Genomic DNA, 141,271 nt, shown 5'->3' on the forward strand with positions numbered 1-141,271 from the left:
ATTCAGTCAGCTCATCCTTGAGACCTCTTAATGTTACACCAAAGGCACCGAACCTTCAACCTCTGAAGTTCTCCGCCGTTGAATTGTGCATGAACGTCGATCCACCGGGGCATTGTTTCAAATCTACACAATTAGAAATTAAAAATAATCAATGAAAAACTCATTCAAACACTTGTACTGAAAATTTGACATAAACCCTAAAAATCCTAAACAAACCCTAAAAAATTTATAAAATTCGAAAAAAAAATATAAATTTAAGCAATATATCTTCATTATATCATGTATTCATAATATATGTTAATAGCATTTCAGATCTACAACATAACTATGTTAAAAACAAAAATTCAAACCCTAAAAAATTTATAAAATTCAAAAAAAAATTATAAATTTAAGCAATATAACTTCATTATAACAGATATTCATAATATATGTTAATAGCATTTCAGATCTACAACATAACTATATTAAAAACAAAAATTCAAATTTTAATAATTAAACAACAACTAAAATTATAAACATATAAACACATATACTAACTAAAATGTATGACAATAGCATAAGTGATAACTTACTTGTGATTTAGTGGAATTTTTTTTTGGATGATTTGGTAGAGTTTTTTTAGAGATTGAGAGAGAGAGAGAGTGAAAATTTGAGAGAAAGATGGTGATGGTGATGATGGAGTGAGTGTCTTGATTATGGCTACTGGCTTGAATATATCACGAACACAACGACAGTTAACTGCCGTTGGAGCTAGCAGTTGTTAACTGTCGATGCTTAGCCTAACGGTTGTTAACTGCCGCTGGAGGTAAAAACGTCATTTACTTGTGTCAGTAGGAAGTATTCATTGTCAAAAAAGCAATTTTCATAATTTAATATAGTAACTCATATGACTTAAGTATATTTTTAATAAATAGATAATGTAAGATGAAAAATGCATAAGAGTCTGGTTGTTATCTTGTGCCAATTGAAAACGTGGAAGTTCTGTAGTTTGTATTGAGAGTGGATCATGTATTCTTTTTTATTTCAAATTTAGAAATTGGTATAAATTTAATATCATTAAAATAATAAGTATAAATGGAGAGAAAAATATAAAATTCTATAAGTTGAAATTCTACTTAAAATATTATTTATGTTGAACGTGTTTTAATTAGCTGTCATAGCCATAGTTTTAAAACTCGGCTCGGTCATCGACCCGACGGGGGTACTGGGTCAATGGTCGAACCACCGAGTCATTGGTCGAACCGCATGACTGAATCAGAACCACTCGGATGACTCGGTTAGATAACTCGGTCCTTAGATTAAATTTATATAGTTATTTAACCGGATTAACTCAGATTGAGTCGGTGACTCGGTCACTTTAGAAACTAAAATAATTAATGAGTGTTGTAATTTAAGAAAGGTTTACATTTAAGGACAAAAATAAAATCAAATGGGTGTTTAAATATATGGATGAAGAGAGTATTACATATTCAAATAAATATAGTAAAATAAAACTATTCTTTCAAAAAAAATATTGTAAAAAAAATGTTTATTAAAATATTTGAGATGTCGGACAATAATATTTAAATGATAAGAGTGAGCTTGGTTCCTTAAAATAAAAAAGAGTGCTTGGTTCCCTTTAAAAAAATAGAAACGTTTACTTGTATAATATATTATGAAGATAGAATAAAAAATAAAAAGAGAATACATGTTTTTTTTTTTTTTTTAAGAAAGACAAAATACAAGTTATTCAAAAAAAATAACGAAAATACAAATTATGCAAAAAAAAGAAAGACAATACAAGTTCAAATGTGAATGGAAAATCAATATGGTATTTTGAATTAATATATAATCAATATGAATCAATATTTTATCACAACAAACAAAAGTGGTGCAGTGGTTCTTAGTGCCTTAGTAAATGCATGTGTGCCTGTTCGATCCCCAGCTGCATCAATTTTCAATTTTTTGATATATAAAACAATTGTTCATTGAAAAAACCGGTCAGCTCATTAAATCACCGGTTCGCCGGTTTTAACCGAGTTTTTCCGGTTCATGCCGGTTCTCACCGGTTTAAATGCATGACCGATCCAATATGTCAACCGAACCAGTTACCCCTCCAGTTCACGGTCGGACCGGTTCGACTGACCGGTCCGGTCCGGTTTTCAAAACTATGGTCATAGCTGTTAGTATTTGTTCTTATCATGTAGTAATAATTCCTATTTTTTACTCTAATAATTGTGGTATCAGAGCTTCTCACGAGGCCTGGTGATTTGGGAATTTGAGAGCTAAGAAACTGCAGTTTTCTTAGAAAAGTAAGTGTGAGAGAAACCAAAAATTTGAGAAGAGAATAACAATTTTGTTCAACCTGCCATACCTAGATTCGATGGTCATTATGATCATTGGTCTATGTTGATGGAAAATCTCTTGAGATCGAAAGAGTACTGGAGCTTCTCAAGCGTTTACTTCATTTAAAAATTTTAAAAGCTTGGTTGAGAAAGAAATAGGGGCTTCAATTCAATGCCTTCGAACAGATAGGGGAGGAGAATTCACCTCTAAAGAATTCAATTCATTTTGCAACTTACATGGCATTAAAAGGCAATGGACAACAGCTTTTACACCTCAACAAAACGGAGTTGCGGAAAAGAAAAATTGGACTATTATGAATATGGTTCGTTCAATGCTGTCAGAAAAACATGTCCCGAAGTTCTTGTGGGCAGAGGCAGTAAATTGGGCTGTTCACATCCTGAATAGAAGCCCAACCTTGGCAGTGAAAGATAAGACACCTGAAGAAGTGTGGAGTGACATCAAGCCTGCCGTTCATTATTTTAAAGTCTTTGGTTGTGTTGCACATGTTCACATACCAGATGCTAAGAGAAAGAAGCTTGATCCCAAGAGCTTTTAATGTGTGATGTTGGGGGTAAGTGATGAATCCAAAGCATATAGACTTTTTGATCCAACTACCAAACATATTGTAATTAGCAAAGCTGTGATTTTTGAAGAAAATGAGTGCTGGGATTGGAAAAAAAGTCTAGAAAATCAGAAATTAAATGTATTAGTTTGGGGTGAAAGTGAAGACGAAAGGCATGATTCCCCTCAAAGTGAAGAAGAAAACGAAAATTCAGAAGGTGGAGAAGAAATAGTCATTCATCAGTAGAGGCTCTAGAAGAAGGAAGGGTGAGACAGCCACCAGTATGGATGAAAGATTACGTGAGTGGAGAAGGGTTATCAGAAGAAGAAGAGACACAAAATTTTGTGATGTTTACTATAACATCTGATGCAACAACATATGAAGAAGCTGTCAAAAGTGAAATGAGAATGGAGAGATTGAAAAGTACAAGGCTAGACTTGTAGCTAAAGGATACTCTCAATAATATGGAGTTGATTACACTGAAGTATTTGCACCAGTGGCTAGATGGGATACCATTCGAATGGTAATCGCTCTTGCTGCCCAAAAAGGATGGAATGTGTACCAGTTAGATGTTAAGAGCGCTTTCTTACAAGGCGAGCTGAATGAAGAGGTTTTTGTTGATCAACCACAAGGTTATGTGGAGAAGGGTGATGAATTGAAGGTGTATAAATTGAGAAGGGCATTGTATGACCTTAAACAGGCACCACGAGCATGGTACAGCCGCATTGAAGCCTATTTCACAAAGGAAGGATTTGAGAGATGTCCATATGAGCACACCTTATTTGTGAAGCTAAGTGAAAGAGGTAATATTCTCATTGTTTGTTTTTATGTTGATGATTTAATATTCACCGGTAATGATGAGAATATGTTTAAGGAGTTTAAGAAGTCTATGGAGAAGGAATTTAACATGTCAGACCTTGGTAAGATGCACTATTTCCTTGGAGTTGAAGTAATTCAAAATGAGGAAGGAATTTATATTTGTCAAAGGAAATATGTAACTGACTTGTTAGAAAGGTTTGGCATGGAGAAAAGTAATTTGTCTAGGAATCCTATTGCTCCTGGGTGCAAGTTGATTAAAGATGAAAATGGTGTGAAGGTGGATGCTACAAAGTATAAGCAAATTGTTGGTTGTCTGATGTACTTAGCAGCAACAAGACCTGATCTAATGTATGTGTTAAGTCTAATTAGTAGGTTCATGAATTGTCCAACTGAGTTACACATGCATGCAGTCAAAAGAGTACTCAGATATCTCAATGGCACAATTAATTTGGGGATTATGTATAAGAGGAATGGAAGTGATAAGCTGGAGGCATACACAGATAGTGATTATGCAGGTGATTTAGATGATAGAAAAAGTACTTTCGGATATGTATTTCTGCTTAGTTCAGGTGCAGTCTCATGGTCATCTAAAAAGCAACCGGTGGTTACTTTATCGACAACTGAAGTAGAATTTATTGCAACTGCCTTTTGTGCTTGTCAAAGTGTTTGGATGCGAAGAGTTCTCGAGAAACTTGGTTGCACTCAATTTGGAAGCATCACTATGTATTGCGACAACAACTCAACAATAAAGCTTTCAAAGAACCTGGTGCTTCATGGTCGTAGCAAACATATTGATGTTCGCTTCCATTTCCTCTATGGAACATTAGAACTAGTTCATTGTAACTCTCAGCATCAAAAAGAAGATATCATGACAAAGCCGTTAAAGTTGGAAGTATTTGAGAAGCTACGTGGACTGCTTGGAATGTCTTTTATGCCTACTACATAAACTAATTGCAGTAGTGCAAATAGTTTAAGGGAGGGAATGTTGAACGTGTTTTAATGAGTTGTCATAGCTGTTAGTATTTGTTCCTATCATGTAGTTAATAATTCCTATTTGTTAGGAAGGGATAGTGGGATTGACTTAGTTGTTCCACTATTCACGTTTAGTTAGTGGAGTCATTTTGTTTAGTTGGTTTTATCTCTGTAAGGCTATATTTTTATTTTTTTTGAGGGAATCTCTCTGTAAAGCTATATTAAATAGCGGGTGCGGTTATGGTGCATAAGGAAATCCTTCTGCACCTTGCATAAATCCAGAAATAGAAATGGTTTTGGAGTACAACTCACAGAAACTATTTTTACAGGAAAATGGTTTTGGCATAATTTTATACAAAACATACTATGATTTATGCAGGGTGTTGGAAACCATTAAGTACATCTAATGGTTTTAGAGTACAACTCACAGAAACCATTTCTGGATTTATGCAGGGTGCATAAGGAAAATTTCCTTATGTTTTACTCTAACAATTTCAAGAAAAATTATAAGTGGAACAAACTTCTTTACCAAATACATCTCTTAAGATCAAATTAAACAAATTCATAAGCAACAATTTATAAATTACCCCAATTTCTCCATCGTTTTAGTATTTTTATGATAACTGTGGATATGTATGATTAATTATGTGACTTTTGTGAAATCATGTTAATTGTGTTTTAAGAAAAGTGTGAGAGTATTAAGTTGTTGGCATCAAACTTCAAAATTCGTTATCGCGATAAAAAAAAAGTGAAACCTTTCCTTTCAACAAGAATTCTTTCATGCAAATAATCTAATAAATCCAAATCAACTAGAAGACACGTAAAGTGTCCAATAGTGCTTGGTTTAGTATGCTCACTCAAGGATACGTGCTTGATATGAATGCAATAGAAAATACGATCTTGGGTCTCCAATACACTTGGGGTAGGTTTAAGATTTTGATATTCTAACATTCAAAATTTGTATTTTATATATTTGAAGGCTTGAAATCATTAGTCCAAGAAAAAAAAAACCTTAGAATTATATTTGGATTAAGGGTTCCAAAGCTCCATTACTCCAACTAACACGAAGGTCTTCTTGAGTAGCAAGAAATCATTAGTCTAAGAAAGAAAAAAAAAACCCTTAGAATTATATTTGGATTAAGGTTCCAAAGTTCCATTACTCCAACTAACACGAAGGTTTTCTTGAGTAGCAAAAGAGAACTCGTAAAAACCATGCCTAGAGACACCATTATTCAGTTTCCAATAGGCTTTCACGAGGTGAGAAGTTTTACATGTAGGTCACCTACACGAAGAGGTGTACTACCCTTCGATGAAAGAACAAACCTTGCCAGCTATTATTGTAACTAGCAAGACCATTTTTATACTCATCCTCCGAAATTTTGATTGGGAGAAGGTTTCCTTTAAGACAAGGTTTCACTAACTAAATTGCTTGGAATATTGCATACATTGGATATAACTTGTGCATTTTTATTTTTTTTTGGATCATCCTTGGTTCTATAGTGATTTGTGGAGGTGGTTTTGTTGCAACCATAAATGACCAAGGGAGAGGTTTTGATCGAAGATTGGTGGTGGAAGCCATTAAAACGGTAGTCGTTGAAAGCAACAATCCTCAATAAGAGTTCCAAAAATCAGAGTTCATAAAATGGTGCAAGAAATCAGTGACGATGGAATCCCTGATGCAAAAAACCTCCTGAAGACAGAGATCGCACAGACAAACCCATAGATCACACAAATCAAGAAACCACATATCACATTGAGAAACAAACCACAGACCGCATCGAGAAGTTCCCCGATGCAAACACAAAATGATGAGGTCCTACCCAACGAACTTAGAAGACCTATAGTGGAAACGACACCCATTTTTAGAACTAAAAAACTCTTACTATGTGTGTATGCGGGACATGGTGTCGCGCATGTGAAAGGAGTTGAGTTTTGGCAAATCAGAATACATAATATGTTCATACGCAAGACATGATGTTGCATGCACGTAAGTCATAGAATCAACATTTAAAGGGAAACTTTTAAAGATTATGAGTTATCCTCTTGTTGTCTCATTGTGCAGATTTAGTGCATCTTTGTGAGTTTCAAACTTTTCTATCATAAACCGTTTTATCTCATGATTTTATACTTCATTTTGGGTGTTAGAAATCTTACCAAAACTATATGTTAGTTGCTTCTAGTGTTGTGATCGACTTGGCCTTTGATGTTCAACACTCACTTGTGGAAAAGATTCAGTTGAGGTAAGGATGTGAGATGATTTTTGTTTGGGTTACCATGAAACAATGATTGGAGACAAATTAGGGAATGTCTAATTCCAACATTGTTAAGAGTTAGACCAAGAATTAATTAAAATATGAATGAAAAATGATATTTGAACTATCACTTTTTGACAACTTATGTGACAATTTTCTCTTTCATACTCACATTATATTTTTACTTTATCTCTTTATTGTTTTAGATTTTATGCCACTATTTAAATTTGTTTCTGTATGTTGATTGTCCAATAAATTATCCCAACAAAGGGGTTGTTCAAATAACACTTCTCGATATCAATTGGTAACATTATTAAGGTGTTATATAATTTATCTTAAAATAAGTTAAATTACAAACGGTGAAACCCTATCCCTATCAACATACAGTAAGATCCTCTTGATGTGGCAAAAAACGAAAATCATGGTCTACCAGAAACGACGTAGCATTGAAGAGTTTGATGGTCACGGACTAAATGATACCCAAATGTGGAAAAAAAGAGCATCACATGTGACAAAATGTGACATAATGTTTACCTATAATTACCATAACGAACATTACTGAACACAGACTACTTTTTCTCTGCTTCTGGGACACGGTCAGTACGGTCAGGCATCGCCCTCATTCACAAGTTTGAATAAATTAATAAATATTATTGACGTGAAATGAGAGCAAACACTAACGATATTGATTGAGGAAGTACATACATTACAGTGCATGTTATCATGATAGCAGTTACACTTCAGATAGATAGGATCATTCATATTTCATCATGAAGTACTTTAAGTCAACATGCATGGTCCTTACTTAGGATTATCAATTTAAATAATAACGTTGACATCGGTAATAATTTTAGCACGTTAAGAATGAATATATATGTCGATTTCAACACTAGATATATTTTTCAAATATAGATGTTAATGGACGACAAAATTATTTATAGGTTTTTGTTAATGATTGTCTCCAAGACGTTTTTTAAAGATTTTTAATTAAGAGTTATTGCTTAAAAAAGTTAAATATTTTAGCTTTTAATAGTTTGAGTGCATAATTTTCATATAAATCTATCGCTTAAGGTTTTTAATATTGCCTCGAGACACTTGTTAGCAAAATAAAAAGAATGTTAATATAAAAATAAAAAAAAGTTAATCGTGTGCATGTTTCTTTCACGTAGCAATCTCTTACTTTTGAAACTTTGTTAGTTAGCATAAAATATGATATTATTTGTTATTAAAAAAATGGTATTAGGTGAAGAACTGAAAATTCTTGATTAGTTGTTTTTGTTGTTTTTTTTTTAAGTTTGAAGAGATTTAATTTAATAGTCAATTTGATATATGATGAATTGAAGGGAAATATTATGAAACTGAAGTGAAATCAGGGTTTGTCGTTTCTATTGGAATATAGCAAACATGTGAAGATTCTCAAAAGTGAGAGCCAGCTTCATTATGGTACAGAACCTGGCTTTACCACGTGCTTTTACAGTTACTAAGTTTACCTTATGAAATTCAACGCAACAGTAGTAAATTTATCACTGCAAAAGAAGGAGTAGAATCTGGTGAGGTTTAGTATGGGAAAGCTACTTTTTTTCTACCATGGGAAAGTTAGTTTTTGACCATTAGATCAAACCAAAAACACATCCTTATCATACTTCCTCATCACTAGATTTTGTAATTTTATTATTTTAAAAACAAAAAATATATTTTGAAATTAAAATAAACATTTAAAAATAAAAAATAAATTTAAAAATATGGAAATTAATTTTCCAAAATTTTAAAAAATATAAATAAACTTGTTTTCAAAAAATTTAATTATGATTTTCGAAGATTAAATTTTTGTAATTTTCAAAAATTAATTTCCATATTTTTTTAGAAAAATTTCTAAAAATATTTTTTTGTATCAATCAGACTTTTATTTTTAAATTTTTATTTTAATTTTGAAATATATTTTTTATTTTTAAAATAATAAAATTATAAAATCTAGTGATGAGGGAGTATGATAAGGATGTGTTCTTGGTTTGATCTAATGGTCAAAAACTAACTTTCCCATGGTGGGAAAAAAGTAGTTTTCCCATGCTAAACCTCACCATAGAATCTATCTTGACAAAGTGTCTGAAATTGGGAAAAGGGTGTATTTGAGATAACTACATGGATTATCAATAAGTTCCAACCTAATTGTTGGAGACTATTAAGGATTTTACTATAGATTTGAGTCGTTGAATGTGAAGAAAGTCGTAAAATCCTAAATTTTAGGATTTAAGTTGGGATTTTCACAACAATATTCTCGACTAATTTCCTTATCAAGAGGTAAATATAATTATTTTTGTAAGTTTCATTGAGCTCGAAGGTTTTTCATGTCTTGATGGCACATACATTGCACATTTTAGAATTCATAAACTAAAATACCAATTGTCAATTACAAAAGAAAAGTAAAAAAAAAAAAAAGTTTAAAACTAGGGCATTGTTTTTGAGGTCATAAACTAGAACATGTAAAATGTTGATAAACTTTTTTTTTTGCTTCCTATTTAATTTATATCATCACCCAACAGCTTTTTCCATTGTTGATCTTCAAAAAGGTTGATTTCCTTGTGTTGATTCCAATTTAGGATCCATGTTGTTCATTGCACTCATGGAGTGTAGTTGCTGTTCTCTTTGTGAAAATCCTCCACCACTTGTAGTATTCATATTTCTCACCATTCCTCCAACACCAAGAAAATCCAAAGTCAATTTATCTGATCCTCCAAAGCACAAATTACCAACTAGACTTTGTTGTGACGATGACATCTTTTTATTCTCATCCTCAACATTGTGAAACTGACCAAGGTTATTGTTATCATATATTGAAGTGTTTCCATTCCCAAGAGAGTTCATCAATCCATGTAGATGTTGATGTTGTTCATCAGATTCTACACCATTGTTATTGTTGATAGTTGTTGTTGTTGAACCAATTTGAGCAGCTTTTTGAAGCAATGCAGTTGCCGACATGTGTGGCGAAGACAACATGTTCTCTTGTTGTTGCATTGATGAATTACCAAAGAGTGAAGAAAAACCTTCATGATGTTGATGATGATGAGATTCACTTATGTTGTTGAATTGATCATGCATTGTGTTGTTACCATTGGTATTTGGAAAGAAGCTTAGGTTAAAAGGCGATACCGACGAAGAAGTTGTGTTGTTATTGGTATTTCCTTGAAGATCAGGAAGTTGCATGAGACCATGATGAAGATGAAGTTGTTTGTTTGAGAATTGTCCTTGATGAAGGTCTTGTTGGAAAGTTTGATTTGGATCAGTGATGAAGAAAGGTGAGGAAGACATTGATTGTTGTTGTTGTTGTTGACCAAATGATGATGATGAAGATTGATGTAAAGGTGAGATTAAATGATGTTCATATTTTGGTGTACAAGGAATGTTACCTAGGCTTAATATGTTGTTGTTTGTGGCTCCTTGTTGGGTGCTTATTTGGGATAGACCTAAACTCATGTGGTTTGTGGAAAATAGATGAGTTGCCAAAGGGTTCATGTTTGAAGGGTGTCTTGCATTTTCATGTGCTAGTGCATCACAAAATGCTCTATGAGTGATGAAACTATCACGCCTGCAAAAATCACAACATTGGAAATAACAAGTTTGTTATTGTTAGTATCTATCTAAATAATGAAGTAAACACAATTTTAGTCATTGTAAAAATACATCGACATCTTCGTTACTATAGTTTTGGTGTATAAATGTCTAATTAATGTCTCAAATTTTAGAAATATGTGCATTTATATTTTTTATTTAATTCAAAACTATATTAATGGAAATGTCCATTTCTTTTAATATATATACATTTTAAAAAGCATGTTATTAAATTAATTAGTTAAGTTTTAATTTTTAGGATTTGATCCTTAAACCTTTTTATTAGTATTTAATTAATCTCTTAGCTTGCCAAAACCATTGTCTGCATGAGAAATAATTCTAAGGTAATTAAATTGGATAATGGTTCTCTTGTTTCCTTGAGTGAATAAACCTCTAAAGGGAAGAAAGAAAAAGGAGATAAAATATGTCCTAGGTGTGATGGACAAATGAAGAGAAAGATAGAGTTTAAGTAAGGTGGTACTAATAAGGAGTGTGAAAAATGGCTTAAATAATTGAATTTATCCAAAATATAATTTGGGTGACCTTAACATGATCGACTTATTACACTATAAAGTGTCCCTAACATGCAATATGCTCTCTTTTTCAAAAACATGCAATATGCTTCATCTAATTGGGCTGCAAAGAAGTAATTAATGAGCGATGATACAAATTATTATAATTAACCAAATAAGAACCTAGCTAGTGACTACACAAAGATACAAAAAGTTTACTACCAAGAGAATTTTTTAATGTATAAAAAGTGAGATAAAAAATTAAGTCTAAAATTAGAACATAGTATAAAATTTATTCATACTTTACCCGTGTATGGTTATTATATAAATGTGAAGTATGCAGGATTTTAGGGAAATATATTTCATAAAAACAATTAAGGGAACAAAGAAAAACTAAGCATTAAATAATGAAGACATATTTTGATAAAGATTCGATCTAAGCATTAAACAATGAAAAAAGAGGGCCCATGGGATTATGCCAAAATCTTATACACACCAACAACTCCTTATCGAACTACCACTTTGAGTCCTCTCTTTGATCACTGAAAGCAAATAATTATTTTACAAAATTGATGAAAGCCAATAATCAAAACCATACAATGGGGCCACCCTCAATTAATGCAAACTGTCTCATGGGTTTGTCCACTTCTTATCATCATCATATATAATTCTTGTGAATACGATCGTACTATTAAAAAGGTGCTATATTCCCGGAAAATCTTTGAGAAAACATGAACAATAGATATGCAAAATTTAATGCTAGAGAATTTTTGCATTGATGCATAAATCACTTGAAGAAATAAATTAACCATTGACCATTATAAGAGTATTGTACAAAATATATATTGCCCTAGTTGACCGTAAAATTTGATAGAGAAAAAATTATCTCTCTCATAACTTAATGGTATACAACCATGCAATTATATATATTATGGACTTGAAAAACATACAAAACTGACTCAAAAATATTCATCATAATGAAAGAAGAAGAAGAAGAAGAAAAAGTTGTACAAAGTTATAAAACAATGCATAAAATTCCAAGACAAAAGAAAACAAAACCAAGCAAGTTCAACTCATGTGAGAACAAACACAGTATCACACTGTGCTGGTTTAACAACATGTGAATGGGAATAAGCATAAAAGTGGCGTTGTTCCCAAAGCACAACAAAAGAAAATAAGTTGAGATTGTTTTGGTTTTTTTGTATTTCATCTTAAAAACATTTTCAATTTTTTGAACCCCATTTATACACTGTACTCACGTGCAAGCAGTCTACACTGCCATATCCTCCACTAAAACCCACGCATAAACTAACACAACAAAAAGCTTCAATGGTCTTGCCCTATTTTAACTTTTGTTTACGACCATTTTCTTCAACAACCTTTGTTTGTTATTTTTCATTTTTATTTTAAAAATTACTCAAATTTACTATTCTTGGCATCCATAAGAATCTAGGTGAGGACAATGTGTGTGTTACATTCTTCATGGTCTAATCAAAATGCTGCTTAGAAAGCTTTAATTAATTATTATTTGCTCAAAAACTATTTTATAACAATTATAAATTGTCAAAAATTAAAGACAAATGTAATTTAAAACTTTGGCACCAAATTAAAATGCATCAATAGATTGAACCAAATTTTAATATTGTTGAAGATAAAAATTTTGCAATTTTAATTATATTAACAAAATGGTGTAACTTTCATTCTGTCAAACAAAAAAATAGATCAACCATGGGTAATGTGTATTAACATGCATATGTTAAGTTTCTTTCAAGTTTATGGATTAATACCACAAAAGAGAATCAACTAGAGGGTTGTCTAATACAAAACCAGTTTCAATTATGGATCACCCTATTTTAAGCAAATTTTAATCAATTTTTTTTTTTTTATATGTTTTCTCAATAGTGTATGACAATGTGGAATTTGCATATAAAAAAATTTGAAATTTAGTTTGGTACCTTGAGAAGAGAGTGCCACAGTCACATCTATACTCCCTAGTACCACAAGTCTTAGAATGAGCTTTCCAATCAGATTGAACAGCATATTTCTTAGAACACTTTTCACATTTCCACTTTTTCTCACCATGCTTTCTAGAAAAGTGCTTCTTAATTCCAGTGAGGTCACCAAGAGCCCTTGAAGGGTCATGGTGAACACATGTTGGTTCTGGACACAAATAAACCTTTCTCTTTGGCTCTTTGTTACTCTTTTGCTTTAGCTTCCAAGGCAAATTGTGTCCTCTTCTATGTAGTTGTAAATTTTGCTCCCTTTGAAACCCTTTTTGACACACTTCACATACAAATCTGTTTGTTGCCATTAGGGTCTTTGGAGATAGTGCTATCACCTCTGCATCTGGATCTGTTTTCATATTGAAATATATTTTAAAAGCAAAAAGCCAAAAAATTAAAAAAGTTACACAACTTTATGTTTTTTATTTTTTGTTTGTTTTGAATGGCATGGTTCAATTGCATGTTGAGTTCAATTGAGTAAGGACTAATCAATATTTTTTTCAAATAAAATTTGTTTAATAGTAGCTTAAACATAATTTAAAAAGTTAAGAAAAAAGTCAAATAGTATATATAGATAGATATACATAGAGGGAAGAAGATTTCCCATTCAATTTCAAACCACTTTTCATTAAAAAAAAAAAAACTTTGATAACCCTATACTAAAAAAATTCAAGATTAATTTAGGGTTTACTTATCAAGCTTATATTTTGAGAAGAAACCCAGAAATATTTCACAAAAGGGTTATGTTTAATATAATTATAAATCATTTAAAGTATTGAAATAATGAAGAATGCATAAAGGTACTTGCATGGTGTTCCAGGTTGATTTCTTCTTTTTTTCTGAGGAACTAAAGGTTGAGCAGCAGTTGATGAAGCATCTGTGGAAGATTGATGTTGTTGAGTAATCTGACTTTGATTTTCTTGTCTGATTTCCAAGAAAGGTGTAGATGATGAAGCAGCAGCCATGTTTTCTTGATGCAAATCTGAAATTTCTTAAATTTGTCACAATCTAATAATATTTATCATCTCAAACTAAAATTAATTGCATGTTTTCTTGTCTCTTGGAAAATAAATAAAAAAAGGTATAGATAAAAAAAAACAAAGAAAGTAATGACCTGAATTTTCCTTGCTTTCTTGTCTCTTTGAAAAAAGCTTTTGAGAATAAACCCAGAAAACACCAAGAAGAATTTGTATCTAAGGAGACAGCAACAATCCTTAGATAAAAGAGAAGAAAACAATAAACTTATGAGTAAAAAATTTGCTACACCTCTCTTTTTATTCCTCAATCATTTGATGTTTTTTCTACATAAATAATACTACTCAACATACTTGTCCACCCATACAAATACCCATATCTCTTTCTCTTTACACTATTTTGTCTCTTCCTTTGATTCTATACATTTGCAAATACAAAAAAAAATTTACCAAAAATTATTATGGAGGGTAATTTATGTCACTATTATTATGCAACTCTTAAACAGCACACAGGCTACTGTGGTTTTTGGGGCCACACCGACCTGTGTGTAGGCCTTACACTCTTGTTTCATATCTTATTGCCAACAAGCACACACAAGTTGTTTTTTTCCTTATTTTTCCTGCCATCATTTGTCAGATATTATAATTAGAATATATGTTTTTTTTTTAAATTTATTCTATAATAATTTTAGTTAAATATATCAAGTTGGTTGGTTTGGATTTTGGATATGTCAATTTGGTCATTCAATATACATTGAACAGTAAATCAGTAAAAAAAAACATGAACTGTGATTCATTTTATATTGTATACTAAGAATTAAATTTGTGTTAGAAAAATACTATACTACTTGTGGTTAAGTTAGTTGGTAATACAAGTTGAGCTTGTGAGTCAAAAGACAAAGGTTTACTCTCATATTGTTGGAGCCAACTTAGGTTATATTCTTGTTAGTAAAGTATCACGAGTTTGAATGTTTTTGAAAGTCCAAGGTTGAGTCAGTTTAAACTTCCATGTTGCTTAAAAGTATATTTAAAACATCATTTATAAAATATATTTTTTTAACGAAAACTAAGAAAAATCTCCTCCATTTCGTTATCATTTTTTGGCTCTTGAAATCGGGACCGGATCCTCTCGAGTGACAGGAGGATCTAGTGTAATCCTAACCATTAAATAATAAATACATGTGAGGAATTTTTTTTTTGAGAGAAAATACATGTGAGGAATTAAATGTTAAAATGAAGAAAGATAATATACTTAGGGTTTTGCTAACAAGTGCTATAAGGATAAAAAAATAGAAAATTCACTATTAGGAAAAGCAATATTAGGGAGGGAAATTAGTGACAGAAAAAAAATAAATCTCTCACAAATTTCTTGGTCGTAAAATTTAGTGACGGAATTATAGAGGGATTTCAAGTTTTTCCCTCACTAATTTTTGTTTTTTTAGTAGTGAAAAATGGATAACTTTTATGTAGAAAAAATTGTTTTTTGATGAATCAATGTATTGAATATAAAAATTCCAAGATAAATTTTCATTTTAAACTTCTTATCAAGTGTTCTAAGAACACTTGTTAGCGTTTCACATATACTTAATTGTTTGGATTTTACACTGCGAAAGTTTTCACGGGATCATATCCACTCCCCTTGAAACCACGTTTTAATATTTTTCTTTTTTTATTTAAGGTGATTTCCGTTTAAAATTGAGTATTTTTTTTTTTTTTATTCTTTTAGAAAATTCAAAATATATTTCAACATGATTTCAAGAGTCCAAAACGGTCGTTAGATGTATTTTAATATTTAAGCATGTGTTCATTAAAAAACAACAACAATCAAGTTTTTTTCCTCTACGTGCAGTCAGGTATATGAATCCAACGTCATAATGCTATATCATACATCCAACACAACATCATCATCTTCGCTATGCTTATTTTACTCTCATGTTTGTTCTGTATCACCCATCATTATGTTGCATACAACTTGCTGGTCTTACCGCTGTCTCGTGAAATGTTCCTTTCAACTTGAGTGGTACTTTCATATCACATAAGACATTAGAGGCTCTTCTCCATTTCAAACCACCTAGAATAAATTCGATGATTTACATCAGCTTCTATTTCTTCGTCGTTTTATACTATGGATCCAAGATATTTAAATTGTGTAACTTGTAGTATGATACGATCCTCAACTTTCACCTCTAAGGTAGAACTACCACGCCTTTTACTGATATTACATTTTATATATTTTATCTCACTTCTACTTAGGCTAAAGTCATACGATTTTAAGGCTTGTCTACAAGTTTCCAACCTCCCTCGATTCTGCAAGAAGGTGAACAATAAGTTTTTTTTGAAGAAAAACGGAACTGAACTGAACAGCAAGTGATTGAACAGTAGCAACTCACTCTTATATATCGATGGATATTAATAAGCAAGTACTTTTGTTAGTGTTTTTGAATTTGGCGGCTTTCTCTTGCCCTAGCCAACTCTTGAAACCCAACTCACCTACGATTTTTTGAGGGACGACAAAACTTCTGAGATGATCATGAGATTGATTTCACCATTATCCAAAAGTGGGTCTAATAATGACAGCTTTTTTTGTCAAACTATCTAGTTGTTAGAATCTCACTCTTAAGATGAATAAGTGGAAAATATAGAGTTCGAACTTCGGTTTTTACATATTCTAATGCGTTGTCGGTACCGGTTGAATTATGCTCCAAGTGACTAGTAATGGCAATTTAATTATTGTTGTTTTAGGGTTTTTTTCTCTTTAATTATTCTTGTTGTAGGTTTTTTCTTAAAAATATTGTTGTTGTGGGTTGTTGTTCGAGATAATTGTTTTTTTATTTTAATATAAATACAATTATTACTCTATTTGTTCAACATTTTACCTCATGCAAGGCGATATCAACTTGTATATTAAAGGTAGGCATTTTCAGTGGTTGGTGCCAACTCTACATTGATGGGGACAATTTTGTTAATTACACTATTTTGTATAGTTTAAAATTATATTATTTGTCTAACATTCTCCTTTTTCTTTCTAAATTCAAATGACTTGAAATACTTAGCATAGATGCAGAATCTGGGCTATCGTTTGTCTTAATAAATAATGCTTTCTGGATCAAGCTTTGGATTATATAAATGCTTAACATATATAACTGGGAATGCATGAACAAGATATTGTTTTATCGTGGTATTGTTAGGCATTCAGAATTGTTTTATATTTCCGTCAAAAATAATAGTTTTATATTTGTTTAGGCTAAAGATTTCTCATTATCCTTTCATCACCAAAACTTTCTATATGAGCCACGAGCTACGATAACGGCTTGACCCCACGTTGTGATTTCTTACGTACAAGCTCCTCACATGTTTTTTAGAAACATACTTTTACCATCATTTTGGGATAATTTTCTTTCTTATACTCATAATATGATCTTATTTTTTCTCTTTTAAAAAAAAAAAATTATCACAAATAATTGTACAAATATCACTACTTTTTTTTTACCACCAAAAAGTATGTTATTCTAAATATAAACAAAGAGGGGTACTCCCACCCCTGTACAAAATGGGTATTGATATTTATACAAATTTAATTTTAAACACTTATTCAATAACTTATGTTCTCTCTATCATCTTCAATATTTGACCTTATTTTCTCTCTATCGTGTTCAATATAAAATTTTATGCAGTCAATATTTGATGCATTTGCGTATTTAACACATTTTTAGTCTTTGGATTTAGTTCGAACAATACAAATTTTCAATCCAGTTTTTAAATGGAAAAATATCACATTTGAAATCATGATTAATAGTCTGATCTTGATCCAACGACCACAAATTTGTCGACTTTTTGAATATGTTAAACTTTTGACTATGGGCAAACTAAATTCGTACATCTCTATCTTTCTAATACATAATCAATATAGGATGACAGATTTGGCAAGTGCACCTAACAGTTTCAAGTAATAAAGTAATAAGTTATCATCTCCACATTGATTGTTGTTTCTACTATGCAATATAATAAACTTATGATTAAAAACTATAAATTGAGGGAGTTTGAAAGATTGATGTTTTGCGGTGAAAATAAAAAAAAGATTTAAACAGGGAGTTTGACGACAATTAGGATTCTTCGAAATTCCTTCATGTCTTTGTTGCATTAGTGCATGTTCCTATATCACATTTTTACCTAAGGTTTATATTCACAATATTTAACAAAGTAAGGCTACCCCGTCTCTGATTATAGGCCCCTTTGATTTCATATTGCTTTGCAATAGTGATGTTGGAACTTTTACTTGCATGGGCGTTTAAGAACGTTAAACCTAATCATATACTAGTTATACAAGAGAAATTCCCAATCTCGATGAACATCTTGAGTAAATTATATGTAACGAATTCGGTTAAAACAATGTATCAACATGTAAATCCTAACCTAGGAAGATTCTAGTTCTAAGGAATTGAAAAGCATTTAGAATGATACATATAATATAAATAAATTTAAGATAGAATTGATAAAGGCGATTGTCATGCACTTGTTGAAAAATCTGTAAAATAACATACGTTCATCTCTAAACCATAATCTTAAGTTTTTAGCCATTCAGGGTAACTGAATATATAATCAAAGGAAAAGAAATAAAAACATACTCTAGAAATGAAAGGGGGTTGGAAAACACCCCTCTATGATTCTCTGGTCTCTCGCCTAGAAAACTTTTCTTACCAATGACCTATTATGCATATATGATGACGAAGCATCATGATATTTTTTACTATGTTTTTAGTACTTTTCTTTATATTTAAAGACAAATAAGTTGAGAGATAGAGGAGTTGTCAATGGTTTGAGGAACATATTGTATTGTTTTCATTCAAGTCGTTGTAATTCATTTTTATCCTAGATCATGCAATTTCGTAGGTGTTTTGTAGAAAACTCATCTCAAGTTCCCTAGGAGTTTCCAGACGAAAGAATGATCGAAAAGGGAGAAAAACCCAAGAATTCGTACCTCACGGGTTGCCTCAGGCGCCATTAGCACCCAGCTGCGGGCAGAAATTTCCCGCAGCTTGTTTTTCAAGCTGGATCGGTGCAAAATGCCCAGTTTTCTTCTTCTAAACCCTAGTTAATTATTTTCTATAAATAGAAACTCTTGCACATATTATTATTCATTCAGAACACTGACAATTCAAGGAAAGGGTCAAAACTCAAAGCTTCAAGGCAGGATTTTGTCATTCTCTTGTTCTCTTTAGGGTATGCTTTTCTATTATTTTGTTATGACGTTTGTTGCCATGAGCAACAAAACCTCTTGATTAGGGTTCCATGATGAACTCCTTCTTATTTGTTGGATATAATTAATAAAGTTTTCATTCAGTTTATGTTTTTATTGTGCCCGATTTAAATTAGATCATGTTTGTTCATAATGCTTTTTTCAATTGGTTAATTTGAATTATAATGTTGAAGAATGATCCGTATGATAAAAGTAGGCACTAACAACCCGAAATTATATCAGTTTCATTGACTTTTCTAACTACTATTTCCTATAGAGGTTAAGAAATTCAAGTTTGAAATCTAGTTATTTTTTACTCCCTTCTTTGGACAACGCCATAGGTTAGTCTGACATATAATTGTTGTGAGAAGCTTTGTGTGATTTTTATCCGCTGGTTTTATTAAATCATAAAGTAGGCACCACACATAGATGTTTGTTTCTTAAAGTTTAATTCCAACAAAGACGAAGAGGAGATTCGAAGGATTCCCTAATCAATGTTAACTATCTGAATCACAAACCTAATCTTGCATTGGGCAGTGCAATTCAACCCTGCAATTCTATTCAATTTTATTTTACTTTTATCCTTTAAAATAAATTTAGTAATTACTAAGTTGAACGACAATCTCTATAAAAAAGCGATAAGTTGGATCGGATTTTAGAAGGTGCGCGAGAAACTCATAGTGAAAAAAGTAACAATCATTTTATTTATGTGATGTGATGGATCCAAATTTACACTCTCCAATAAAATAAAACAAGGATCTGAATGGAGATGTAAAAACCACCCCAAGTGTAAACGGATAAATGAATGTCCATCAAACATTACCCTACTGAAAATTAGTGCAAATAAGAATAACAAATAGAAACGATGGAGAACACACATGCAGACATGTGAATTGCTTGTTGTAGGTAAGTGAGTGCTGAATTGACATTAGAAGGACACATGAAGCTGGGTCACCCTTGTGGTCCCTCTTCTGTGCGGTTCCTTTTCGGTGGAACCTCAAATTTGAGACATGCATGGTGTGGGCGAAAGTACTCAAATCGTTTCAAAATGGAAAACCATATACACTAATAACAAATATTCGCATATACGTACGAAAAGGGTAAGTGTGATAATTCTATCAAAAAAATAAAAGGGTAGGTGGTAATACCACTGTGGTATTACTACTCCCAATCTGATTATGCTTGTCATATTTATATTGAGAAAAAAAAAAACTCAAAATGGAGGTCTATATTTTTTCTTTACACGTTAATTTTTCTTTCATTTTTTGCAATATGACAATTTTTTTCTAACCCAATTTAATTATGACTGCTATAATACACCCATTATAGTATAATTTAAAACTTAAGTTTTCTTTTAATTTTATAATAAAGTGATGGATAATTGTATAATTTAAAACTTAAGTTTTTTTTTTTTTGAGAAATAATATTTGTACAACCGTTTTATGATAACTTTTGAAGAACATTCTCTCTTACTTACATAATGTGTTTGCTCTCTTTCTTCCTTTTTCTCTTTCTATTGTTGTTGATCACTAGGAAGAGAGAAAAGGAAGGTTGTCACTAAATGGTTGTACGATTATCATTACTCTTCTTTTGTTTATATCTTTTTTATATTCATGATCGTCTCTTTCTATTCTCTTTTGCACTATGAAACTCCAGTTTATTCTTCTTCCAATTTCTCTTCTAATGATGTGCAGTATTAATTTTTCTAGTGTTTGTCATCCAATTCCCCAAATCGTAGACGCAAGTATGATGGAGCATATGGTTCTGCAACTGAATAGTTATTTTGATTATCAAATACGTACATGATTATTGTTCCAACCCCAAGTCCACAACACTCCCTTGTCAAGGTGTTGCCCATTGTAGGTCTTATGTTAGCCTCAAGGTTTTGTGTTTTATAAAATATGATTCGTTGGATTGAATTGAGGACTGCAGATGTTGTATATAAGCTATCTTATGCCTTGATTCTAAAAAAAAAAAAAAAAAAACAGAGAGAATTTTGGTGTACCCACAATAGTAGCTCTCGGGCGATATATCCTAAGGGGCTAAAGAGTATGGCCCTCAAGTGTGGCGTGGATTCCATCCCTATCTAGCATACCAATGCTCCGACCAAAAGTCTAAATCATTGTGTTTTTGAGGTATTAGTTTCATTTAGTTCTCGTGTGAGCCTTCACAGTTTTGTCCTTTGAAAATGGCGCCTCATTAGGGGGTAAGGAGTGTGGGTGTTGTATATATACTATCATTGGCCATTCCTAAAGAATATGGGAATTTTTTATGTACCGTAACAGTAGCTCCCTGGTCGAGGCTAGTTGGATAAAGGGTAAGGCCTCGGAAGTGGTGTGGGTTCGATCCTTATCTCGCGCGTCAATATTTTGATATCAAGTCCACAAACTGCCTTTCTGAGTTCTTGTCAGATTTCAGTCTTGCGTAAGACCTAACAGTTTTGTCGTTTGTAAAAGGTTTCTCGATTGCTTGAAGAGTGTGAGTGTTGTATATAAACTATCATTGCCCCGATTCTAATGCAATGTGAGACTTTTTTTATGTAACGGAACAACTATAGTTTTTTTTGAAGGAAAAACAACTATAGTTATTATAGACATTGTATTAAAATTACTACTTTCTTTATTCCACAAAAATTAGGTAAACTATAGTTCGACCTTTAGGAAAAATTACTGCTTTTTTATTGTGAATTTTTGTTTGTCAAAATAAAAATAAAAAACTCAAAAAAATAGTGTGGTAGTTTGAGAAAATTACGCAGGTTGTTTGAGAAGGCGACGGTCTTTCTTCCACTTGATTTGGTTGCTTTGTGTTTCGGTGTTGTGGAATGAAAGGAATGATAGGAATTTTAGAAATAGACAAAGTACTCTGCCACAAATGTTAGATAAAGTGAAATCAACTTCTTTGTGGTGGTTAAAGGCTAGCAATGTTGTATTTAGTTTTAGTATTCATCAGTGGTGGTCGAGCCCGCTTTTATGTTTGGGTATTGACTGATTTGGTTGTAATTTTGTTTGGAACTTGACATTTTCGTGATTGTTTGGCACACCTTGTGCGGTAACAATTACGGTGTCCGTGTTAATATATCTCATTTTTGCTTGTTCAAAAAAGAACCAATGGAATTAATTCTCAAGATAGAGTGATAAATCCTTTCAAAAACAGGTTTTAGTAAAATAATTAAAGAAAAACTTACAATGAAATTATTATTAATCTAGTTTCTTTTTTAAAAATAAAAAAAAATCACCACTTTATGAAACTCAAAATAAATTGGGACAGGAATTATGGATGAGTCTCAAATTATTTTTATAACAATAAGGTGTGAATATAGTTTTAGTTTCATTATTTTGACAAAACCACAATTCCGTTCTCCCGTTTTAATAGTGTAATTTTAGTTCCTTGGTTTTGTTTATTCCTTTCCAATCTATGATTTTGATTATCCAATTTGATGAAATGGCGATCAATTATTTACTCAGTTTCATCCCCTTGTATCATTCATTTTAATAGATCTTCTTTTGGTTTTGTAAGATTGATCACTATTCAATTTAACACCTGTTTGTTTGTAGACTCTCATCAATTAGACCATTCACATTCACGACATGTCACCTAATATATTGTCACGTCATTAAATTGGATGGTTATAATTATGGATTGGCAAAAAATTGAAATGGAAGACCAAAATTGTGCAATTAAAAATAAGGGCCCACAATTGCAATTTTATCAAAATAGAAGATCAAAATTGCATTTAAACTTAACAATATTAATACTACCTCCGTCCCTAATTATAGGACCCTTTTAAAAAAAATAACGGGAATTAAGATACTGGATATTAGTATTAAATATGTTTGCAATTACTATTGTTTTTACAATTTTATCCTTTAAGAGAGAGAGTTGATTTATGTTTTCAACATGTTATTTACTGTTGATTGAAGAAAAAGATGTATAATAATAGGGGCATGTATGTAAAGAAATAATTAATGTAGTTGGAAATAGCAAAAGTGTCTTATAAAAAGGGACAAAAAAAATTCTCAAAATGGTCTTATAATTATGGACGGAGGTAGTAATTAAAAGAAAACACACACAAAACTCAATCATATCCTCTTAAATTTTTGGGATAGCTTAGCCGATACAACAGATAAAATGGACGAATATTTCAACTATCCACTATAGTTTGATGTGGATGGGGATGCAAATCTCTCTTTTACCTCCAAAGATACAAGAAGTTGAAATGAAAGCAAAACTACTAATAATGTCACTCCTTAGCCTTCATGGATACATTCTTTGAGGGATTGATGCACATACTCCTTTGCATTGTTTGGATGAGGAAAGAATTAAAACTAAGACGAATGAATATTGAAGGAATGAAAGTGAATGAAAAGTTAGATAAATTATTGGTTGTTTGGTAGGAGTGAAAGGGAAGAAAAATTAAAAGAAAATAAAGATATGTATAGGGTTGTCTAAACCATTAGACCAATAAAGCCCTTGTTATAGGCCCTAAATTTATACTTTTTTTTTAACTCTTATATATTTAAGGTTTCCAGAATTAAAATTAATAAATATTATCTTTGATCGACATTATGTCAACAGAGATTAAAAAAAGTTGGTTTTATCATCTATTTTGAAAAAGAAACCTCATTCTTAGAGTTCGTTTTAGGCCTTAATATTTTTTGAGACAGTCATGGATATGTCTTTAGAAAATGACATATATATCCTTATATAAGGGAAGATTTCATCTTTCTTTCTCCATTTTCATTTGTTTCAAACAAGGAAGATTTCATCTTTCACCCTCTTTACCTTTCCTTACTATCTTTCCTTTCTCTTTCTTCAGGAACAAACACAACAGTAATAACAGACTCTTTCCATGTCCATAATCATTTCTAAGGGAAGTTCAATATGTCTAACTAGATGATCTCCTTCTACATGCACCTTTGTGAGAAAAATGACCCATATATGTGGTCATCTACATATAGTTGTGAATGTCATGAAATCCACTAAATACCTAACCAAAGGAAATCTGCACAAATATAGGACGACACAAATAATATTTTTATCTGACAGAGTAGGTAATGGACGACTACTAGAGCCAGCTCAATTTAATAATGAATGTTTCTCTAATTGAGTTGGTAAAATTGAAGGCCCCATATTCTCTTTGATTTAGGGTTTCAACTCTCGGCTCAATTTAATAATGAATGTTCATTCATTTCATTTATTTTTTTTATATTGTAAAAGGTCTCACAATAGAATTTGTTTTAGACATCTAAACTTGTTCGGCATATCCTGATGATTAGTAATCTTCAATAGTTGCTCTTCATACACCTAAATTTCAATCGATTCGTAACTTCCAAAAGACTAATTTTATATGTAAAATCAAATCAGATTGTAAATCCCGACATGTTTTTCAACAAGGTGAACAATTTTGAGGTGCATAAAGAGCAACTATCCTAATCTATGTCTTCGGATACTCATTGGTATACTTTGAGTGTACTATAGTACTCTTGTGAAAGAAACAACCGAAGGCCGTTTTTTTACATTGAAGGATCTTTTCACGGGGTAAACTTGAAACCTTTCATAGGATCGAATTGTTGAGAAAAAGAGGAAATTGATCAACTCAATGCCTTTGATGCAATCACTACACTACATACAAAAGTAGATAAAGAGTGGGAGGATCGAAGATGATTCTTTGTGTAGCATCAAGTTGACGTAAACTGAAATCTTATTGTACGTAAGAACTTTAGTAAAGAGTGACATAACGAGTAACAGTTTTTGGCATCCTTCCTCTTTCTTTCGTAACTTGTCTCATTACAATTCTTTGTTTTTACACAACTCTTGCTTTATGAGGAAAGTCTCATCTAAAACGCATTTGTCTATACATATCAACGTGGGGCTTCGTTTCCATGGCTTGGACTCATTCCCTAAATCAGCTATAGACAAATTATACAAATCAAAAAGAGCATATTTGAAGCCAACAAAGAAAAAGTAGAGAATTTCTTTGTTTGGCACTATATACCATAAACACAAATTGATATCAAATTACACTTTTGATAAAAACTCGTTCACGTTAACTTATTCCTTTAAACTTTTAATAAATGTTTAATGAAATTCTCGTAGATAAAAAGTGGCTAAAAAGTTCTGGGCAGGGTGTGTACAATTACAAAACCTTGTTACAAACTAGTTGCATCAGATAGAAAAAAAAAGGGTAGGTGTCCTGGCTCATTCCAAAATCATAGCATATCACACATTATTTTGTAAATGAATTTCTTTTCGGTCCGAAATTACTTGTGCGCCCTACTTTCGGATCCTAAAATCCAGAAAGCAAAAAAAAAAAAAAAAAAGAGGAATTTACAATAGTATCCGGAGGAGAGTATGAAATATCTGGTAATTTGTCATTCTGCGAGTGAAATATATTTTTCATTGAACTAAATGTGATAATCAAGTGCCATGAACAAGAACACTGGTATAATTATGTTCATGAATTCGGAAACTTGAAGTTGATTCAAGTTATCTATTTAGATGATTTGTAGCTATTCTCCAAAGAATGATAGCGTATGATTGCTTTATAAATGCGTATGCAAGCTTTCATTTTACTTTTTTCCTTTAGATATATTGTGAAGTTCCATTTCTCATCAAACAGACGGCTGGAGAATATTCCCCTTCAAAGGCTAATAGAAATTGTGCACAGATGTGATTGCACCGACTAACACTAGCAGGTACAACAGACTAATAAAAAGTTGTAACTTGGAAATATAAATATTCAATACTCAACAATTAATAAATGAACGAAGTTTCGACGCATGAGCTATGTTCATAGATGCTTCAAGAGTAATGTTCAACAAATACGCTAATTTCTACTGTGATTGTTAATACTAATTTCTCCTATTGAACTATCTACCTATAGAGATTATTCATGTCATCAATACATGAATAAAGACTAGTGTACATCAATTTGGCAATCTTACAAATTTCTAGGGCGGCAAAGCTGTCTTTAGTACCGATTTCAAGGGTGGCCAATTTGTCTAAATGGATCATTAAGATCGGGACTAAAGAAAGAAGTGCAAACCTAGGGAGAAAAGGTAGAAGATAGAGAATGATATATAAACCAAAGCATTTCCATTGGCTCAATCAATAATTTAACAAAATTGCGGACAATATCTCTCCCATCGTCTTCTCAGGCATGTCCCCTTCTTTGATCTCTTCCATGGATTCTAGAACAGCAGCATCTAATCCTAGCTTTCTCTTTGCAATCTCATACACATTTTCATCAACTGTTCCCTTTGTCACCAGCCTGCAGTGGAATATGATCATAAGAAAACAATCCGCCAAAGCATTAAAAGGGAACCAAATTCCAAGGCTAAGTTCTTATCTTAATGTTAATGAGAGTGAAGGGTGAGAATGAGCAAATACCTGTATACGGTTACAGGCTTTGTTTGACCAATTCGATGGCAACGATCTTCTGCTTGTCTATCAATCTGTGGGTTAAAATCCATGTCGTGAATCACAACCGTATCAGCTCCAGTTAAGTTTAAGCCTTGTCCACCAGCTCTAGTTGAAAGCAAGCATGCAAATATTGAAGTATCATTATTGAATGTGTCGACTATTGTTTGCCTCTCTGCTACCTGTGTGCTGGGAGTCAAATAGTAAAGAGTAAGGAAAGCAGCACTTGGAGAACAATACTTGAAATGGTGCACATTTCAGTCATGCTGCAAAGTAGACTGGCTGATAAAATATTTGATACTGAAAACCATGCTAGACACTAGTATAAAATAGTTGAAACTATTTGAAAGGCAAAGCAAAACAACCACATAAACAGAAAATTATAAACTAAAAAGTTTAAAGGCCTGCATCTATATCTTGGCCAAGAAAAACCTTCTTGTCGTAAAAACAAATGTGTAAAATTGTTTTTCGGAACACAATTTACTACGTGCATAGTAAATATTCAAACATCCAAACAGACTAGATCAGACCATATCATAAAATAATTTCACAACTTATCACACAAGAATAGCATAACAAGGTCAATATCGTTAGGAAAATTGACAACCACAAGATTCAAATTACTAACAGTGCTATCAACGGAATATATCGTAAGTTTTCATCCTATGGGACAGCTAATTAAAAAACCGCAATGCCTCAACTCCATAGCCGAAATTTGACAACACTGATTACTGAAAGTAAAGGGTGATGGGAATAGGTTTTGCCTCATCAATGTTGGGTTCACTGATCATGTTGGCCTGTTAGGTTCATTGCAAAGGGTAACAATGGACTTTCTTCATGTTTTCTGCTTTGCGGCTTTGTTTACGTCGAGAGCTATGTGGAATCAAATGCTACAACAATGAGGTCAATGGTTTGTTCACTATGGAGCCTGATCATTAAGCTGTGACAATTAGGTTTATTTAAATCATGGTCATTGTAGGCATATCTAGGAGAAAATAACCATTATGTTGTAGACCCAATTAATAGTCCTCAGACTCATGATTCTATGAGGGTGTGCATAAGTTTGCAGAAAACAATTGTGCAAGAAAGTTAACTCGACTTTGATGCCTAAGTTCTAAACTTGTATATTTATGTGTTCACTCGACAGTTTGACAACCAAAGTCAATGTCATCCTTGTCAATCCCTGTCAAGGGTCAAAAGCCTCTATCTTAGCCACCTCTCTGCCATGTCAGGATCTCTTGCAGGGAAAAAGTAAATTTTATTTCTTTTCAGAGATATTATTGTCTTGTGATCATGCATTCTTGGGAGAAAATTACTAAGCCCGTCCCAAATACGAAAACTTTGATGCCTAAGTTCTAAACTTGTATAGTTATGTGTCCACTCGACAGTTTGACAACCAAAGTCAATGTCCCTTGTCAATCCCTGTCAAGGGTCAAAAGCCTCTATCTTAGCCACCTCTCTGCCATGCCAGCATCTCTTGCAGGGAAAAAGAAAATTTTATTTCTTTTCAGAGATATTATTGTCCTGTGATCATGCATTCTCGGGAGAAAATTACTAAGCCCGTCCCAAATACGAAAACCAAACAGAGTATGAAAGGTTTCTAGCAATTCCATCTCAGTCCTAAAAATTGCATTCCTTCAAATGGAAAACCATCTGGAAGAGAGGGTTACCTTTCCTTAAAGTTGTACAGTGAAAGGATAACATACAGTTTTCATGGCTTCTCTTTGTAGTCCACCCCCAGCTTCTCGTGAAAACAGACTAGAGATCTTTACTACATCAATCTTGTTTCTTTTTTGTTTGATTTCTCATTGTTACTTTTACTTGGGACTTCCTCAATGCATAATAATGTACTCCCTTCGGTCCTAAATATAAGAGCAAGTTGGGCCAACAAAAGTTGACGTATTTGGTTCAAATTTTGGACCAAAGACATTGGTTTTTGTTTACTCAACTTTCTCGTATAATTCGGTCCGGATGGAGTAATTAAATACAAGCAAATGGAAGAAAGACAAAAAAGGAGAGCCAGGTCAAAGCTACACATTCAGGTGTTAATAAGTGTTATCGATGGAAGACTGTTGGCCGGCCATAAATCTGCCATACAAATATGGAGTTGTAGCTCATGTTGGCAATTGGACCAATGAAATAAACCACATCATCACAGTCATGACAATGTGGGTTCAAATCTTGCATCATGCCTAGAACCTCGTCTGTTTCTAGTTTCTACCTTAAAGATCACCTATTTACGTTACAAAAATTCATTCAACCCTCAAAACAGATTTTACCAACTCTTCAGTCATTATCAGCACAAAACACAAACAGCTACTTTTAACAAATTATTCTTATACATGATTTAATTTGGTCCAAGTTTAGTCGCTGACAATATTGTCCTGCATAATATGTGCCATAAACCATACGTCATTTGATTCGGAAATTAATTTTAATGTCATAAAAGCATTACCTTCCATCAAGCCGTTTGTAGGTCAACCCAATGACATCCAAAGCCCACTCCAATATATCAAGCATTGATGTCCATTGACTAAAGATCAAAACACGGTGACCACTCTTCTTTAGTGATGGAAGAAGTTCCGCTAAAGCCTACATTATCCAGAGTAGCTCAATCTCAGCATGCCCAGCAAACAATCATGCCAAAAACAGTATAGTTGACAATTACAAGATCTTGAGTCTCAAAAATCATACCCGACATTTCGCAGAAAGCATAACATGTTTATCTGATAGGATCCCCTTTCTATCATTGGTACCATAATTAAGTAAAAGCTGCAAACCAAAAAAATTGTGGCTTCAAATTTAAGCCAACAATATGCAGAAAGCCGAAACAACAATTACCATCAAGTTAAATTAATTATAGTGCCAGTAAAAACTTGTATTTATTAAAGAGTACTACGTTTTTGCAAGTATAATGATGAGAACACATTACCCACCTAGGTATAACTAACAGAAAATGTAACGTGCCAAAAAATTGACGGAGGAATAGATGAATACTGATGGGAAGGTTATCAGAAAACCTAAATCGACTACACAGTAAATAGTAGCTAGAAATCAATACTATAATACACTTGAGGTGAAAATTCTTAAATTTATAAAGGTTGGCAACATCATACTAGTCAATCCCAGAGAGCGGAACGGAGCGGCCGACCTTGAAACTGGGATAGGGCCGCCTGATAGGGCCGCTCTTTGATTATTTATGCATGCATACATACATATGTACATGTGTGTGTGTCCAAAATAACTTATATTTATTTAATGTACACTATATAAAATATTTTATATCCAAGTACTAATTTATCTATCTAAATAATAGTATCTAAATAATTTATAACTATATTATTAATACTCTAAAATATTTTGCCGACCCTATTTAGAGGGATAAGGCATGGTTGTTGTTGTACTCTTTAAAAAAAATTATACTATCAAGTATTTTTATACTAAATATATACAAGTAATTATTTTATTATCGGTACTATTAATATTTTATCACGTAGGTATTTGTCATAATATTATTTTATTTTATTATTTGTTTAATATTGCTAACTACTATTGTTTTATTTTGATCTAAAAGTCTAACATATCGCTGAACTTTTTATGATGTTTATAGTATATCTTTACAGATTGGGCCTTAATGGCCCAAACTTCATCTTCCCCTTCAACCTAGACCTAAAGGCTAAAAGGGAGTGGGGCAATATAAGCTTTTCCCCCATCATTGTTGTTGTTGTTGTTGGTGGTGTAGTGGTTTGAGTGATTGAATCCTCTTGCAAATACAAGGTAAAACTTCTGATAAAAGATCTATAACGAATCCAACTCTTTTCCGGATCCCTTTGTGGAGGGAGCTCTATAGCAACTAATTCAACGTCCTGTGCTACTGACAAGCAGGGTTAGCCAAAATCACGTCTGCGGTCCTTTAAGTTTGACCAGTTTCCTGGATTGGTCCTTTAGGTTTTTTTTTTTCTCTAATTGGTCATTTATGTTACATTTTATTTGCACTATTAGCCTTTAAGTTGTGTTAAATTATGTCTACAGTCCTTTAAGTTTGACCATTTTCCCATATTACTACCATGAAATGTTAAGATCTAATCCCAAGAGCACAGTCAAGTTGATTGTCGAAGCTACTTTACAATTCCAAGTCCTTTAAGTGGATTATGGGGGACAATTAATTGCAGTAGTACACAGGGACCCTAATCGCTACGTGCTTCCGGTTTCACTAATTGTTATTGAGAGTTAAACAAAGGACTAACAGTGCAAACAGATTGTAAGATAAAGGACCAAATTGGGAAAAATAAAACTTAATGGATTAATCCGGAAAAATGATCAAACTTAGAGGGCCGCAGACATAATTTTGCACCAGTAGGGTTAAGTAAACCTGGAACCTCATTGCAACAGACAATTTTAATAGAGAAGGAAAAAAATTCTAATGAATTACTTGAACATACTGTTGAAAGATGGGGATAGACAGACAAATTGCATTTTCAGAGTAGAAGATTACCCGGTGAATGGAGAAGTCATTGTAACTTTTAAGTTCCTCTATAACTCTGTCCAAAGTACATTCAAAGCCAAAAGCACCTATTGGATGTAACTTCCTAGCAAAGCGAACAACATCCTCATCATTATAAATTCGCCTTATCAACAAGGGATGGTTCGCAATCTGGAATAGGAATTAACAAGATATATAACAAAATGAAAAGAAGCTGTGTTAATCCAAAAAGGAAAAATAACAGGGTTTTAAGTCAAAATATAAATATGTACAAAGGGACGAACCTTGCGGAACTGAACAAAATAGTTATTTATTTGCCGTCGAGGTAGAACTTCAAGAACATTTTTTGGGTTCAGATCAGAACATTTTGTTAACCGAGCTTGTGAAACAGCACGATACTCCTCGATGGCTTCCTTGTAAGCATGTTCCTGTTGCTTTTCCATTATGACATATTGAACCTGCAGTAACACAGTTTGCCTTTAATCAATTGTATATAACAAGCTTATTATAATAACAAATAAAGAAACAGGATATGCTGAAGGTGAAGAGCATACTAACTCAATGAAACTAAAGGAAACAAACATACCTTCTGTGTTTTTCGAACAAGTTGCTGCATCACATCAGATTTCAGGCGGCGTAAAATAAATGGCCCTAATATAGACTTCATACGACTAGTTAAATCTTTATCTTCTGCACCAAGTAACTTTTTTAAGTCAACATCTTCAGAAGCAAAAATATCTGGCATCATAAACTCCAACATAGACCATAACTCCTGTAACAAATTCATTACAAGGCTTACTTCAGGAATTATATTTATATTAACACCAGCAAAACCAAAAGATAGAGATGACAGATTGACAGGTTTATTCCTTTTGTTTTCCCTGGCAGTAGCTGTTACTACACAAGCCTATCACAAACTTCCAAAATGTTTCTAGCAAGTTGTGTATTTCCATACAGTTTTTCAAAAGGAACTGTATAGTATAATATGGATGAAACACCAGAGGTTTTGATCATGTGAAATCACATCAACATTGAGATCAACAAGCTACATACTACAGTAATAATCAATAAGCACAACAGTTTTGTTAATTTATTTTCTAATATATTCATGAAAGACTTTTTAATGTCAAAAATAATGAAGAAATCTGTTAGGCAAGCAATAGTGCCAGGTGTGCAGGTAGGCAGTGCTGTGAAGGCTAAATGGAATATTCATCATGGAAATAAAAGAATTCTACAGTAGCAGGGAAAGGTGGGGATGATGACATGTGAGATGTGAATTCTATAAAAGTTTGTGATAAAAGTAAGAAGAGATAAGGGTAGAGAATTTGAAGACAGGGAGAATTTGATGCCTTTGGACAAGGAGGAAGCAGATCCTCTAAGAGTCTGCAGTGTATCTCCCTTTCTATCCTTTTTCTCTATCGATTCTATATTTTCATAGAGAAATTATAAATCCTATCAGAATTCAGAACCTCATTAACTAATTCATCAAAAACCAACAAAATTTAAGCTAATTTTCCATTCAAAAACAGAAATAGCACTCAATAGTCTATACAAAAACATACAAACTATATGGTCCTTGTAACGAAATCCACTCCTTTCAAGAAACTTCTCAACTAACTAAACGAACCTTTAATCACTAATATGTAAAAAGTGATAAACTTATTTCTTTTTGTAAACTATGTGTGTTCTGTGTAAATTGTGTGTCTTGGGTAGATCACACCTCATATATTTATAATAGTATTTACACTAAATACATCGAATGCTTTAACTACTTAGCACTAACTTAGTAAGTTGTACAGTCTAGAGACTTGTGTGATCTAGGATTAATTATCCTAGGACATATCTAAATCTAACACCTCTCTTAAGCAATAAACCTACATCTTTTCTTCAAAAATGAAAAAGGTGTGATCAGCGAAATGTAATTATAGTAACACCTCTAAAAGCCTCAAACCTGAAAAAATCCTACTCCTCTCAAAATCACTCAAAGTCAAAATATGTAATGCTCCATCTCTTCTTCCTAAATGATTTTTCAACCTCAACTTTTTCCGCTTAGTTCCATCCACCCATTGCTTCAAACCAAAAGTAATGTAATGGGCCCAGTTATGAACCTCCCATGAGGATGTATCACACAGTGAAGAAAAAGAGCATGTGTAGGAAAGGAAATGTGGTGGGCTGAGCAGAGCTGCAGTGGAAGGAAATCTGTTAGTTGTGGAAAGGATCCTATTTTGCTGATTCCCAACAAACAGGACACATTGCAGCAGAGGGAGGGAGTAAGATGCAAGAATCAGTGAAAATGACGTGAATATGAGGTAAGCGGTGGGGATGGGGAGGGTGGAGAATCATTTTGATGATTGTGGGATCTGGCTACTACCATAGGGAAGAGGACTCCTCTTAGAGGAATTTTGCTTCAATGAAATTTTCCACTTTCTGTTTCCATATTTCCTTATACACAGTAATGATGGCTTACTCCTTGACTTTTCCCTTCATTCCTATATTAAATTCCAGTTGCTATCATAAATTCATAATGTCAGTCTCTTTCTTAATATTAACCACTTGAGAATCGGAATGAAACATGGATACGTCCAACTATAAAAAGGAAGTATCAAACAATTCTGACGCTCAACATTTAAGCTAATAGTCACTATGCCACTATGAAATGTGAGAGATTTAAGACTAAGCAGAGTAGAAGGTAAATAGTTTTATCCGACTTCAGCGACGAATTGAGTTTGCAAAACATGAACTTAGCATATAACATTGTAATATTGCCCAGCCAAAACATATAGATATTTTGTGCGAGAAAAAAATATTCCAGTGATTTGTTCAGTAACTTGAAATATATAAATGAAAAAACAGCCACACAACACTAAGTTATACATACATGTAGATCATTTTGAAGAGGCGTCCCTGTCAGCATCAAGCGTTGGTTCGCATTTCGAGCAACAGACATCAGATTTTTCCACCTAAAGCTATTTTTGTCCTTCAAAGCATGTGCCTCATCCATCAGCACACAGCTCCACTTCCAACGCTTCAGGATTTTGCGATCATCTTTCTGCTGTGCACTAGAACAAATATATATTTTAAAACTATAATTAACCTATGAAAAGTGTCATATAAGTAGCACAAAAGTATAGAGGAAAGAGAACCTGTGTCGTTCGAAAAGTGAATAACAGACGAGAAGAACATTAAATGGAGGAGGCAATCCTGACTTGGACAAGGAATTCAACTCCTTGCAGTATGCTGCGCGTGCAGACCCGTGATATTGAAGGACAGAAAAGGACGGGCACCACTTCTTTAGTTCCCTTTCCCAGTTTTCCAAAACAGAAGCAGGACAAACTATAAGATGTGGACCAGAATCGTTGTGCAAGTGATTCAACAAAGTCAAATATGTGATTGCCTAAAAACAAAAACACATGACATATCTTACTCTAAAATGTCAAAGCTTACAAGCAAAATTAGAGAAATGAACAAAAAAACAGGACAACACACCTGAACCGTTTTGCCAAGGCCCATCTCATCTGCCAATATGGCTGTATGACACATGAAATCAAAAGTCAATCACAAGATTCATGACAACCATACTAAACACTAAAGCACAAATACTGTACCATAATCAAAACCACAAAGCTTCAAAAAAAAATCACATTAGCAATATACACACAATCATGCTCCAATAAACACAAACTTGAAAGCTGCAAACACACAGCATGCATGTCGTTCCACAAGAATGAATCCAATGATGCAGCACCAAGATTGAGAAATCCATAATGAAATCTCAGTGGTACTATACACACAATAATGTATGTGACACATGAAATCAAAAGTCAAACAAGAGATTCATGACAACCATGCTAACCCCTAAATCCCAAACAGTGTACCCTAGTGATAACGGGAAATCTTAAAAACATAATAGCAGTGGCACTACACAATGATGTTCCAACAAACACAAACTCAAGAGATACAAATATAAAAACACCTCTGAAGTGCTGTCACTTCTGATCTAAGGCATGCTACTGACATGTGATTACATTCAATTATACTGGTGCAACGTATCAGTGTCAGTGTCGTGATCAGTGTTCGTGCATGCGTCAATGCTTCATAGAAAAACACAGTTGTTCCACGACAATGAATGCAACACCACATCACATAAAATAGTCACAAGATTGAGAAATGCATGATCGGTGTCTGTGCATGTGTTGCTGCATAGAAAAACACAGAAAATCATTCCACATAATTCAAATTCACTGCAATATAACCAAACACTCTAAAAGTTTACCTCCTCCAATCCTCTTCCGATACAACAACAGCAAAAAATTAACACCAACAAGCTGATACGGCTTTAACAACGGTTGAAAATCCGAATCCTCAGAACCACAAGCAACATCAACATCATCCTACAAATAACCACACAATCAATCACACTTCAAAACCACCAAAGAAAGCAACAAAAACCAATCAACCATAACCATTACCTGAGTAACAATTCTAACCGAAGAAGATTCAACTTCAGAATACCTATCACAAACCGCACCAGAAGAACCAAACAACTCCCCTTTCAACTCCACCGAAATCCTCGCACACTTTTGCAAAGCTTTACCAACCAAATCATCTTCATTTGCGTCTTCAATATCTTCCTCAATTTCATCTTCAGTTGAATCAATCTCATACAAATCCACACCACCACTACCTCCGGCATCCTCTTCATCCTCATCATCTATAATAAACCTCCGTCCAGGTTTCGCTGCCGGAGCAGCAGCCGCCGCATCACATTCAGCATCATCTAATTCATCAAGGATATTATCGGTATTTCGCGTTATTTCGACACAATCGTCGTCGTCAGAAACGGTCACAGAAGAAGGAGGAGGAGGAGGTGGTTGCGGTGGTTTATAATAGAAAGATTCGAGAGGCGGAGGAGGAGAACGAGGTCGTTTTAAAACACGTGAGGGTTTGAAAGAATGATTCTCCCATTCGTCGTCGGAAATTTCGTATAACTCGGGTTTCATTTTTTGTGTGCCCTAGAAATTGGAGAAGTTGAAAATGAGAGAGGAAAGTGACGAGCGCGGGGAATGTAAAGGCGTAGGTGTAGGTGGAAAAAGGTACTATTCGACGTTTGGAATACGGCACCCGCGACCGATGACGCTCTCATGAGAAACTATTTAATACTTTGCTAACTATACTACCCAATTTCTTTTACTCCCTCCCTACTTTCCTTTTTAGTTTAGATGTTGTAGGGTTAAGAAATTTGATTAGATTATTATTGCTTTTCTTATAAAACTATTTTATGTAAAAATCTCAAACAAAAAAAACTATTTTATGTAAAAATATTCCTAATAATAACTATTTTATGTATTATCTCTTAAAAAAAAACTATTTTAGTATTTTATGTATTAACTAAGTAAATAATTCTTATAAATATTCAGAATTTCAGTTTTAGTCTTTATGTGATTAATATTTTATGTAAGTAAATACACTTTTTATTTGTTATTCATAAAATTTTTAAGGTAGTTTATGAAAAAACAACTTATAAAAAGATAAAATTTTCGTTAATGAAAACTTATAGATTAATATAAAAGTTTATCTATTTGCATAAGCAATTTTTCATAAGTTTAAAATAAGCTCAATCCAAACGGGGCTTGCCTTCAGCCACCAAAAAAAATCAATTGTACTTTATCTAACAATTGCATAATTGACCTTTCTTTTAATTTAAAGAGCTTGTTATTTCTTTTTGTCCAAAAGACCCACACTAGTGCAAACCAAAGTAATTGCAGAAAATTTCGGCAAGCACGAGAACCTTGTGTAGAGTATGACCAAATCAGACAAGAGGTAAAGACGATCAAATCTCTCACACAAAGGCACCTCCCCCACCCGCCTATCTGTCTGAAAAAGAGTATTAACACCATTACCCACCTTCCACACATTATCCGCAAACCACCTATACCCCTCTCCCATTCCATTATGGATGCGCCCCACCTCCTTCCACCATGAAGACCAAGCATGCCCTCCCTGCTGCAAGCGCATCCCCGACATACCATATCGGGCCGCCAAGACCTTAAACCTGTTTACTTTGCCAGAAAATTCATTTGAAAAAAGTGTAGACAAAAAATTGAACTTTTGGAATAAATAATTTGGAAAAAAAAATTGTACTACATTGTTGACATTATTTTTTTGAAAGGGTCAAAATGATATATACTAACCACAAAGTTCTACCCGACACAACAAGTGTCAGAATAAAACTCACATCAAGTTTGATCCCTTGGAGCAACAAAAGAAAAGCGACAATAAGCAACAAGCGAAAGAATTAAGTGACCACTCCCAAACATAAAGGGGTTTAAGTTGCCAAAAATGAAAGTAAAAAATTAAAATTAGTATTTTTCGCCTTCAACCACCAATAAAAAAGCAAATTTACTTTGTCAACAAAAAATTGTATAGATTTTCCTTGTGCCAAATGATGTGATAATTTCTTTTCTTCAAAACCACACAAACACAAAATAATCAAATGAGATGTAATGACGAGCACACACTTTTTGAAAATTGATCTAAATGACCGAATTGGATTATGTGATTAGATAGGCGCACTAAATTGACCGAAACAATGCCTAACCAGTGCGACACCAACGATCAAATTCTACCAAAGAAATCACATCCCAAAAATATATGATCAACATTTTCATTTCTTCCACAACCATTTACACACAGTTGAGAACTAACTGTAATAATACCTAGATGAAACAAGTTATCCTTAATAAGGATTCAATTACGAATCAACCGTCAAGCCAAAAGAGTTACTTTCAACAGAATAGCTTTATTCTAGATAATGTTTGTAACTTCAGAACGACCACCAGGCTCCATGGTTACAACATATTGTAAACTCCACTAACCGTGTAACCTTTAGTTGGCTCCAAAACCAAAACCGTCGGTCCCTGTTCCATCTTGCGAAACAATATAATTTAACAGCTCGCAACACTTTTCTTTCCAAGTTAGCAACCATTGCCTCCATTTCCACCCCCCCCCCCCCCCCCCCAACTCAATAAATTCATGTCATGAACCATCAAAAGTTTGTTTTATAATAAGTCAAAAAGACGTTTGAACCTAACATGTAAGGGTCCTTTCTCCCATCAAGGGTCTCACTAAACTAATGTAGATAACCCATTACATATTAGTTCCCACCATCCCTAATACGCCTCCCTTCCTCATCATAACGCGCAATCAATACCTTATACCACAGACAGACATCCGTTTTCCACATACAACTTCCACCACAAATTACCAAGCAAAGCCAAATGAAATTCTTTCAACCTCCAAATCTCAAACCCTCATTTCTCTTTATCCAGACAAATAGTATCTCAATCGACCCACTGAATTATCTTGAAATCCTTACCGCCACCACCCTCCTTTTTTTTTTTTTTGAGATTCAATATAGGAGATAATAAATGTGGGAGCCTTGAAGACGGGAAGGAAGCATACATATAAAAAGGACAAGACAAATTTCATATTTTCTAAACATAGTGGTAAGTATGCCGATTTTTTATCAAAAAAATAAAATATTGAATCCACAAAGACCGCACTTAGCTCGATTTAAGTTTGTAACACATATTTTATGAACGAGTGTTTATAAAAGTGTTTTAGAGACTTGATTCAAAGTAAACTGAAATAAAATAGATAAAGTTGTGTTGGGATTGAATTTCAATAATTATTCCCCGTATATTTCCTCTTAACCGATTATATATTTTTTATGCTTCAGATATAACTCCACATATCCTTCAACATACGTCTCCTACTAAGGTTAACAAACTCGAAAAGTTATGCATGAATATATACCTACCTGGGGATCTCTCAGCGGATAGCACTTATATATAATTTAAACCATATCCTTTAGATAGTCAGGCTTACTAGGCTCTGACTGAATTAAAAGATCAATTGCGGAACACTACATCGTCGACAAAGCATTAAGAATGGATTTAAACTAAAATCATATTGAATGCGTAAATCATACACAACCAATCAAATTAAGAGAAGTATATAGATTCCTAGTTATTTACATCAAATTCCAACACAAGAGAGTTTAATTACCCATGAAAATCATAACAAACACGAGAGTTTAAAGATGTTAAGAAAGCATCAACAAGCTTATCTCCAAGCTTCTTAGCCCTCCAATGGTGACTCCTCCCTCTGCCCCCTCTCTCTATTTGGTTCAATTTTACAATGGTTCGTATTCACATAAATGACCCACACCTCTATTTATAGAGATTTTGAAATCCTAAATTCGCTAGGCAAAGTCAAGCTCGCCTCGCAAATCGAGTTTTCTTCAAAGGAGGGAAAAACCAGTTGACTTCAGATATTTTCTTGAACCGATTTAGTTCTCTTAACGGACCAAATCTCGCCTAGCGAAATGTCTCTGGCTTTTCCTTTTGGAACTCTCTGTTTTGGATTGCTTTCACCATGTGAAGCTCTCTTTGAGATGCTCTGACTTGGCTTTTGGCATGTGTGCTTGCCTTCTTTTACTCGCAGTTTATGAATATAAACGATATTTATATCAAGTTGGGGGGGGGGGGGGGTTATACTGAATCACTTGCAAAACAGGTCGGTAAGTGCTATGAAAAATTAACAACTCTCCACAACTTAGAACTTTTTTTGTCCTAAAATAAAAGTCCTCAAAACGATATTTGATTGAATGTGAGAAATTATTTACATAGTTTCTTAGTGAATCAATCAGTTTTAAAAGAACACTTTATAATGCATGATTCAAAAGTGAATTGTACAAGCAAGTCTTATGTTTACCCCTAACCTAGAATCAGGCCATGAATGTGAACTTTATTCAAAACACGAAATTCATTTCATACATTCCAAGTCAGTAACAAAATTAATAATGAATCACACATGACACACTTTTTTGTAAGTAGATAATGAAATATGAAGAACATGTGTGGACTTGAACTCGTATCCGACAATCGTGCTAACATCCTGATCAAGTTATGCATTCATCTAAAAGCATAGAGGAGCGTACATCACTATGGTCTTTTAAGGGTTGTAATGGGGTCTGGTTACAAAAGAAATGTCATGTGTATGAGCGTTTGAATCAAATTGGCCTTAGTATAGAGGAGCATTCGCACATTTGATATTTACAAGAAACAAAACTATTCACAAATCACGTATTTTGATTTTACAAACCCTTTGTGATATACACACTGTTACAGACTATTCTTGATAACTTATTCTATTTTCTTCTTTTTCTACTGTTTTTCCAATGTTTTTTCTTTTCATTCTCTATTGTTGTCAAGGTAGTATTTAAAAAATCACCCTGTTACTTGACCTACAAGTAAGCCTCCTCTCTCTCCCAAACTTGAACAAAACCTTACTTTAAACGATTGCTCCTCTATCCTAAGACAATGAACATATTTTAATGAAAGTTCTGGGTTCTATGTTCAAGAAAAAAATCATAATTTGCTTGATGGATCAGTTATGCACTGTATTTGGAAAACAAAGCATTTTCGTTTGGTGCATGAAGCTTGCCTAGCTAATCTGGCAGTACAAAACCGATGTAGATTCTACAATTTTGGTTTAGAGGGGTTATCAAATACTCTCTACTCACAAGTTAGGCTAATTTCATATAGTAGTTGTACTCAAGTTAAAAAAAGTGCCTTGATCCTTTCTATGCATTTTTACATTTCTAACAAATCACAAGTTTAAACATAAAGCGACAAAGTTAAAAACAAGTAATTGTTGGTCTTCTGTGCATATAGTAAAACAACTGAAAGCTTCCTCACATTTTGGTTTGGTTCTAAGTGATTCAAAATCAAAGAATGTCATTGTGAAGGAATGCATGAAATGACTGTGTTTTTCTTTTCTGTTATTCGACAATAGCTTATGATTTGACGGTGAGAAAGATATTGGAGTCTTAAAAATGGCAGTTGTACTAGCGTATCAAAGGTGTACTTCAGCCTTATCTTACTTTATTTACAATTGTCTATTTTAGTAGTTTGCCAAAACTGACAATTTTCTTATTTACGAATTAGGGTGGCACTGGAACTGTACAGATAAGATTTCAACCTCGGCTAGGGAGATACCTTGCTGCAGCTTCAAAGAAGGTTGTCTCTATACTTGATGTCGAGATACAAGCATGTCGATATTTACTTAAGGTTGGTTAACTATAGAAGTTTAAAGTCTCTTTGTTGAATGTAGGACAAATTCTTTCAATTAAATATGCATTTCGTCTCGAGTCTGAAACATTCTTCATTCTATCTGGTTAACATCAGAAACCAATTTAATTAAATTGATTGTTGATTATCATTTAGTGATAAACCCCACTTGATTATTATCTCTATGATATGGACTTTCAATCAAACAGCGAGTTTTGTAAAATATGCATCCGGTTCAAAGTTATTGAGCAGTGTAACGCTGCCAAATTATTTGGCGGTAATTTATAGTTTTTGACACTACGATATTAATGCATTTTTCTCCTTTTCCCCGGCCTCCGGATATGCGTTGTATATACTTTGTAGACTTATACACTTTGATTTGAAAAATAATATAGCCTTAGTAGAAAAAAAATACAACTTCATGATTGTCTTTGGAGAATGGAAAAAAAAAAATGTTGTTTACAATCTATTTTGCCGTTCACTTCATCTGTCATGTTATGTACCTCACTACTCTGGTGAGTTCCTGGCATCAGTCAGCGAGGACTCTGTCAGGGTTTGGACTATTGTATCTGGAAATGAAGGGGAATTTGTTCATGAGCTTAGCTATAATGGAAATAAGTTTCACTCGTGCGTTTTCCATCCAATATATTCGCCATTGCTGATCATTGGCGGTACAAGGCAAGTCTTGATTTTTCTTAAAATGTCCTTTCCTTTTGAGTTATGTTTGGAATCACAATTTTTCTTAGATTTGATTTATAAGTGAAACTTATAATGTAGTAACTTCCTTGATCTTGAAATCCTTTTGCGTATAAATTGTGTATTTAGAAATTCACTCTATTTTGGTTGGATTTTGAGTGCATTTAATTTTAGCTAAAATCATTTGAAGGGAACTTTTCAACATAAATACAGATAACGCCATTCCTACAATGAGCTGCAGTCATTGGAGTTCTGCAACATGACGGAGAACAAGGCAATGACACTGCCTGCTCACGACGGTCTTATTACTGCTCTGGAGTCTAGCCGTTTCAACTGTAAACGGTTATGTTGCTTCAGCTAGTCATGACAAGTTTGTCAAGATCTGGAAGTGACCTGCAAAACTATGTTGTACATACGAGTTTGTTTATTTTTATCAGTGCTGATTCACAACATGCATGTACTTTATTTATTCCCCATTTATGTTTGCCTGATCAACCAACCTCCCTCTTTTTTCTTTCTATGTAACAATATATACTAACCTTTGGAACATTATCTTCTTGTTACCTATTTCATTATTGTTTATTTTCAAGATTACAACATTATTGTATACCTTTTTCCCTCTTATCTCCTATTGTTAGTGCTGATCTAGTTTCATAACTTATTCGACAATCACTTTGGCGTATCCTACAATATACAAGAACTGCATACCCCCTTTGTGTTACAAATGAAGTGTAATGCAAAATAAATATCAAAATGAGATATCACCAAACCCACAAGAAACCTTCCTATATGCGCCACATCAGAAGACCAAACAATAAGACAGAAAGGTGGAAAAAGCAGAATCCATAAACCCTACATGTGCAATTGAAACATGTAGCTAAAACTGCGTCAAAGCTCATAATTTACCAAATGAAGGTAAAATCCTTGAGGTTCATCATCTCTGTGGAACATGTAGCTAAAGTACCAAAATAGGATATCATTAAAAGAATTTTGAGGAATCGTTGCGCCATTGGTTCAGACAGAGAACCTTCACATCATTTGTCTAAGATCCACATCAATTATCCCAATAGAAATTTTTGGTTGATAATGTTCATCTGTATCCACTTCTTCAATTTCCTGGATAAGATTGATTGTGAAACTATCAATATTAACTGTAATCATGCAACCCGTTTTGATTTTGATCAGAAGGTTTGCGCATAAGAAACGATAATTTGTCAATTTTTTTTTATATAATTACATCACAAAGTTACCTAAAAATTATAGAATAAGTAACAATAGGGAATGTTAACAAAATTAAGCACAAAACACATAACAGATAAAAAAAAAAAAAAAAAAAAAATCAGTTACCTGAACTACGTCCTCTCCCTTTACGACCCGGCCAAAAACAGTAAGTTTCTCATTTAGATCTGGTATTGGTGCAGTTGTGATGAAAAGATCAAATCCTTTATTGAAGTATTTATCCTTAGAAGTTCCGAGCATGAATGCATCGTGTTTCATACTATAATTAATCATCACGATATTAAGTAATCAGAAAAATTATGCAACTTGTGGGCAGATTATTACTATAATGGTCTAAGGATATCATAAACATCAAGTTGTGTGAAATTAAGAATAAGAAAACCTTGTATATTTCTTCCCTCTCTGGTTCCAATCTTCAGTAGATCCCGACCCTTTGTTACGACTTGCCTGAATCACATAGTGCTTAATTACTTGGTGAAAAAGAATCCCTTTGAAGTGCCCCTTTTGACTGTAAAAACAAGTTTAGTTAAGGCTGGAAGTTTACTTACACAAATGGAGTGGACAAATACTACACACAAAAACCAGTAAAAACTAGTGACTAGGCTTAAAGGCCGAAAATTCGTCTTCTAAAAAGACCTAATCATAAGAATAAACTGTGTTTAAATTTAAGAAATAAACCAAGGAACCAACGGGGTCTAATGCACGTAGTTGGTACGCAGTATGTGTGAGTGCTATAAATTCCAGATACCAAGTCTGTTTCATACAAAAGTGTTCAGAAAGAATGAGTTTCATAACGAGTTAGCGCGAAGTACTTCTAATATTCAAGAGTTCAGAAACTACAAAAGTGGCGTAAATACTAATTTGGAATACTCTAATCATCCATAGCAAAAAAATCAACTTTTCCCTTTAATGTTCTCCAAATAAAATCATAACACAACCAAAACGAACGGCCTAAAAACAATAAAAAAAATTGCGACAAACAAACCCTGAAGACAGTTCTAAAGGGAAAACGAATGAAGTACTCACCATAAGTCAATGAATTCGTCGACAACTTCAGGAACACTTTCCTTGTAAAGTTCTATTATTATAGAACCTTTAGAGGTTCTTAAAACCTGAGATATGGAACAAGTGAGTAGCCATTTTATGAAATATAAAAACTAATTTTAATTGTTGAGCATTCTAAACATAGCGAAAAACTAATTTTACTGCAGCTTGGCGAATGAAAAACTTACAGCATATCCAGGTAGATCCAATTTCTTGGATTCCACAGAAGGATTTTCATCCTACAGAAAAGTAGTTTGTGTAAGAAATATCTACAAGTAATTGTATTAATCAAGGACCTAAAGAAAATAATAGTCTATTCAAGCAACTCTATCTCAATGGAAAAAATAAAACATACTAATAATATACCTCAAAGACTGATGTGTGGTTCTCTGGTTGAAATCTTGTCCTGAATGCAGAAAAAATTATAAATTATTAGATTACAGATGATGCACTTCTGAATTCATTCTATGAGAAAATAGGAAACAAAGAATGTATTGCATATATCATATCATTTATCACTATGAATCAGCTTTCACATTCAATTTACTGACCTATTAGACCAATATTTGAATGTAGCAAAGAGAAAAAACACAAATATGACAAGAGTCAATGTGTAAAATACAATATTTATTGGACTCATGTGATAACGGCCCTTCTTCCTTTTGCTTTGTTGCAGCAGAGCTTGAGGTTTGATCCTCCCCATTTATCCTAATCATCAATTTAAAGGGTCATCAATTTTCAGTCAACTACTCGAACACAAGCCTTCCAAATGAAAAAAATATTCAACCACAACAAAATTATGATAAACATCACTCATAACCAGTGTTGTCAAATAGCGGCTATAGAGGCGCCACAGAATTTTAACAAATCGATATTGTTGTGTGATACGCTGGTACAAAAGGTTGTTAAATAGCCGCTAAAGTGCCTAAACATTGGCAACGCTGGTAATAATACCAACAAAAACACTCAATTTATTCTATATCGAGACCAGCCATTTCTCGTTGTTAATTACTCCCTCCAGTCTCTATTATAAGAAAAACGTGAATTTTTTCTTATAATAGGACCATAGGGAGTAACATACAAATATTCCAACTTAATCCTAGGACTTAAAATAAAAATCCAACATGTTTAAGAGCTTTGAGAATTCATGTGTAAGAACTTCTACGAGCATGTTTTTTCATCGCAAAAATATTCCTCTCAAACTCAAAAAAAAAAAAAAAAACTTTTAAGATACCCATTTTTCACCATGACTCAAATATATATAGCAAAACTCTTTTCTTTCCACATTCATATATTGAAAACAAGCCATTCATTAATGAAGATGGGAATAAAAGTATGAACCTGAATAAATGATGAAGGTGTGAGAATCAAAAGAGAAAGTGTGAGATGAGAATGAAAAGAAAAGGGGTGTTGTTTTTATGAGGAGAAGCAATAGAAAAAAGATGAAGAAAGCACATCAATGAAAATGTATAATTATTTTCGAACAAGACAGGAACCAAGTTTGAAAGATGTTTTCGCTCTACTTTATCTTATTGAAAAACACATACGTAGCTACCGTTTGCTGTCTCGTTTTAAGTTTTAACTTGTTTAGGGCAAATAGTAGTAGTCGTTATTAAATATAAATATAATGATAGACTGGTACGCGTAAACTTTCCTCGATTAGTAGAAACAATACATAATATACATATAGGTTGGGGTTCGAATTTCGTACACCTCATTTATTCACTTTAAAGGTGAACTATAACTACTAAACTACTTGGACAAAAAAATGATAAACTAAAAGTTTGTCAAAATATTAGAAATAATAAAGATCTTAATCCTTCAAAAAATAAAAATAAAGATCTCAATCCTGACTTTTTTAAATATCATTAACAAATATTTGTACAAAAGTAGTTGGGAGAGTAAGAATGTATTTGTAGTACTTTCTTTTTTAAATATCATTGGCAAATATTTGTACAAAATATGAATTCCATGTATAATTTATAGGAAAATTCTATGGTACACTAAAAAATTTGAGTGTATCGGTCCACCAATTTGTTAAAATAATAATTAAATGAGTTGATTTTTGAAGAAAAAGAATTATTTTTTCTAATTAAAAATTATCAAAATTAAATCTTATTTACCAAAAGCGTCGACAAAATAAAAATTAATTTTTTTGAATTTTTATTCCTGATGATAAAGAATATTGATTATTTTTTATGAGAAAATGTTAAAAATTTAATATGATTTTTATAAACAATGAAATGATGTTTTTTTATTATAAAATGGTGTTCTTAAAATATAAACATTGATAAATCGCTTTTTATTTCATAAAATAATCGTTCACTTATCAATTTATAAAGGAAGAGTACCGGTACACCTCATTTTGTTAGGTGTACCTTAGAAGTTCCCTAATTTATAAGTGAGAAATATTTTGTTAGTCTCCTAAATTATGTTAGGCTCAAATGCAATTTCAGTCCTGCCTCATTTTGATAAAACCATAGTTTTGGTCCTCCTTCTCCGTTATATAAATTTTGACCAAACTATAATTTTGACCATCAATTTGATGATGTGACAATATCTTAAATGACGTGACATTAAAAAAAAAAGACAAATAAAAAGTGTGATTTTTATTTGTAGAGACTAATATCAAAATTCTGAATATTTATAGAGACAAACCCTATTTTTTTAACCTCCAAAACCACTCATGAAACAAAGCAAGATTAAATTTACGAACACTATGAACTTCTAAGGCACCTTTTTAACGATCTAGACAAACCTTGTTACTTGATATTCAAACAATTCACCTCATCACTACCCGCCCCCCATAAAATACTCCAAACAAATATTCAATTTGAGAAACAATACTTGAAGGAACCTTGTAAAAACAAAGAAAATAGACAAACAATGTAGATAAGCTAGTTTTGAGTAGTACAAGTTGGTCAACCATATATAAGTTACAATATTTCGAAGCAGATAAACTTTTTTCTTTATTAAGGGAGACAAGATGAGCTTCTTCTTGGATTGCATGCAATCAGAAGATCAAAATACTTAAACAATAATTTTTGACATCTACAATTATGCACAAAGGACACTTTCTACAACAAAGAACTTCTCATACTAACTCCAACTAACAACCTTTATGGAAATACACTATAAGCCCTAACAAAAGATCAAATAACTAAAGATTATTCTTATTCATTGTGATATTAGACAAACATTTATCCTTCGTAATATAAGGGCATATCTAAATATTTTCCTTTTAAAACTATTTCCTTTGGTATGTATACTTCTCATAATCTACAAATATCTTATAGTCACAAGACATAATCTTTTCACAAGAGGATTGTGTTTGCTTATTTCATTACACGAGTGAACTTGTCATTGACAAAACACAAATATTTTATCAAGTTTCATATTGTATTTCTTGTTTGGTTTTCAATGTAGTGCATTAATTTTCTTTCCTAAGAAAAAATATATATCTTGTATTAAAACAAAATTCATGAGAATTTTCTTTTAATAGTAACTTAAATGCACTCCAAAACTCAACAATACGTAATCCACTTATGGTAAAGCGACATATAATTTGAGATGGAGGGAGTAGTTCAATACCCGTCTCTCATGGCACTATAATGGAAATTGAGATTATCTATATTAAAAATGACTCTAGTGGCAAGCTTGTTTGGAACCATCTAGTTTAGGTACCTTCACCATCAAATCAACATATTGTTGGTTAAGTTGAGTTTTATGACCAAACCCGAGGGTAAATATCAGTTGGTTTTAGATAATATTTATGCAGGGTTCCTAGATAATTCTCATGTGATGGATATTCAAGAGATCGACGAACACCGGCAATATGACTTTTATAGTTTAAGAGGGATACGAAATGAATTGCTAATGCTACTTTATTTATATACAATTAATAAGTATCCATGATAAATTTTGTCAAAAAAAAGTATCTATGGTAAATACTATAATTTATACACTAACATTTTTTTTTTTGAACAGGAAAAATGAACTCATGTATTGATCACCCAATTTCCCCATGCACAAGGAGTGCTTACAGAGAAACCAAAAAATTCGAACACAATATACAATCCCGAAACACCACACCACACGAAAACATAAACTAACTGCAAATTAACTGTTACAAGACAACAAATTAATCCACCAATTATGAATATCAAAATCAAAACCTGATTTCCCGACTTTCATCCACCGTAAAGTAATAGCCTTAATACAGTTACTAATCTTAGACAAGAGTTCTTCCTTGTGATGGAAACAAAGATGATTACTCTCACCCCAATTACCCAAACCGTATCTAGCCATATCATATGCATAAACATCCTCCTTTTTCTTGAAAAGCTGCAAAGCGCACTAAAACTAATGACATGATCAACCAAAACTCTAAGTTTCATGGGTTAAAGACCAAGCCATTGCAAAACAATACCCGATAATCCTCCAAAATTCGAGCATCCCAAGAACAAATGGTCAAATGATTCCTCACCACATCCAGAGACACAAACATTTATGTTGGATTGTAAAATGTTGTGTCTCGCCAATTATATTTAACAACAAAACAATTCCAAAGCAAAGATAAAAAGTAATGACGTTGTATATTTTATCAACAATTAAACAACCGCCAACTCCAAAAATCTTCCTTATGTACCTTCAAAACAACGATATCAAAATTGTACAACAATCCCCCCCACCACCACCACCACAACCACAAACACACACAAAATGTTTTATTCCCATTTCCCACCTCCCACACCAAATTATTATCAAACCTACTCCAACCACCAAACCACCCTAAGCAGATGTAATTAGTCCCGCCATCGCCCTTCACAAACTCTTTACCACAAACTATCCTTCTCCAACACCATTTTCCTGAAAGTGACAGATTAAACTCCCATATATTATGCACCCCAAACCCTCCATTTTCTTAGAAAAACAAATGGTTTCCCAAGAAATCCTAGGTATTTTCCTAATTTCTTGACTCCCCTCCAAATAAATCATCTAAATAAAGATTCAATAGAAGATACAATACTTGTGAGAGCCTTGAAGGAGATGTATAAAGTAAACTAGATAATAACGAACAAATTTCAACAAAACCAATCGACCACCCAAGGATAATTGACGACTTTTCAAACCCACAAGACACCTCTGAATTCAGTCAAGTAATGAGTACCAAAAATGGAATTGCCTATGATCTCCACCAATAGGAAGACAAATATATAAGTAAAGGGTAAAACACAAGTTTTACAATTCTTACTAATGTTGCTTCATTCAACCAAGCATTAGTAACATTCACTCTTGTTAACATACTTTTGTGGAAATTAACCTTTAAACCTGACATAACTTCAAACAACATAAGGACTTCTCTCATAGTCAAACATTAGCCCAACATTTTCGACCAATTAATAAGGTATCACCAACAAATTGCAAATGCGAGACAGCAACTAGAGCATTACTCTCAACCTTAAATCTTGTGAACAAACCAATTGTTATTACCGAGTTCATCAACGCTTGCAACCCTTCTACTACAATTAAGAAAGAAACAGAGATAACAGATCACCTAGCTTCAATCCTCACTCCAACTAAAACTCTTATAGCAGACATTTGTTAACAATCATGGACACCCTAGCCGTAGAAATACACTCCATAATCCACTTCCTCCATAACACGGGGAATTGCATTTGTCCATTAGAGCGCTCAAATACTCCCAATTATCTAAGTCATGCGTCTTCTCAAAATCAACTTTGAACAGTAACAATTCCTTCTTCGACTTACGCATTTCATCAACAACCTCATTTACCATCAGAATATTGTCAACAACTTGTTGACCACTAATAAAATCTGATTGTTGTCTGATATTACACTCACTATAACATTCCGAAGGCGATTAGCCAAAACTTTAGCCATAATCTTATAAAGACGCTCCACCAAATAAATATGAAGATAATCATTCAACCGATGAGGACTCTCAACCTTGGATATCAAGACAATAAAAGTACATTTAATGTTCTTCGTTAATTTACCATTTCTATGAAACTCTGAGATAAACCTTATAAGATCATTTTTAATTTCTGGCCAAAATTCCTTAACAAAGCCAAAGTTAATACCATCAAGACCTATGCTCTTAAAATTATCACAGTCCCACACAGCTGACTTGACTTCCTCTTCAAGAAAAGGCTTAATTAGCTTTCTTGTATCTGATTCTTGAAAAAAAAATTAAACTGTAACCCATCCACCCTTGGCCTTTCAAACACAACATTCTTGAAATGATTTGAGAAATAATTGAATATACCCTAACAAATATTATTAACACCACCCACAAGAACATATAACTGAATGATAGAATTAAGGATTTTATCGATGGCATCACCCCATGAAAGAACTTAGTATTAGCGTCCCCTGTTGAAAGCCATGTAATAGGATATTTTCACCATTGCATTCTAGAGGTCAATTTTGCAGTTTCACATAAATTAGCAAAAAGTGTACAAAGTTATTATACCTCATCATCCTCGAATGGGTCGTCTTCACCTTTACCATCAATACAAGAAATAAGATCCTTCATAATTTTCACTTTGCCATCTAAATTTTGTGTGTGATTCTGATGCCACACCTTCAAACTGTTTTTAATAAATTTCAATTTCTCCTTCACGACAAACCCTCTTCCATCCACCTAAAAAGACAGTCACCGATCAATCACAAACTCTTGATAACCTAGAAAATCAACATCCACCGAACATTTTAACATTTGCATCGGTCTAGGCCCCCAATTCACCTCATCCATTGATAATAAAATAGGATAATGATCAGATAACCCCCAAATCATAGCAGCTTGAATGCAATTTGGCCACATTAAGCACTAATCCTCAGACAATACAAATCGATTAGGCCTACTCATCATACAACCATCACCACGAAACCAAGTAAAATTCCTCCCACACATCATTCAATCAGACTGAACATTATCCTATTAAACTAACACATGTATATAATCAATAAAACTAGTAAAACGTACCCAATTATCACAATGAATTATAACACATTTACCTTTTCTTTATTCCACCGATCGAATAAAGTTAAAATCATCACAAATGCACCAATTAACCAACGGTTGAGCCTTAATTAAAGTAGAAAAGCCGCTTCCATCATAACAATTTTTCTCCCGCTACACACGACATGAAAACATAATGACAATTTATATACATCATTTTAATTTAAATTTCCCTACTGGTCAAGTGTCACAGATTGAATAATCATGTACTATTAGGTTTAGAATGTTATTTTGAAACAAAATACACATTTACTATTTGATGAGGTGTTTATTATAAATAACAAATTGTAAATTGTTAAATATGACCACAATTCAATTCTTATACATAAGATTTATCCTTTCAATGCCATACTTTTTTTCTTCATCTCAATCATGTACAACATTCACAAAAATTAAATTACATTTGTCATGTGTGGTTTTTATTGTAATCTAGGAAGACATTTAAAAAAATTTGTATCATATTTTTTTCTTTCTAATTTTATATTTGTATTTTATCTATCCACATTTTCTTCCTAAATACATATAATATGATATCGATTTTATCTAATTTTGAATGATTTTATTTATTTGTATTTGATTTTTTTTACCAATTTTTTGTATCTTTGATTAGAAAGCTAGTGATTACAAATATTATAATTTTTTTATTTTTAATAATAAATAAAGATATGTCCTCGCGGAAGTGGATGATGCACATTATGTAGGTGTGCATTATGTGTGAGTGTTGTAAAGCTCAAGATATTGAGTTTAATGTCCGCTAAAATATGTCGTCATACTTGTTTGTTTTGCATCTTTTAATTTAAAAGAAATATACCAAAGGAATATGCCATTTATTGAATGAATAATGTGAATACAACTTGTATTCATGTGTTGGTTTAAGATATATGAAGAAGTTAGATATACTCACACATGAGTCCGATTAAAATTAATTTTCTTTACAAAAAAATAAAAACCTTGGAAAATGTAAAGTAAGAAAAATTTGGCAGAATCGATAAATCTTGGAAAATGCAAAGTAAGAAAAACTTGGCACAGTCGATAAACCTTGGAAAAATGCTACTTTTTACTAATGACAACTGCACAAACAAATATGTATTAACTACTAGTTGTAACTTACACCCATTGTCCCTTCCTCGTTTTTAGTAAGAAAAACTTGGCACAACGATAGAAAAAGCTACTCCCTCCGTCCCTATATGTAACCACCCTTTTGTTTTTATTTTTGTCCCTAAATGTAAACCCCTTTTTAAATTACAACACGCATTAATTATTTTTTTCATATATACCCTTATTTAATACTACTACTAATTCTAAAATTACAATAAATTGACTTTTCACATTATCTCATTAAACAACACCAGGAAGAGAAAAGAGTTTAATTCTCTCTTTGGTTGTATGCATCCGTAACAATTACTCCCTAGTGACTCTTGATAACCTTACTCTAGTTTGGTAGGAGTAGTATAAAATGAGAAGCCATTGTTATTATCAGAACCATATTAGTACTACGGCACAAATGGAGGTAGTCCAAGATTCATACGATTTTGACATTACAATGGAGGTAGTGGAAGATTCCTATGATAGTGTTGCATCAGAGGTAGTCCAACAAGTTGCTGCTATGGTACATGCTGAAGAAGATGAAGTCCAATCCAAACAAACTGAAGAAAATGAAGTCCAAGGTGTGCACATTGAGAAGTTCCCCGAATATGAGTATGAAAATGACAGCTATGAAGAAAAAGAATACAAAAAAGTGGTGATGAGCATGTTGAATATTTATCTTGATAGATTTTATTGATGCTTTTATTTTGAGTTGGACTTATGCTTTGAAGAAAGGGAAAAGAAGAAATTAAATTTAGTTTTATTTTATGTGTTGAGTTAAGTCAGATTTTGTTTAATTTGTTTTATGCATGAGTTTCATTTTGTGAGTTGGATCATGTACTACTGTTCTATGTTTTGAAGAATGAGAGATGAAGCAAGTTTTCAAAATACTGGCGCCATTTAGTGTGAAATTTTCAGAATTTTAATAGTTAACTTTAGTACCAATGCAGTTGGCAAGTGGAACGAGGTCACTAAATGGAAAAGAAAAAAAAAGGAGGCGTTGTCATAAATATGGTGGTGTGGTTCTTGATCTTCATTGAAAAAGTACAATTAATGTAAGTATAATAAAGACAACCGAGGTAATCCATTAATAGTGGAATGAGGGTAGTTTAGTAAAATTGTAACATAAATCAAACACATTAACTGCACAGACAACATTTCTTAAGAAATGTGAAAAATGCAATGGGGGGTTATATTAAGGGACGGAGGGAGTACTTTTTACTAATGACAACTGCACAAACAAACATGTATTAACTACTAGTTGCAACTTACACCCACCGTCCCTTCCTTGTTTTTAGTCAAATATTAATTTATTTTGTTGAATTTTTATAAAAAGAACACATTCTTCTCTTTCCTTTATGACTTGATCGTATTGTCGTAAATTTTTGTACTACCCATCTCCATTACCATCGAATCATTATAAATTTAAAACTTCTTTTTTAGAAAACTATGAATTTAAAACTATTCAACATAAATGTCATTTTTTATTTGAACTAATTTTAAAAGATTTAGTTCATCTTTTCCTTCAAAGATATGATTTAGTTCATATAAAATGAGTGACGGTATGAGAAAATGAGATATAAAAGTTAATAAGAAAATGAGATGCATGATCTTCACCCTTAAGAAAATCCGAACGATATTAATATCTAATATTTTCAAAAAGTAAAAGTTTTCTAATTAATTTCCCTAAAAAAAAAGTTGACTAATAAATTAAAAATTATTCTTAAAAATGTAATTAATTCAGTCAAAATACATTTTCTTGTTATCTTTGACCAAAAATATATATTTTTTAATTGATACGAACAAATCACCAAATATGTTTTCAAATTAATCCGAACAAATCAAATCCACATCTTTTTGTTTTTCATTCAAATTAAAAAAAAATCATAAAAAGACCTTAAACAAATAAAAAAAAGAAAAAAAATAAAATAAAATGTAAATGTGGTTGTGTCTGAATATAGAGTGGATTATGATCCTCTCAATTTCTTTCATCATTATAATTAAGATATATAAATACAAAAATGTGGCATTAAATAAGTCAATATATTTTTTTATACACCTCAAAACATATAAAAATATTCGTAGTTGTCTTCATTTCCTCTATTTTTTTCAAGAAGTTAAAATTTTCCACCCAAAAACTAAGAAATCATAACATTTCCCTTCAAAAAAAATCATCATCATTCTGGTCTGCATCATTATCATTATCCTCTTCATTGCACAAGTACAACAAGTTTTGAAACCGAAAAAACAATTAAGATAAAAGTGACATAATCACACAGCTCACAATTTCCTTACACACAAAGATTTTATTCTTTAGACAAAAAAATATCTTAACCCAACCGAACATCACAAACTTCATACAAGTATAACAATATATAATACACACACTATCTCTTCCATTTTCATTTCTTATAACCTTTTTGTCCAATTTCTCAAACCTTTTTGACCATGAATCCTCATAATTCAAACCAAACCTTTCCATCAGCACCACCTGGTTTCTCTTTACCAAACCCAAACCTCAACCTAAACCTAAATCTAAGTCCAAACCTGGAACAACCTAACACCAGCACCACTACCACCACCCCAAGAATGGCGATGATCCCACTTGTTCGAATGATGGATCTAGAGTTACCGGAAAAGCGTCAGTGGCGTAACATTATTCGAAGGACTAGGATGGTGTTTGATTCGGTTCGTGTTTTGGTCATGGCAGAAGAAGAAGAAGAAGAAGAAGAAGAAGAAGGAAATTTTAATGTTAGGAGAGTGAGAAGTGATTTGAAAGCTTCTGCTACGATGAGGAGTCGAGGATTGTGGCTGAATTGCGATAAGAGGATTGTTGGCGCGATTCCCGGGATTTGTATTGGTGATGTGTTTTTGTATAGGATGGAGTTGTGTGTGGTTGGTTTACATGGTGAACCACAAGCTGGGATCGATTATTTTCCTGGGAGTATGAGTTCAATTGGCGATCCGATTGCTACTAGTGTGATTGTTTCTGGTGGGTATGATGAGGGTGATGTTGACGAAGGTGATGTTATTATTCTCTCGGGTCATGGTAGGCAGGATAAGAATCCGAGGCAGGTTTTTCATCAGAAGATAGAAGGTGGGGATCTTGCTATGGAGAGGAGTATGCATTATGGGATTGAGGTAAGGGTCATTCGTGCTGTGAGGTACCAAGGTACTTCTTCGACTTCAGGTAAGGTTTATGTTTATGATGGTTTGTATAGGATTGTTGAATGCTGCAGGTTTGATGTTGGTAAAAATGGTTTTGGTGTTTTTAAGTTTATGTTATCGAGGATTGATGGTCAAGCTAAGATGGGTAGTTTAGTTTTAAAGGAGGCTTTTTTGCGTAAGCAAGATCCTTCTTGTTATAAACCTATGTGTGTTATATCTCATGATATTTCCAACAAGATGGAGCGTGTTGGTATAAGGCTTTTTAATGATATTGATGAATGTAAAGATCCTATGTATTTTGAGTATCTTCCTAGGGCTACTTTTTTTGCCTTTGAGTTTCATCCAAAGGGGAATGAGACAGGTTGTAAATGTGTGGGCAGTTGTGGGGAAGGATGCATTTGTTTCATGAAAAATGGTAACAGCTTTCCTTATAGTCAAAGCGGGTTTCTCTTGAAAGGAAAGCCGGTCATTTTTGAATGTGGTCCTTCTTGTAGCTGTCTGCCTCATTGTCGGAACCGTGTCACGCAACAAGGGCTTAATCATAGATTGGAAGTGTTTAGATCTTTGGAAACTGGTTGGGGAGTTAGGTCATTCGACCTTATTCAAGCTGGCACGTTTATATGCGAGTACAGTGGCGTTGTTCTAACAAGGGAGCAAGCAGAAATTATGACTATGGGTGGTGATTCATTAATATATCCAAATCGTTTTCCGAAGAGGTGGACGGAATGGGGTAATTTATCTCTGATACAAGATGGTTATGCGCCTCCTTCGTATCCATCAATTCTTCCTTTGAATTTTGCTCTGGACGTGTCTAGAATGAGGAATGTGGCTTGCTATATAAGTCATAGCTCAACGCCAAATCTGATGGTTCAGTTTGTTGTGTATGATTGCAATAATCAATTTTACCTTAAAACTATGCTGTTTGCGATGGAGAACATCCCTCCATTAAGAGAGTTCAGCCTTGATTATGGTGTAGTTGATGATGAGTTGATTCGCAAGCCCGCAATGCACAATTGAATATGTTGACAGCTTCCCAAACTTTATATTATGCTGAAGCCATGTTGTGGGCATGCTTTCATTGAAGCAAGATAACTCCTTCCATTTAGTGTATTTATTGTGTCCATTGTCTTCCATTTGATTTTATTGTACTTTCCTTTTGAGCTTTATCGAATCTTCAATGTAAACTCTTTTAGCCATATATGAGTTACAAACATTATTTATTATAAACTTCTATCATGTATTCAATGTCTTATTTATTATAGTTTGCTTTGGAAACTGGTTATTATCATGGTTGCTCTGATATACGTAAACATTTCATGTCGTTTCTTATGTTTCAAATATTGCAAATATGTTTGCATCAATTTCTCTGGTCTTGTATGCTTACGTTCCATTTAAAATAGAATGCATAATGACACATATTGCACACTTACACCTTGAAGAAATTCCCCTCTTGTTTGAATATTAACTTTGATAGGTTTATTGCTGATGCAAGAGCAAAACTAACTCTCTCATTAATACTCCATAGTCCATATAAAAATTAAGGAGATGAGTCCAAGCTAACCTTGTTCGGTATAGGTTCATGTGTTGTGCACGGGCAAAACTATCATTTTAAGATATAATTTTATATTAGTTATTGTAAAAATTTGATGCAGTGGTCAAATTACAATCATTCATAATTGTGACTTTATAAATCTAGTTATGATTAAAGTTAAACATTTTAATAAACCAATACCATCCTTCAAAAAAATAAAAATAAACCAATACTTATGACTGATTGATGATGCACAAAAAACAAAGTTTTTACATTGATTATGTATATAAATTTCATTTTTTTTAAGACAATATTTTTTTGCATTGTTTTTTTTTTGCTTTTTGTCTGACAATACTTAAACAATTAATTTATTGAAAAGAAAATGGGTGTCTTGGATTAAAACCTACACAACCCGTAGTTAAGTCTCGTTAATGTTGTTGTTAATGATGGTGAAAAAAAACACAAGAAGAGGGGTTGAATTGTGTTGGGTTTTTAAAAAAAAAAACTAAACCTTTATCAAAAACAACTCAGAGTCCGATAAGAAGCTGAGTTCTTATCAGAGTTTGAAACAGAGTTCTACAGCGAAATTAATTTAAACACAGAGAGAGAAGAGAGAAAGAGACGACACAAGCAAACTATAGTTCCTCTTTTGATTAGAACATTGACTTTATGGTTGACCTTCCTTCAAATCTTGTTCCTAGTCTTCAGCTTCTCAATTACTTCAGATGTAGTCTTAAGTGTTCAGAATCTTGATGTTATAGAGTCAAAACTTGAGGCAATGAAGAGGTTCTTAAAGAGGAAGATTCTACATTCTTTAAAAAGCTACTTCAATCCAATAGTTTATGCACTCTTCAAAGACTCCAGCTTAAAATCAACCCTCAAGTTAAATCAAGCTCTTGATGATTCATAGTTATTACAAGTCTTGACTAGAAAGGTGAAATGTGTAATATCTATATTTGTAACTTTTATTGTTACAATCTGGGGATAATTTTTAGAAATTGGTTTTTGATGCTTTTACTATTGGAAGTATAGCTCCTAAGATGATTGAGACTCTCATTGTTCTTATATATGTAATTCTAAAAGTTTTTCGTAAATTTGCTCGATTTGTCTTGTCAATGTTAATTTTCCTTAAACTTGTGTCAAAAGTTTTGTTTTGTTGAATTAGGCCACACTTGGAAAATATCATTGGTCTGCTTAATTCAAGGTAGTTTTATTCCTAACATAGGTATTGTTGAAAATACATTGATTGCTTAAGAGCTAGTTCCCTACATGCATACCAAAAAAGGTAAGTATGGCTTTCTTATGAATAAGATTGATTTTGAAAGGGCTTATGAATAAGATTGATTTTGTGATCTTTACAAGAACTCTTTATGGGGTTTTATTATTAGTTTTGCAGTTAGTTGCATTTTTACTTCAAATATTTATGCAGAGTTCCTAGATACTACATTCTCATGTGATGGATATTGTTTGAGTTTTCATATGTCAGGATCAACTTTTTCCAGCAATCGTATCTTAGATCAAATAAGTGTATTGGCATTTCATTACAATATTTAAGAGATTGATGAACACTTGATATGACTTTTATATTTAAGAGGGTATCTATGATAAATTTGTCAACAAAAAAAAAGTATCTATGGTAAATAATATAATTTATATACATCATTTTAATTTTAATTTCCCAATTGATCGAGTGTGACAAATTGAATAATCAGTTACTATTAGGTTTAGAGAATATTGTTATTTAGAAACAAATACACGTTTACTATTTGATGATGTGTTTATTATAAACAAAAAATGTAAACTGCTTAATATGACCACAATTCAATTTTTACACATAAGATCCGCCCTTTCAATGCCATACTTTTTTCCCCGCTTAAACTCCTTTTTTTTCAATGAACTAAGTGAAAAGACATGCATCAGGGGGTATCATAGACATTCCAATTGGGTATGTACCTCCTTGACACCCACATCCTATGTCTATGACTTGTAAAATAATTATTAAAAAAGGGAAAAAGTGTATACAGGAAGAGGTGTCAAACCAAAACCCTCAAAAAGCTAAAAGGAAAACGATAATAAACTAGAGGACTAATGCAAACAAAAAAAAAGGCAATCTAAAGTGGTTCCTAAAGAAATCCTCCCTGAGAAATGGTGGCAAATGCTCTAACCATACTACACCTAATCAAAGTGACCATGATTTATAAGCTTATTCGCACATTTGGTACCTCTAATTCCAGTAGAGGACCTTCATTTTGGAATCGGGGATGGTTCATCCTTCGAACGAGTTTGGTATTCTCTTTTGAGTTGTTGCTTTTTTTTTTTCTTCAGAAATTCCTTTATCTCTTAGTCTTAGTCTACATCATGTGCAACATTCACAAAAATTAAATTGTTTTTGTCATTTGTGGTTTTTATTCTAATCTAGGAAGACACTTAACAAATTTTGTATCATATTTTTTCTTTCTAATTTTATATATGTATTTTATCTATCAATATTTTCTTCTGAAATACATATAATATGATATCGGTTTTATCTAATTTTAAATTATTTTATTTATTTATATTTGATTTTTTGGACCAATTTATTTATATTTGACTAGAAAGCTAGCGATTATAAATATTATGATTTTTTATATTGTTAATAAATAAAGAAATGAGTAAGATGGGTTTTTCTACAAATGGATTCATTGGATGACTCTATGTGTTGAATCAGTTGACTATTTTGTACTATTAATAATAACAAGGAGGGTCTAATTAATCCAGGTAAGGGTCTCCGACAAGGTGATCTACTCTCTCTGTATCTCTTTATTTTGGTGTTGAAGGTCTATCTTTCCTTATTTTAGATGTAGAAGGGCATGGAGTTATATCAAGTAGTTCCACATGTTTTGTTGCATCTCCCATTTTCCATCTCTTGTTTACAAATGATTGTTTCTTATTCTTTAAAGCCCGGGAGGCACAGGCTCGTGTCATGAAGAATATTCTTACGATGTATGAGGCGGCATCCAGACAATCGATTAGCCTCTCCAAGTTTGAAAAATATTGGAAATGCTATTTTTGACTATTGAAAACCACACAAACAAAAATGTACCCCCTCCATTTCAAAATGAGTGTCTCTTTAACAAAAAAAAATTGTTTCAAAATGAATGTCACTTTACATTTCCAATAGAACTTTAATTTTTTTCTCCCAACTTTACCCTCAATATATACTCAAACTTTTCATTCATACAATTTTTAATGCAACTTTAATTTTGTCTTTTTCTTGGGCATTTTATTAAAAGTGTTATACCTAATGATTATTTTATTTCATTCCTTAATCTTTGTGTAATTGGCTAAAGCGACACTTATTTTAAAACGGATGGAGTATTAACTATTGATTAAAACTTACACCCACTATTCATTCCTTGTTTTCATTAAAATATTATTAAAAAAATGACTTTTTATAAAAAGAACACATCTTTCTCGTAAATTTTCATACTCTCTATCTCTATGCACATCGAATCACTATAAATTTAAAACTTTTTCAGAAAACTATAATTTTAAAATTTTGATTCAACATTAATGTCATTTGTTTTTTTTTTTTTTTTGGTGGTCGGATTTTGAACCCCAGATCTTACATATATTATGCATTATCCCTACCAACTGAGTTAACCTCACAAGGACCGTCATTTGTTATTTGGACAGTTTCAAAATATTTAGTTCATCTTCTTCTGAAAAAAAATGATTAAGTTCATCTAAAATAAATAACGGTATAAAGACATAAGTTATGAAAGTTAATAAGGAAACTAGAATGCTGACCCGTAATGACGCACGGGTCATATTGAAAGTAAAATCTAAAAAAAATCTAAAAACTTTTATAAGATAACAATGAAATAAGTCATATAATAAGTTTTTACTACATTAATCATACCATGGGAAGGATTTTAATTCTGATGAATCATACAAACAACATAATTTATGGTACGTTATGAAACACTTCTCGATAAACCACATTTGATGTTACATCAGTATCTTCGACATCCTTGTTAGTTATCAATATCTTTAAACCTTCTCTCGAAGTGGCACATGATATCACCACATACAACTAACCATAAGAAAAAACTGAAGATGGTAAGTATACTCCAACATGTTTCCGAGATTGACCTTGACCTTTGTTTATTGTCATTGCATAACAAACCATCAGCGAAAATTGCCTTCGTTGAAACTTGAAAGGAATTCTAGTATCTGACGGTGTCAAAGATAATCTTGTAATAAACATCTTATCACCTATATTACAATGACATTTCAAATACATACAACTCGCATACCTTATAAGAATACATTCCTAAAGAATGTCATTATGAGTCTTTAACATATTAGTTGACTGATATAATTACTCCATAGGGAATATAGGCGTGCACCAAGGATAAATGGAGAAGATGCAACACATTTTAACAGTGCATAACTCCAAATTCAGGTTAAATACGCGCATTAATGCATAGAAAGTCATTGGGAGGATTTCTAGGAAACCGTAAAGCTTGAGGTATTACTAGAGGATTATATAATTTAATATGGTCTGTTACATTCATTTCTGGTACAAACGTTTGACTTTCTGATTTAAAATCAATTGTGACTGTTAAAACAACATTAAAGACCGTATAATCATAATTAACTACATGCATACCCCAATAATTTTATTTTATATTGACATTTAGCTTAACCGTACTTCACAAAATTGCCTACTCATGAAGTTTAAATCTTACCGATTTTTGTTTATCATCTCTGAAATATGAGACTTTGGTAATCAAACCTTAATAGTATAATTTTACTAATTCAAATTTTTGTATCTTTTTAATATTCTTGAAAAAGCTTTCTAAAATTTATCATTGAATCCTACACAAGTACACATTCATTAACCGTAACAATACATATGAATCCTATTTAACGATCTATGCAACTCATTATCAACGTATGTGAATGCCGAAGCAAACAACCAACCTGTAACGTGCAAAATCACACGACAAAAAATGCTTGAAACAACTAATAACGACATATTCTTAGTTGACGACAACATAAAAAACTGATTTTTCATTGCATTCCTCGACAAAAAATCACATGAATGTTTATCTTTCTCTTGATTCTGGATCTGAGTTTTTTTTATCTAAAACCTACCTAGGCCAATGAAAACCAAGTTGATGCCATAAAACTCTTGTAAAGCAGTCAATCCTTTGGTCAGAGATATGCTCTCATTAATCATCTCCACTCTAATTTCGAACTCGTTGTTATTCTTATCGGTCAACACAACATATCTATCGATTTCATCGCCAAAATCAAACCCAAATTAGTTGGGTATCATCACTGCACCCTGCATCCATACAGAACAATATTATTATTCAAAAGAATAAGATAATACAAAATAATCATACAACAAATTATGGAAAAACGATAAACTAACACAATCGACTTCAAATTCCATTATGTATGTCTTATACTTCAACCGCGGAAAATTGATAATCTTGTCAACCTCCGTGGGCAAGGCCAGCTGTTAAGATAACACGTATATACACACACACACACACACACACACACACACACACACACACACAGTCTAGTGCAAGCATTAACATGGAAAATAGTGTGTAATTTAATTTGCATGGAAACATGAAGAGCTACGTTGAAAAAGGGTTTTGAGTGGAATGCAAGCAATAAGAGATGTGCATGTGAGGTGAGGGACATAAAGAGTCACAATTGCTTTTAAATGAGAAAGTTAAACAATATTATGAATGATGATGTGAGGGAATCTTTGAACTTCAAATGAATGGATGATGATTATGATAAGAGTTTAGGAGTATTTAATTGCTTTTAATGAGAAAGTCAAACAATATTATGAATGATGATGGGAGGTAATTTTTGAATTTCAAATGAATGGATGATGATTAGAACAAGAGCTTATGAGTATTTAATGCGTGATAAAGGGAATGCAAATATTAGGGTAAAATTAATGTTGGGGTTAGCTAGACAGGTTAGGTTATAATAATAAGAGATAAGAGTCATTAACTCTTTGAAGACATAAGGGTCTGTTTGGTGCACATGATAGAATAAAGATAGGATATGATATAACGCTGGATAGAGATATGATAGGATACAGACATGATAATAACTTATCATATCATGTGTTTGGTGTGCACTCTGATAATGACGTGATATGATATATATAATAATGAAATGACAAAATTACCCTTTCATCCTTTTAACAAGAAAAATCCATAAACAAAAAAAAGAGAGAATTTTCAGTACACCTCAAACATTCATCGATAAATCAGATCTTGATAAAAGAAAAGTCCAGAACCATCATATTCTATTATTATGGTAATTTGTTTAAATAAATCAATTGAATTACAAAGCTTCATTTTATGAAACACAAGTACCCAATTAAATGGAATCGTTGATAAATTAGAAAGCAAATTATAACAAATGGAATTACAAAGCTAACGTGAAGAACAGAAAGAAGAAGTTAACAGGGGCAACAAATTTTGAGGATGATGATGAGTGATGGAGAGAGAGTAATGAAGACGAAGTCACAGAGAGAGAGAAGAGAAAGATTTGAAAACTGTGTTACAGGAAGAGCATGGGCAAAATAAGAAAAAGGGATAGGATATTTCTAACCCAGCTTATTATCAGGATAGAAAATACAAAGGATGAATAGGATATGATAAGTAATAGGTTTGGTGTATCCTTTCCTATTGGTGCATCAAACAATGGATTTAAATAGGATATGATAATGATATCATATCCTGTCTCCTTATCATGTGCACCAAACGGGCCGTAAAGGGTCAAGGTGAGAAAATGGAATTGAGTGGGAGACCAACATTAAACGCTTTAATGTTGATTTAAGAGGCACATTTGCTTTTAAATGAGATGGTCAAACGTGATTATGGATGATTATATGGGTTTAAGAGCATTTAATGCGCGACAAAGGGAATGAGAATGTTAAATGAGAGCATTTAATGCGTGGAAAAGGGAGAAAAAAAATTATGGTAAAATTAGGGTTGGAGTTAGTTTAGAGGGGTTAAACTTTAATAATAAGAGCCAATGACTCTTTGCCGACATAATAGTCAATGTGGGAAAATGGAATTGAGTGGGAGGCCAACTTTAAACGCTTTAATGTTGATTTAAGAGGCACATTTGCTTTTAAATGAGAAAGTCAAATGTTATTATGGATGATAATAGGGGTTTAGGAAGATTTGATGTGTGGCAAAGAGAATGAGAATGTCAAATTTGAGCATTTAATGTATTGCAAAGGGAGAGAAAAAATTAGGATAAAATTAGGGTTTAGGTTAGCTAGAGCGGTTAAGTTTTAATAATAAGAGATAAGAGATGAGATGCATAAACTTCACCCTTAACAAAATACTAACAAATGCTAATATCTAACATTTTCAAAAAGTAAATGTTTTCTACTTAAAGGAAAAAAAAAAATTTTAAAAATGGTAATAAATGTGATTAATCCAATCAAAATATATTTTCTTATTATTTTTTTTTTACCAAAAATATATTTTTTAATTAATTCGAACAAATCACCAAAGATGTTTTCTAATTGATATGAAGAGATCAATTGATCCACCTTAAACAAAAGGAAAATAAGAAACAAAATAAAAATTATATAAATACTGTAGATTTCGGTATATGGTTGTGTCTTTATATAGAGCTAGTTAAGATCCTCTCAATTTCTTACATTATTATAGTTTAATATATATAAATACAAAAAATGTGTTTTTAAATGAGTCAAAAAAAAATTTCTTGGTAAAAACTAACTTTTTTAGAGGAGTCAAAATCTTTTTATACACCCAAAAACATTTGAAAAATTTAGTAATTGTCTCAATTTCTTTCATTATTGTAGTTTAAGAAATATAAATACAAAATTGTGATATTAAATGAGTCAACATCTTTTTTATACACCATCCCAAATCATGTACTGTCCGTTAGATGGTCATGATATGAAGCAAATATGATAAAATATGGAACTGTATAGAGATATGATCTGATATGATATAAATATGATAAGATCCTATCATGTCTTTGATTGACACATGATAACAAATAGAATATCATTATTATTTTTGGTACAAAAAGATCATTATTTTATTATATTTAAATGAAAAAACTACTCTCTCTGATGATTAATTAAAATATTTTAAAATGTCATAATTAATTATAAAAACAAATACATGACATGATCATTTTAAAAACGACAAACGTCTTAAAAATAGCATAATATCATGATAATAAATAAAGAATGATTTTCTAATCAATTTAGTTTTCTAATGCAGTTTATACTCAGGATAAAAATTACACACAAGTCAAGATAAGATTGAAAAATGATTTATTTTATCATATATCTTTAGTGCATCAAATGTGAGATACATTTTTTTTATACCAAAATCAAACGCGAGATACATAATATGATTAATATATCATATCATGTCTCCTTACCCAAACCATCAAACGGAGTTTACTCATTTATATTTATAAAAAGAAATGAAATCAATTATAATTAATATTAGAATCAATAAAAATTAATGCTATTTAAACATAATTGATATATTACACCAACCAAGAAATCATAACATCTATATGGAAAAACAATAGAAATCATAACATTTGGTTTTTAATTGATTTTTTTAGGTTTAATTACATTTTTGGTTCCCCTATTTTTACCATTTTGCAGAAACAATCATCCTATTTTAAAATTCGATTGTTTTGGTCCTTCCATCGTATTTTTGAACTATAAAAATGTGATGTGATGAATTTTAAATGTCATGGAATATGATCTAAAGATGAAAAAAGATCAACATCAATAAAATTGCAATAAAGTTCCTTTGAAAACTTCATTTAAAACATATCATATCACAATATTCTAGACAAAAAATTTGATAGAGAGACCAAAATTGTCCAATTTTAAAATAGGAGGACCAATTTCGTAAAAAGATGAAAAAATGAATCAAAATTGCAATTAAGTTTTTTTTAAGGGTTAATTAAGTAAATGGTCCTTATAAATATTCAGAATTTTGTTTTTAGTCCATACAAAATAAAATCACACTTTTTAGTCCCTATAAAATTTTCCATCAGCATTTTTAGTCCTTATAAAATTTTCTATCAACTATTTTAGTCTCTGTCAAAAATTTCTATCAACAATTTTGGTCCCTAAAATGTTTAAGGAAAATGTCACAGAATTAAAAAGAAGTGTGATTTTATTTTGTGGGAACTAAAAACAAAACTATAAATATATATAGGATTAAAAACTTAATTAACCCTTTTTTTAATTATAACAAACAAACATCTTTCCTATTTCCTAGTCCTGGTCCTCATCGTCATCATCTTCATTACACACAAGTGCATTTGAAACCGAAAAAACAATTTAAGTAAAAGTTACATAAAATCACACATCTCACACCTTCCTTACACACAAACCCAACCTCACAAAGTACAACAATATATAATATAACATAACATACACTTTTTGTTCCATTTCTCTCTCTTATAACCTTAGTCCCCAAAAATTCGAATTTCTCAAATCCCTTTTTCTTACATCACCACCATCATCGTAAACACATTTTCTTCTTCACTTCATACCCAAAAAACTTTATACTAAAAAAATTAAATACAAGAATCATATCAATTAACCATGAATCCTCATAATCCAAACCAAACATTTCCATCAGCACCACCTGGTATTCCTTTTCCTATGCTTACACCGAAGCAAGAGCCTCGGGATGAAACTATACAAGAAATTCAATATCCAAACCTAGAAAATTTACCGAACCAAAATCTAAACCTAAATCTAAGTCTGAACCTAGATTTTGTTTCTCAAGCCCTAGAACAACCGACCACCACCACCGCCGGCGCCGGCACCGTCGACGCTGCCAGAATGGCGGAGATTTTTCGACGGTCGTTTACTGAAGGATTACAACGACAGATTCAAAACAATGACGCTGTTGATGAAAATCCAAATGCAAATGCAAGAGCTATTGTTCCGGTTTCTGCGTCTGAGAGTAATTACAATAATGCCCCTCCTGCTGGTGAGGTTGTGAATGTACGGAAACATAAAGAGCTTGTTCGAATGACGGATGTTGGGTTACCGGATCAGCGTCAGTTTCGGGACGTGGTTAGGAGGACGAGGATGGTTTATGATTCGGTTCGTGTTTTAGCTATGGCTGAAGAGGAAGGGAATTTTAATGTTAGGAGAGTGAGAAGTGATTTGAAAGCTTCTGCTACGATGAGGAGTCGAGGATTGTGGCTGAATCGCGATAAGAGGATTGTTGGCGCGATTCCTGGGATTTGTATCGGTGATGTGTTTTTGTATAGGATGGAGTTGTGTGTTGTTGGTTTACATGGTCAACCACAAGCTGGGATTGATTATTTGCCGGGGAGTATGAGTTCGAATGGTGAACCGATTGCTACTAGTGTGATTGTTTCTGGTGGGTATGAGGATGATGTTGATGAAGGTGATGTTATTATTTACTCGGGTCATGGTGGGCAGGATAAGAATTCGAGGCAGGTTTTTCATCAGAAGCTGGAAGGTGGGAATCTTGCTATGGAGAGGAGTATGCATTATGGGATTGAGGTAAGGGTTATTCGCGGTGTGAGGTATGAAGGTACATCTTCGACTTCGGGTAAGGTTTACGTTTATGATGGATTGTATAGGATTATTGAATGCTGGTTTGATGTTGGTAAAAGTGGTTTTGGTGTTTTTAAGTTTAAGTTATGGAGGATTGATGGTCAAGCTAAGATGGGTAGTTTGATTTTAAAGGAGGCTTTTTTGCTTAGGAGAGATCCTTTGTGTTATAAACCTATGTGTGTTATATCTCTTGATATTTCCAAGGGTATGGAGCGTGTCGGTATAAGACTTTTTAATGATATTGATAGATGTAATGATCCGATGTGTTTTGAGTATCTTCCTAGGGCTACTTTTCCGCACTTCGTGTTTCATGAAAGTGGGAATGCAACAGGTTGTCAATGTGAGGGCTTTTGTGGAGAAGGATGTTTTTGTTTCATAAAAAATGGAAATGACTTTCCTTATAGTCAAAGCGGGCTTCTCTTGAAAGGAAAGCCGGTCATTTTTGAATGTGGTCCTTCTTGTAGTTGTCCGCCTCATTGTCGGAACCGTGTTACACAAAAAGGGCTTAAACATAGGTTGGAAGTGTTTAGATCTAGGGAGACTGGTTGGGGAGTTAGGTCATTGGACCTTATTCAAGCTGGTGCATTTATATGCGAGTACACTGGGGTTGTTTTGACAAGGGAGCAATCAGAAATTATGACCATGAGTGGTGATTCATTAATATATCCGAACCGTTTTTCGAACAGGTGGACGGAATGGGGTAATTTATCTCTGATTCAAGATGGTTATGTGCCTCCTTCGTATCCATCAATTCCTCCTTTGGATTTTTCTCTTGATGTGTCCAGAATGAGGAATGTGGCTTGCTATATAAGTCATAGCTCAACTCCTAATGTGATGGTTCAGTTTGTTTTGTATGATCATAATAATTTGATGTTCCCTCACATTATGCTGTTTGCAATGGAGAACATCCCTCCATTGAGAGAGTTCAGCCTTGATTATGGTGTAGCTGATGATGAGTTGACTGGCAAGCTCGTAATATGCAACTGAATATCTTGAAAGCTTCACATACTTTATATTATGCTGAAGCTGAGTTGTGGGCATGTTTTCACGGAGGTAAAGACAACTCCTTACATTTAGTGTATTTGTTTTGACCATTGTCTTCCATGTGATTTTATTGTACTTTTCTTTTGAGCTTTGTCGAATCTTCATTGTAAACTCTTTTAGCCAGATATGAGCTACAGACATATTATAAACTGCTATGTATTTTGGTCTTCCTAACACCTGGATGTACCTCAATTGATGGAAAGTAAATTATGTTATGACTTTGAAGATTGTTGTGACGTGTTTAATGTCTTAATTATTGTTGTCTGCTTTGCAAACTGATTATTATCATGGTTGCTCTGATATACGTAAATCTTTCATGCCGTTTCTTTTGTTTTGAACATTCAAAATCTGTTTGCTCGTATTTTTTACATTCCATTTATTTTTAATTGGTGCTATTCTGTTGATTATGTTCTTCAAAGTTTAAACTTTCCTTTTGTGAGACGCTCTTTTCGAGTCAAGCTCTTTGCAAAATGTAAGTCACATCGTAACGTAACGCATATGGCATTTTGGCGATTCTTTAGTTTAACCACTTGTTCTTTCCTTTAAACGTTTTTTTTTTTTTTTTTTTGCATTAAAATCATCAAACTCGAGAGTTTACGTAAGCTCTTGATGGCCTGCAGGCTTGACTCGTAGACTCATAACAGTTTACCTAATATAATAAACCTTTAAAGGATATTTTCATAACATATCTACTATAATGATATAAGCGAGTGGCAGAGTTTGGTATGATTCTATGAGGGGCCAAATATTCAGATATAATAATACTATTTATAATGATAACATTATGAGGTTTGCGTAGGCACAGTGTTTTAGTCCCTTTGTCTTAATTAGAAATACCATGTCTGACTCCAAGTATTTGCATTTTTGAGATCTTATTTGTTCTTGCACATGAAAAATTAAAAGAGATGCAAGACATATAGACCACAGGGATCGAACCCATGCACACTTTACCAAGCAACGCCCCACTTTTCCACTGCGCCAAAGAGAAAGGTACACTATAAATACAGCAATGCTATCCTAGTTTGGCTATTAGGTTAATAGCGGCCACTATACCCGTTTCCTTGCCTGCTCTGTTTTTGTTCATGTTCAAGTTTTCCTCCTCTGGTCCTCTCATTTTCCCCCTCAAATCCCTACCTGTTTTGATATTTTCTCATCTGTTAGCCATTATTTTCTCCTTTGTTTTGATATTATCCTCCCTACTTTTCCTCTCAGACCCCTCTCTGATTACCCCCCTCATAACGCTATCTGATTTCCCTCCGTATGTTTCTTTGGCGTTTGTTAGTATTTCAACTTATATTTTGATTGAGACTTGTGATTCTTTTTTATTACTAGTTATGAATATTTCATGAATTTTGAGTTATTTGTTTAATTTTACTTTAACTATGTGTTCACGGTATTATTCATGTAATTTGTCCCGAATACACCAAATAGCTCCCATCCTGCTGTACGCTATCTGGCTCCCACTTTGGAGTGCTGGTGCCCTGCGCCGCTATCCAGGAATGACTACCTAGATCATAATTTTTTTCAGATAAATGTGTTATTAGTTTTACTATTCTTCATGTTTAGTCTTCTAGATTCTAGATTTAGAGAAGTATATGTGGAATCATGTCTATGGTTACATTTTCATTGTTTTCCTCGAGGTTGCTAAGTTATTACAGCACTTGTTTGCCATCACTTTCATTAGATTCCTCCTATAAATCAGAAATATGGAATTAAGTGTTTCGGAAATAGCCAAAATTTTCCAGGGCCAATTTAAATGTGGATCCAATTTAAATGTGGATACACATTTAATAGAGTCTATGTTCTGATCTCTTTTTGGATTTGGTATTTAGCTCTACTGGTGAGGGAAAGAGCTAGATAACTACATTCGTATCTTTTAATTACTTTGACCACGAATTTTCATATTTGTGAGCTTTACTGCTTTACATTTATATGGTCTCTCATTTTTCAATCCCCATTCCCACCCGACCTCTCCTGTTTCATTTCGCTTGAAGTCATTGCATCTGACAAAACATGACCTTAGAACACTAAATCATTGTATCCGTCTCTGATTTGTGTATCAACCCAGTACTCTAGTTTTGCTGGTGTTCTGTTTGATGATTAATTGTTTGTTATTGGCTTTGAGTACTCTCTTTTATATATCTATTTCCTAATAAGAAAACTCTAGTTTTGTAACCTTAGGTCGATGAGGATGCTGCTTATCCATCTTCCTTATGTTCCATAACTATAGGATTGGGCTGATTATCATATAGAAGTAGCTCATACAAGCAATCAACTGCTTAGGCAGAAACCGAGGTTTGTCTGAGATAAAATTATGACATCAATATTGCTGGGTTGTGATGTTTATCCTAAACGTTGAGTCAGCCGCCATTATTATTTTATCTTTTGTTTATTTTACTGTGATAGTGAGGCTTCTATAGTGAAGAAGAGGCTCAAATGAGAGGTCTAGGGTATATGCAGAAAGAAATCGTAACACAAATATTACTGGTTTAAGATACTTTATCATAGATTAAAGATAGATATTAGAGACCACTATTCTGAATCCAAACTTCTATTCATTTTAACTTTGATTTTTTTACTTGTGTTTCTGGCCAGACACTTTGGCCAATTTGCCCTGTTTGAGCTTACTATATTTATGAAACTTGCAGACTTTATTTTCAATTTTTGGGATTAATTAAGTCATTATTTTTCTTTCAATATCAGCTTTATTATTCTTTTGGTTGGTCTAGGATTCTACTTTTCTTTTTCTTGTTTCACTCGCTCAATATATTTTCTCAGATATTTGGTGCTATTCAATACTCAGGCTTGCTGATTTGTGTTAATATTTATTTGCAGATATTTCATTACTGCAGCGCAACTGTCGTCAGGCTTCAATCTTACAAATCTACAAAGAACAAAAGAATCATCTGTCTGGATATTGCTGGTTTTATCCAACCCTAGTTAGCTAGTAGGTGGTGGTGCTTCTCGCGGTGGGGAAGTTCAGGAACTGAAGTTCTCTTTCTGCTTGATCTTGAACACTTTTTTTTCTCCTCTTTTGTTGTTGTTTATACATTATCGTGGCGAAGCATGCTCAGGCCTTGTATCATTTATTTAAGTACAAGTAGCGCAATTATATTGACTCTTTTCCCCGTCTTCTTTTGGGGAACTAGTACATGTTGTAAGTTCAAAGCTAGCTTGTATAAGGATTATACTATATTAGGGGTTGGTTGAATTGATAGAAGGACACTCACAAATTGCTACTATGTCCTTGTTTGATTTATTGGGGTGGTCTAATTTTGACCTTTTACGAGCAAAACCAATTATACTGAAATGGACATGAAAAGGTTGTTGTTCATAACCTAATATTGGTTGCTGAACGACATTATACTAATAGTACATGGTTTTTGTGCCTGATTTTTGTGACATTGTACTAGTAGTACATTGTTTTTGTGCCTGATTTTTGTGACATTGTACTAATAGTGCATTGTTTTTGTGCCTGATTGTACTAATAGCACATTGTTCTTTATGGTCTATATTTTTATTGGTCATGGTAACTGTCATAAGGTGAAGTAGCGTGTAATGGTACACTTGGCTTGGAATTTACTTGGTTAAGCTAAACTATTATTAGAATAGAATCAGCTAGTACTTTTCATTCACTCGTGAATTTTTTATACAGGTGACACAATATTGATCCTTCTACATGCTATTGAATTTGAGTATTACTTTTCCCACTCCATGGTATTCTAGTGCGTCGTATTTTTTTTTTTCAAAAATACCCTCGGAATAATCTGGAATATATAATCCGAACTGCTTTAGTACACATAACTGAAACAAACAGATTTGCTTGTTATTGTGGTTTTTATCATTGTTTTTCAATAAAATCATTATAAATGTATGTGTAAAAGACAATTAACTTAAATAATATATCAAAAAATGAATATATATATATATATATGGGGTTTGCTAGAACACACCCAGTAGTTTTTATGTGGGAGTGTTTTAGCAAAGCTACACCTTAAGGTGTATTTAACCACTTTTTAGTTATTCACTTGCTAAAATACTCCTTTTAAAAAATAAGTGGGTGTATTCTAGCAAATGCCTATATGATTTGCTAGAACACACCCACTTGTTTTTTTTTAGGTGTGTTATAGCAACAAACACCTTAAGGTGTATTTATTAACTTTTTAGTTATAACTTGCTAAAACACTCCCATATAAAAATTAGTGGGTGCGTTCCAGTAAATCCCATATATACCAAAAAAGAGTCGAATTTATATCATTACACATTTCACCTAATGATATACATTTCAACTAAACTAATGATATATATCTAATCTATGACGCCGAAAGATCAATAAGATTATCATCCACTTCAACCTTCACACCAGGACCATGACCAACCTTCTTATCGGGATCAAGATTTTCAATAATGTACATTCTTCGTCATCTCCTATCACCTCTTGATCCGCCGCCCGACTTAGCTCATTATAATATGCCATCTGGTTGACATATCTAACAGGCCAGTTTTATACATCCTTTCGATGGTGTCGTCTCCATAGAGGGCAAGTGAGAGGAATCAGACAATCATCCTTCAATTCCAATGTCTTAAAATGGTTGTCATTCACATATGCCAGACACATAAACCGATCGATACATGGCGGTGGCGGTGGACCACATAGAGGGAAATAGGTTTCCGATCGCCCTTTCCCAATGGAAAACACAACAACCGTTTGGTTGAATTTCTATGCGATGAGGAAACTCATATCCGACATGGTCATCCATTTATCCGATGGTGCATTCCCAATACCGCCATAGGATAGAGTGTCGTAGACCTCTTTATACCGCCTATCATCATTAATCATCCTCCGATAGCGAGCATTTTCTACACCGACAAGCTCTTTGTAAAGGTGGTACCGGATTAGTTGATGATCATCAACAGTCAAGCTGCGTAGGACCGCAACTGCTCGTAACCCACAATGGCCATCACCATGTACATCCTCAACCTTTCTAATAAATTCATGCATCCAAATTGGGATTTGGTCTTTGTGTGGTATGTGGACTTTAACCAGTGCTGGCTTCTTCGGATTTTTTGGAATTGGCATAAGAGGAGTAGGAGACATGTTTCTTTTTCATGCACTTTTTCTACTTGTCCCTGTTGATTTTGTTTGTCAACCCTGTGTTTTTTGTTCTTGGGAGTCAACAATCTCCCATAGCGAAGGGGACCACCTTATCGATCGAATGGTTTGCTTATCTTTCTTTGGAGTTCCTTTGGTGGTGACCTTATTTGGCGGCGGATGCATAGAGGTGTTCTCCGGTAACAAACTGTCGGAATTGTTCTTTCATATGCACCTTCATGTTGTAATCGGCGTCCTTGAACCGAGCCTACAATGTGTAAAAAAACCGTCATTTTGGTTGTTGCTGGAAACTAGTCAAAAACATGCAATTCTGTTATGAGTACTAATAAAGTTCAGAATTTATAATATGAACATTCCAGATTATAAATTTCGGAACTTCCCGATACACTCTTTGCATGAGTCTTAAATGCACTTGTATGGGGCGTAAATGCTAACATTTCAGATTATATATTCCGGAATGCAACTATTTTGTTCGGATTATATAATCTAGATTGCACCAGTACAGAAAATTAGAACACAAATCCTGGGCAAAACTTAAAGTAACACTACCTGAAGAGATGAAACTTCACAAAATTTTAGAGCTTTTAAACAAGTGATGAATTAAAGAGTTAGAGATCCAAAGTTCAAATCTTAATAAAAAAAATGAATATAACAATTCACATACTAGTATTGGTTATTTAAAAAAAAAAAATTAGAGGTGTCCTGTGAGCATAGCTCGATTGGTAGGATAATGCATTATTATATGCAGAGGGCCGGGGTTCGAATCCCACACACCCTACTTATTCATCTTATAAGGTGAATTCTAGCCACTAAATTACCTGACAAAAAAAATAAAAAATAGAGGGGTGTTTTTGATATAAACCGAATCCTCAATAGGCCCTAATGAGCACATAATCTTTCGTATTCAGCTATTAATTTGTCCATTGACCAATAAGAGCAAAATACCGTCTTATAGTATTCCTCTCAGAACCTATAATTGACCATCAATTTTGTCAAAATATAATAATAACTGACCATCAATATGTGCAACTGTGCATTGATATATCAAACCCTTCTTTTCCACTTAAAAACTCACTCTACATAGTTTTCTTCGGTTGAAGAAACTAGAACTATGTCTTGTCAAGAACTTAATCATCGGAATATTGGTGTCCACTTTTTCAAGATTATTCTTCAAACAAATCTTCAAGAAGGAAAACTGGTATCACACTAAAATAAGATTATTGTTGTATTAATATTGAGTGTGTTTGACAGAAAGTTCCCATAAGTTTCGTGAAAAGGCATTGGCAACGAGTAACAAACCCAGTTACTCTAAGGCTTCCAAACACGACCGAAAAGAAAGTTTTTTGGAAGAAAACTAGTCACCATGTTGTTAGGTTTTGCGGTGGTTGGAAAGAATTTACAGATTATTTATCTTTGCGTGATTTGCAACTTTTGATGTTTCAATATCAAGAAAATTCTCTCTTTAATGTGATAGTACTTGGTAAATGCGGATTAGAAATAAAATACCCTTTAAAAGAAACTACCGAAGAATATGAAGAGGTTGAAAAGAGCGACAATTCTTTGAAAATTATTAAGGATCCTTCATCACGGCGAGGTAAAAGGCCAAAATCTTCATCACCGTCTTCTGGAGTTTCTAAGAAGATGAAAAACAATCCAGAAGAACAAAAAGAATCTAAGCATGAGAAGAGAAAAGTCCAAGCACATGCAAGATTTCATAATTTTAAGGATGTGGACAATGGTTGGTTTTATTCTATCATCTTATGTTTCTTTCTATTTATTTTTTCTATTTTTTTTGTCCTATTTTTTAGGTGTTGCTACTTTATATTTGTTTTTTTGGGTGAATTACTCAATTTCTTAGCAGGAACTAGTTGTAGTTGTGATGATCTTAAGGAGCGAAGCCAAGTTTTGTATGATAAAGTGAAGAACAAGTTTCATTCTGATAAGAACTTCTTCGTGTGTGATCCAAATGACATACATTAAAAGAGATCTTATGGTAACAAAATATTTTATTTGATCACTTTTATTGGTAATATAGAAATAAAATAAAATATTTTATGTGTATGTGATAAAATTTTGAGTTAACTCTCAATATCAATTCCTTAACGAGATTAATTGTTATGTACTAATGGTGATATTCTTAATTTTACGTGTGTGAGTTGAAAGTTAGAAATTGCATTCATTTAGCTTTTTTATTTATTCTAAGATGTATTACTGATTTTTTAATGTGAAAACCAATAATCCAACACAGGGTATACCATTTGAAAGTAAATTTATTCTAGGATGAAAGGAAGAAAGGTTACTCTTTTTGTTGATCAAAACAAAACATGGAATGTTGATTTTAATATCACTTCAAATAATCAATATACACTAAGTGGTGGTTGGAGTAAATTTCGAGCTCACAATAATTTGAAATTTGGTGATATAAGTGTTTTTATGCTAAACAAATGCAAAGAAACCATTTCATTCGAGGTTGCTATTTTCTCTTTGGAAAAGGACATGAGCACTCCCTATTTTGAAGGTAATTTATTTACTTGCCGCTATTATTTTCGAAAATTCTACATGAACAAATTTTGCATTAGTTATTATATTCACCATGAATTAATTATGTTGGTGCAGGGTAAACCAATAAACGACATTAGGAAGAAAAGTTGGTGGTTTATCTAGGTTCATTTTTATCAATATAGTTGAGCTAGAAAATCTTAGTGTTGGCTGGAATTTGTGAAGGTTTGTGACTTGAAAGGGGGTGATACATGTCTATTGAAGATGGTCGATGAGGAAAAATTTGTTTTGGAAGTTACAAGTTCAAGAAACAGTTGCTAAATTAGAGTTATGTGTTAGTCTCATTGTTTTATGTTTTATTTCTCATTCCGAACTATATGGATTGAAGTTGTTTTGAACAAGATTTATTTACTTTTTGATGAAATTTTTTAACAAGATTTTATATATATGCAATTATTAATAAGCTATCACAATCAACCTAACTACGATCCAAGAATTACTTGATTTATTTATAGGGTTAAATATGTTATTGGTCCCTACATTTTACCCTCCTTTAAAGAATAGTTCCTACATTTCAATAAATATTTTTAAAATCCCTACATTTATATTCCGTTAGGGTAAATAGTCTCTGCTGTTAAATTATACTCAATCACCAAACAGAATGGTGATGTCGCAATCTGATATTTATTTCATTACCATTATTATTTATAAAAAATTTAAATACAACCCCTTTTAACAAAAACAAAATAAAACAAGTAAATTACAATAAAATGCTCCTCAAGTGGCTGCCCAGAAATTCATCATCCTTCCCAAAACTCTCATCATCTCAACAACTTCAATAAACACATAAATATTTCTCCCACATTGAGACTATTCATCAATCATCATGTTATATCATAGAGATTAATGGATCCAATAATAGCACATTGGTATCAAATCCTCCACCTTTCCACACAATAAGAGATCTTTAACTCGCTAGTCACCACCGAACATTCCACAACAAGAGATTTTAACTCACTAGTTTCAATCAACTCTTCTTCCTTTCACGACACCTCAAACACAATCAATAGCACCTCCCTCCAGTCACCTATGTAATCCTCTCTGTCCCCCCACTTCATAAATTCTTTATCACCCCCTCTCTCGCCTAATTTTATTCCACCATTAAAGCCTCTCCCGATTCCGATCAAACCTCGCAGATACAACAAATTTCGCGGAGAGAGAGGAGTCTGAAGGAAGGGAAGTGAGGTTTCACGATCGAAACGCAACAACACCCATGAAATGAGGTTTCAAAATCAGGGAATCTCCGCATGTGACATGGCCACGGTCGATGCCGAAATCTCCGTCGGCGATGGAGACAGGAGAAAAAGGACCAAGGACGAGAGAGAAGGGGAACAGGTTGATGTGCAAGGTCGGATCGGAAAACAAAGAGAGTGGGAGCTAATAAGATTGAAGGACAAAATTTATAGTGTGGAATATTTTTTGGATCTGGAAAAATATAAAGGTACAAAGGAGAGTGACTGATAGGCTTTGACAAAATTTTTACGAAAATTTGTGGGCCTATTTTGTTTTTGGTGCGGTGGTAGTAAGTTTGGTGGTGTTGGTAGAGAGAAGATCTAAGGAGCAAGAGATAGTAGTGGTGGTATCTGATGAAGAAAAGCATGAACAAGAAGATGAAAGTAAACAATATTGTTGAAGCGTTACAGAATTGACGGGAGGGACTATTTGTCCTAACGGAGTAAAAATTTGGGATTTTAAAAACATTTATTGAAATGTAGGGACTATTCTTTAAAGGAGGGTAAAATATAGGGACCAAAAACATATTTAACCCTTATTTATAAGCTATAACCATCCATATATCTATAGTTACCATTTGACTTTTACTTTACGTAGGGTTGACCTAGATGTGCACTGCAAAGATGTAAAAAATAGATTGGGGGAGGAAACTGCTTCTGATTTCTTCTTCTTTGTTACTTCTAAGGTTTTCTTCACAAACAATGGGTGCAATGCCAAAACAAAACTATACCAAAAATCAAACAAAAAAAGTTGGGACAACATTTATATTTTAAAAGGATTTTTTTTTTTCCTTCAATTTTGTCAAAATAAAATCCTCAAAAGTCCTCAATAAATTAAAAGTTATTGCAAAAATAACATAATTTAGAGGTTCTTTTTACAAAAAAATGGGTTATAATGGTCCAAATAAAAGTCCTTATGCTTTGTTGGTTTGTCACCACTAGAAAAGAAAAAACTAAAAAAGAGAAATTTTTACGTGAACTCTCATCTAATACGTCATTCTTACACCCAGCTAATTAAAACCCAACACCTCATTAAAATAATTAAAAAAAATATATGGGGATTTCCTTTTAATCACATCTCGCATCGATGCGTCGCTTGACGACGACTTCTCTCAATGAGGCTTGAGCCCTTTCTTCCTTAATCTATCCTAACTATTCCCTTATTGAGGCAGAGTTTTCCTGAGGCGAGGGTGGATATGACGTTTTTCAGTTAAGTTCTTTAACTTCCACTTGTATGATCAAGGCCGGCCATAGCCCGTCGAAGCTGGGCTATGCCATTGGGCCTCAAATTTTTTTGGGCCCAAAATACTTTTTTTTATATGTAATACACTAAAATAATAGTTATATACAATTAAAGTGAGAAATATTCAAACTGATCAGAGAGCTTCAGTGGCGCGACCATTCATGTTTGACTGTGTGGTCATGGGTTAAAGTCCCATTGTAGTGTACTTTTTAATAATTTTTCTATATAGTGCCTTATTTATTTATTTTTTGGGTCCAAAATTTAATTTTTTTTACTTCTCTTAAAAACTAAAAATGGGCCTACGAACTTGTTAAGACGGCCCAAGGTATGATGGTTTCCATTCCATAGGTTAAGAGAAGAAAATTGTTGTTCACACTTCATATAAGGCTGAAAAACATCTGTAAATGACCAAAATGACCCTTCGGTAGTTAACTACCGATGATATGAACCGACGACAGTTAACTATTGAGGTTCCATCGGCAGTTAACTGCCATTGCAATTTAAAAAAAAAAACTCAATCGGCACTTGAGTTGTTTTTAGCCTTATATGAAGTGCGAACAACAATTTTCTTAATAGATTAGTAGAAGAATAAGGTGTGGTTCTATAGGTCCATAAGTTGTGTGGAGCTCTTTACCTTGATTCCCCTTGGATTCCTCCAATCATCTTTATAGCCCCCCCTGAGTATCACTATGTTTCGCCCTTTACATTGCATGGGTCGAACTACGTACCATTGGATTATAATTGGAGGGTCCATATTGGCGTCGAGTATCACGTCACCCTATTGTGCCCTTTACAAGACATTGGTTGAACGATTGTTGGATTATAATTGGAGGGATCATATCGACTTTCTTGATACTTTGCGGCTTTTTGCGGCATAGGTGATCCTTAGTTGAACCAGACACCGTGTTAGGTCTTGACGGGTCTTGACTCAGTTCTGAACAATATTTGTATATGATATAATTTTTTTTAGCTTATCAATTAAATAAGTTTTTATGTTAATTCATAAGTTTTCATTAATGAAAATGGTATCTTCATAAACTATTTTTTATAAATACCTTGAGATACTTATGAATAATATACATAAAACCTTATTTATTAACATAAACAAAAAAAATAAGTCAATCGAAACAGTTTCTCCTTCGTGTCAGAGGGGTGATTTAGGGTCAATTTTGACCCAAAAATCACCCCTCCGAGTTGTTTTTCATTATATCCTAATCGAATAAGTGATTTCACATATTTTCAGTTTTCTTTCGTTTGTTTTTGTGATTTCGTCGTCTTTGCACGACTCTGTTTGTTTTGATTTCCCGTCTTTGTGCGGTGTGTTTTTTATTTCTCATCTTAGTGCGTTGTTTATTTGATTTAGGTTGAAAGATTAGCTTTGAGCAAGTGCAGATTCGATCAATGACTTTGGCATCGTCAACGTTGCAGATCCAGAGACATGAGTATTCCGGAGACTTGAATATAGTCATACTTGTAGGCATATGTACTTTGTCGTTTTATGCTAATAACATGGATGCTGTGAGTTTGTTCATAAATCCATCCTTTTTGTTTTTAGCGAATATGGATTTGTATTGTATCAATGTACTCTATCAATTTGAATGAATGAATATCGTTTATTTTTGTCAAAAAAAAAAAGTCAATCCAAACGGTCTGATATCTTTTTTTTTTTTTTTTTTTGTAGTGACCAGGGTGTGAACATATTTTATGTATTGTCCCAACCAACTGAGCTAATATCACGAGGACAAACAGTCCGATATCTTAAACATATGTATAATATTTCGTCAAAAAATATTTAAAATAAAAAGATTCGTCAGAAGAATATATATATATTTTTATGAAAGATTCACAGTAAAAAGACATACAATTGTATGGGCCGAAAAAGAAAAGAAGACTAGTGTTTGAACTTTGAAGAGAAACAGTAGGGTTTCATAGTTGTGTATTATTATATAAAGCTACGCGTATATGAATTAGAGGCCGCACAAGATTTGTATTATATAAAGATTTTGAAGAAAATAAAGCTACGCAAATCAATGGAATACAAAGTCTTATGGAGTTCTTGGAATTGAAGTGAAGTGTTTCAAGTTTTAGAGAAAATATTCATCCTCTATTAAGGTTATTCTTCTTCTCTTTTATTTCGATGAACAATGGTATTTTGATTTAGTTTTTGTTTACCATAACGAGCCGTTAAACCATCTTCTGGTATCTTTCACGGAACCTGTAATCACTCTTTGCATTTTAACAATTACCAAATTGATCAACGATTTCATTTGATTGTTGGATTTATCGGATAAGTGAGACTAGAAATTATTGCATGACCAACCCTAATTCTAGATGATACTTTTCTTAAGAAGCAAGAAATTTGTTTTTGTTAGACAACCCTTTAAAAGGTAATGAGTTAAAAAGTTTAGTTTTTATTAGAAAATAAAAAATAAAAAATTGTTTTTGTGCTATGTTGGTTGAGGTTGGTATTGTTGATATTTGGGTTCATATTTGATGTGGAGGAGAAGACTTCAACAGTGATTACTGCTCTGCTTTATAACGCATAAATATACTTCCAAAACTAAGGCGGTGTTTTATTATTTTTAATTATCTAACATCAAAGCCATTAATTGTTATTTTATATTTTTCATTAAGTGGGTGTTACATTGTTTATATCCTTTCTATATGTGGTCTTAATCTTTTTAGTCAACGTTTGTGGTCTTAATATCAAGAATCTCACTTTCTTTTACAATACAATCAGAGTTGTACTGAGGGATAAAAATTCAACAACAATGACTAGCAAAAGGGGAAATAAGCATACACTCTCTGCTTCTACTATTCGTTTCTTCAGAGTTATTACCACACCAATTCTTCAAGATGGAAAGCTTGTAAGTTATTAGTACATTTTTCCTTCACATTTTGTTTTCTTTTTTGAATTTTCACTTTATGATGGCACAAAGGTTGTAAGTTTTTAGTACATTTTGTTATATCTTTTTAGCTTATTATTTTTCTCTCTAAAAGTTTTAACTTAGGGAAAAGCAAAAATAGACAAAAATTAACCCTTCGATAATGGGAATAAAAAGACATTTGAACAATTTCTCGTAGGGTCATGTTAAAATTTCAATGTGTTGAATACATAAATCGTAAGATAAAATTTACACTCAACGTGTCTTTATGACATTTATTAACATTTCTCTTTCTCTTGCATTGCTTGTGAATCTCTTTATATGTATGCTAACATACGCAATTCCATGCGTTGTAGATGATACCAAAAGGTTTCACTAGGGACCATATGAGTGACATGTTAAACCCAGTGTTTCTCAAGACTCCAGATGGCAAAAAATGGGAAATGTGCACGACTAAAATCAATGGGGATATTTGGTTTCAAAAGGGTTGGAAAGAATTTGCTACATATTATTCACTAGATCATGGGCACATGGTATTATTTCAATATGAAGAAAACTCTCATTTTGTGGTGCATATATTTTCCAAGAGTACCCTTGAGATTGAATATCCTTTCCATGGCAATCAACATGAACAAAACAACTTTGACCAACAAAGTAGTGACGAGGACTCCATTGAAATTTTGGACAAGTCACCTTCATGCAAGAAGAAAACTAGACCAAAATCGCCAATTATGTGTCCTCAACCACATAAGAAATTGAGAAGTGACTCAAGTGAAGGTGTTGGAACAAGCTCGAGATTCCAAAACTTGCCTAAGCATCATGTCCAATCTAGTGGTATAATTTATGAATAGATTCATTCTTTATCTTGAATTTATCCGGTGAAAATTTGAAGTCTAATGTTCATAAACATCTATGTTGTTCATTTTCCTAGAGGATACGGGTGCTAGTGCTGAATTCCGAAAAGTAAAGCACGAGCTAGAACAAGAGCAATACCAAGAGCAGGAGCAGTTAAATAGAGTTAGAAGCTTCAAATCAAATAATCCTTCTTTCAGGATTACCATGAAGTCTTCACATATTTATAGCCATTCCTTGGTGAGTCTTTGATAAATTTTGATTTTTATGTTAATATCTTCATTTGAAGCCAAAGTATATGCATTGAAATTTAAAAATGACGTGAACACTTACAGTAACGACCGTTAAAAAGAATTTAGAGGGAGTATAATGATTGGTTATATATTTTAAAAGAAAATGTGACTAAACTAAGTGGTATGTGTCAAAATTAAAATGCAGTATGTCCCATCACAATTTGCTAACAATCATATGAAGAAAGAGCAAAGTGACATTCTTCTTCAACTCTTGGATGGGAGAGTTTGGGATGCTAAATATTGTTCAGCAAAAATTAATGGTGGATGGAAGAAATTTGCAGTACACAACAAGTTGAAAATTGGGGATGTGTGTATTTTTGAACTAACCAAAAGCCAATACCTTACTTTGAAAGTAATAATATTTAGACTTGAGGAAGATCCACACTCCCCTTCACCTCAAGGTAATCCAACTTGTTTTTTTTTCTTTTTCCTTTGAAGTATTTTCCTTCATTACCTTGTTTATCTTCAAACTATAATGGTTGCATATTTTTCTCTTTAGAATCAATTCAACGAGACAAAGACTTCTCGGATGTTGAAAGCGAAACTATTATGACAAATAAAGGTAAATTTTAGCATCAATGTTCTGCACATATGGCGAAGTACTAGTTATAGTAACTCTTTGAGTAGTTGGGACTGATTTCTCTCCGAGGGAGAATCAGGCCGCAAATAAATTTTGAGGAATCAAATTGAGTCCTTAATCGTAGTTTTTGTATACATGGTTCAAAATTACACGCGATGCATAATAATGAATAAACTATTTTGTTTTTGTCGCGTTATGACAGAAGAGAAGGCAACCCAAAAAACTTCATTGCGGACAAAGGCTGAATTCCTTACGAATGAAGCTGAGAATCAAGCTGATAAATTCAAGTCCAAATATCCATTTTTCAAGGTCGATATTATGCCAAATCAACGAGGGCATTCTAGATTGGTAATGTTTATTATAATGAAGATTTTGCATTATGCAACCAAAAAGTGCTGTTATACTTTCAATTTTCATTAACTGTTAAAATCTTACTTGATGCAGCTTGTACCAAATTCCTTCATAACAAATTACTTGGATAACAAGGAACAGATGGTGATGTTAAAGTTTGGGAAGAAATTGTGGCTGTAAAGTTGCATTGTTATTCGAACATGAAATCAGGCCAGTTTTGTAGAGGTTGGAAGGTATTTTGGGAAGAAAATAAATTGAAAGGTGGAGATGCATGTGTCTTTGAGCTCATCAAGAGGGAAGATGTTGTGCTTAATGTTCATATTTTCAGAGGCAATTGATATTTGAAGCTGTGGTTACCATAATAATTGTGCTGTACTACTACTATATTAGCTAGCTAATTCATAAATATTTTGAAGCAGAACACCATAATTAAATTTGATATTTTTTGAAGATTTCTTTCACAACAAGCAGCACATGGGCGCATGTGAGAGAGGGGGAAATTTACTTTAAAAGGTCATACAACCATTTTACAATTTGAAAGAAAATTTGTACAAATTTACTTAACATGAGTGCTACAGACACTCACTTTTTAACACTCGTTATAATACGTACTTTTTTATTGGATGAAACTCACGTGGTTTCACACTTTAGACATGGATCCCACATAAAGTGGTGAGATCCACATAAATTTCATCAAATAAAATAGCGAGTGTTAAAGAGAGTATTGTAATGAGAATGTTCATAGCATTTCTCTTGCCTCAAAAATAACCAAATGTCATTTTCACATATAAGATCGGGAGTTGAAAGTGGAATACAATAAAATTTGAAATCCATGTTCTCATCCGTATGGTGTGAAGTTGTGCTTGTTATGTGCGACTTCTTGTAAGGAGAAAGACGAATAGTGTGTTGCTTTACATTTTCACATATATACAAGGGTTGTTAATTTACATTTATATCCGAACCATCCACTATTTATATCTATATTGAACACGAGTTTAACATGAGTGTCACTTTTTACTTTAGAAACCGATTTTATAATGTTGAGTTAGTTTCAACCCGCCAAATTCAAACATCCTTCATCTTCTAAGCATCATGTCTTTTCAACAACACACCAGCGTTCACTATGGCCGTGGAAGTGATGCTAAGGGAATGCATTTCTACCGAACTATTCAACTTCGTGAGTTGCAAGATCAAGAGCTAGTAAGCATAATTTGAGCTTTTTTTCTTATTCGTTCATTGTTTTCATTAATCTTTTCTAAAGCATCCTCAACAATTACCGTTTCATTTATTTCTTTACTAAAAAAGACACATTTTCCTATTCATTCATTGTTTGATTTTTCTTTGCATTAATATTTATTCCCTTTCCAACTCAATTTACTTCAATCATGGTGGTGTATTAACCTTGTTTTTATTGTTGAATGAAGTTTGCTTGTTAAAAGAAAGATAAAAAACCATTTTTCAAACCAAATTTTTTACCCTTCAAAAAAATCAAGCATGTATGATTTGTTACATTTTTTTTTTTGAAAACTCGGTATCCGATTTAATCCATTAATCCGAGGGGACCAATCCCACCGTCCACTTGCGGGGGCCCCGTTTAAAGCTAGAGCAAGCTCTGTATGGACTGATTTGTTACATATTAATCTTCATTACTGGTTCGATCACAGTCGAAACTCATTGGTTTTTGAAAATGTGCTTGCAGATGATTCCAAGAAATTTTGCAGAGAGATATTGGAAAGATGTATCAAATCCAATATCCCTTAGACTTCCAAATGAGTTTGAGTGCAAAATGTTTTGGGTACGACGTGGATACGATATTTGGTTAGTGAATTGGAAAAGATTTGCACGGTCGCTTAGATGTGGAGATCTTTTAGTTTTTCAATATAAAGGAGGGTCAGATTTTCATGTCATCATATTAGATGATAGTAAATTAGAAATCGACTATTCAAGTATGAGATGCAACGACGAACAAGATTCTAACAAGCACTTTAAACAAGAAGAAGAATGTGATGATGATTGTGTTGAGATTTTGAGTGATATTGCTACACCTCAAGGAACAAACATTGACAAGAATTTTTTTTTGACTGCAGCCCAGCAAAAAAATACAGGCAAGTACATCTACTTCATTTGATTTATACATAACATATATAATTTTTTTACTAAAAAAGTGATAATAGTTTAATTTTTATTATGTGTTCTATTATTTGTTAATTTCGTCATAAAATCTAAATAAAATAGATATAAGTGAGATATATTCATCTAGCCCAATAAAACTCATTAGCCATGTTCATTAAAAAGGCAAAGAAAAGAAGGAAGAAGGAGAGCAGCTAAGATGGACTAGGTTCCTAATCCCTACCGGCAGTCGGAGCCTTCGTCGTCGCCGTCAGCCTCCATGGCGGCCTTATCCGTTCCAGTCTCCTTGTTCTTCTCGCCTGCTTTCACCACAACTTCGGACGACCTGCCACCGTGTTCAGCCCCTATCCACACTCATCGGTCCATCTCTCTCTCTCACTCACATTTTTTTTTTCTCTTTCTGCGTTTATTTTCCTCTCCTCGTAGTGTGCCTCGTGTACACCATTTCAGGATATAGGGTAAAAAGTGCAAGTAAGGTTGATGACCCTTGATTTCTTTATATTTTATTTGGGTTAAATTTGTTTATAATTACTTCATATATAAATATAGCAACTTTTCATTTTAAAAAATTTCTTCGCCTTTTTGTTTCCAAAAAATTTTCATCACCTCTTTTATGTGTTTTTTCAATGAAATATTTCGCGAATATAATTTAAGTTTTGTTAAAAAAGGGGGAGGGGGGGATTGTTATAATTCATGTTTTGTACAACTTGATGCTCTCAAACTCATTTTTCAGAACAAATAATTCTAAGAGGGTTAACTGGATGTACATTTTTTCAATTCTCGAACTCAATAAGGAGAACGGTTTTAAAACAAAACACTTTTATTTTAAAAAAAAAAATTTTAATTTGCATTCAACAATAAGGAGAAAAAAAAGTATTTTTAAAGTTAACACAAAGTCTACAAAATTAATTAGAGGTAACCGTTTTCGAATTGATATTGTAAGCTGTTAATACCTTCTTTAGGCATAATCGACTCATGAACCTAAAATATGATTTCAAGGACAATTTTTTCTTTTTAGGTTTTTCAACGACAATTTATCTCAAATTTTATTGTTAATAATTATATTACATTTTTTATAAAATTCAAAGTTTTAAACAAATTATTCATTTTATGATTTTTTTCCTCACTTTGTTACAGCTTTTTTTTATTAAAAAATGAGACCACAAAAAGAAAATTCTTAAATTAAGCTTTTTTAAATAGCTTCTATCACAAATTGTTATTTTTATAGATTATTAAAAAAAATATTGTTATAAATAAATAGAAAATATTTTGTTTTTTAAATCTCTAAAGTTGAATTGTGTGCCTTGCAATTAATGAGAATATACATTCACTATGTGTAGGTACTAACAAAGGAAGCATGACTAAGAAAGCAAAGAGGTGTTCAATAACTGGAGTGGTTAATGAGAAATCCAATAATGGAAATCCAAGTTTTGAACTTAAATTGACACGAAGTTATGTCCATGGCCGTTTATGTGTAAGTTTACTCTTTAAAATGTCTACTAATTTTTGGCTTTAATTAATATCTCTAACAAACCAAGAATTGAAACAGTGGATACCAACAAAGTTTTCAAGAGAATACTTGAACGAGTTCGAAGGGTTTGCAAGGTTAAGGGTTGGTGAGGATAGAGCTTGGAAGGTGAATGTGAAGTTTGATTATGGTAAAAGATGTTCTATTCTGAATGTAGGTTGGAATTTATTTACCAAAGATAATAACTTGCAAGTTGGTGATGTGTGTAAGTTTGAGATGACTCAATCCGAACCACTTTCATTTGATATTTCTATTTCTCGAGTTAGAGAGGAACCAAGCCCTAACAAATTGCAAGGTTTTTCTTACTTTCTTCATTATTTGTTTGTTATTAAAATTTGTTGTTTTTTACTATTGATATTTGATCAACATTTATTAATCAATTTTTCACTAATTTCTTAAATTCCTTTTATAACTTGTTAGGTTATGAAAAAGAGATATCTTCAACAAATTCAGGAGGTTCTAATGTGATGAAACATAACACATACGAGCTTTTTGTGAATTCCTCCTACCCGGTATGATTAATTACTTACACAAAATGTGGTAACTATGTGTATGTTTGTGTATATATAGATAGAGATGTTATAATTATAAAACTACATATGTCTAGTTAATGATATATTTGTTTGCATTTGCAGTTTGTACCTGATGATTTTTTTGAATAGACATATAGAATGACGTGGAAAATTTAAGGAGTTGGAATGATTGCAAATTGGAGATTGGAGACACTTGATGCTTTTAGTTGATTGATGAGGAAAAGAAAATTAGTTAAAGTTTCATTTGAAAGAGATACTCAAGAACATTTATTCATGTTATGTTATTTCTATGATTTGTAAGAAACTATATTTCGTAGGAATTCTCATCAGTATCATATCAATATTTCGACTAATGCAGTAATGTTTAGTTTGTTATTCTTTATGTTTCGGTATTCTCTCTGTATTTAATTCTCTTATCAATGCATATGCATTCTTCCAACCCTACATGGTGAGAGATAATTTGCAGATGGATGAGAACATTGCTTAGCTTTGTTTAAAGTTTATACTTTAAACTACAACTCAATTGTGGTTGGTTTAACCGGTTCATTTTTTTTTTTATCATGAAAAATAAAAAATTTTGATATTTACTAGTCATTTGATTCAGAACCCGTTTGTTTCAACTTTTTTTAAAATAGATTTTTATAGCGTAATATTTTTTTGCTATAATTTTTTTAACAAAGAAATTTTTAAGGAAAGTTTCAAATGAAAAATTTGTTTGAATAATTTATCTTAAAATGCAATTCTAAGTATCTCATCATTTTGTTATAATTTTTTTTGGATATTAAAATTTTGAAAAAATTTCTAAAAAAAAACTATTTCAAATAGTTTTTCATAAAAATCATTTTTAAGAGATGACATTTTGAAAAAATATGTGATTATGTAAAAACTCTAACCATGAATATTTAAGTTAGTGCATGCCAAAATCACATTTTTAACTTATGCTAAACGAGTTTGAAATAACTTTTACTATTTTTGAGTAAATTTCTAAAAAATTCATTTTTAAAAATATAAGGAAAAATCTTTTTTTTTTTTAAATCTAAAACAAACGGACCCTCAATCATCGTTGAATCGATCAATACATGATCTAGAAATATCACCGGCTTGAGAGTTCCAAATGCTTTCACTAAGTGTTTTGTCAAAGCCAATGTTTCTCAAGATTCTTGATGACAAATTTGATTGAAAAGAGTTGGAAGGAATTTGCTACACGTTATTCATTAGACCATGGACACATGACGGTGTTTCAATATAAAAAAATATCACATTTTGAGGTTTACATATTTTACCAGAGTACTTTTGAAATTGAATATCATGTTTATCGTAAGGGTCATTTTGAGGTTTACATGTTTTAATGAACCAGAATCATTGATATTCGACATAAATACAGAATCTAATTAAAAACATATTTTACCTATAAATAAACACAAAAAGTAAGTAGATGAACTTGCCTGAGACTTTTTTCTGGGTTGCATTGATATTAAATTTTCTCTTGTAAATGTTTGTCCCTTGAGGTGTAGCAGCGATATCATTAAGAATCTCAACACAATCATCATCATCACTCTCTTCTTCTTGTTTACAAATCTTGTTAGAATCTTGGTCATCGTTGCATTTCATATTTGAATAGTCAATTTCTAATTTACTATCATCTAATATAATGACATGAAAATCGGATCCTCCATTGTATTGGAAAACTAAAAGATCGCCACATCTAAGTGACCGTGCAAACCTCATCCAATTAAGAAGCCAAACATCATCACCGCGTTGTACCCAATTCATTTTGCACTCAGATCCATTTGGAAATTTTAGAGATATTGGATTTGAAACTCCTTTCCAATACTTCTCCACAAAATTCCTTGGAAGCATCTGCAAGAAAGCACATTTTCAAAAACCAATGAGTTTCAACTAGCAATGAAGATTAATGCAGCAAAGTATAGATGGTTATTGTTTTTAGTTTCTCAATAAGAAGCAAACTTCGTTTGATAGAAATGCATAAAAATGAATTCAGTTGAAAATACTTACAAGCTCTTGGTCTTGCAGCTGACGAAGTTGAATGGTTTGATAGAAATGCATTCCCTTTGCAACACTCCCACGCCCATGGTGAACAGAGGACATCACGCTTGCTTGTGAAGATGAAGATTATGTAAAGGAAAATGGAAAATATAAGTAACGTGATTGACTAGTAAGTCATAATGTCCGTACGATCAATACAAATAATTTTATATAAAAAATAGTCATTTTGGTCCTTAAATATGTAGCGAGTAGTTATAGGTAATCTTCAATGTTTCGAAATTTTAAAATAGTCTTACTTTTGCATTATGTTAATAAAAATAGTTTTTTACGTTAAAATGTTTCGTCAAAATAGTCTCTCAATATACTTACGTATTGTCATATAAATATTTATTTATTGTCAAACTGGTGTCTATATGATTATAGTTAATGTCAGCATTGAATAACTACTATTTTAAGTTATAGACTATTTTAAATAATCAAGTACAAAATTAAGGATTATTTTGAAATTTTGATACATTAAGATTATTATGACTACTCCTTATGCATTCAGGATTGAAATGACTTTTTTATTTTGGTCAAGTAGTCTAGTGGCTAAAGTTCACCTTTTTCAAGGTAAATATTTGCAGTGTTCCACGCTCGAACCCCGACCTCTACATATAATAATGCATGTTCTTGTCAACTGAATTATGCTCACGATGACGGATTGAAATGACTATTACCTCAATGTTATGCTGACATGGATGTTTGGAAATTACTCTAGTTGATGTATAAACCATCTGAAATGTATTTGACGGTTGTACTCAGTAGCGGAGCCAGAAAAAATAGTTTGAATGGGCCGCCAAATTAAACTATAAACAATAATATGTAAACATAAAATTAAAGTAGTAATAAGCATTAAGCATGAAGTTGAAATTGCAAAATTTGACTAAAAAGTTCGGGTTGATGCTTTAAAAAATTAAATTACACAATTTACTAATGCTATAAATTATGAATTATTTTTTTATAATACAACTCTTAATTGGGGAATTTTCAGTTGACAAGACAAATATAAAAGATATTTGAAACCCCAAAAAATTAGAAGGTCTTGAAAGCTTCGCTAACCAACCAAGTATAAGCATGAAAAATAATCACATATGTCACTTTTAGAACCGCCGAAAACCTAAAATACTGTTGAAAAATTGTTTAAAACCTCGCAAAATAGTCCTATGAATTTTAATTTTTTAATTTTTCAGATGGGTCACTACACCAATTAGTGGGGATTTAGATCTGCAGAACACTAAATTCGTAGCAAAATTGTTTAAAATTTCGCAAATTAAACCTACGGTCGTCAATTTTTTAATTTTTTCGGGTGGGCCGTGAAGGGCTCTATCTCTAGTTGTACTCGTTTAATTTGGGGTTGAGTATGTCTTGTCCTGCCATTTAATAAAGTGGTTGCTTATAAAAAAATGATATGATTACTCTGGATTAAGTACTTAGCAAAGGAATTAAAAGTTGATGTTTACAAATTCGTGAGATCGATCCTTATAAATATGCTCTAATCTAACTTTGTAAACTATTTAAAACTAGGCTCCACAATATTTTCTTAATTTAAATGAAAAATTATATTTTTTTTTAATCGCTAAATATTATTGAAACCAATACTCTAGCAAGACGTTTAGGTGGTGAAAAAACTACAAAGATTTTGCATATAGGCGTAATATCCACCAAAAAACACCAAAATACCACCGAATGCAAAGGCGGCGAAACCCCAACAAATGAGAAAACCAATCAAGTGACAAATTGTATATTTTCATACAATCGACACATTCAATTAAAAAAAAAAGACACTCAAGGCTAACGAGGGTGGTGAGTGGTCGTCGGTGCACAAGGCACGACAATGAGCGGCTCTCGACAGCTTCTAGACGAACCGAATCACACCGGAATGAGATGGATCCCGAGGCTGTGCAGGTATGGGACTGCATGATTGAAGGAATACTTATAAGAATTGTTTGGTACTACCTATATCAACAAGATGCATTTTCTTTTTGGTAGCTCATTCCATAAAAACTCCACAGTTAAGTGTGTTTGACTTGAAGTAGTTTTTGGATGGATGACCTACTGGGAAGTTTCCCAGTAAGCATGTTTTGTGGACAAAACATGCTGAAAAACTCGTGTTGATTTGTAAGGTCAATCGACAATGCTTAAAGTCATCTGAGATGTTATAGACCCTCTATTAAAACTTAGTTCTTGAGGAGAATATTTGTAAAACATCAACGTTATGAATTAGTGGTGAAATTATGGGATTTTCGGCTAACTTTCGCTTCAAATGTACTGGGCAAGTTGTGTTTATCCATTGAGAACATACAAAGAGCTAGCAAAAGGAGATCGATAAATTTGATCAAGAACAAAAGGATGGATAAAAGAATTTAGAGCAAATAAAATCACTTAATCTTTTAAATAATCAAGAATTTTCATGTTTAAATTAGTCTTTTAAATCTGTTGTAGAAAAGGGTAAAACGAATGGTTTATGCGAAGAAAAAATGATTGTTGTGATTCTTTCAATGAAATAGCTTTTTAAATTGACTGATTAAGTGATTATACAAATTAGGGGTGGTTTGATAGGATCCGATTTATGTACAAAAAGGAAAACTAGAGTCTAGAAAAAAACTCAAACGTGTACTAAAGAAAGAAAATGATATAACATATATATTTTTTATTTAAGTAGGGGTTGGATATTAGATTTAATTTTTCGTTAGAGGTCCGTAGCATGTGGAGGCCCGACCTAGTTGAGTACCTTACACACCCTCAAGGTCGGGGCCTGGTCTTGGTAATATGTGTCTCATATTGTTTATGACCCTATAAATATCCATAATTCATGAACTAAAATCAAATGGTCTACACAAAGACGCATTTCAACATAAACAATATTAAAGGGACTAAATCAAAATACAAGGACAAAACACTAAAAGAAAAAGAAAAGGTATATTTTTTACCACGACTAGAAAGAAAAGATAAGAAGAATAGAAGATAAAAGCCAAATATGATATGATATACTTACTTGCGTTAAAATATCTGTATCTCATTTTAAAGGAATTCTACTTGGAGAGGAGCACGTAATTTCAAAACAACCAAAACCAGATTCAAATTCATCCATGTCTTGTTTACAGAAGAAGAAAATGATTTTGTGGAATTGATTCATCATTGATGGCCGCTTGGACCCATGAAAACCCCGGTCCCAATTTATTTGGGTATGTTTAAGGTAAACAATGTAACGTTGCCTCTTCATTTAAGGGAGAAATCTTGTTTGTTTAGGTAGTAACACTACTCTCATTTCTTTACAAGGAAGAAAATCTTGTAACTATTTTGACTGGTTTTTGATGAAATATGAATATCAGAAGCAAGTAAGTCATATTGTCTAAGAAATCATCATAAATATTATAAGAGACAAAAACAAACCAAAGGGAGAAAAAAATCATCAAACAATTCCTTTAACTAATAGTAAAAAATATTATATCTGCATTTACTAAAAGATCTTCACGCCTTGTTTCCCAAAAAACATTACCAACAAACAATCATAGAGAAAAAATCCAAAGGCTGACATGATTCTCCTTAGATTCAAATCAAACACAGATGTTTATAGTACCAAAATACAATGCTTAAAATTGTAGAGCAAATATGTGTTCAACTTAACATCTAGTTAGTATCTTAAAGAACAACACAACAAACAACTAATGGGTTCTTCCTATAATTGAAACATCAAACACAAATTTTCTCTCATCGATTAGATTAAAGAGACAAGTATCTCCAATCTCCACTTTGCATTCTTCCATAAATTTTCTCCATCCTTTATTGAACCTCCAGCCATGAACACTCTCATAATAATTGACTTTTACGAACCATGACTTTCTTCCCATTTTCAACTCCACAATATTTTCATTACTTCCTTTTTTCATAAACTCCTTTGGTACACTCTGCAAATACAAACAAAAATATTCTTTATTTATTATGTAGTTCTAACATCTATATATATATATATTAGTATCCATATTTTATGTAATTAATCCTACCGGAGCTTTGTTCTTCACCAAAACCTTCAATGTGTTATGCTTCATCACATCACGACCTTCTGTACATACATAAACACAAAATGGTAGTATCTAATCTAATCTAATATTTGTAATACCCAAAAAAATTAGAGATATTTGATTAGATTTATAGTTAGGTTCTAAGCTAAAAGAAGAAACTGAATACTTAGGTCAATCACTAACTATCAAAAAGTTCAACAACATAAAGAAAAATCATTTCAAATTCACGGATATTTAAAATTATAGATTAAGGATATACAATCAAAAACTTAGTCCAAAAACTCATAAATTATTCATAAGTTTGAAGACCAAATGAAGAAGAAAAACTTTACAATAATTCGAAGAATACCATCAAGAAAATTCTCTTTTGGACGGCTCCCAGAAGACGTTCCTTCAATGTCTTTCTGCTTTACAACATTGTTACCACAAGGGACCCCTTCTTGATAAATGAAATAAAGAAAAAATTAGATGTTGATATCAAACATCAATTAAAAAAATTAAGACATACAAAAAAGCAAATAAAAAAGAAAGAAAAACCTAGTAATCCCTTACCACTTGGTCCATTTCTGGCACGAGTAATAGTAACGGTGAATGAAAAAGGTCTCCGTTGAATCATCTCAAATTTACAAACATCGTCAACTTGCAAATTATATTTTTCCCTAAATATTTTCCAACCACCACCCACACAAGACTTATCTTTGGTATCATAATACCTCAAACTCACTTCCACACTCCTTTCATTACCAACCCTTATTGTTGCAGTTCCTTTAAAATTGTTCAAGTGTTCTCTTGAAAACTTACTTGGTACCCACTGTTTCAAATCATAGTTTATTAGAGATATTAATTAAAGCTTAAATTCATAGATACTTTGTATAGCAAACTTACCAAGAAATAGCCATTGGTGTAAGATTGTGTCATTATAACTACAAAAAAGGGATTCTCATTAACAGTTGGGTATTTTCTAGCCTTCTTCACCATGGCTACTTTCTTACTACCTGCAAAGTTTAGGCATTAACTATTTATTATACATTTGATTTAAAGATTATTTTTAGAAGATTTTCGGAAAACCAATTTTTTTTTTTTTTAGGTTAATAGTGCTTTTCACCCCTGTAATATATGTCACTTTCGATTTTCGCCCCTATAAAATTTTCGGTTTGATTTGCACCCTCGTAAAAATTTTATTTTCCAGAAAACACCACTAATAGGCCATTTTCAAAAAAAAATTTGGTTTTTGAATGGCCTATTAAGGGTGTTTTCTGGAAAATAAAAATTTTACGAGGGTGCAAATCAAACCGAAAAATTTATAGTGGCGAAAACCGGAAATGACATATATTACAGGGGTGAAAAACACTATTAACCCTTTTTTTTTTTTATCATAATTAAAATCACATATTTTTATATAAAATGTATCTACCATAAATGATCTGTAGAGAAAACTAACTAAAACTGCTTCTCAATTTAGGAACTTCAAGACATTTTCAGACAAAAAATTGGAACAAACCATTGAATAAATCTTACGAAGTAATTATTTATTTCTATACAAACAAGCGATTTAATTTTAAAGAAATAGAGTAACAGACAAGCATAAATCTACCAAAAATAGAGAGAAAAATCACCTGAGAATTTTGGTTGGGTAGTGTCAAAATCCATACTCACTTTTCTCTTGCCATTTCTTGTCCTTCGTCGAGCTTGCTTTGGCATTTCATCCTCATATGAACTCTCATCGCTCGATTCATCGCTTTCTTGATCTTCTTCGGTGGCTTCATCATCACTTGATTCACCTTCTTCAGCACCTTCATCAACTGATTTTATATTGGAATAATTTATTTATAAAGTATTGACACCAAACATCACTAACAATAGAAGTAAAACATGTGGTGCACATAACTTACTGCTGGGTTTAAAGTCATACTTATTAAGTTAACATGCTTTCAAGTAATAGGTGAAATTGATAATGCAAATTAACTCATTTTTCATGGTAACATTTAAGGATAACCACAAATTTTGACCTTGAATGAAGCATTTGAACAAATTACTTTCTATCATGCAAATGAATTTGAGATAAATATATAGGAACTTATTCAATACATATTTCATATATATATAAATCAAATGAAGTAGATGAACTTGCCTGACACTTTTTGCTTGGATGCATTCATATTAATTCTTCTCTTGTCAATATTTGTCCCTTCAGGGGCAGTAGAAGTAGTAGCAATATCATTAAGAATCTCAACACAATCATTGTCATCACTCTCTTCTTCTTGTTTACAAATCTTGTTAGAATCTTGGTCATCGTTGCATTTCATACTTGAGTAGTCAATTTCTAATTTACCGTCATCTAATATAATGACATGAAAATCAGACCCTCCTTTGTATTGGAAAACTAAAAGATCACCACATCGAAGCGACCTTGCAAATTTTTTCCAATTCAGAAGCCAAATATCATTACCACGTAGTACCCAATTCATTTTACATTCAGAATCATTTGGAAATTTTAGAGATATTGGATTTGGTACATCTTTCCAAAACTTGTCCACAAAATTTCTCGGAACCATCTGCAAGCATATTTTCAAAAACCACTAAGTTCCAAATAAACAAGGTCTATACTATACACTAACAGATTGATGCAAATTGTGCTGAGACATTATCTATCCACATTTGAAGTCTAGAACAAATACATATTTATGTGTGGAAACAATAAACATAGAGAAATATTGGCATTGACATACCAAAAATTGATTCCTAACAACCAAACAATATAAACCCTTAAACATCTTCATGTTTACCCTTTATAAACCCTCTTTTATTCATTCAATTATTTTTCCTTATTAAAAAGATTATTGACTAAATGATAAAAAAAAAAATGGAAAGAAAGAAGGTGAATAATAATAATGCTTACAAGGTCATGATCTTGCAACTGACGATGTTGAACAGTTAGATAAAAATGCATTCCATGAGCTTCACTTCCACGCCCATAGTGAAGACCGTTGCTGTGTTGTTGTTGTTGAAATGACATTGTTGCTTTGTGTTGTGACTTTATGGGTAGAGAAAGAAAGAAACTCAGAAAAATGAAATGAAGAACTTTAGATGGAGAGAGATAGAGATTAGCTTTGCTTATGTGGTAGAACTTGAAGAAGTTAGAATAGAAAGTACACCAAACCAAAAGATATTAGATTTGAGTTTGACAAGTCTTTCTAGGCATCATGTGACATGTAGAAAATACGAAAATGCAGAAAAAGCCTGTCCAATCCAGCTCTTTATTTTGAAAGGATCCCTTCAAGAAACCGGTTTTATTACAAGTTATTGCCATACCAAGCATAACTGTGTATCTGTGTTATCTGAAAAGTGAAAAGCACTATGATATCATGATCATTTTTTAAGCTGAAAACAGCAGCTACATCATATATAGCCTAGCTTTTTTATTTATTATACCATGATAAATGATGATGAACAAAAGGATGGATACATTTTTTTAGAGAAAATGGAGATTGATTAAATGGTGATGACCAAAGTGAGATGGTTGAAAATCAAATCACTTTAATGTTGAACTAAATTGGGTTTTAGAACAATGTCTCTAAGATTTTTATTATAATAGTGTATCAAAAAAATTGGGTACTCTAATGTGTGTTCAAGTGTGCAAGACTATATAATTAAAGGGAAAGAGAATGTAACAAATCATTCCAAAAGAAGCAAAGGAAACTCTAATACTATTCAACGACATTATCCATTAGAGACAAAAAAAAAACTGATCACAGCTTCTTAAGGACGAATTTGATGCGTTGACACTCTTCAAACAACGGCTCTATCATTTCTCCCCTATATAAAGACCTGTGTAGCTCGAAGAACTTACGAGACTTCCCATAATTTACAAGTGGCAAAACCGCCAAATTCAAAAGCGCACAAACACATAGAAAATTCGTACAAACTTTATCTTTTGGAATTTCTTAGTGTCAAGTTACTTGAATTTTAAGTTTTGCTTACCATTCTCTGAGTACAAAGCGTAAAGACAATCTCATTTATTTGTTAAATTCTTATTATATAAGTCCACTTGCGTGAGGCAAAGAAGTCACAAATTTCTGTGCTTGAGTAGTTGTAATTTTATGTGGTTATAGTTAAAAATCTCTAGGAAGTGCAAGAAGATTATATTAACCTTGGTTTATGAGGTGAACCACGATAGTTGGTTCTGTTGTCTTCCTCTCTCTGACTATCTTAACTGCTTTGTTTTATTCAAACGCTAAGAAAAATACTTTTTAAAAAAAGTCAGCACAATTCAACGTCTTGTATTTTTCTCACCTTCACTTAATTTTTGAAATAACCGATACAATCGTACAACTTCTAATATTTTTATTGGTAGAAGGGGAAATGTGTCCTCGACACAACCACTTCTGGAGAAAAGAAGAAGAAAAAACTTTATTTTTTTCCCCTAAAAGTATACCACTAAGTGTGTTTGGTTTGCAAAATAGTAAGTACTAGACAGAACAGTACAAGATAGAACAGTACAACACAAGGCAGAACAGCACAGGATAAATTTTTTATGGCATTGAGTAATTTTTTGTTTTATACGATTTTTGAGGGACAAAATGCTATTTTGGTATCTTAGACAACTTGTACGTGGGACAAAAAGTTGTGCTGTGGTTTGATGAGGGACAAAAATATGAGTTTTTGTCCTGTCCCTTGCCTCCAGTTTATCCTGTACCCGAAACAGTTTTACAAATCAAACACTGGACAACTAGAGTTGTTCTGTCCTATCATATTGTTTATGTTAGTCATTTTTAATGTATCTCATATTGTTTATGTTAGTCATTTTTAATTTGTTTTGGTCTCTGTAAAAGAGCTTTCATGTTCAAATTAGTCTTTGGTAATATGTATCTCATATTGTTTATGACCCTATATCCATAATTCATGAACTAAAATCAAATAGTCTGCAAATTACACAGACCCATTGTATAATTAAACCTAAGAAAGATAGAAGATATAAGCCAAATAAGATATATTTACTTGCGTTAAAATATTTGTATCTCGTTTTAAAGGAATCCTAGCTTGAGAGGAACACGTAAGTTCAAAACAACCCAAAAACATTACAAATGTAGATGGTTCTAGTAGCAAAATACAAAGCATAATGTAGAGCTAAACATCTAGTACATTGAAATAAAGGAGTGAAACAACTAATTGGATCTATCTATATATGTACTTCTAACATCTTTGTCTATATATCTACATAGTAACCATATTATATGCAATTAATCCTACCGGGTATAGGGAATTCACATAAATCTTGAATGTGTTATGACCTTCTGAATCTGCATAAACACAAAATGATAATATTCATGGATAACCACAAATTTTAACCTTGAATGAAGATTAAAGGGATTTTGATATGGTGGTGCTATGAATGTAGAATATAGAAAGTAAGAAAGATGCTTTATGATTTTTACAGGTTATGTAAAACACCATTATGTTATGGTTACACTTACACTCATTAGTTATTATATATCAGATAATAGATGACATTATGTGCAAGTGTAATGAGACAAGACAATTGATGAATAAATAAAATAAAACAAATAAGAAAGATAAAGAAATGGTTAATTATATAATTCCAGCTCTTTATTTTGAAAGGATCCCTTGAATGAACCGGTTTTAATACAAGTTATTGCCTTAACAAGCATAACTGCTTGTCTCTGTGATCTGAAAAGCACTGTGATGGTAATTTTTTTTAAGGTTTTTCTAAATTACCTTTAAAGAATGGTGGGTAATTTACCATCAACCATGACATGTATATTTTGGAGATGTATGATCTATATCCGTTGCAATTGTTGAAATTTTTTATATATGTCTGTTGTTTGGATTATGTTGATGACGTAGCGTCTATTTCTTGAATATTTATATTATTCGCATGTTTTATCGCTCTAATAGAAGTAGGGCGTTACAAGGTGCAACACAAGGACTTCCCAGAAGGTCACCCATTCCAAGTAGCGTTTGAGTTTATAGCTTATAGCTTCTCACTTTTATTTCCATTTTTACGCTTATTAGTCTAACTAAATTCCATTTTTTACCCTTAATAATTTATTATATTATAAAGTAAAATACATATGTTTTAAATATGAATGCTATTTTTTTTTATGAATGAAAGATCCATTTTTTTCTCAATAGAAAAATATAATTTTTTTACCGTTACGTTTAAGTTTTTTTGTTACAATTGTTACGTTTTTTTGTGCAACTATTTCAATATTTAATGTCACTTTTTTTGCGAAATGACATATTATTTGTGTGATATATCAGAATTGTAGAGAATAAGAACAAGGACAATGATTTTCTCCAACAAAAAAATGAGAACGTTACGTTTACCTTCACCATATTTTTTTTTGTACAAACTATATTTTATTTATTGTTACGTTTAAACTTTTTTACACTTTATATCTATTTTTTTAGGCAAATGAAAATAAATATAAATTAACATTTAGTCATTAAAAATTAATTTAATAATAATATTAAATTAACAATTTAATTTTTAAATACATTAAACATTAATTGATATAAACTTTATAATGAATTAAAAATGTCATTTTATGTAATTTTACATTTATCAGCTGGTTGAACCGCTAATTTTACCAAACACTTCAAGTAGCTTGTCAGCTATCAATTATCACCTATAAACTATTAGCTAATTTATCAGTCATAGCCTTATATACTTGGTAAAGGAGTAAAAGTTGATGTTTAGAAATTTATGATATTGTTCCTTATAAATATACTCTTCTAACTTTGTAAACTATTTAAAATTAGACCCGACAATATTTTCTCACTTTAAATAAAAAAGAAATATGTATACTTTCATAAAATCGGCACATTCAATTCAATAAAAAATAGACCCTCTATTAAATATGGATGTATAGATATATATTAACGTACTTACTTTGTAAAATTATGGGATTTCGGGTAACTTTCGCTTCAAATGATAGTTAATTAACTCAAGATCATTTGGGAAGAATTTGTAACCTGGTGCTAATGTACTGAGCAAGTTGTTTTTATCCATTGAGAACATAGAAAGAGCTGCCAAAAGGAGATCGATGAAATTGATGAAGAACAAGGGGATGGATAAAAGAATTTAGAGCAAATGGAGATTGATTAAATGGTAATGACCAAAGTGAGATGGATGAAAATTAAATCACTTTAATGTTACCAAATTGGGTTTTAGAACAATGTCTCTAGGATTTTGATGACAACAATGTATGAAAAAACATTGAGTATGTGCTCAAGTGTGCATGCATAACGTGTGTTCAAGTGTGTAGGACCATATAATTAAATTTTGACTTCAAAGTCATGTTTTGGTTCTGATACATCAAGCTAGAAACACAAAGGAAAGTATTTTGGTACTCAAAAGAAGTTATGAAGACTTAGAAGATGATCTGAATCAACAAAAAAGTAAAAGCTCTTATTAGAAGATGTATTAAGTTTTGAAGACTCTGATGAAAACAAGTTCTGATGGAATCAGATTCTCAAGGAAGATAATTCTGAAGGACATGAGTCAGCAGTTTGAGAGACTTTGATCAGTTTTTTGTTCTTTGAAGGAACGTCGCTTTCAAGATCTTATCAAATTATTTGTCTTCTTCTAACCACGTGTAGAAACAAACAAAGAACTTCAATGCAAACGATATCATGAGTTTACTCTAGCATAAACCATTCACTTCCAAAATGATGATTACTCTAGATTAAGTACTTAGCAAAGGAGTTAAAAGTCGATGTTTGGAAACTCATGATATCGTTCCTTATAAATATGCTTTTCTAACACTATTTAGAATGCTGATTAGATTCAAATGAAATATGGCTGGTTACAATAGCAAAATACAAAGCATAAAAATGTTCAACTAAACATCTAGTTAGTTTGCACCACAAACATCTACTTAGTACATTGAAATAAAGGAATCAACCAACTAATTGGTTCTATCTAACAATTGAAACTTTAAACACAAATTTGTCCTTATCAATCAGCTCGAAGAGACAAGTATTTCCAAACTTCACTTTGCAATTTTCCACAAAATTTCTCCAACCTTTACCGAATCTACAGCCACGGATACTAGGATAATAATTCACTTTTATGAACCATGATTGTATCCCTATTTTCAACTCCACAAGATTTTCATGACATCCTCTTTTCATAAATTCATTTGGTACATCCTGCAAATAAAAAGATAATATTATTTATATATGTACTTCTAATTAACATCTTTGTCTATACATATACATAGTAATCAATCCTACCGGGTATAGGCAATTGTTCACATAAATCTTGAATGTGTTATGTTTCATCACCTTATGACCTTCTGAATCTGCATAAACACAAAATATTAATTCATGAAACCACAAATTTTAACCTATTTTGCTTGCTTGCATTCATATTAATTTTTCTCTTGTCAAGATTATGATTAGAAGATTTAAGAATCGCAAATATATTTTTTTATCATAATTAAAATCACATATTTTTTCTACCTAAAAAAATATATCACATTTTTATATAAGATGTATCTACCAAAAATGATCTGTAGAGAAAACTAACTAAAACTGCTTCTCAATTTAGGCACTTCATCAAGACATTTTCAGACAAAAAATTGCAACAAACCATTGAATAACTCTTAAAAAGTAATTATTTCTGTAAAAACAAGTGATTTATTTTTTAAAAATAGAGTAACAGACAAGCCTAAATCTACCAAAAAAAGAGAGAAAAATCACCTGAGAATTTTGGTTGGGTGGTGTCAAAATCCATACTCACTTTTCTCTTGCCATTTGTTGTCCTTCGTCGAGCTTGCTTTGGCATTTCATTCTCATATGAACTCTCATCACTCGATTCATCACTTGATTCTTCAGTGGCTTCAGCACCTACATCAACTGATTTTATATTGGAATAATTTATTTATAAAGTATTGACACCAAACATATCACTAACAATAGAAGTAAAACATGTGGTGCACATAACTTACTGCTGGGTTTAAAGTCATACTTATTAAGTTAACATGCTTTCAAGTAATAGGTGAAATTGATAAAGCAAATTAACTCATTTTCATGGTAACAATTAAGGATAACCACAAATTTTGACCTTGAATGAAGCATTTGAACAATTACTTTCACCTCATATACACACGATATTCACAAAAATTTGAGATAAATATAAGAACTTATTAAATACATATTTCATCTATAAATATAAATAAATCAAATGAAGTAGTTGAACTTGCCTGAGACTTTTTGCTTGGTTGCATTCATATTTGTCCCTTGAGTTGCATTCATATTATTTAGAATCTCAACACAATCATCATCACTCTCTTCTTCTTGTTTACAATGTTTGTAAGAATCTTGATGATCGTTGAATCTCATACTTGAATAGTCAATTTCCAATTTACTGTCATCTAATATAATGACATGAAAATCAGACCCTCCTTTGTATTGGAAAACTAAAAGATCGCCGCATCTAAGCGACCGCGCAAATTTTTTCCAATTAAGAAGCCAAATATCATTATCACGTAGTACCCAATTCATTTTGCACTCGGAGTCATTTGGAAATTTTAGAGATATTGGATTTGATACTCCTTTCCAATACTTTTCCACAAAATTTCTTGGAACCATCTGCAATCATATTTTCAAAAACCACTAAGTTCCAAATAAACAAGGTCTACACACTAACAGATTGATGCAAATTGTGGACAAATACAATAAACATAGAGAAATATTGGCATTGACATACCAAAAATTTAGTCCTAACAACCAAACAAATATCCCAACAACACACTGACTTCAAGAAGAAGAAAATACTAAACAGAAAAACAAAACTAAAACATATTCATGTTTACCCTTTATAAGCTCTATTTTATTCATTCTATTATTTTTCCTTTTAAAGGTTATTATCAACAAATTAAGATTATCCCATACTACTTCGTGTTGTCTATTTTATTACTCTTGAACTAGATTATCCCATAATCCACCCTCTTTGAGTTTCAGCTATCCAACATACAATAAACCAACAAGACAAGCTTAGGAATGGAAGTATTGGTAGAGCCACATATTACCAACCTAAACCACAACAAATCTCACAAATTTCACATTCCATTTCACTTAAACCATAAATTCACAGAAAACATCTTCATGTAATTACCCTTTATAAACCCTCTTTTATTCATGCTATAAAAAATGGAAACAATGAATGAATAGAAATAATGCTTACAAGCTCTTGATCTTGCAACTCATGAGGTAGAATTGTTAGGCTGAAATGCATTCCCTTAGCTTCACTTCCACGTCCATAGTGTTGTTGAAAAGACATAGTGATACTTTGCTTGGTTTGAAGATGAAGATTAAGGGATTTTGTTATAGTTTTTGGTGGTGATCGATAATTATGTTTTGTGAGTCGTACTGTCTGTATGTACTATGTAAAATGAATAATATGTCTTGATTTTTACACATTACTTGCTACTGTAACCTAAGCCCCCTAGTTACCCAAAAAAAGATATCTGCACCACTTCTTTATTCATTTCTACAGAAAAATAAGAAAGAAAGAAAAATGGTAAAAACAACATGCACTTTATAGCTAGCATAGCTTTTTTATTTATTACTCATGTATTATTAATATTAATATAAGAAGATTGTATCAGATGATCAAAGCCAAAATTAAATTTTTCACATCACCCTCAAAGTAGGAGTGGACAGGCAAAGACATGACTACCCAAAGCTAAGCTACACACGCTAAAGATAAAGAATTAATAAGGTAAAAAGAAATTATTAAATTATATAATTTCAGCTCATTATTTTGAAAGGATTCCTTGATTAAAGCCTTTTACAAGTTATTGCCGTTAAGAGCATAACTGTCTGTGTTATCTGAAAAGTATTATGATGCTAAAAATTTTAAGCTAAAAACATCATCCACAACACATCATAGCTTAGATTTTTTATTTATTACAAGGGTTAATTATGTTTAAGGTCCCTACAAATAAGCAAGCTTTTAACATTGGTCCTTATTTAAATTTTATTAAATTTTTCATCCCAACATTTTTATCTGTTTGTAAGTTTGATCCTTGCCGTCAAACTGTGCTGACTAGGCTAACATAATGCTGACCCAAACAAGCCACATAGACATTTCAAGTGACATGAGTGTCATGTGGTAAATGACATCATATGTATTTGATCCCCATAAAATTGGCAGCATTTAAGTTTAATTCTTACTTAATTTTAATAGTGTTTTTAGTCCATGTGGTAAATCACATCATCTGTTTTTGGTTCCTATAAAATTGGCAGCATTTGAGTTTTTGTGTGTTGAAGTTGACATGTGATTAAGTTGTTGAAGTTGATGTCTTAGATAAATTTGCAAGCGAAGGTTAAAAGAACGTCGCCGGCGTGAACGAGGTGGTGAAATTTTCACCACCTTGTTCACGTCGGCGGCGCTCTTCTAAAAACTCTTAAATTTTTCAATGATTTTTTTTATACAAGTTTAGAACATTACAAAAGGTTCGTTTACTGAAATTTAGAATTTTTTAACATGAAATAAATTAAATATGATTTTTTTTAAAAGACAAAAGTTCAAAATAAAAGTAACAAAAATTTGGACGCAGAAATAAAATTTGAGATAATTTTTTGGAGATGAACTTTACGTAATGTTCTTAACACTTGTGCAAAAGATTATTCAAAATCTTAAAAGTTTAAGCTTAATTAAACAAATTTAGATTTAATAGGGACTAAAACTGAGTGCATAATTTTTTTATATGGACTAAAATTACTATTAAAATTAAGTAAGGACTAAACTTAAAAGGTTCCAATTTTATAGGGACCGAAAACATATGATGTGATTTACCACATGGCAACCATGTCACTTGAAATGTCCATGTGACATGTCTGGGTGAACATTCTGTTAGTCTAGTCAGCACAGTTTTGTTGGAACAAAATGTGTTTCACAATGAACCTTATTAAGTTTTGATGATAACAAGGTATTAAAAATTGTCAATTGGTTATTACTAATAATTGTTCAAGTGTACAGGACCAAAGGCTACTCAAGTTATTTCAATAGGTCTTGGAAGAACAATGGAATGTAAAAGAAATTCTGAGCATCTGAAGAAAACTGCTCCTGAAGCTGAAGTGCTTCTGAAGTAATGACGTCATCAGAAGCAAAAGGTCATCAGAAGCAAAAGTTTTCATCAGAAGCAATATCTTCACCAGAAGCTACGTTTGATCCTTTAATCAAACTGAAGATTCAAAGTAGCTGATTCTCAATTCAGTCTTATCCAAGAAGAACGAAGAATTGAAAGGGAGGTATCAACGGATATATGGATAGCACTGAGCACTTGTCTCTCGTTAATAGAGTTGACAAAGTACAAGTGTACAACCACTACCTCCACTACTCTGTTTTCTGTCTACGCTACAAGACAAAACAACAGCCATGCCTGCAGAATTTGTACACTCAAGATGGGAATGAATTTGAAGCTTATTCTTCAAAGGACTACACCCAAATCAGGCAAAGGATCACTGGTGGATAATCAAAGGATTTCAAACGACTCTTTAGACGTGCTGATTATCTCAACGTCTCTTTCACGCCTCTATATAAAGGAGTGAAGACTTGAAGATTAAACAGAGATACATAAGTTCAAAAGCGCCAAAACTCTGTCAATTTGATTCTAAAAAGCACACTGAATTTCTGCACTGATTTGATACATCTTAGAAATTCAAAGTCTAGAGTCTTTTCTGTATTGTATTGTGAACACCACTGATTGTATATCAAGTGTTCAATTCAAACTCAATTCTCTGTATTTTTGTTTGATTAGAAGTCTCTTGCCTGCGTGCTTGAGCATTAGAAGTCTCTTGCTTAGTGCTTGAGCATTGGAAGACTCTTGCGTGTGTGCTTGAGCATTTTTGTGAAGTCTCATACTTAGAAAGTATTGAGCAGTTGTAATCTTTGTGATTATAGTGAAATCTCCTTGGAAGTGCAAGGGGACTGGACTACTTCCGTGTTGTGGAAGGAACCAGGATAACTGCTTGTGTCTTTGTCTTTCTTTTCTCTGCTCTGTTCTTTTCCGCTGCAATCTGACTCTGATCATTTCATCAGAAGCAATCAAACTGCTTCTGAAGTTTTATCAGAAGAAGTATTTTTTTTTAAGAGAAAAAGAAAACACAATTCAACCCCCCCTTCTTGTGTTTTTCACCTTCAAGTTTGACGGCAATGACCAAACTTACAAACGAAAACAAAAAAAGTTGGGGATGAAAAATTTAATAAAATTTAAATAGGAACCAATGTTGGAAGCTCGCTTATTTATAGGGACCTTAAACATAATTAACCCTTATCATAATTAATGATAATATAATATCAAGAAATAATAGTTTCATGTTCTAATAGTTTTTTCTCTTCTCTAGTTCTCTTTTGCTACTTCTTGTGTTAAAAATACTAAGTTGCTTGGTTAATATAATCCTTTGTATGGACTTTTACCTACCAAAATTAGCACCAGCGAAAATCAAATCTGATACCTTGAGAGGAACAAATTTCAAGATCACAAGCCAACCACTATGTCAATCTCAAATCATATCAATTTTTATAAATATTTACTTACTGTCATATCAACCTCTATGTAAAAAGAGTTAATATAAGTATTAAAGGATTATTCTAGCGTTATGGATTATTTTGACTAACGAAATGAACAATTAAATATTTTTTTGAAATTTCGATTATCAAAAAACTATTTTGGCTATTCATTACATATTTAAGGACTAAATTGACTATTAGTGTCTCAATCAAAGATAGCTAAAAGAGAACATACAAAGATATCTACATTGGTCTCCCTCTAAAGATATTAACGAGGATTAAACGCAAAACACTACGAGTGTGTATTTATGATAATGAGAAATACACCAATCTCTAACAACAATAATTTGTGTGAAACAAGCAAATGTGTGACAATTACCGTGGAATGTGTCAGAAGTGAGTTAGTTCAGATACAATACCTTGCTCGTTAATGTTTTTATGATAACAACACAAAAAACAAATTGTCTAATAACACTGTGTTCAAATGTGCAAGTAATCCAACTGAAAACCGAAATATCTTAAACGATGATTACTCTAGATTAAGTACTTAGCAAAGGAATTAAAATTTGATGTTTAGAAATTCACGAGATTCCCTATAAATATGCTCTTCTAACTTTGAAACTAGTTAAAATTAGACCCCACAATATTTTCTCATTTTAAATGAAAATATTACATTTTCATAAAATCCGCACATTCAATTCAATAAAAATTAGACCTTTTATTTTCATAAGTATAGATATATAATAACGTACTTAGTTCTTGAGGAGAATGTTTGTAAAACATCAGCATTATGAATCTGCGGTGAAATTATGGGATTGCCGCTAACTTTCGCATCAAATGATAGTGAATCAACTCAAGATGATTGGGGAAGAATGTGTAACCTGGTGCTGTGGTGCTAATGTACTGAGCACGTTGTCTTTATCCATTGAGAACATAGCAAAAGGAGGTCGATGAAATTGATGAAGAACAAAAGGATGGATACAAAAATTTAGAGCAAATGGTGATGACAAAAGTGAGATGGGTGAAAATTAAATCACTCTAATGTGCGTTTAAGTGTGCATGACAATATAATTAAATTTTGACTTTAAAGTTAAATTTTGGTTTTGATACATCAAGCTATGAATGCAAAGGAAAGCACTTTGGTACTCAAAAGAAGTTTTGAAGACTTCTAAAGACTTAGAAGATGATCTGAAGAAAGGTCAACAAAAAAGTTAAAGTTCTGATCATAATATGCATCAAGTTTTGAAGACTCTGATGAAAACAAGTGATGACGAAATCAGTCTTTGAAGGAAGCAAGTTCTGAAGGAACGTGTCAGTAGCTTGGGAGACTCTGACTAGTTTTTTCTTCATCTGAAGGAACATTGCTTTCAAGTTCTTATCGAATTGTTTGTCTTCTTCTGACCACATGCAAAAACAAACAAAGAATTTCAATGGAAAAGAGAATGTAACAAATCATTCCCAAAGAAGCAAAGGACTCTCTAGTACTATGTTATGATTCAAGATAGCACATGAGAAAATACACTTGGCAAAATGTAATTGGTTGAGCTAAATAAACACGTGGCTTGTGATTGTGCATAAATAGGGAAAAGATGATCACCAAGGGTTATCAAGAAAAATTATGAAGTCTCTACTTCTCTCTTTACTCTTCTTGAGAGTAATGGCTTAGGTCTTTGAACTAAGTCTTCTTCTATCTTTCTACTAGTTGATTAAGTTGTCAATTTACATTCCATTCAATCACTTTCTCTTGTATTGTGTTTTTCATTGAATTCAATACAAAGTCATTTCATCTATTTCATTTCATTCATCAATTACTAAAGGGTCAAATCCTTACATACTATTCAACGACATTATCCATTAAAGACAAAGTTTTTAAATCTGATCAACACTTCTCAAGGACGAATTTGATGCGCTGACATTCTTCAAACAACAACTATCGATTTGGAAGCTTGCTCAAAAGGTTCCGTTAATTGCTCACAGTCCCCTGAAAAAAATCTGGAAATGTCCCTCTTGGGATTTAGAAGCTATCGTTAACTTTCGGGACTAAGGAAGCGATCCAATGTTCAAGCCTTAGGAAGTGCGATACTTGAAACGGGACATAGGAAACGAACCGGCTTGAAGACAAGCATAATGCACAACACATAACATAAGAGACATGGGACACAATGCATTGCCATAACACACTTAAACATTCAAACACAATACATTCAACATTCAGTAATTTATTCCAATATTCAAATAACATAAATTCAAATAACATAAAATTTGCGTGTATTTCATTCGACATTCAAAAGTTAAAATATTCATACACCTTCAAATTGACAATTGTTGCGGACTTGCGATATACATCATTTATGAGAAAAGTTAGAGAGAGTTAGAAAAATGTCTCCTTTTTAGGAGAAAAACTTAGGTTTAATTTTTACAATGTCTCCTTTTTAGGGAAGATGTTGTGCTTCATGTTTATATTTTTGGAGCTGTGGTTACTGAAATAATTGTGCTATATAAGTTTCAATGCGAAGGGTAAAATTGTTCCTATTTTCTTTTACTTCAACCATGAGGGAAGAACACAATTTCAAAATAAACCAAGTCTCACAATTAGAGAAGATTTACATTTTATGTAACACCCCTTAAAATGACAAAACACAAACAAGCAAGTGTCTCAAACAATTGAAACCTTGAACACATTATTTTGCGCATCAATCATCTCAAACAAGCAAGTGTCTTCGGTCTTTACTTTGCATTCTCTCACAAATTCTTGCCAGCCTTTAGTGAACCACCCATAGTCGAGATGTTCATCCTAACTCACCTCTACAAACCATGTTCCTTCCCCTAACTTCAACTCCACCGAATTTCCACTAAATATATTATGTCTTTTTAACAGCTCACTTGGTAGTACAACCAACTGCATATATAAGAACAAATTAAAAAAAAAATTACATTCACAACATAATTAAATACAAGTTAATAACATTTTAAGTAATTAATACCTTGTCTAATGATGTTACAAAAACCTTGAATTATATTTTCATGAATTGTACACGATAAAAGCTTGAAAAATAAAATTAAGATGAATACTCTTGAGATCATGTGTTTTTAGGCAGCTGTTTGAAATTTGTTCTAAAAAATTGCCCACATGCATATTCCATATCTTCTTCGGGCATTGTCTCTGACTTCAGCAATTCCCAAAAGATTGTAAAAATTTCAAGTTAAAAACGTTTGGAATGGGGGTTTTGTTTCCATCCCAGTTCCACTACACTTCTTTAGAGCATTTCTAAAGTCTTTCTGCTATGACAATGTCATGATCAATCATATACCTTTCATTCCCGCATCAAAGTTGAAGTACAAAGTGTTACCTAACAATATTATCTAAGGAGATGAAAAGAATATTAATAGGGCTACTTAAAAACAAAATAATATTAAAGCATAAAAGTGTTTTACTAAACATCTAGGGCCCTGAAGAACGAAACAAAGAAATAGTCAACCAAACATAACATGAGCGTGTGTTTGATTTGCAACACACAAAAACACGTTTGCAGGCTTCCCGATGCGCTCTTGCCGTGATTTCCAGAAGCTCTAAAGACTAACTTCCGTTTTGCAAAGTTGTATCAAACAAAGACTAAACAGCTCATGAGATCTTTGTTACAAATGAAACTTTAAACACACATTTTTTCTCATCAATTAACTCAAACAAACAAATGTCTCCCTTCTTCAATTTGCATTCTTCCTGAAACTTTCTCCAACCTGCATGAAATCTACTGCCTTGGAGATAATAATTCAATTTTACAAACCACGACTTTCCACCAACTTTCAACTCCACAAATTTTCCATGTAAATCTTCATGTTTACTCAAGAACTCATTTGGTACACACTGCAAATATAAACAAAAATATTATTTATATATGTAGTTTGATAACATAATCTTATATCTATATATCTGCATATATAATCACCACATTTTACATAAGTAATCATACCGGGTATGATGAATTCACAACAAGCTCGAACGTGTTCTGTTTCATTACATTAGGACCTTCTGAATCTGTAGAAACAAGAAATGGTAGTATATCATTTATGTAATATGCATGCTTGTTAACATTCAATATTAGTAAAAAAAAAAAAACCATTTATTTTATAAAATAAAAAGGAGGCCACCAAATTATTTAGAGACATTTAAATTGAACACTTATTTATATTTTATTTTATCTTAACATGTGTCCTTAGGTTAATTGTTAACACTTCTAAATTGAACACTTCTAATTTTTGTTTAAAAATGAAACTTTTAATCTAGAGAAATAAAAAGGAGAAAATATGTACAAGAGAAATATGAAATTAAAATGGAAATTAGATGAACTCACCTGTGAATTTTTGTTTGCTGGTATCAAAATCCAAATTAATTTTTCTCTTTCCTTTCTCTGTCCATCGAGTTTGTGTGGGTATTTCACTCTCATCTAAAGAAATTAGGTGATCAAAATTATGAATAAAAAAAAAAAATAGAGGAACAAAAAGTTCATTTAAGCTCAATTTAAAGAAGTTAGAAGAGTACCCGAGAGAACATGGCGGCTGCTAGAAGTTCCAGCAAAGAGTTTTCTCTTCCCAGTATTATGTTTACAAGACGAAGTCCTTCCTTCATAACCTTGTGAGGGGGTTCAAATTAAAGGAATGGAAAAAATCAATTAATACTAAGCAAATAACACAATAACAATAATAAATATACCAAGAAAGCAAGAAAGAAAAAGCTTGCAAAACCTTACCTGAGACATTTTGCTTGGTAGCATTCATATTAAATTTTGTCTTGTCAATATTTGTCCCATGAGGTGTGGCAGAATTAGTAGCAATATCATTAAGAATCTCAATACAATCATCATCACTCTCTTCAAGTTTACAATGCTTGTTTGAATCATGGTCATCGTTGTATTGCATACTTGAATAGTCAATTTCCAATTTACTATCATCTAGTATAATGACATAGAAATCGGACCCTCCTTTGTATTGGAAAACTAAAAGATCTCCATATCTAAGTGATCGTGCAAATCTTTTCCAATTAAGAAACCAAACATCATCACCAAGTTGTATCCAAAACATTTTGCACTCATATCCATTTGGAAATTTTAGAGATATTGGATTTGACATTCCTTTCCAATACTTGTCCACAAAATTCCTTGGAACCATCTTCAAGCACATTTTCAAAAACCAATGAGTTTCAAATAATAAGGGCAATACAGTAACACATTGATGCAAATTGTATCCTCCAACAATGAATATTCTTTAAATCTATCGACTAAAAGTGATTTTGAATATGTTGACAATGGTACTGGAAATCTTCAACAAACGGTTGTCGCTATTAAAAAACACAATACTAATAACAGCAGCAACAACAACAATAACACCCAGAAAATATTAGCCATAAAACACAAACAATAACAAACCTAAAACATCTTGATGTAGAAACAATAACCCTCCTTTATTCATTAAATTCTGACTATTATTTTTCCTTATAAAAAGATTATTAACTAAATGATAAAAAATGGAAGAAAAAATAAAAGAAGAAGGTGAGTTGAGAATGCTTACAAGGTCATGATCTTGCAACTGACGATGTTGAACAGTTAGATAAAAATGCATTCCATGAGCTTCACTCCCACGTCCATAATGTTGATGAAAGGCCATGGTACTATTCTTGTTGTGAAGATGAAGATGAAGAGATTTTGCTGTGGCGTTGTACTTGTAGAATAGTTTTTGGTGGTGATAATTGTGCTTTGTGATTATTACTGTATGGGTATGTATGTAAAATGAATAAAATGCTTGATTTTTACACATTACTTGCTACCGTAACTTAAGCCCCTAGTTAACCAAAAAAAGATATCTGCACCACTTCTTTATTCATTTCTACAGAAAAATGGTAAGAAAAGGTTATTATAATTTCGGCTTTTTACAAGTTGTTACCCTAATGAGTTTAACTTTATGATCTGAAAAGTACTGTAATAATAAATTGATAATTGTTTGAAGCCAAAAACAGCATGCACTTTATAGCTAGTGATTATTATGTCATTAAATTAGTCTGATTTTTCACATCACCTCACCTCAAAGTAGGAGTGGACAGGCTTATACATGAAAACCGGAGTTGACTACCCAAGCTACATACGCAACTTTTCCCTTTCTGCTTTTTATTTGTTTATCTATATTCATGTATATACTGCACTCTTTTTCGTGAATTTAAGAGTAGTAATTACTTTGGTCTTGAATGTATTGTGACTAGTCAAATAGTCCTTTAATATATTTTAGTCTTTGATTGTATACTTTGTTAGTCAAAATAATATTTGATGTTTTTCTTTAGAAGAAGCTAAGTTAAAAAAAAACAAAAAATCGGATATTATTTTAACTAACGAAATGCATAATCAGAGACTATTTTTGTAACGCTACAGATTTTAATCCAAGACATTACTTAAATGTTACTTGTTCTTTAGAAACTATGAGTATATTTGCTTTTAAAAATAAACTATTAAAAGAAAATTAATAGAAAAGATGTTTAAAAGGTAACTATTAAAATAAAATATTAGAAATATTTCATTGAAATTTATTATTACCTCATAGAGAGAATCCACATCCTCATTTTATACGGTGTTAACAAGAAAACTAAAATAAACCACAATAATGTTTTAAATTACAATTTATGAAAAACCAACGAGGGTATTTTTGTCCATTCTCATGCCATTTTGTTAATTTGATGACTTGACAGTGATTAAGTTGGTCAAATGACGAAATTTTAAATGATTAAACAATGCAAGGGTAAATTGCCAGGATTAGCGATTACATGGACTAATTTTTAAATGATGTCAAATTGCAAGGACGAAACACATCATTAAGCCTATATTGTTGGAACAATAGTCAAAAATTAGTTAAAAAATATTTTTGTTACCGAAGAGATTACTAGGCTTAGTCGCGAACTAGGTCGCTCTCTTTAAGACGTTTCGTGGCACTGCCCAAAATTGTGCAAGCAGACTATCAACCACGACGCCCCAGGATAAAACAGCCAAGTTACAATTGTATCAGAGTCCTATTGCACAATAGGATATGTTCTAAAAGTACACCTTCAAATATGGTGCTAAGACCACTCTAATATGGTATTGATACCACTTTATTATGGTACTAAGACCATTCTTATATGGTATTAAGACCACTCTAATATGGTGTTTCGACCACTCTAACCTCTAACTTCACCAAGAGCATAAAACATAAAACAAGAATTATATTCTTAAGATCATTCTTATTTTTCGAATGGACGCTTTATTTCGAAAGGGACTTTGATCTTAAGAATACTCTTATTTTCGAAGGGACAAAATTTACCGAAGGGAATACCATTCTTAATTCCGAAGGGACATTATAAACCGAAGGGACTATGGCCTTAAGAACACTCTTTAAATCCGAAGGGACAGAAAAAGAGGGAGAAGAAAAGAATAGCTCGTCAACACAAGCTAAAGGAGGGAGAAGATAGAAAAGTTCTTTGACAACTCAAGATAACTTTTGGTTTGAGTAGAAGTGAGGGAGAGGAGCTCAATTTATAGGTGAAGAGTCAAAGATAAGTTACAAATCCAATGGTTAGGATTAGTTGACCGTTAGAAAATCAATGGCTTTATCTTACATCATAAATGAACACTAATTAAGAAAGTTGACATGATAATTTTTTTAATACACACCATAACACTTCATGTGTTCCAACATATATTCATCCTATGAAATTGTCAAAACTTCGAAATCTCTTTTAAAATTGTAAAACGTCAATCAAATACGTTTTCTTCTCTGTTACTTTCCTTCTTCTAACATGTTGATGTGGTCATTGTCAAGTGGTCAAAAAAATTATGTCACATTATAGAAGGTAATTGACTATTTTTTATTTATAAAAATCAGTTTTTCTTTCAACGATAACATTTATGCATACCCTCACCATATGTGCAAATATCCCCACTAAAATTTAAACAAATACTCTGTTCAAATTTAAAACTTATGTAGCAAATACTTATCTTCAATTTGTTAGAAAAAAGGATCGATTTGTTAGAAAAAAGGCAAATTCTATGGTATATCCACTATATTCGAGTGTACCGGTACACTCACTATTTAAATTCATAGTTAAATGAGTTGTTTTTTTGAAGAAAAATATTATTTTTTTATCATTTATAATTATAATAACTAAATCTTATTCATCAAAAGTGTCAACGAAATAATTTTTTATTTTTTTAAATTTTTATCACTCATAATTGAGAACATTAAAAAAAATTACTATGATTCTTATAAACAATTAAATGATGTTTTTTATTATGAAATGTTGTTCTATAAAATATAAATATTGACAAATAGCTATTTATTACATAAAAAATTATCGTTCATTTATAAAATTAAGAAGCAGGATGGTTTGTTCACTTTTTTATGTGTGTGGGGACCACATAAACACATGTCACAATTGTGTGTGGATTTACATGTTGATACACAGTACATATCACTACTATTCACCACAGCACAATCATCCCTTCTTCACAAAGCAACATGTCTTTTCAACAAAACGGCACTGGCAGCATTAACAATGGGCGTGGTAGGGAAGCTCAAGGAATGCATTTCTATTTACATGTTCAACAATGCGAACTTCAACACAAAGAACTCGTAAGCATTTTTCAAATCCTATAAATTAACTAACCCATTTAAGTAAGTGATTAGCGTTTTACTAGAGTTTATTCTTTTTGGATTAATATGATTCTTCATTCCATTTACATTAATATTATATCATTTTTAGACTGTTTTAGGTTTGTACTCATTGTGTTGTGTTTCACCCATTTTTATTATTCAATAATCTTTGCTTCTTCTCAATACATTGCTTAAAATTGGCGACAATAATATTTTGTTGTTGGAATGAATGAATATTAAGATTTCAAAGTTGTTAAATTTATCATTGTTGTATACTTGCTTCAATTTGGTGAACTTCATTTTCCATTTACAACATTCTCAACGACAACAAGTAACATTTGTTTGGCATGATTATTATTTATTCCCTTATTACTACAAAACAATAACACCCATTTTTCATTAATGGAATTGGTTTTCTGCTCCCGAGTTATCCGTCAGAGCTCATTAATCACTTGAACTCAATCACTTGTTCATACCAACTCTTTAAGGTCTGTAGTCATTGTGTTTGATGAAAACCCCCAATACTGTTTCGATGATGCTTTCTGTTGCAAAATGTTTGGTATGGCAATACCATTTTTCCCTTCGGTTCTCTCTATGTGTAATATTCCCACATATCTGGTTTGCTTAGGTATTTGACCTTAGTTTTCATTATTCAATGAAGTATGCTTTGCTGCATTAATATTCAGTACTAGTTCAATCCAAATTTATACTCATATGTTTTTGAAAACGTGCTTGCAGATGATTCCAAGGAATTTTGCAGAGAGATATTGGAATGATGTACCAAATCCAATATCCCTTAAACTTCCAAATGGGTCAGCATGCAAAATGAATTGGGTGCAACGCGGTGATGGTATTTGGCTTCAGAATTGGAAGAGGTTTGCATGGTCGCTCCGAAGTGGAGATCTTTTAGTTTTCCAATACAAAGGAGGGTCAGATTTTCATGTCATCATATTAGATGATAGTAAATTAGAAATTGACTATTCAAGTATGAGATGCAACGACGATCAAGCAAATACTAAAGAGAGTGATGATGACGACGACGACGACGATGATTATGAGTGTGTTGAGATTCCTAGTGATAGTGAAAATACAAAAATTCCCCTCAAGAAAAAGAGAACCAACTCAAATGGCATTGCTACTACTGCTACTACACCTCAAGGGAGTAACATTCACATGAGAAAAACTAATATCAATGCATCCCAACAAAAAGTTTCGGGTAAGTTAATCTACTTCCTTTTCTTTATTCATCTGTTTATGGGCAAAATATGTTTTTAATTAGTCCCTTAGTTCATCTCAAATTTTGGTTTTAGTCTTTCTTTCCACTTTTTAATCCATACAAATTACAAAAGTACATGTTTTTAGTTCTATACCCACTTTATTTACGTATATTCTTTTAAGATTAAATTAATTTTCAAGACTGTCATACAAAAAAAAATCAAGATGCAAACTTTTATTTTGTACCTTTCAAATGCTGAAAATAGTTTTTAAAGTTTTGCAGAGGCTAATGGAAACACAGGACATGGGTAAAAAAGCTAAAAATGCACAAAAACTAAATGAGAGAAGTTGCACAAATTCTCATCCCAATGAGAGTCCTAGTTTCACTGTCAAATTATCGCCATATCATGTTGAAGGTGATAATAGATTGGTATGTTTCCTGGACTACTTTTTCTGTAATAGTGACATTTTGTACCTAACTGTGTGAGAGGCTTTCATTTTCCTATAGGAACTGAATGTATTGAAATTACAAACAAATCCCCAAATGACTCTGTTCTTAATAGTTTTATTGAATAAACTTACTAACAGAAAACATATTCATGGTGTAATGTAAATTTATTCATTAAATTATTAACAAGACAAAAAAGTATAGCAAACATACTAAAGATAGATTTGAATATCAAAATAACCAGCAGAAGAGACATTTAGGCATATTTTTTATAATTTTTGATACATTTAAGTACTGTTTGAATGAGCCTTGCACATTTCCTGCATGAATATAATTTAATCAATATCTGTTTAAACCATGACCTGAAACAGGCAATACCTAGTTGGTTTTCGAAAGAATACATGAATGAATTATTGCAAGGGAAGGCAACAATTAGAAGTGTTGGTGAGGACAGGGCATGGCACGTGACATTAAACTTTCATAATAACAGGAGCAGTTTTATAATGAGGGCTGGTTGGAAGTCATTTTCAAAGGAACATGAGTTGAAAGTTGGTGATGTATGTAAATTTGAGATGACTCAACGCTAACCACTTTCATTCACAATTACTATTATCCCAACCACAAAGGAACCAGGCCCGGAGAAGTTTCAAGGTATTGCTTTTATTATTGTTGTTTTTGAAATTATACATATTTTATTATCTTCTGATTTTGATTTTGATACATTTGATCAATGTTAAAAGTTTTGATTTGCCAACAAACTACAATCAATCAAATGAGTAAAATATTTTAAGGTTTAAATCTTGGACGTCATGTTGTGTAGTAGAACGAATATTTCACTTGATTGTACAACCCTTCAGCTAGTCCGCCCAAGCTCTATTTTATTGCGTTGGTTAAATACACATGTTAATGTTACTGTCATTAGGGCTGAGCAAGAATTTGTCATCCGACCGAAATCCGACGTAACCGTAACAAATACTTGTTCAACGGTCGGATGTGTGCGTGCTTCGGAAAGAAGTGAGACAAATCAGTTTCACATGGTTTGGAATGGACGAAAGCGGTTCTGTCAAAATGGAATGGGCGGTGTCCGGACCCGTCCACTTATTATTGTTGTTTGTGTCTCTGTAGAAGCCACGCTCGCGTGAAGTGTGACACTATTTCAAGTCTTATTCAACAACCTACACACTGTCCAATGTATGTGTGCCATCAAACAGGGTGTGTCTTGACTTTTCAATTGTCATGTTTACCTTTTTTGGCTTTTCATATCTCATGTACTCCATTAAAATAAACTTCTTTCTCTTACCTTAATTAATTTATTACAAGCCAGCAAGAATATGATATTGAGCCCACCACTACCAGAGAGAAGAAACAAGAACAGGGAATGAACACGAAGCACATGAGATGAGAGATATACAGAGAGGAGAAGAACATTTTCGCAGATGAAAGCTAGAGATACAACCGAGCCAAACCACCCGGACCAACCGTTATTCCGTTAGACCCGTCACCCGCCGAAACTGACGTTGAAACGGTCGGGAATGGTTCACGTTTTCTGATCTACGGGTGTTCTTCGGTGAGCAGTTGTTGGGCCGAATCCGCCCGTAACCGACCGATGCCGACCCCTTACTGTCATAAAACCTCATTATGAAGGATAATGGTGGGTTGTGGGTAGTGTAAATTGTGGTGACCAATAACTGTAAAATAAAATAGAAAAAATGACCGATGTGGACCAATATATGCTAGTGTGTTTAAGGGAGTGTGTAGAGTGTGTTCATGGCATTTCTTTAGAGTATTTGATTTTAGTCATTCTAATAATGGCTACATAAAAACTAAGATAAATACTGTACACATATATATTACATGATTAATTCTAAAATATACAAAATTTTCAAGGACTAATACAAAACTATGATCGAAAGTGATATATTTACTAAGATTAATTTTTATACACGGATTAGAAGCTAAAAGTGATATATATGCGAGGACAAAAAACATATTTAAACTAAGCTGTAATGATCTTATGATTATAATTGATTTGCACATAGCATTAGTAGATTTTCCCCAACTTCTTCAGTAGATCCCTGAGAAGTTTGTGGACATGTGCAGAAAACCAAGGAGTCCAAGAAAAATCAGAGACAACACCAGTAAAAGATATGGAATATGCGGGCAATTTTGGAGATGGAATTTCAAAGAGCTGCACAAAAACATATGGTTTTAGGGGTATTCATCTTAATTTTTGCTTTCGTGTTTTTTTGTGTACAATTCATGCAAATCTCCTTAAACTATGTTTTCTTTGTTGTTAATTACTGCAGATTCTGTAAGTCTGAATTTACATGAGATGTTCAAGGTTTTTATAACATCATCAGACAAGGTATGAATTACGTAAAATGCTGTTACCATGTATATAGCTATGTGTGTGAATGTATAAAATTTAATTTGTTCATATATATGCAGTTGGTTGTACTACCAAGTGAGCTGTTGAAGAAGCATGGTATATTTAGTGGAAATTCAGTGGAGTTGAGAGTAGGGGAAGGAACATGGTTTGTAGATGTGAGTTATAATGAACATCTCGACCATGGTTGGTTCACTAAAGGTTGGCAAGAATTTGTGAGAGATTGCAAAGTAAAGACTGGAGATACTTGCTTGTTTGAGACGATTGATGTGCAAAATCATGTGTTCAAGGTTTCAATTGTTTGAGACACTTGCTTGTTTTGTCATTTTAAGGGGTGTTACGTAAAATGTAAATATTCTCTAATTACGAGACTCGGTTTATTTTGCAACTGTGTTCTTCCCGTTGGTTTAAATGAAACAAAGGTTCACTAAGATACATCCGGCAAGGTTGGAAAATCAGAAAGCAGTCCTAAGGTATGATGCTTCCTCCAATTCTCAAGGTTCAATAAGACATTGCCTTCCTCGATCATCTTTAATCAAAGTTTCTTCAACCACAACATTAACAGTAAGCAACCTAAGATGATTCAGTGCAGAAAATTGTTTATTTGCTCGATCTTTCTGATCTTTTGTATGTTTCATAGCTACTATGAATTTTTTTTTTGTCTATGTCCTTTTTTTTAGATGATTTCTTTAGTCTATGAATGTAAAGTTTCTTTAATTCTACAAAAAAAAAATTACTATATTGGAGAGTGATAATTTATGGAATTTTTATAATATCTGGGAATACTAGTTTTGTTTCCTGCAGAGATAATAAAGAAAAAAGTAAATAAAATGTAAACGTTCTGTGATTGCTTAAAACCTTGTTAAAAAATTAGAATGAGGTCTAATTTAGCTGCAGGTTCCTAAAATTCAAGAGCATATCGTAACCTGTTTAAGTACATGAAAAAAATTCAATATCAGATGGCAATTAGAATTCTCTCTAACCATTACTAAGAACTAACTTTTGTAAAAAGAAATATATATTTAACATTGAATCATAATTAGATCAAGATTGCAACCATTTATTTGGGATGATGGGTAGCTCACTCGGCTGAGCTAAGGAATTAAACGAGTTAAAGTTCCAGGTTCGAATTCTAGCAAGGGAGAAAGATACTAACATAACAATTAAAACACTAAATTTGTTATGGCAAACATGGTGGTAAGTTGACAACAGTTCATAATTGCCAATCGTGGATTGCGGAAAATATGAATTTGTTCAAATTTTTCTAAACTACAATGCAATTGCACGAAAATAGCCGCTATTTGACAACACTTGGTACAAAATAGTGTATCGTGGAACAATGGCGCTTTGTTCAAACTTTTCTACGCTATAGCCGCTATCTGAGAACACTGACTATCACAAATCATGAAAATACAATCCAAGAGAGTTAGACCATGGCAGCCAATGCTTACCTTATACAATAATATTACAATTCTTGAAACATAGAAGGATTACAGGGTCAACACAGATCCTTCCTAAATGTTACTTGACAATGTCCATTTCATTATAATTGGTTAAAGTAGCAATTTGTAATTACCTAGACTCTGTATACAAGCTGCATCAATCAAGTAACCTTTAAATGTTATTGAAATGTAACACTTACTGATGGCATGATACAAAATTTCCATATATGTGGAATAGTTCATACCAGTAAAAAAGTTTACAGAGAAAGTAATAAGATAAACATGTATAAGCTTATCCAATTACTAGTATTAAATGCAGCCAAAAACTTCCAATTTGAGCAGACCAAGTGTAATAGCCGTTGTAGGTATTTTACTAAATGATTTTGCTATTACTACAAATTCATCATGATGCTTCTTCACTAGCTAGTAATGTACCAAACAAATTCTAAGCACATTCTACTGATAATATTGTTTCATCTGATAAAATTATTGACTTTGTTCATACACAAACTACATCTTAAACTTGTCAAAATCAATACTTTGTTACACTTTATACTTTGCAATGGCACTAATTTGCAGCATTAATCATTTGTTTATAGCTGTGTCATTAATCTGTCATGCAACATATGAATAAATGAATTACAGAGGCAAAGAAGTAATATTGTCTTTAAAAAAGTTCATCTATCATAGAACAAAAATAAGTAATATTATTGTCCCAAAAAAATCAACATAAGTATTTAAGGGACTAAAACAAACCAAAGGGAGAAAACCCAAGATGATTTCTTATTCTATTAAAGGGACTAAAATCAAACAATTTTTTTAACTACTACTAAAAAAAACAATATATTTGCATGTACTAAACAATATATTTCCAAATAATCAAGTTGGAGAAGAACCTTAAAACAACCAAAAAAAACATTACCAACAATCATAGAACAAAAATCCAAAGGTTGACACGATACCTCTTAGGTTAAAATCAAATACAGATAGATAGATGTTTACAATACCAAAATACATTGATTAATAAATATCCAGCCCTTGAAAGGGCAAGGCAACTAAACATCTAGTTATTAGTACACCTTAAAGAACAAACAGCTTATGTATTCTTTCCTACAATTGAAACATCAAACACAAATTTCCTCTCATCAATTAACTTAAAAAGACAAGTATCTCCAATCTCCACTTTGCCTGCTTTCATAAATTGTCTCCAACCTTTACTGAACCTACAGCCACAAAGACTCCGATAAAAATTGACTTTTACAAACCATGACTTTCTCCCCATTTTCAACTCCACAATATTTTCATTACATCCTTTTTTCATAAACTCCTTTGGTACACACTGCAGATACAAACAAAAATATTATTTATTTATCATGTAGTTCTAACATATCTATCTATATATCTAACCATGTTAATACTAAACAAATTAGTGAGGACTTTTACATACATTGTGTGTCCACCTTATTATACATTAGAGGTTAAAAGCTGATAGAATAGGACTAACTTAATTAACGGAGAAAACTTATGAGACTAAATTGAACGAAAGTTAATTATCGAAAAATATGAAATCTCATAAATACTAAGGGACTAGATATGTGATTTGACATATATTTTTATGTAATCATAACTTACCGGGGTTTTGTTCTTCAAGAAAACCTTGAATGTCTTATGCTCCTTCACATCACGACCTTCTTCTGTACATGCATAAACACAAAATGACAGTACCTAATCAAATATTTTAACACCCAAAAAATTTAGATATATTTGAATAGATTTCTAGTTAGGTTCGAAACTAAAAGAAGAAACTGAAAACTGGATAAGTTAGGTCAATCACTAACTTTTTAAAAGTTCTTTGAACATAAAAAATATTTCAATTCACAAGTATTTAAAATTAAAGATTAACGATATACAATTAAAAACTTAATAAATCATTCATAAAGTTTGAAGACCAAATTAAGAAATATATATAATAGTTCAAAGAACTATTTACAAGTTACAAATATATCAGAACCCTCTACAATAATAAAATCTAAAAACACTAAAAAAGTTAGAAGAATACCCTTTACTTTTGGATGGCTCCTAGAAGTTCCTCCAATGTGTTCCTTCTTTACTACACTCTTACCACAAGAGACCCCTTTTTTATGACCTTGTAATGGATAAAAAAATAAAGAAAAATAGATGTTAATCAAAACTCAAATAAAAAGAATTATAACATACAGAAAACCAAATAAAAAAGAAAGAAAGAAAACCTAGTGATTTCTTTGGGCTTGGTTTGTTTATGGCACGAGTAATAGTAACAATGAATGAACTTGGTCGCCCTTGAATCATCTCAAATTTACAAACATCATCAACTTGCAAATTATATTTTTGTCTGAATAATTTCCATCCACCACCCATACCATATTTTTTCTGGGTACCATAATACCTCAAACTCACTTCCACACTCCTGTCATTACCAACCCTTATTGTTGCAGTTCCATTAAAATCTTTCAAGTGTTCTCTTGAAAACTCAAATGGTATCCACTGTTTCAAATAATGGTTTATTAGATATAATAATTAAAGCTAAAATTAATAGATACTTTGTATAGCAAACTTACCAAGAAATAGCCATTGGCATAAGACTGAGTCATTGTAACTTCAAAAGAGGTATTCTCATTAACAGCTTCAGATGTTTGGTATTTTCTAGCCTTCTTCACCATGGCTACTTTCTTACTACCTGCCAAGTTTAGGCATTAACTCTTTATTATACATTTGATTTAGATATTGTTTTTAGAAGATTTTAAGAAAACCAATTAAATATTTATTATTCTTTTTATCATAATAAAAATCACATATTTTTATATAAAAAGTATCTATTGAGCACTTCAAGACATAAAATTGCAACAAACCATTGCATAACTCTTAAAAGTAATTATTTCTATAAAAACAAGTGATTTATTTTTAAAGAAATAGAGTAACAGACAAGCATAAATCTACCAAAAAAAGAGAGAAAAATCACCTGAGAATTTTGGTTGGGTAGTGTCAAAATCCATACTCACTTTTCTCTTGCCATTTCTTTGAACTTGCTTTGGCATTTCAACCTCATCTGAACTCTCATCACTTGATTCATCACTATCTTCATGACTTTCTTCAGTGGCTTCATCATCACTTGATTCATCACTTTCTTTACCTTCTTCTTTTGTGTCTTCAGCACCTTCATCAACTGATTTGATATTGGAGTAGTTTATTTCTAAAGTATTGGCACCAAATATCTTAACCTTAAAATATGATCCACCAATGAATTTGAATGTTAACAGATATCCATATTTCAGAAACTTAGCAAAACTTTCCCAATTCTTTTGAAACCAAATATCACCATTTCTCTCCACCCAAAATATTTCTTGTTGAACACCATTTGGAAATTTAATGAATATAGGGTTTGATATTCCTTTCCAATATTTCTCCACATATTTCTTTGGAACTCTCTGCAACAAAGAAATTCAGAAATCGGTATATTAACATTTTTTAAAACAATAGGGTTTACAGCATAAATGAAAACATAATATAAAATATGCAATATAATTATTTGTAATAGACTTACAAGTTTCTTATCTTGCAATATTATTCTATGAAAATCTGGAACTTGTTGAAATGACATGATGTTAGTGAGTGAGTATTGGGCTAAGGTTTTAAGAAGTGAGGTTAAGAGTTAAAGATTTTGAATGTGAGGTTTTTGTCTCTGAAGTCTCAAGTGGGTATTAATTTAGTGACATAGAAATCAAGTGAAGTGTGAATGTTATTATGTTATGTTATTTATTAGTTTAAGAATGATGAATTGGTCGTGTAGTGTCTTTTCATTTTAATTATCTTTTTTTTCTTTTTCGGAAGCTTGTATTTGTATGTATGATGAGTAGAAAAAAGATAGGCAAGTTTCACTAATAAAGAATCAATTGGGAAGTGAGAAAAGTAGCAGAAACTGAATTGCCCTAGCCCTACAATTATTGGGAGAAGAGTTTCATTGATTGGTATGTGTTATGAAGTAATTGTGTTTTGACTATTGGATCTAAGCAAGCAGGTATGTTTTCCTTATTGCATGTTTGGATGGATAATTTGGTTTGAAGAGCAAATTAAGTTACAAGTTTGTCTTCTTTGATTCACCATATGGTTACTTGAAAACCAAGACTTTATTATTTAGATTAGTATGCTAGCTAGTCAATACAGCTCACTTTGCTCTTGGATTTGAGTTTTGCATTTACTTCTAGGGTCCATTTCACATGAGGTGACAATGTAAGCTTGAAATAGAAACAACTTTTAATTTGCCACAAAAGTGGATTTGCTTATGTATCATCACAATTGCATCTGTCATACTTTAAGTTTCTATTTTCTAATGTCTAATTAATTAGATACCTTTAGTTACTTTATGATGACATAGTTTTGGCTCAAATCACTTCTTAGAAACCAACTAACATCATCTACAACATCACCATGTCATTTTCTCAACCAATAAACATTTTAAGTAATTCATACCATGTTTAATGATGTTAAAAACCTTGAACTTATTAGGTAAATTCAGACTTTCAGAATTTGCAATTATTAATAAATAATAAAACATAATTTGAGAATATATCCTTAATTAATTGTACGCAATATAAACTCGAAAAATAGTTAAAAGTTAACATCAATACTCTTAAGACCTTGTTTATTTGGACAACTCCTTGAAATTCCTTCTCCAAAATCGCATGCATATTCCAAATCTTCTACTGGCATTGTCTCAAATTTTTCTTGCACTCGTTGTTTTTCTGCATGTCCAAAAACCTTGTTAGGAATTCAATGAAGAAGTTGGAGAAAATCTACTAATGTTATGTGAAAATATATCACCAATAACAAAATGGATTAAATTAATTCATATGAATGAGTAAAGATATTTACAATATAAATCAATAATAATCCTGAGATCATTAAAACTTAGTTTAAATTTGTTTTTTGTCGTCACAAATATATCACCTTCAATACTTGGAAAAAAAAATCCAATGATAGTAAATATATCACTTTACTTTTGATAATTTTGTTTTAGTGCTTGTAACATTTGTATATGTTAGAATTAATCCCTATGATATATATTTTAGTCCTTATGTAGCCAATATTGGAATGACAAAAACCAAATACTTACATATTATGGTGACTATTCCAACATAAACATATATTATGATTGATTGTAATTTGTTGACAAATTAAAAAAAAAAAAATATTACATTGATCAAATGTATCAAGATTAAACTACAATAAAATATGTATCTTTCCAAAAACAATAATAATGAAAGAAATACCTTGAAATTTCTCCGGGCATGGTTCCTTTGTAGTAGTTTTTTTTTTTTTAAGTGAAAGCTATTCATTAAATAAGAAGAGGTGAATCCTTACAAATGATAGCAGCAATAGCCTGGGGGACAGTTCCCACCCATGACTTAGAACCAAAGTCTTTAGCAACCCCAACTAAAGTATGTGCAACAGAGTTTTTACATCTCTTAATAAAAGCAACACTAACATTAATTCTACTAGAAAGCATAACATTACACGGACACCGACACAGTTAATTTTTTTTAGACAATCACATAATTCAATGTGATTATATGTGTTGGTATCGGACACGACACGTGTCTGACACGGGGACACGGCTTATCCGAGAAGTGTTCGTGCTTCATATCTCTATTGAAAAGAGGTTTCCTTTGATGCAATTAACAACAGATTCAGAGTCAGTCTCTAATAATAATTAGTGTTTCCAAATCAGTACCAGTGACCCATTGCAGACACCATCTCAAGGCCATTGCTTCAGCCAACAAAGGAGAAATTGATATTTTATCAAGGTGAGTGGCAGCAAAACTTACCGTGCCAGTGTGATCCCGGGCCAAACAGCCCCAACCAGTTGTACCAGTTTGAAAGCATCCTGCATCTACATTGATCTTTGTTGTGCCAACATTCGGTTGCTCCCAGCTTTCTAGTTCTGAAACTCTGACAGACTTCATCTTCAACGGATTAGCAATAAAAAATTCTGCAGAAAAATTGGATATTTCCTTCGCAGTAGATACAGGACAGAAAGTTGTTTTATTGAAAATCAATTGGTTCCGACCCTTCCAAATCAACGACAGTGTAACACTGGATAAATGACTAGCCACCTTATCTGGGTTTATGATCCATTGTTGAAGCCACTGTGCTAGCCTCACATGTTGTAGAATATGAATGCCAAGGGCTAAAATAAACCAAAGTTGTTGTACCATTGGACATCTCATTAAAAGGTGTTCAGTAGTTTCTGTTTCAGAGAAGCATAAAGGGCATACAGGATCAAGAATCACGCCTTTTTGTTCCAGTCGGCCTCTGGTTGGCAGAATGTTGCGGGCCAGTCGCCACAAAAAGTTTCTAGTCCTAGCCTGTTTGGAGCATGCATTTTCCAGTCTGCTCTCCAAAGCCTTTGGTCACTCAAAGATGAAGCTTCAGGGTTCTCTCTACTGTTGTCATCTTGTATCGAATGGTAAGCCGAACGCACAGAGTAATTACCATTTCTTTCCCAATGCAAAATCCTTTTATCCTCTAGTAGTCTCCACGAGATTGGAATGTTAATAATTTGATGGGCTTCATACGAGTTGAAGGTGTTGAAAACTTTGGTCCTACTCCAGGTTTTTGTTTCCCTGTCTATAAGCTCACTCACCGGTGTATCATGGGGCAGGTTTTTTACAGGACTCCACACCTTGAACTTTCCTTGCTCAGGCAACCAATTGTCTTTCCAGACCTTCACCTTTTCGCCATCTCCAATTAAACATCTAGAACAAGAGGCTTCTCTAGCTCGGTTGGAAACCAATTTTGGATTCCATAAAGCCAGACCTTGGAAAGTATCGGCTCTTGAACACTCTAGTAAGCAGTGAGTCATTATCAGAGAAAATTCTCCAACATTGTCTGCCTAGCAGCGTCTTATTGAACATACTGAATCTCTAAAGCCGAGGCCACCATTGTTCTTTGCCTTCCCCATTCTCTCCCAACTAAGCCAGTTCATTTTCTGCTCTCTTGCATTCGATCCCCACGAAAACCTTGCCAACATGCTTTCAATCTCATTGCAACAACCTTCTGGAATCTTGTAGCAACTCATTATGTAGTAGCTGGGATAATAGTAATAGTGAATGAAAGTGGTTTTCGTTGAGTCATCTCAAATTTGAATACATCACCAGCTTGCAAGTTACGTTCCTGTACAAATGACTTCCAACCAGCTCGCATTGCAAAATTTCGATTGCATTCATCGAATTTTAATGTCTCTAACCATGTCTTATCCACAGCAACACTTCTAATCGTTGCATTCCTTTGCAACAACTCATTCATGTATTTCTTCGAAAACTGATTAGGTATCCTCTGTTTCAGATCATGGTTTACGATATATCTTAATTAGAATTTGAGAGAATGCAATGTGAAGATTGGAGACACTTGTTTGTTTGAGATGATTGATGCAAAATCATGTGTTCAAGGTTTCAATTGTTTGAGACACCTTGCTTGTTATGTCATTTTAAGGGGTGTTACGGAAAATGTAAATATTCTCTAATTGCGAGACTCATTTTATTTTGCAACTGTGTTCTTCCCGTTGGTTTAAATGAAACATAGGTTCGGCATGAAAATGGGAGTGGATGAATTGTTTGCATCAGAATCTTCTTGAGAAACAGCATTTACACGTGACTGTTGTTTATTGATGTTAGGGTAACAATGCTTTTGGTGACAAAAATCAACGGTATGATTAAAACGATTGCAAAACCTGCTAGTTTTTGGTTTTTAGCATGAAAACGGTCTTCACCACAACCCCGAGACCTTCTTGCATTAATGGCATTCATCTGAATATTGCATCAAAATCAAACAACATAAACAATATTAAAGGGACTAAAACAAGACACAAGGAAGACACAAACAAAGATACAATACATTTTTTACCATGACTAGAAAGAAAAAAAAATAGTTATGATATATTTTCTTGTGTTAAAATATCTGTATCTTGTTTTAAAAGGAATCCTAGTTGGAGAACAACACATAAGTTCAAAATTTCTCCAACCTTTCTTTGTTTATGTAGTAACACTACCCTCACTTGTTTATGCCTCTTCTTTTGATTGGTTTGATGAAATATGAATTGTCTATCATGGAAGTCATGTTGTCCATCATGGAACAAAAAATCATCAAACAGTTCTTTTAAATAATAGTAAAAAATAACATATTTGCATGTACTAATATATCTTCAAGCCTTGTTCATCAAAGAATCAAATTGGATAAGAACCTAAAGTTTAAAACAACCAAAAAAACATTACAAACAATCCATAGAGCAAAAGTTCAAAGGCTGACACGATAGAGCTTAGATTCGAATGAAATACAGATGTTTAGAACCTAATAGTTATTAGTACCTTAAAGAACAAACAACTAATGGATTCATCCTATAACTGAAACATCAAACACAAATTTTCTCTCATCAATTAACTTAAAGAGACAAGTATCTCCGATCTCCACTTTGCATGCTTTCATGAATTTTCTCCAACCTTTACTAAACCTGCAGCTCCGAACACTCTCGTAATAATTGACTTTTACGAACCATGACTGTCCCCCCACTTTCAACTCCAAAATATTTTCATGACTTCCTCCGTTCATAAACTCCTTTGGTACAGTCTGCAAATACACAAACAAAGATATTATTTATTTGTTATGTAGTTCTAACATCTCTATCTATCTATATATATATATATATGTGTGTGTAACCATATTTTACGTAATTAATCCTACCGGAACTCTATTCTTCACCATAACCTTGAACGTGTTATGCTCCTTCCAATCACGACCTTCTGTACATGCATAAACACAAAATGAGTGTCTAATCTAATTTAGAGATACCCAAAAAATTTAGAGATATTTGAATAGATTTATGGTTAGGTTCTAAACTAAAAGAAGAAACTGCGGGATAAGTTTAGGTCAATCACTAACTATCAAAAAGTTCAACAAAATAAATAAAAATCATTGCAAATTCACGGGTATTTAAAATTAAAGATTAAGGATATACAATAAAAAACTTAGTCCAAAAACTCATAAATTATTCATAAGTTTGAAGACCAAATTAAACAAAAACTTTACAATAATAAGAACTAAAAAATTTAAAAAGTCAGAAAAAGTTCCTCCAATGTCTTTCTTCTTTACAAGATTATTACCACAAGAGACCCTTTCTTTATAACATTGTCATGAATAAATGAAATAAAGAAAAAATTGGATGTTGATATCAAAAAACATCAATTAAAAAAATTATGACATACAAAAAAGCAAATAAAAAAGAAAGAAAGAAAAACCTGGTAATTTCGTAAGGCTTGGTCCGTTTCTGGCACGAGTAATAGTAACGGTGAATGAAAAAGGTCTCCGTTGAATCATCTCAAATTTACAAACATCATCAACTTGCAAATTATATTTTTCCCTAAATATTTTCCAACCACCACCCACACAAGAATTTCTGCGGGTATCATAATACCCCAAACTCACTTCCACAGCCATGTCCTTACCAACCCTTATTGTTGCAGTTCCATTAAAATCTTTCAAGTGTTCTCTTGAAAACTCAATTGGTATCCCCTGTTTCAAATCATGTTTTATTAGAGATATTGATTAAAGGTAAAATTAATAGATACTTTGTATAGCAAACTTACCAAGAAATAGCCATTGGCGTAAGTATGTGACATTATAACTTCAAAAAAGGGATTATCATTAACAGCTTCAGATGTTTGGTATTTTCTAGCCTTCTTCATCATGGCTACTTTGTTACTACCTGCAAAGTTTAAAGATATAATAATCTATTTTGTTTAGCATTAACTATTCATCATACATTTGATTTAGATATTATTTTTAGAAGATTTTAGGAAAACCAAAAATGTTTTTTTATCATAATTAAAATCACATATTTTTTCTACCAAAAAAAAATATATCACATATTTTTATATAAAATGTATCTACCAAAAATGATCTGTAGAGAAAACTAACTAAAACTGCTTCTTAATTTAGGCAATTCAAGACATTTTCAGACAAAAAATTGCGACAGACCTCATTTCATCCTAGCAAAATAGAGTAACAGACGAGCCTTAATCTAGCTAATGAGTAATTTCCAGAAAACATCATTTTTAATCTAGCAAAAAAATGAGATAAAAATCACCTGAGAATTTTGGTTGGGTAGTGTCAAAATCCATACTCACTTTTCTCTTGCCATTTCTTGTCCTTCGTCGAGCTTGCTTTGGCATTTCATCCTCATATGAACTCTCATCGCTCGATTCATCGCTTTCTTGAACTTCTTCGGTGGCTTCATCATCACTTGATTCACCTTCTTCAGCACCTTCATCAACTGATTTTATATTGGAATAATTTATTTATAAAGTATTGACACCAAACATATCACTAACAATAGAAGTAAAACATGTGGTGCACATAACTTACTGCTGGGTTTAAAGTCATACTTATTAAGTTAACATGCTTTCAAAGAATAGGTGAAATTGATAAATCAAATTAACTCATTTTTCATGGTAACATTTAAGGATAGCCACAAATTTTGAGCTTGAATGAAGCATTTGTACAAATTACTTTCTATCATGCAAATGAATTTGATTTACCACAAAACCAGACTTTCACATCATATACACACGATATTCACAAAAATTTGAAATAAATATAAGAACTTATTAAATACATATTTCATCTATAAATATAAATAAATCAAATGAGGTAGTTGAACTTGCCTGAGACTTTTTGCTTAGTTGCAATATTAATTTTTCTCTTGTCAATATTTGTCCCTAGAGGTGCAACAAAAGTAGTAGCAATATTATTCAAAATCTCAACACAATCGTCGTCATCACTCTCTTCTTCTTGTTTATGATGCTTGTTTGAATCTTGGTCATTGTTGCATTGCATACTTGAGTAGTCAATCTCTAATTTACTATCGTCTAATATAATGACATAAAAATTGGACCCTCCTTTGTATTGGAAAACTAAAAGATCTCCACATCTAAGCGATCGCGCAAATCTTTTCCAATTAAGAAACCAAACAGCATCACCAATTTGTATCCAAAACATTTTGCATTCAGATCCATTTGGAAATTTTAGAGATATTGGATTTGACATTCCTTTCCAATACTTGTCTGCAGGTACAGTTTCAAATTTGGTTGAACTAGTAATGAAGATTAATGTATGAAAGTATACATGCTTGTTTGTTTTTGGTGTCAAATTTAAAAATGGGTCAATAACCAACAATACACATAATTTATTTCAACAATAAGTCTTTAAATCTATGAACTATAAGTGATTCTCGATATGATCAATTTAATCAAATGAAATCTTCAACAAACACTGTTGAAGCTCTTAGAAATAAAGAATGGGTCAATAAACAATAACCCTCCTTTATTCATTCATTTCTCACTATTATTTTTCGTTATAAAGATTATTGACTAAATGATAAAAAATGGAAAGAATGAGTGAAAAGGAAGAAAAAAAAAGAAGCTGAGTTGAGAATGCTTACAAGTTCATCATCTTGCAACTCACGAAGTTGAATGGTTAGATAAAAATGCATTCCCTTAGGTATACTCCCACGTCCATAGTGTTGATGAAAGGCCATGATACTATTCTTGTTGTGAAGATGAAGATTAAGGGATTTTGTTGTGGTGGTGTACTTGTAGAATAGTTTTTGGTGGTGATAATTGTGCTTTGTGATAATTACTGTATCTGTATGTATGTAAAATGAATAATATGCTTGATTTTTACACTCATGTCATGTCTAGGTAGGTTATTACTTGCAACCGTAACCTAAGCCCCCTAGTTACCCAAAAAGAGATATCTGCACCACTTTAGAGAAGTAAAGTGAAAGATTTTGGTGTTGGATTGAACTTGGCATTTATGACACAATAAAAAGTGTTTGGCAGTAAGTACAATTCAGTGAAAGTTGGCTTCATGCTTCTGATCAGATTTACAAGGCATCCATACACTCAAAAACACATTGGTTAGATCCCTTAATCTTCCATTTTTATATAAGATATTGTCTGGTCCATCTTACAATGTAAGCTAGAAATAGAAACAACTTTTAATTTGCCACAAAACTGGATATGCTTTGTCCTATTTGTGTATCATCACAATATCTGCCATACTTTAAGTGTCTATTTTCTAATGTCTAATTAATTAGATAGCTTTAGTTACTTTATGGTGACATAGTTTTAGCTCAAATCACTTCTTAGAAACCAACTAACATCATCTACAACATCACCATGTCATTTTCTCAACCAATAAACATTTTAAGTAATTCATATATACCATGTTTAATGATGTTAAAAACCTTGAATTTATTAGGTAAATTCAGACTTTCAGAATCTGCAATTATTAATAAATAATAAAACATAATTTGTGAATATATCCTTGATTAATTGTACGCAATATAAACTTCAAAAATATTTAAAGTTAAGATCAATACTCTTAAGACCTTGTTTATCGGTGGCATTTAGCATTGGTCAGTGGAGTTTTTTTCCACCATAGAAAAGTTGATAATGTCCATTAGATTAAATGTGGAATACATTCTTATACTACTCTCTCAACATTAGATTATTTTTTACACTATCTTCCACCCTCTCTCTTTCATGTCCCCACACCACCACCAAATCACATATTCAGCAACCACTTTGACCAACATCGCACCGCCACACACCATCCATTTCTTACGATTGTAACATGTTCCAAAATGAAAACCAATTTTCAATTATTAGACATGAAAAAACTAAAATCTACCATTAATGTTGAAAAAGGTTGTTTCAGTATCAATAACCATGACATCTCGGTGAATATGGACAAACGATTTAATATGTTCTTCTTTGGTGAATATATGTTTTCAAAACTAAAATCCACCATTCAAGAAATTTCTGATCCAAAATTTTTTATGTTCTTCTTTGGTGTGATTTAGTTATGGGTTGATTATCTTGTCTTTATGCAATTAGTCTGTTTGAACTGATTGAATATGGACAAGCGATTATGGCAACTGATGCTCCTAAGCAATGGATGCCCATTAGAGTTTTTTTGGAGGTGCAATAAGGTGGGTCCATTGGAGTGTTGGTGGCAACAAAGACTTGAGTTTAGTGGTAGTGGTGAAATGAGGAAGATAGGTTGAAAACAAAGTGGAAGAAGATACAGTGTAGGCAGACTATGATAACATCTATGCTCCTTTTTAATCTAATGATCCAAAATAAACTTTTTCATGGTGGGAAAAAACTCCACTTACCCATACTAAACCCCACCTTGTTTATCTGTACAACTCCTTGAAATTCCTTCTCCAAAATCACATGAATTTTGCTCTTCACCCTGCACATTTTGCTCCCGCCCTGCACTTTTTCCAAATATAACCCTGCGTGAGTTAAGTCACGCAGCGAGACTTAACTCATGCACCTCACAAGCTCTGCGCGACTTAAGTCATGCACCACTGAGCCTATGCGCGAGTTAACTTGCGCAAGTTGGCTAATGGTAAAAACTGAAGCACAAACGTTTCTTGGACAGTAGTTAATGGTTTTGATTGAATTTTACACGTTTTTCTTAAGTTTTACACACGTTTTTGGACCTCATTAAGTGCCGTATATCTTATACCACCTATAAAAACCCTCACATACTTCCTCTTTTCCTCACATTTTCTCCTCCTACTCTTTCCCCCTCTTTCTCTTCTTCTTCTTTACTTCTTCTTTGGTTTAATTAATCTGTAAATCTTTGAACTATTTGAAATATTTTAAATAGACTTTTAAACTAAAAAAAAAAAGTGTGTTCAGGTCCCTAACCTATTTTGATTTTTCTTGTTAATACTTTGCGTTAAATGATTGTTATCAACTACCAATAAAAATCCATTTGTTCTTCCCTTTTGGATTATTTTTATTTAATGTATAATATGATTTTTTCTAATTTTTAGACATTCAATTTTTATTATTTTAACGTCTTCATAGAGATTTGTTCATGTGGTTCAACTAGAAATCTAATAGTTCAGCAATGACTCGTTGGATCAATAGTAAATCAAAGTTTAATAACATTTTATTTGTTGGGCTGCGAGTTCATGTCAGAATTTTTTTATTTTGTAACACCTGGTTGATGTGTATGAGTATCGTTATTGAAAAGTAAGTGTTAATTTATATTTTCAATTATTTTGGAGAGGCGCTCTGCTAGGGTTATGAGTGTTGCCGTTCTTTCAGAATTTTTTTATAGGCCATAATTATTTGGTAAGTGTACCATAATCAAGGTATATCTTTCATTATTATTGTTGTTGGAAAGATACATATTTGATTGTAGTCTAATCTTGATACATTTGATCAATGTAAAAAGTTTTTTAATTCGTCAATAAATTACAATCAATCATATATATGTTCATGTTGGAATAGTCACCATAATATTTAACTATTTGGTTTTTGTCATTCCAATATCGGCTACATAAAGACGAAAATAAATATTATGCATGTATATATTACAGGGATTAATTCTAACATATACAAATTTCACAAGCACTAAAACAAAACAATGGTCAAAAGTAAAATGTGATATATTCACTATGATTGAAGTTTTTTTCCAAGGACTAAAAGGTGATATATTTGTGAGGACAAAAAAAAAATTTAAACAAGATTTCATGATCTCAGGATTATCATTGATTTATATTGTAAATATCTTTACACATTCATAGGAATTAACTTAATCAATTTGTTATTGCTATGCGATTGCACATAGCATATATAGATTTTCGCCAACTTCTTCATTGAATCCTTGACAAGGTTTGTGGACATGCAGAAAACACACGAGTCCGAGAAAAATCTGAGACAACGGCGGTAGAAGATGTGGAATATGCAGACGATTTTGGAGAAGGAATATAAAGGAGCTGCCCAAACAAACAAGGTCTTAAGAGTATTGATCTTAACTATAAATATTTTTCAAGTTTATATTGTGCCCAACTAATCAAGGATATATTTTTCAAGGTAGGTAGAAGATGTGGTTTTTGCAATCGTGATGAGGGTGGAAATTTTATACGAGCAAAAACGATGTGGTCGAATCCGGTTTTCTCAATAGATGTTGGAGAAGCTATGGGATTCTCACATGCTATCCAATGGATACATGAACTACAACTAACAAATGTGGATTTTGAATTGGATGCCAAGAAAGTTGTGGATTATTTTAATAGAGGAAACAATGATATAACCGAATTTGGAGCAATAGTGAAGGAGTGTAGAAGAAGTTGTAATCTTTACTTTGAAAACTCTAAGGTAGAGTTTAGTCGGAAACAAGCGAATAAGGTTGCTCACACTTTATCTCGAGAGACCACTTTCTTAACTTGTCCCCATATCTTTAATGTTGCACCTCTTTGTATTTCGACTTTGATTATTAATGAAAAGCTATAAGCTATTTTCCCTCAAAAAAGAAAAATAATACAGTTCGAAATTCTACCGAATCTAATACTAATAATAGAGAATCAAATCTGTAATCATAGTAGTTGTATACATATAGAACTCACTATGTTTGGTAATGCTTCACATTATCTAATGATGTTACACACATAGCTATATACATGGTAACAATATTTTACGTGATTCATACCTTGTCTAATGATGTTACAGAAACCTTGAATTTGTCATGTGAATTTGGACTTACAGAACCTGCAGTAATTAAGAACAAAGAAAACATAGTTTAAGGATATTTGCATGAATATTGTGTACACAATAAAACTTCAAAAATAAAATTAAGATGAATACTCCTAAGACCATATGTTTTTTGGGCAGCTGTTTGAAATTCCTTCTCCGAAATTGCCCACATATTCCATATCTTCTACTGGCATTGTCATTGATTTTCCTTGGACTCGTTGGTTTTCTGTATGTCCACAACCTTGTGAGGGATCAAAAGAAGAATTTGGAGAAAATCTACTGATGTCATGTACAAATAGCATATCAATAACGAAATGGATTGGAAAGTTGAGTTGTAGCGCAAAAGGTTATATATTTGGTGGATTAAGAAAACGATTTGTAGAGATTAAAAGCAAAGAGTAGCATGTATACAGGACAGGTATTATTTAAACCTTCAATTTTTTTACAGAAAGTTGTTTGTTATTTGTTGACAAGTTGAAACTATTTACTTTGATAAAATGTATTAAAATTAACTATATTAAAACATTTATCTTTCCAAAAATAATAATAATGAAGAAATACCTTGAAACTGCTCTGGGCATGGTTCCTCTGTGGCTGGGATAATAATAATTGTGAATGAAAGTGGTTCGCGTTGAGCCATCTCAAATTTACATACATCACCAACTTTCAAGTCATGTTCCTTTGAAAATGATTTCCAACCAACCTGCATTATTAATTAATTAGCAATACTAATTAATAAATGGGTTAGTTAGTTTATAGGGATTGAAAAATGCTTACTAGCTCTTTGTGTTGTTGAATGGGTAGATAAAAATGCATTCCATGATCTTCACTGCCACGCCCATTGCTGTGTTGTTGTTGAAACCACATGATTGTCTAATGGAAAATGGAAAACACTTACTTGTTCCCTCCAAGCTTCATAAAAATAAAAATCCAAAATCTCTTTTTGGATTATTTTTAATATTATACCGTGTAAGATTTGCATTTGCTTTCTGATTTTTTAATGTCACATACTATAATTTTATTGAATATAAAAATATGTGAAAAAGAGAAAATGAAAACAATTAAATTGACTTTGGTCAATGTCATTCCCTCAATGTTACATATGGAGTTAGTTTGTATCCCAAATAATTATAGTTAAAATTATACTTGTGTTTTTCTCCTAAAAAGGAGACATATTTCCAACTCGCTCTATCACATACCATGGTTCCGTATAATTTGGACCGACAAAAAGATTTGTCCAACTTGGACCAATATCATAGTGACTATGAGATCATCAACAACAACAACAACCAATCCTTATTTTGCTAAGTGGGGTTGGCTACACGGATCAAATTACGTCATAATCTTCTATCATAAATCATATTTGGATCCAACTCACTAATCTTTAAATTTTTCATAATAATTTCTCTTATAATTTTCCTAGGCCTCTCTCTACCTCTTATAGTTCCTCCTATAGTAGGTGCGCATTATGTGCGCCGACTGTAACACCCCGTTTTCCCATCATAAAAATTTTGCATAAATAATCAGAGTTTTTCAACATAAACGGAATGTCACATTCTTTTCTTAAAATCATAAACTGAATAAATAACTATTTATCCTTTAAAATTCAAATACAAGATCTTTAATACTTCGCAGCGGAATTTATTTCAATAACTAAAACAGTCTTTGGCACGAAGGCCTCTTCATAAATGTCTCATAAAAATCCAATCTAAAAACATAGTCATAAATCTTCAAAAACAATACGTATGGAATAGAAAAGCAATAACAAAGTTCCCATCCCGTTACGTATCAGAGCACCTAAGACACACGAGAAGGAAAGCTCACACGACATCAACTATTCTTGGTTACCTGTTAGTTGCCCATGGTGGGCAAACAGAAGGGGTGAGATTTCACAAACAATAATATTAAGCATGTAATTCATCAATTACATTTAACAACATAAGCATCATCAATCATATTTAACAACTCATAGACAACATCATGTAATCATCATAATATTCATCATAGATAATAATATATCATAATTCACTTCTTTAATAGTTCATATAAAGAATCACAGCTTTAAACAATTTCATGATTTAACAACTTAACAACTCGACAACTTGATAACTTGACAACTTAACCTCTTTACTATGCAACTTAATCTTCTAATCATGCATGTGGTACCAATCTTTGAGCGTAAATAGGCTCCAGGGCATCAAGCCCTCAACTTTATTTGAGCGTAAAAAGGCTCCCAGGGCATCAAGCCCTCAACTTAATTGAGCAAAGGCTCCAGGGCATCAAGCCCCCAACAATGAAATGCTAATGCATGGACTCGACCTCTTAACATCTTAAATCGACAACCTCTTATATAATCCAATAATTTGGAACTTCATCATCTTAATCAACTTAGACCGACTCATGCAGCTTAGTTAAATAACAACAGCAACACAACAATATACAAAAACAGCATGACATAATAATATCAAATGCAAGTCAACAACGTCTCAATTATTCACATATAATTCAAGTAATGCATATACAATTACATCACAGTATAACAACATCAAATAATAATCAACATCTTAAAACATCATATATACATATAACACTTCATCAATCATGGAAAATATCGTATTCACAACATATACTAATTCATCAATCATATTCAATTATTCACTGTGACCTACGTGCAGTAATTTGACTATAACTCTAGTTCTATAAATCCTTTTGAAGTCAACCCAACAGCATTAGAAAGCTAACATCCATACCTACAACTTTTGTGTTTATACCTAAGACCAATTCTGTACCAATCAATACCAGTTTTCATTTCAAATTCGGACAAAGTTGTGCTGAAATTCATAAAAATTCACTAAAACCTCCTTGGAGTATTTTCATCATAACTCCTAAACCAAAACTCATTTTTACGCCACACCAAAGCCATTGGAAAGCTAACAAAATTATCTACAACTTTCATGTTTACACCAAAGGCTAATTCAAAACAGAAACGTGTGAAAAAGACGCAAGAACATGAAACAGAAGATGCTGTCCCTATGCAGCTCTCGGGAAAAACCAATTTTTCACCCAAAAATCCCAATTTTGACTTCCCAATGCCCAAATTTGATTCCAAAAGTTTGTCTAAACATTTATATACATCAAAAGAGACTCAAAACCATATAAAACTTGACCCAGAACATTATTTTAGAAAATCATCAAATAATCACTTTTAACCCTAATTCCCAAATTCTCAAAAACTAAAACCTACAACATGTTAAATCCAATTTTCAGAATCGATGACTTAAGATTATTGAATGTTAGTCTCACCCTTACCTTATAGATGAAAATCGCAGCACTCCTAGGTCTTCTCCCTCCTCTCGGCCTTTTCTCCCTTTTCTCCAAAATTGATCGTACGTTATGTTTTTTCTAAACTAGGTTTCTCCTATTTATAACCCTTTTTTCTATTTTATCTTATTTCTCTTTCTCCCCCAAAACTCTCTAAAATCTCATAACAAACTCTCAACTCAATCTTATTTCTATTTTCAAATCTTAATCTATTAAATAACAACATAAGCCACTTAATAAATCACATAATCAAATAAATATATTTTAAACTCTTTTTAATAAATTTTAGACTCAATTAAATAATTAAATAAATCAAATAATTCAAAGAGGGCGTTACACCGACCACCGACGACTTTTTTGTCCTTCTTGTGAAGGACAATATAAGTTTGATTTCTACCTACGATATAGTCTGTAGATAAAAAACAAGAATGAAAT

General features: G+C 32.3%; 13 protein-coding genes across 16 annotated transcripts; 5 read left to right on the forward strand and 8 right to left on the reverse strand.

Annotated features, from left to right (window-relative positions):
* Positions 1-9,256: 9,256 nt before the first annotated feature.
* Positions 9,257-14,438, reverse strand: LOC25482698 (protein indeterminate-domain 5, chloroplastic). The gene is made up of 4 exons (XM_024778859.2): positions 14,166-14,438; positions 13,860-14,033; positions 13,004-13,400; positions 9,257-10,513 (listed from the first exon to the last, which is right to left on the reverse strand). Exons 2-4 carry the CDS (start codon positions 14,014-14,016, stop codon positions 9,490-9,492), a joined length of 1,578 nt encoding a protein of 525 aa, XP_024634627.1. The 5' UTR covers positions 14,017-14,033; positions 14,166-14,438; the 3' UTR covers positions 9,257-9,489.
* An 11,555-nt stretch (positions 14,439-25,993) lies between these two features.
* Positions 25,994-36,304, reverse strand: LOC25482701 (protein CHROMATIN REMODELING 19). 2 transcript variants are annotated; one of them, XM_013611292.3, is made up of 12 exons: positions 35,633-36,301; positions 35,437-35,554; positions 34,650-34,690; positions 34,307-34,557; positions 34,042-34,222; positions 31,750-31,935; positions 31,448-31,621; positions 31,176-31,334; positions 29,375-29,452; positions 29,136-29,272; positions 26,651-26,869; positions 25,994-26,531 (listed from the first exon to the last, which is right to left on the reverse strand). In XM_013611292.3, exons 1-12 carry the CDS (start codon positions 36,161-36,163, stop codon positions 26,369-26,371), a joined length of 2,238 nt encoding a protein of 745 aa, XP_013466746.1. In that variant the 5' UTR covers positions 36,164-36,301; the 3' UTR covers positions 25,994-26,368. The 2 variants fall into 2 exon arrangements, with proteins under 2 accessions (XP_013466746.1, XP_024634817.1); XM_024779049.2 differs by lacking the exon at positions 25,994-26,531 and having other exon boundaries at positions 26,726-26,862; positions 35,633-36,304.
* Positions 36,305-42,532: 6,228 nt separating this feature from the next.
* Positions 42,533-45,717, reverse strand: LOC25482703 (peptidyl-prolyl cis-trans isomerase CYP21-4). Its single transcript, XM_013611294.3, has 8 exons — positions 45,617-45,717; positions 44,827-44,983; positions 44,642-44,681; positions 44,464-44,514; positions 44,258-44,343; positions 43,614-43,739; positions 43,340-43,490; positions 42,533-43,108 (listed from the first exon to the last, which is right to left on the reverse strand). Exons 2-8 carry the CDS (start codon positions 44,976-44,978, stop codon positions 43,022-43,024), a joined length of 693 nt encoding a protein of 230 aa, XP_013466748.1. The 5' UTR covers positions 44,979-44,983; positions 45,617-45,717; the 3' UTR covers positions 42,533-43,021.
* Positions 45,718-54,854: 9,137 nt separating this feature from the next.
* Positions 54,855-56,772, forward strand: LOC25482706 (histone-lysine N-methyltransferase family member SUVH9). The gene has a single exon (XM_013611297.2). The coding sequence runs from the start codon at positions 54,855-54,857 to the stop codon at positions 56,589-56,591; it is 1,737 nt and encodes a 578-aa protein (XP_013466751.1). The 3' UTR covers positions 56,592-56,772.
* A 9,666-nt stretch (positions 56,773-66,438) lies between these two features.
* Positions 66,439-72,203, forward strand: LOC25482708 (histone-lysine N-methyltransferase family member SUVH9). Of its 2 annotated transcripts, XM_024779156.2 has the most exons (3): positions 66,439-68,803; positions 70,976-71,089; positions 71,630-72,203. In XM_024779156.2, the coding sequence occupies exon 1, from the start codon at positions 66,758-66,760 to the stop codon at positions 68,735-68,737; it is 1,980 nt and encodes a 659-aa protein (XP_024634924.1). In that variant the 5' UTR covers positions 66,439-66,757; the 3' UTR covers positions 68,738-68,803; positions 70,976-71,089; positions 71,630-72,203. The 2 variants fall into 2 exon arrangements, with proteins under 2 accessions (XP_024634924.1, XP_013466753.1); XM_013611299.3 differs by lacking the exon at positions 70,976-71,089.
* A 5,517-nt stretch (positions 72,204-77,720) lies between these two features.
* Positions 77,721-88,222, forward strand: LOC25482710 (B3 domain-containing protein REM17). Its single transcript, XM_013611301.2, has 13 exons — positions 77,721-77,907; positions 81,627-81,808; positions 82,183-82,660; positions 82,758-82,918; positions 83,117-83,372; positions 83,471-83,533; positions 83,754-83,899; positions 83,996-84,046; positions 85,602-86,007; positions 87,373-87,506; positions 87,582-87,855; positions 87,981-88,072; positions 88,196-88,222. The coding sequence occupies exons 1-13, from the start codon at positions 77,721-77,723 to the stop codon at positions 88,220-88,222; spliced, it is 2,457 nt and encodes an 818-aa protein (XP_013466755.2).
* A 5,471-nt stretch (positions 88,223-93,693) lies between these two features.
* On the reverse strand, positions 93,694-96,025 carry LOC120579732 (B3 domain-containing protein REM9). 2 transcript variants are annotated; one of them, XM_039832461.1, is made up of 6 exons: positions 95,781-96,025; positions 95,050-95,159; positions 94,717-94,975; positions 94,514-94,600; positions 94,147-94,205; positions 93,694-94,050 (listed from the first exon to the last, which is right to left on the reverse strand). In XM_039832461.1, the coding sequence occupies exons 1-6, from the start codon at positions 95,863-95,865 to the stop codon at positions 93,808-93,810; spliced, it is 843 nt and encodes a 280-aa protein (XP_039688395.1). In that variant the 5' UTR covers positions 95,866-96,025; the 3' UTR covers positions 93,694-93,807. The 2 variants fall into 2 exon arrangements, with proteins under 2 accessions (XP_039688395.1, XP_039688377.1); XM_039832443.1 differs by having other exon boundaries at positions 94,514-94,603.
* A 247-nt stretch (positions 96,026-96,272) lies between these two features.
* LOC120577998 (uncharacterized) lies at positions 96,273-97,295 on the reverse strand. Its single transcript, XM_039830084.1, has 2 exons — positions 97,064-97,295; positions 96,273-96,719 (listed from the first exon to the last, which is right to left on the reverse strand). The coding sequence occupies exons 1-2, from the start codon at positions 97,178-97,180 to the stop codon at positions 96,273-96,275; spliced, it is 564 nt and encodes a 187-aa protein (XP_039686018.1). The 5' UTR covers positions 97,181-97,295.
* Positions 97,296-102,105: 4,810 nt separating this feature from the next.
* LOC112418283 (putative B3 domain-containing protein REM4) lies at positions 102,106-104,473 on the reverse strand. Its single transcript, XM_024774598.1, has 5 exons — positions 104,378-104,473; positions 103,395-103,782; positions 102,892-103,047; positions 102,424-102,491; positions 102,106-102,339 (listed from the first exon to the last, which is right to left on the reverse strand). Exons 1-5 carry the CDS (start codon positions 104,471-104,473, stop codon positions 102,106-102,108), a joined length of 942 nt encoding a protein of 313 aa, XP_024630366.1.
* An 11,769-nt stretch (positions 104,474-116,242) lies between these two features.
* On the forward strand, positions 116,243-118,627 carry LOC25482716 (B3 domain-containing transcription factor VRN1). Its single transcript, XM_024774608.2, has 4 exons — positions 116,243-116,356; positions 117,116-117,593; positions 117,859-118,022; positions 118,412-118,627. Exons 1-4 carry the CDS (start codon positions 116,243-116,245, stop codon positions 118,625-118,627), a joined length of 972 nt encoding a protein of 323 aa, XP_024630376.2.
* Positions 118,435-121,012, forward strand: LOC120579760 (uncharacterized). Its single transcript, XM_039832474.1, has 4 exons — positions 118,435-118,691; positions 120,141-120,254; positions 120,347-120,405; positions 120,489-121,012. Exons 2-4 carry the CDS (start codon positions 120,188-120,190, stop codon positions 120,729-120,731), a joined length of 369 nt encoding a protein of 122 aa, XP_039688408.1. The 5' UTR covers positions 118,435-118,691; positions 120,141-120,187; the 3' UTR covers positions 120,732-121,012.
* A 1,867-nt stretch (positions 121,013-122,879) lies between these two features.
* On the reverse strand, positions 122,880-128,119 carry LOC120578004 (B3 domain-containing protein LOC_Os12g40080-like). Its single transcript, XM_039830085.1, has 7 exons — positions 127,730-128,119; positions 124,867-125,332; positions 124,466-124,584; positions 124,118-124,391; positions 123,928-124,014; positions 123,501-123,562; positions 122,880-123,207 (listed from the first exon to the last, which is right to left on the reverse strand). Exons 1-7 carry the CDS (start codon positions 128,117-128,119, stop codon positions 122,965-122,967), a joined length of 1,641 nt encoding a protein of 546 aa, XP_039686019.1. The 3' UTR covers positions 122,880-122,964.
* Positions 128,120-128,981: 862 nt separating this feature from the next.
* LOC112418289 (uncharacterized) lies at positions 128,982-131,457 on the reverse strand. Its single transcript, XM_024774614.2, has 5 exons — positions 131,195-131,457; positions 130,641-130,699; positions 130,305-130,526; positions 129,623-129,709; positions 128,982-129,239 (listed from the first exon to the last, which is right to left on the reverse strand). The coding sequence occupies exons 1-5, from the start codon at positions 131,391-131,393 to the stop codon at positions 128,982-128,984; spliced, it is 825 nt and encodes a 274-aa protein (XP_024630382.2). The 5' UTR covers positions 131,394-131,457.
* Positions 131,458-141,271: the final 9,814 nt, after the last annotated feature.

This window comes from Medicago truncatula, chromosome 1 (genome assembly GCF_003473485.1).
Source record: "Medicago truncatula cultivar Jemalong A17 chromosome 1, MtrunA17r5.0-ANR, whole genome shotgun sequence".
Lineage (NCBI taxonomy): Eukaryota > Viridiplantae > Streptophyta > Magnoliopsida > Fabales > Fabaceae > Medicago > Medicago truncatula.

Coding starts and splice junctions, on each gene's coding strand:
- LOC25482698 (XM_024778859.2), bottom strand. CDS start 14,016: ATGGCTGCTGCTTCATCATCTACACCTTTCTTGGAAATCAGACAAGAA. Junction 13,401..13,859: donor AAATCAACCTGGAACACCAT/GCAAGTACCTTT, acceptor ATATGAAAACAG/ATCCAGATGCAGAGGTGATA. Junction 10,514..13,003: donor TGTGGCACTCTCTTCTCAAG/GTACCAAACTAA, acceptor TGATTTTTGCAG/GCGTGATAGTTTCATCACTC.
- LOC25482701 (XM_013611292.3), bottom strand. CDS start 36,163: ATGAAACCCGAGTTATACGAAATTTCCGACGACGAATGGGAGAATCAT. Junction 31,936..34,041: donor CTCTTCAAAATGATCTACAT/GTATGTATAACT, acceptor AATTTGTTACAG/GAGTTATGGTCTATGTTGGA. Junction 29,273..29,374: donor TGCTTTCTGCGAAATGTCGG/GTATGATTTTTG, acceptor TGGATAATGTAG/GCTTTAGCGGAACTTCTTCC.
- LOC25482703 (XM_013611294.3), bottom strand. CDS start 44,978: ATGGGGAGGATCAAACCTCAAGCTCTGCTGCAACAAAGCAAAAGGAAG. Junction 44,682..44,826: donor TTCAAATATTGGTCTAATAG/GTCAGTAAATTG, acceptor TTCTGCATTCAG/GACAAGATTTCAACCAGAGA. Junction 43,109..43,339: donor AGGGAGAGGACGTAGTTCAG/GTAACTGATTTT, acceptor AATCTTATCCAG/GAAATTGAAGAAGTGGATAC.
- LOC25482706 (XM_013611297.2), top strand. CDS start 54,855: ATGAATCCTCATAATTCAAACCAAACCTTTCCATCAGCACCACCTGGT.
- LOC25482708 (XM_024779156.2), top strand. CDS start 66,758: ATGAATCCTCATAATCCAAACCAAACATTTCCATCAGCACCACCTGGT.
- LOC25482710 (XM_013611301.2), top strand. CDS start 77,721: ATGGCCACGGTCGATGCCGAAATCTCCGTCGGCGATGGAGACAGGAGA. Junction 82,661..82,757: donor GCATCATGTCCAATCTAGTG/GTATAATTTATG, acceptor TCATTTTCCTAG/AGGATACGGGTGCTAGTGCT. Junction 82,919..83,116: donor ATATTTATAGCCATTCCTTG/GTGAGTCTTTGA, acceptor ATTAAAATGCAG/TATGTCCCATCACAATTTGC.
- LOC120579732 (XM_039832443.1), bottom strand. CDS start 95,865: ATGCCAAAGCAAGCTCGACGAAGGACAAGAAATGGCAAGAGAAAAGTG. Junction 95,160..95,780: donor TACCCAACCAAAATTCTCAG/GTGATTTTTCTC, acceptor TAAACTTTGCAG/GTAGTAAGAAAGTAGCCATG. Junction 94,976..95,049: donor ACACCAATGGCTATTTCTTG/GTAAGTTTGCTA, acceptor GATTTGAAACAG/TGGGTACCAAGTAAGTTTTC.
- LOC120577998 (XM_039830084.1), bottom strand. CDS start 97,180: ATGTCATTTCAACAACAACAACACAGCAACGGTCTTCACTATGGGCGT. Junction 96,720..97,063: donor AGTTGCAAGATCATGACCTT/GTAAGCATTATT, acceptor ATATGCTTGCAG/ATGGTTCCGAGAAATTTTGT.
- LOC112418283 (XM_024774598.1), bottom strand. CDS start 104,473: ATGTCTTTTCAACAACACTATGGACGTGGAAGTGAAGCTAAGGGAATG. Junction 103,783..104,377: donor AGTTGCAAGATCAAGAGCTT/GTAAGCATTATT, acceptor ATATGATTGCAG/ATGGTTCCAAGAAATTTTGT. Junction 102,492..102,891: donor CACCCAACCAAAATTCTCAG/GTGATTTTTCTC, acceptor GTGTTTATGCAG/ATTCAGAAGGTCATAAGGTG.
- LOC25482716 (XM_024774608.2), top strand. CDS start 116,243: ATGTCTTTTCAACAAAACGGCACTGGCAGCATTAACAATGGGCGTGGT. Junction 116,357..117,115: donor AACTTCAACACAAAGAACTC/GTAAGCATTTTT, acceptor ACGTGCTTGCAG/ATGATTCCAAGGAATTTTGC. Junction 117,594..117,858: donor ATCCCAACAAAAAGTTTCGG/GTAAGTTAATCT, acceptor TGCTGAAAATAG/TTTTTAAAGTTTTGCAGAGG.
- LOC120579760 (XM_039832474.1), top strand. CDS start 120,188: ATGGAATATGCGGGCAATTTTGGAGATGGAATTTCAAAGAGCTGCACA. Junction 120,255..120,346: donor AAAAACATATGGTTTTAGGG/GTATTCATCTTA, acceptor TAATTACTGCAG/ATTCTGTAAGTCTGAATTTA. Junction 120,406..120,488: donor TTATAACATCATCAGACAAG/GTATGAATTACG, acceptor ATATATATGCAG/TTGGTTGTACTACCAAGTGA.
- LOC120578004 (XM_039830085.1), bottom strand. CDS start 128,119: ATGGTACAACAACTTTGGTTTATTTTAGCCCTTGGCATTCATATTCTA. Junction 124,585..124,866: donor TACCCAACCAAAATTCTCAG/GTGATTTTTCTC, acceptor TAAACTTGGCAG/GTAGTAAGAAAGTAGCCATG. Junction 124,015..124,117: donor AAGCCCAAAGAAATCACTAG/GTTTTCTTTCTT, acceptor ATCCATTACAAG/GTCATAAAAAAGGGGTCTCT.
- LOC112418289 (XM_024774614.2), bottom strand. CDS start 131,393: ATGGCTGTGGAAGTGAGTTTGGGGTATTATGATACCCGCAGAAATTCT. Junction 130,700..131,194: donor AAGCCTTACGAAATTACCAG/GTTTTTCTTTCT, acceptor ATGCATGTACAG/AAGGTCGTGATTGGAAGGAG. Junction 129,710..130,304: donor AATTTGTGTTTGATGTTTCA/GTTATAGGATGA, acceptor TGCAATATTCAG/ATGAATGCCATTAATGCAAG.